Here is a 139,858-nt window from a genome sequence, read left to right as displayed (position 1 = left end):
CATAGATGAGCTTGGAATAAAATGTTATCCACTTGAAAATGTTCCAGCAATCTGCCCACCCAACATATCTGCTGTACTGCACCTTCCCGCTTAGAACTGCTCCCTCTTCGGCGGATCTATAATGTTCCTAACGGGAAAGCGTCTTTCTATTCTGTGCAGAACATCCAGTGCCACAAAGACTGTTGTGACATGTGTAGCCTGAATGCCAGTCCTCTGGCAAAGTGCGGGGGCCTCTTCTCGCCACTCCGTTCTAAAAATGAAAGCTTCTAGGCGAGAGCCTGTGAACAGCACAATATGGCTGTAAGTATATCTATTCCGTCCCTGTGTCAGCTTTGATGTTAGCGTCAGCATCTCTTTACATTCCTGCAGAAGGACCCGCTTGGACCTGGGGACCAAAATACAGGCAAGGGAGGTGGAGGAGAGGATTCTCCCCTCTCTCCAGTGATCACCCCCGTTGCCACAGTGCCAGGAGCAGGGTACATATGTGACCTAAGATGAACCACGCAGAGCCAAGTTCAGCATGGCTGTTTGGTGACTGTGGAAAAGCAAGGATGTGGTATTGTTACGGCTGGATGCCATTTTACCGTCATGAACGGCAAACCCGTCCAGAGACAAAACCTAACACACAGAGGAAGACAGAACTGAGAGAATCAGAGCCAGAGTCCTGAACAAACCACACCCAGAGGCAATCTTCCCTTGGTACTTTTCCGTTCCGTGAGCCAATAAATTCTCTTTATTGTTCAGACCAGCTCAGGCTGAGTTTTCCGTTGCTTGCAACCAAAACGATGACCAACTGAAAGAGTTCTGGAAAACAAAAGTGATCTGGAATGAAAGGAGAGGGGAGGGATGTCAGCGAATCACAGGGTCCAGGCTGTGACAGTCAGGGTAACAGAGGACTTAACAGAGGTATGACCTGGGCAGGTGCAGACCTCCTAGCCCTGCCTGCCAAACTCTGGCAGAAGTCAAATAGGAACCTTAAAAAGTAAGCACATAAGAACCCATCTGAGAACACACTCTGGAATGAATTCAAAAATCCTCACGAACGACCCAGAAAGCTCTGCTTTGGAGTCAGACAGACCATCATTCAAATACTGGCCTTCCTTGGGGCACCCGGGTGGCTCAGTCAGTTAAGCGTCTGACTCTTGATTTCAGCTCAGGTCATGATCGCACAGTTCCTGAGTCTGAGCCCTGTGTCGGGCTCTGTGCTGACAGCTCAGAGCCTGGAGCCTACTTCCGAGTCTGTGTCTCCCTCTCTCTGACCCCCCTCCACTCACATTCTATCTCTCTCTGTCTCTCAAAAATGAAAAAATGTTAACAGTGGTTATCTTTGGGTGGTGGGATTACAGATAGCTGCTTTCTTGTTTATATCTTTTGAAGTTGCCCCATTTCTACGATGAGCCTTACTTTTGCAATGAAGAAATATGTATTTAGCCATTTTCACTAAAAAAGAATATATAACACTCTAATGGTCATATCCCCTTCTCCTCACCTAGCTGGTCCAGCTAGGTTTGTGAGCAGACGTCCAGGACTCTGAGCCTCCTGTCCATTGAACTCCCAACTCCTCAAGCCCTAGGGGCGCCTGAGTGGCTCAGTCGGTTAAGCATCCAACCTCAGCTCAGGCCACGATCTCACGACTCATGGGTTCGAGCCCCACATCGGGCTCTGTGCTGACAGTGCAGAGCCTGCTTGGGATTCTCTCTCTCTCCCTCTCTTTCCACCCCTCCGCCACTTGTTCTTTCTATCTAAAAAACAAACAAACAAAAACTTAAGTGCCAACTCCTCGAGCCCTAAATGCCCTGCATCCTCCTGCCCCTCCCCTTGGGGCTCCTGTGTCACCCGCCCAGGTCCTCCACTGTTGTAGTTTTCAGACTGTATTACTGTATCATTCTTAGGAGCCTGTCCCTCCCACTGGGCTGTGAACCGGCAAGGCTCTGGCACAAAGTAGGGATTCATGAAGCATCCCTTCTTTCCTGGCTCCTCCTTAAAGGCAGGAACTAGAAAGGATTCCGTTTTGCATTCTTGGTGCCCCGCAAAGTGTGTGACACATACTAGCAGATGCCAGACAGGAAGTCGGTGTATGACCCGTGCAGCCACAGGAAGCCCCGTGCTCAGAAGAACCCCGAGCTTGGGGCCTGATGCCCTGCAGTCACTGCCTTGAAATTCTTAATAACTTTATCTTGGAATCCGTGCCTTCGCATGAAGTCCGGCAGGACAGTGGAGCACACACTGGAGCTTGGGGCTCAGCTCATGTGCAGTCCTGCCTCTTACTGCCTCCTTGGGCTCAGCCACCCACTCTCCCAGCCCACAAGCACCCCATGCTTCAGGGAGCACAGCATCAAATAGCAAATAAAAAACACGGAGTCCAGTTCAGAGAAAGATTGCAAAAGAAACAAACAAGCTTTTCTCTTGCTTTTGGAACAAGGAGCCCCACATTTTCCTTTTGACTGGGTCCTGCAGCCAGCCCTGCCACCAAATAAATATTGGTTAAATGGACGCAGTAGTGGAGAGGAGCGAAATGGCAGATTGGAATCTTTATCTTAGCTCGGTCAGTGGCAACTCCCGTCCTTCCAGCAGCTCGGGCTGCCATCTGTAGACTCTTCATTGACACCTCTTTATCGCTTACACCTGACATGTGACGCTTGATCTACCAGAAAATTCTGCTGACTTGACCAAAATTGATTCTAACTCCTATTTTTTCACCCCCTCTCCTGTTGGTGCCCTGACCCCTGCCACCTTCCCTTCTCACCTGGATCACCGAAGCGACAACCCAGTCCCCCTTGTGTTGCCCCTGCTCTTCTAGTCTGTTCTCATCACGCCAGCCAGGTCCTTTGACATTCTAAGTCAGACCACAGTCATACTTTCTTACTGCCCTACAATGGCTGCAAAGAATGAATTTCACTGCTTTAATTTTTTTTATTTTTTTAGGTTTATTTTCCAGAGAGACAGACAGTGAGCAGGGGAGGGGCAAAGAGAGAGGGCAACACAGAATCCAAAGCAGGCTCCAGGCTCTGAGCTGTCAGCACAGAGCCCGACGCGGGGTTCCAACTCACAAACCGCAAGATCATGACCTGAGCCGAAGTCAGATGCTTAACCACCGACTGAGCCACCCAAGCGCCCTTCACTGCTTTGATTTTTGTAAATGCATTTTAAGCAACTTCACAATGGAGGAACCTGGAGAACACTACCTTACCCAGGTAAGGAAGGCTGGTATCACCAGGGATGCCGTGTGGGCTCCTGCATGCCCAATAGGATGTGATGAGAAGGGCATCCACATCTGTAGTGTTCTCTCCAAAAACCCATAACCCCCATCTAATTGGGAGGAAAATATCAGACAGACCCAGACTGGGGAGGCCTTCTATACCTGGTTAATACTCCTCATGACTATCAAGGTCATGAAAAACAAGGAATGACTGAGTGAAACTGCCATAGGTCACAGGAGATTGGGGAGACATGACAACCAGAGGCAATGTGACCCCTGGACTGGATCCTGCTACAGAAAACAGTGATAATGGAAAAACTGGCAAAATCCAAATAAAAGCTAGAGTTCAGTTCATAATTGTGTTTAAAGTCATCGCCTATGTGATGTTATTGACTTCATTTTTTTGTCTTAACACTGATTTTTGTTATTGAAAGATTCATTTCAATCTTATTTATGAATACAATTCCATTCTTCTATTTTTGAAAATGCTTTCTGCATACAGGTCTAGATGATTTTAATGACTTTTTAAAATTTTCATTCCAGTGTAGTTAACACACAGTGTTATATTGAATTTTATTTTTTAAATCAGGACTAGGTGTTGAATCTTGTCAAAGGCCTATGTAGATAGTCCTATGACTTTTTTTTTCCTTCTTAGATATATTAGCAAGTGAATTATATTAATGGTTTTCATTTAGTTTGCATGGGGTGGGGGGATATATCCCACTTAATCATGAAAAAAAATGAATTTGAATAAAGCCAGAGTCCTTTAAGGCCTTTCTCCATCATTCCATGCCCCTCCCCCCGCATCCCCATCCCTCCTCATCATCCCCGTGCCTTAGGTGTGCTAGGACCGCCACAGCAAAGTAGCACAGACCGGGTGGCTTAGACAGCAGAAATGTATTGTCTTCCAGTTCTGGAGGCCGGACCTCCAGGATAAGGGCGCCCGCAGGGCTGCTTCCTCCTGAGGGAGGGTCTGCAAGGGAGAATCCGTTGCAGGCCTCTCTCATAGCGCCTGCTGGTGTGCTAGCCACCTCTGGCATTCCTTGGCTTATAGATGCATCGCCTTGATCTCTGCCTTCATCATCACATGGTGCTCTCCTCATGGGCAGGTGTCTGTGTCCAAATGTCCCCCTTTTTAAAAAAAATATATGTATTTATTTGGGGGGGGGGGCGGCTCAAGCAGGGGAGGGGCAAAGAGAGGGAGACCGAGGATCTGAAGCGAGCTCGAGCTCACGAGCTGAGAGATCATGACCTGAGCCCAACGGACTGAGCCACCCAGGTGTCCCCAAATTTCCCCTTTTCTTGTAAGGACACCAGTCATGTTGGATTAGGGCGCCCTCTCATGGCCTTGTCTTAACTAATTACATCTGCAACAGCCCTATTTCCAAACAGGGTCCCATTCTGACATACTTCTGGTTAGAACTCCAACACATATGAATTTGGGGAGAGGAGGACATAATTCACCGGCAGACCTCCCTCAGGGGAAACTCCCCCACCTGCTCTGAGACTTTGCTCAAATGCTTGAGGCCCGCCCTGTCCACCTATTCACAATTGCCCCTCCCCTAGCATTTCTGATGTCCCTGGCTATGCTGTATTCTAAACATTTTTCTTCTCTCACAGCACTTACCACTTCCTAACATATTGTATATCTGCTTGTTTATTACATATAGCGTTGTTTATTCTCTCTCCTCTCTAAACTGTAAGCTTCAGGAAGGTAGAAATCCTTATCTATCTTGATCACCGTATCCCAAGTGCCTAAGAGACAGCTTAGTGATTAGGATGTGATAAAAAGTGGTTGAAGAAGGGGGCGCCTGGGTGGCTCCGTCGGTTAAGTGTCCAACTTTGGCTCAGGTCACGATCTCACAGTCCATGGGTTCCAGCCCACGTGGGGCTCTGCGCTGCCAGCTCAGAGCCTGGAGCCTGCTTCAGATTCTGTGTCTCCCTCGCTCTCTGACCCTCCCCCACTCGCACTCTGTCTCTCTCAAAAATAAATAAACGTTTAAAAGAAACAAAAATGGTTGAAGAAGGAAAAGAAGAAAAAAAAAAAGAGAGATGGGTTTTGTTTCTGGAGACTGGGAGACCCAGAAGTAATTTGCCTCCTGTTTATCTCACCTCCAGCCTCTGGGATATAGCACTGAAGGGACAGCGGACTTCACCATGGCTGTAAGACATGACTTAGCAAAGCCTGAGACCCCTAGCTATACGGACAACAACCGAGATCAAGCAAACGACTGACTGGGCAGGGGGGGGGGGGGGTCCTGGGGCGTGGGTGGGGTTCACCCTGGGTGGCCAGGGGCTGTAGTTGCAATATCAGTCCAGCAGAGGGCAGCATTATCTTCAAATCCAAACAAACGGGATGGGGACGGAAAATGAAATCATCCCAGTGAAAATAACTCGGTATCCCATAGAAGTTGGGTCAGGTAGCCAGCCTCTAGAACCTAACGCCACTCTTGAAGGTTCGCAAATCCTTTCGCATGCATTCATTCTCCCCTCAAAGTCCTCCCCGAGGAGAATTTAGCACTTGCCAGAGTGTGAGCACAGCTTGGGAGGGGCCGGGAAGTTAATCACCTGTGTGCTCGTGTGCCATCCAATTATCTGTCTCCGGCTTCAAGCACGCAAGAGTCCTGTCTCTGTGGTCGTCCCTTTCGTCCAGACCAGTGGTTCTCAGTCTCTCGTGCCCTTTCAAATACAGCACAGTGGGACGCTCTCGGCAAGACAATTGAAAGGTATCTTTCAAAGCACCGAAAATCTTTTCACTGTTTTCTCAGAGCTCACTTGTTGGTCCCTGAACAGCGTCATGGGCAGCTCGGGCTGCCATCATAAAACAGCGTGGACTCGGTGGGGCCAGCCCGGTCGGGTTCTCCCTTGCTGGCTTGCAGACAGCTGCCTTCTCGCGGAGTCCGCACACGGGGGCGACAGAGAAAGAACTCTGGTCTCTTCCTCCTCTCCGAAGGACCCCGAGCCCGTCCCAGAGGCCTCACCCCCATAACTTCATCCAAACCTAATTGCCTCCCAAAGGCCCCACCTCCAAATACCATGACATGCAGGGTTAGGACTTCAACATATGAATCTTGAGGAGACACAATTGAGTCCATAGCAAGCACCCTGTCACACTGTAAGGAGAATGATTGATTTCCCGTCCTGATGGTGCTCTCTTACCTATTCGTGAGGCAAGGTTCTAGCAAGTTCTAGCAAATTTCTGTCTGGCTTTAATGCAGCCTTCCTTATTTTCTCTTACATGCAGCCAACTGCACCAAGCTCTACCCTATGCGGCCCAACCAGCATACTCGACATTCTGTCTGGCAGCCGTGGCTGCCAAAATAGTGTCCTTGGTGGCGGTAAAAATAAATTGCACAAATGGTTACCTGGGGGTGGAGGGGTTGAAGATGGGAACTGGGCAGATGGGAGACAGGTGGGGAAAAGACTTCTCATTAATCATTTTTAGTGTTTTTTTTTTTTTTTTGAAACATGGGAAGTGGTTCTTGTTACAAATTTTAATTGTAAAATGTAACCTTGAAATGGTAAAAACTAGGAACTTTAACTTGAGGGTAACAGGTAAGTGGTGCTGCTGCGAACCATCCTCGAAGCTCTGGCATCTGAGGTTGTATGTCTCGTGAATGCTATGTCTCAACCTCCACCGAGAGAGCCAAGAGGCCTCCAGCCAATTCCAGGAGGCGCCTTTCTGGGCCTGGGCTTAGAAAACTGTGCCTTCTTAGTTACCTCCACTCCAGATCCTTGACTCGGAATCAGCTCACCCTGGACTCTCTTGGTCCTCGTCTGTCTCCCTCACTGATCTGTCTAGATGCCTACGCTCTCAGTCCCCACCCCCGCTGCAACCCAGGGTATCCGTGGCCTCTCCTCATCTCCCACCCGGCCCTCTCTGCCTGTATTGTTTCTAGATACAATTCCAAATCTCTCCACAGATGGACTCCCCAGTCTCCTGGGCGCCAAAGAAACCTCAGGCCGGGGGTTTTTTATCTCACCCTGGCAGTGAATTCTCATTAACTTGCACTGACTATGGAAATCAACCTGCCTGCCCTCGGGCCATTCCCGTTTTCTTCCACTTAAAATAAGGCCTTTGATTTATAGTGAATGTATGTATATCCAGCTTCCTGTTGAAATTACCTCCCCCTAGTCCCACGGCCACAGACCCCATGAGTTTCTTGGGCTGCACGGAATCAGTGTCTTCCTTTGTTTGTGCATTGAAACTAGAACTGGTGTTCAACGTTTAAAAATTTAGACTCGTGGGGCGCCTGGGTGGCGCAGTCGGTTAAGCGTCCGACTTCAGCCAGGTCACGATCTCGCAGTCTGTGAGTTCGAGCCCCGCGTCAGGCTCTGGGCTGATGGCTCGGAGCCTGGAGCCTGTTTCCGATTCTGTGTCTCCCTCTCTCTCTGCCCCTCCCCCGTTCATGCTCTGTCTCTCTCTGTCCCAAAAATAAATAAAAAAAAAACCAAAACAAAACAAAAAAAAAACGTTGAAAAAAAAAAAAAACGGTAATTAAAAATTTAGACTCGTTGGGGCTCCAGGGTGGCTCAGTCGGTTGAGCATCCAGCTCAGGTCATGATCTCACGATTTGTGAGTTCGAGCCCCGCTTTGGGCTCTCTGCTGACAGCTCAGAGCCTGGAGCCTGTTTCAGATTCTGTGTCTCCCTCTCTCTCTGCTCCTCCCCGACTCGTGCTCTGTCTCTCTCTCTCTCTCTCTCTCTCTCAAAAATAAATAATACATTAAAAAAAATTAGACTCATTTACATTAAAAACAATCTGAGTTTCAGGGGCGCTGGGTGGCTCAGTCGGTTAAGCGGCCGACTTCGGCTCAGGTCATGTTCTCACGGTCCGTGATGAGCCCCGCGTCGGGCTCTGTGCTGACAGCTCAGATCCTGGAGCCTGTTTCAGATTCTGTGTCTCCTTCTCTCTCTGCCCCTCCCCCGTTCATGCTCCGTCTCTCTCTGTCTCAAAAATAAGAATAAAAAAACGTTAAAAAAAATTAAAAAAAAAAAAAACAATCTGAGTTTCTAAGCTGTCCTCTAAAATTTGGGGGTCCGGCAATACTGAGCCTATGGCACAAATCAGCTGAAGCTGGTACAAGAAAGAGACCCTAGAAACAGAACCATACTCATACCATCGTTTGATTTTCAACGGAAATGCCAAAGCAGTCGAATGGGGAAAGGACAGTTTTATCAATAAGATGATGTTGGAATACTGAGGTATGGGGAAAATGCAAGCCTTTACTCCTGCATCGTACACAAACATTATTTTGAGATGAATCACAGGCCTAAATGTGAAAGCTAAAACTGTATAGCTTTTAGAAGAAAATGTGGATGAATACCTCCATGACTCCATAAGCAAAAAGTTTCTCAGACAAGTCAAAGAATAGAATAACCATTAAAAAATGTTTTTGCTAAGTTAGGAGCGCCTGGGTGGTTTCGTGGGTTGAATGTCTGACTCTTGGTTTCAGCTCAGGTCATGATCTCACAGTTCGTGGGTTAGAGCCCCACATCGGGCTCCACGCTGACAGTGCAGAGCCTGCTTGGGATTCTGTCTCTCTCCCTCTCTCTCTCTCCCTTTCTTTCAAAATAAATAAAATTTTTTTAAATTATCTTAAAAATGTTTTTGCTAAGTTATACTTCATCAAAATCAAAATTTTCTGCTTATCAAAAAAGATATCATTAAGAAAAGGGATAGGGGTGCCTGGGTGGCTCAGTTGGTTAAGCATCCGACTCTTGATTTGGGCTCAGGTAATGATCTCATGGCTCATGAGATCAAGCCCTGTGTCAGGCTCTGAGCTGACAGTGTGGAGCCTGCTTGGGATTCTCTCTCTGCTCCTCCTGCACTCTCTCTCTCTCTCTCTCTCTCAAAATAAATAAAGTTTAAAAACTTATAAAAAATAAACTTTTTAAAACAGGACTTTAGGGGTGCCTGGGTGGTTCAGTTGGTTAAGCACCTGACTCTTGGCTTCAGCTCAGCTCACGATCTTGTGGTTTTGTGGGTTCAAGCCCTGCGTTGGGCTCCACACCGATGGTATGGAGCCTGCTTGGGAGTCTCTCTCCCTCTCTCTCTGCTCCTCCCCCATTTGAGCTGCCTACGCCCCCACCCCTCTCTCTGCCTCTCAAAATTATTAAATAAACTTAAAGAAAACTTTTTTTAATGACTTTTCTGGAGAAGGGGAAGCCCAGGTACGCAAAATTAAGCATTGGTGTGAAAAGAAGTGAAATGCTATGCCTGACCCTGTAACACCATAAGGGCTGTTGTGACCAGCCACACGATTCTGTTTATAACTGTTAATATTAGGCAAACAGAGACAAATGCAGCGACAAATCAGTTATTTTGGCAGAATATTGTCCTCCTTGCTGGCACAGGTGAAGTACAGATTCCAAACTTGAGGCTGGGTTTCTTCCAGTCTGATCAAAAGCTCCTTTTCTCTTTGCTCTGAACAAAACTGAACCAGGGGTTTTTATAGAAGGTGCTATTTTGGGCTTTCCCTCTTTTTGGAAAGCAATTTCTGCCTAGTTTGTTGTCTAAATTTTTTTTTTTTTTAAGTTTTAAAAAGTCGGCATTGTAAATAAAACAAGTTACAAAAAGTTTTTTGAAGTAGGAAAAAAAGAAGAAAAAGAAGAAGAAACTAATCGGGACAGCAGCTACCTTGGGGGGACAGAAGCAGAGACAAACTGGGAGGGACATGAGGGGATTTTGGGGGGGATAATGGCAATGTTTTCCATATTGATGGAGGTTGGGATGATAGAGGAGCACATATTTATCAAAACTTAGTGAATGGACACTATAGACTTATGCATTTAACTACATATAAATTTTACATCAAAAGAAAAACTCTAGGGGCACCTGGGTAGGCTCAATGGGTTAAGCGTCAGACTTTGGTTCAGGTCATGATCTCATGGCTCGTGAGTTCGATCCCTGCATCAGGCTCTGTGCTGACAGCTCAGAGCCTAGAGCCTGCTTCGGACTCTGTGTCTTCCTCTCTCTCTGCCCCTCCCCTGCTCTGTCTCAAAAATAAATAAAAGTGTCCCCATTAATCATCTGTCTCTCTGTCAAAAATAAATAAACATGAACTAATAATAATAAAAGAAAAACTATAAATATTCATCTGTAGTTAATGCTATACGGCCTAAAGTATTTAGGAAGAAGTGTCCTGCCATCTGCAATTTACTTTGAAACATATCCAAAAGGACTGGATATATAAGGATGGCTAGATGCACAGACACAGGATAAGGCCAGTCAAATGTTAATGGGAGAATCTAGGTGGTAGGTATACGGGCATATACTGTAAAATTCTTTCAACATTGCTATATGTTTGAAATTTTTCACAATAAAATGTTGGGGAGGGGCCTCAGTCAGCACTCAGTCTTGGCAGGCTCTTTTAAATGGGGTGTATGTCCTCCAGTCGGCCACACTCCCTACCCTATCTTATTGCCCAAAGCCCACACCGCTTCACTCACTTACACTTCCTGCGCCCCCTGGTACAGGGATGTTTGTCCTAGACATATACTGCAGATCCTAATGGTTGTTAGAGAAATCTCTGGGAGAGGTAGAATTAGCATAGCATCAATCTCACCACTTACCAGTTTTGTGATCTTAGGCAAATTAACTCACCTCTGAGCCTCACTTTTCCCATCTGTAAGATGGGGTAAAACGGTGAATGCAAAGTTTCTAGCACACAGTGGGCACCAGATACATGTTGACTACTACTGACTATTATTGACTATTAAACTATTAGTACGCCGACTTTGTAAATGTAAATGGATAGTGTTTTATTTTCACAGTAAGAAACTCGATAGAGTTTACGCTCGTGGGAAAGAATGGGAGCATTTTTTCCTGGAAACTGCCTTATGTGCTTTCCCTAAATTTCATCTCACGTGGGAAAAGTACCCTGTGCGCTAAACATAGTCTCTTCAATAGAGAAGTCAGTGAGACAACTACAATAATAAACATACACTTGAGTCCCAGGGATGGCAAGGAAAGCTTCAGGGAAGAAGGAACACTTGAGTGGGGTCTTGCAGGATGGATAGGAATTTTCCAGGTAGTTGTGGGGATGGAGGGCTGTCCAGGCAGAAAGAAAGGCACATGCAGAGGCATTGAGCAATGAAAAAGCAATGGGGTCCTCAGATCTGACCAACGGTTTTTGCTGTTAGAGCCCAGGGAAGGCAGGAGGTAAGACCAGAGAGGGAGGTAGTGAGGAAATCACACCCTGTTTGTTATGCTGCAGGGTTGGGTTTTGTGCCACAGACAAAGAGCTATGGGCCCATTTTAGGAGGATGGTTCTATAGCAGAGGAGGGCTAGAGTGGCAGCAGAGAGCCCTGAGGCCAGGAAACCGGCTCAGAAGAATGGATTGGGATCATTGTTAAGCACAGGGATCCCAGGGCTCCACCCCAGGCCTATTGAATCGAGTCTAGGAGAAGGGCCTGAGAATCTAGATGATTAACGAGCAGGGCACGTTTCTAACAAGCTTAGAAAACAATGAGTCCGGGAGATGATGTCCACTATCTTCCAAAAGGAGATTAAGGCCGGAACTGAGGCATTGAGGTAAGAGGAGAGGAGGCATATTAAAGTGGGATTGATCTTAAATAACATGGCAAGCACGCGGGGGTGATGACTTCCGGGCATGGCTGTGTACCACGGCTGTGCCATTTACCGAGATAGGGAATGCAGGAGAAAGGTCAAGTTTAGGGAGAGGAGATAATGACTTCTGCTTGACCAGGATGAATCACCATCTTGATAGCCGGCACTGTCTGGGGGCAGTAGAGGCTCTGGCCGGCTAAGGTCACCCAAGGAGAGACAGTGGCGTGAGAAGGGGAGCGCGATAGCTCCCAGATGTGGTTCTTTTTTCTTGTGCTTCTCATACAAATCTGTAACTTGAATAACTCACATCTTCCAACCATGTTAAACTGTGTAATCAGGACAGTAAATTACATGCGTGAAGTTTGAAAATAGACAAGCAGAAAATAAACATTCCCTGGGTTTCCAAAACCCAGACGCATGACAAGCTGCCTCCTGCCTTTTGACTTAAGCCAGGGACAGAGCTGATGGGTGACCCTGACAGGCCCCAGATGAAACTCCATCTCTCATATATTTGTCCCTCTGTGCCCTTGATGCTATTTACGGAATAAACGCTCCCCCTGTAAATGATCCTTCTAAAACTACATTGATGGCATAAAGAATATATTCGTTGTCAGAAAACCTGGGCCACAGTCGCATGAAAGTGGGCAACCTCACCTCTCAGAGCCTCTTGTTCCTCTGGTGTCAAATAAGGACAATAGCAACCGCTGTAAGGAACAAATGAGGAAGCACCTAGGAAGATGTGTCACAAACTCTGCTCAGGGCTACAAGGAATAGAAACTCCCACCAGCTCAAGTCAGAAGGACAGTTTTTGGAAAGGATACAACGGGCAATCTCGCCAACTCCAAGAGCAGGAAATGAAGTAGAGTTTGTCACTTAGAGATTGGGGCTGAAAGCCCAACGTTATTCCTTGCTGGGCCATTCTCTCTGGGGCCATGTGGCCTCCCATCTCTGCTTCTGTCTGCAGGTCCAACCAAGCATTCCCACCTGACAGACACAGCACTTGTCCTCCCTTCCTCACTATCAGGACCCCAGCTTAATGAGGATGGTTAAAGCCAATGACGGCAGTCTGTTGTCCACGTTCCCAGCCTCCTTTACACCTAGCAGTGGCCAAGTATGTGGTTCTGGCAAATGACGCTTGAGGAAAAGACTGCTGAAAACTCCAGGAAAGCTCTTACTTTTCCTGACAAAAAAGGAAAGATGCTGCTTGGTACCACGTCTTCCTTTTCTTCCTTTTGGTTGTGATAGCTAGAGCTCTAACAGTCATCAGGGGACCATGAAGAAAGGTCAGAAGAATCACGAAGAGGTGGTTCCCCCTTGGACACCATCGAACCCCTGACTCAACATTAACGGACATGATGCGTAAAATCACAAACAAAAATACCACGACGTGTTTTAGCTATTATGAGTCAGGTTCTTGTTTCTTGCAGTGGAGGGCACTCTTGACTGACTGAGAGTGATTAGATTATCATCTAATTTGGGATTTTCCAAACCTCAATCACCCTCAAACCGTCTGCAGCCGTGTGTCATGTTTACTCAAGGGCCATGTTCTTCTTTAAATTGATTCACACTTGGGGTGCCTGGGTGACTCAGTCATTCGGGCGTCCAACTTCGGCTCAGGTCATGATCTCACAGCTCGTGAGTTCAAGCCCCACGTCAGGCTCTGTGCTGACAGCTCGGAGCCTGGAGCCTGCTTCGGATGCTGTGTCTCCCTCTCTCCGACCCTCCCTGCTCGTGCTCTGTCTCTCTCTTTCTCTCTGTCAAAAATAAGTAAACATTAAAAAAATAAATTGAGGGCGCCTGGGTGGCGCAGTCGGTTAAGCGTCCGACTTCAGCCAGGTCACGATCTCGCGGTCTGTGAGTTCGAGCCCCGCGTCAGGCTCTGGGCTGATGGCTCGGAGCCTGGAGCCTGTTTCCGATTCTGTGTCTCCCTCTCTCTCTGCCCCTCCCCCGTTCATGCTCTGTCTCTCTCTGTCCCAAAAATAAAAAAATAAATAAATAAATAAAAAAACGTTGAAAAAAAAATAAAAAAATAAATTGATCCACTTTTATCAAAGTAACTTAAATACCTATGTTAGCCTTGTGACTCTCACATGTGAGTTTTATTTTTTTCCAATACCTTTACAATAAACATGTACCAGTTGAAACGAAAACAGGTTTCCAAATTGGTAAACACATCCACCCACCACAAGGGTGGTGCACCCCAACCCCACGGAGAAGTTCCTGCCCTCAGGACCCTTCCAGACCTTGCCTGTTCACCTGGCTGTTCATTTGCATCCTTTATAATAAACTGGTAAGGGGATGCCTGGTGGCTCAGGTGGTTAAGTGTCTGACTCCAGCTCAGGTCATAATCTCATGGTTCACAAGTTCCAGCCCTGCTTCGGGCCCTGTGCTGACGGCTCAGAGCCTGGAGACTACTTCAGATTCTGTGTCTCCCTCTCTCTCTGCCCCTACTGTGCTTACATCTCTGTCTCTCTCTCTCTCTCAAAAAAATAAACATTTAAAAAATAATAATAATAAACTGGTAAATGTAAGGAAAAATGATAATAATTTTAAAAGATTCTTTTTTTTAACGTTTATTTATTTTTGTGAGAGAGACAGACTGCAAGTGTTGGAGGGACAGAGAGAGAGGGGGACACAGAATCCGAAGCAGGCTCCAGGCTCCAGGCTCTGAGCTGTCAGCACAGAGCCCCACGCAGGACTCGAACTCACAAACCGTGAGATCATGACCTGAGCCAAAGTCGGAGGCTTAACGACTTGAGCCACCCAGGCGTCCCGAAAATGATAATAATTTTAAATTTTTAATTAAACTAAATGAAAACGATTCACCACAGGCCACCCCAAATCACCTCATTTTTACCAGGGGAGCACTTTGCAAAAGCAAAACCAGCTTTGTGTCTGTCTCTGATACTCCTGTTCCAGATTCCCAGGAGGGAGTGGTAGGGTCTTCTCCTGGGCCACATGGCACATAAGGCCATACACACCTCAAGGAATTCAGGGAAGATGGAGATAATAGGCGGGTCTATGACAGCCTTGTAAAGGCTGATGATGATGAAGAAGGAGGAGGAAGAGGGGGAGTAGGACAAGAGGAGGAGGAGGATAAAGGAGAAAATTTTTATGAAAAAACTACAAAGAAATAGAGAAACAATAGGAGAAATTTTTTAGAATTTTGATGTGATAATCAGCTTTCTTAGGACTGTGTCAATGAAATGAAATGAAATGAAATGAAATGAAATGAGGCGGGGGGGGTCATCTGTCTAGCTCAGTCAGTAGAGCATGTGACTTTTGATCTTAGGGTTGGAAGTTCAAGCCCCACATTGGATGCGGAGTCTACTTTAAATAAAAATAAAGTAAAATGACAAAAAACAGAAAGGGAAAGATTGAGAAATTTGACATGAAAATGTAAAATCTCTATATCACAAAGCAAACCAATGGCATAACAAAATGAAAAAAATATTTGCAACATGATAGAGAAAACTATGGATGATGATGATGATGATGATGATGATGTAGAAATAAATAAGAGCATTACAAGCCTAATAGAAAATGAATGAAAGGCACTAAGAAACACTCCATAAGGGCACCTGAGCCTCGGTGGCTCAGTCAGTTAAGCGTCCAACTTCAGCTCAGGTCATGATCTCATGGTTTGTGGGTTCAAGCCCTGTGTCAGGCTCTGTGCTGACACCTCAGAGCCTGGAGCCTGCTTCGGACTCTGTGTCTCCTTCTCTCTCTGTCCCTCCCCCACTCGTTCTCACTCTCTCTCTCAAAAATAAATAAACGTTAAAAAAAAGAAGCACTCCATAAAAGAAGACATGAACAGCACAGATCCCACTTGGGAGTCTCTCTCTTCCCCTCTTCCTCTCCCCATGTATGTGCACTCTCTCAAAATAAAGAAACATTTTAAAAAAAAAAAGAAAACATGCAAATGGCCAAAACTCATGTTCAAGATGTTCTACGTCACTAATAATTACAGATGAGCAAAATAATTACAGATGAGTGAAAAATGGGACGTCATGTTTCACTTAGAATGACAAGGTTACAAAGAGTTGTAATAGCCAGCTGTTGGTGAGAGTGTGGAGAAACAGGCAGCCTTCGATTCTGCTAATGAAAGCCCAAGTTGGCATAGCCTTCGGGAGGGCAATTTAGAGATAAGTACCAACGTTTCAAATGCGCACATGTGTTTTTCTCTTATAGAAATTTATTTTAATGAAACAATGGTGCAGGTGTGCAAAGTGCTGTGGGCAAGAATGATCCTTGTATCGAAGAATCAGAAATAACCTAAATGCTTATCAAAGGGTCCTCGTTGAATAAATGTATGAGACTCAGAGGTGTTGTGGAGACCAGGCAGGTGTAATGAAAGACAAGGACGATCTTTACATATTGACACAAAGGATATAATGTTAAAGTGAGAAAAACAGCTCGCACAGTTCCACGTATTGTCTTCTGTTTAATATGTAACCCACCGGCAAGGTAGACACTCACCATTAACAATGGTTATCTTTGTGGGGTAGAGCTTCAAGGGAAATTTTCTATATTATTTAAATTTTTTACAAGGAACCTGTGTTACATGCATGATAACTAAAGTCAATAAGGATTTCATCTTGAAAAAGTAAGGAAAAAAATCACTATGTATGCTGTCTTTTAGAGGGTTTCTGCGTGTGTTCTTTCATTCAACAAGTTCTATCAGTTTATTATGTGAAAGACGGTTGTCTCGGGGATTGAGATGGACATAAAAGATAATCGGACCTGAGTTCTGGGAACCGCCCCCTACTTCCTAACACCAGATCAATACATCGCTGGGCCCACGCCTCGCCTTCCTCCTTTACTTCCGCCTTTCCTCCGCCATGGCGGAGTCGCTATGTGATCACCCCAAAGCCAATCTTGTGCCCTAGAACTCATCTCCCAGCCACTTTCTCAGAAGCCTCCCACCATTAATTATCTTTTTTGCTCTCTTTATCTTCAATCGCTCCTCCTTTCTTGCAGCCTACTTGGCAACAATGAGAACTGCTCAAGTCTCTTCCATACTAATGAAAGGAAGAAAAGAAAGCATGAGGGAGGAAGAGAGGAAGGAGGGAAGGGAGGAAGGAAGGAAGGAAGGAAGGAAGGAAGGAAGGAAGGAAGGAAGAAGGGGGAAAAATTCTGGACAGAAGTATTTGGGATGAGGAAGAAGGAAGGAAACAGGAGGAGACAAGGGGAGAGAAGAGAGGCTCTTTGAGCATATTTTCCAACCTCAAAGAACGATGGTGACCTGACCATAATAGAAACATGATAGAGAAAGCAGTATAAAAGCAAGAACGTGAGACAGGCCAAAAAGGTGCTCTGACCAAGAGCACCACCCACCTGCATGCCCTAGCCCCTGCCTTGAGGGTCCCTCTCTTGATGTTAGAACGTGGATGGTCCCAGCAGTGGATGATTCATCTCCTTCCAGTTGTTCGATCTCTCCTCCCCTACAGCCAGACTTCTAGAAAGAACTGTCTGCTTGCCCTCCCTTTCCTCACCTCCTGAACACTCCTCAGCCCATGGAGTTGGCTGCTGAGCCCCATCACTCCACCAAAACCAGCTCTCCCCAAGGACACCTCAGCCCTGTCTCAACTTCTCAGCAGCATTCAGTCCGACACTCTCGTGTCTATCTTGTCTTGGTAGCCTTTGCCAGTGTTTCCTCTCCAGCCTGACTCTTCAGTTTTGGGGCCTCTGGCACTCAGTCTTGAGATCCTTGCTCTCCCTCTATCCTCCTTCCTAGGCGATTCCATCCAAGGCAGTGTGTTAATCACTGTACAAATACCAGTGACCTCCAGGAGATATTGGCCTCATCCCTGTCTCCACTAGGGTGCCTCACAGATTTCATTCATTCATTCATTCATTCACTCACTCATTCTATCAAGCACCTACTCTGTGTCAGGAACTACCCTAGGTACCAGATAAAGAGGGAAGAACAAAAGGGTCATGGCTCATACCCTTGAGCAGTTTGACCTGACACATCCACAACTGAACTCAAGATCTCCCCTCAACCAACGTGCTCCCCCCATGTTCTCTATCTCTGTAAACGGCAACATCTCCACCCACCTGCTCAAGCCAGAAATCTTAACTTTATAGCAGGCACTTTGCTTTCCTTTATCCTACCTGTGAGAGACACACTCTAAGGGGATCCACCCCCCACCTCCAATGAGTCATGCTTTTATATAATTCCTTCCCCTTGAGGCAGAACCTGTGACTTGCTTCTAATCGGTAGAATATGGCCAAGGTGATGGATGTCAGCCCCTTGTTTAGGTTGTGTTCTATTGCAAGGATGACAGGATGTCACGCCCATGATTATGTTACATAAGACTCCATCTTGCAGGCTGAAGCGAGAGAGACTCCGTCGATAGCTTTAAAGAAGAAAGATGTCATGCTTGTCAAGGAACTGGGGGGGATCCCCTGACAGCCAGAGCGAAAACAGAGATCTCAGTGCTACGACTGCAAGGAGATGAATTCTGCCAACCACCTGAGGGAGTTTGGAGGTGAATCTTTTCCCAGTTGATCCTCTGGTGAGAACACAGCCCCAGTCAGCACCTGACTGAAGCCTGATAAGGGCCTGAGCAGAAGACCCAGCCAAGCTGAGTGTGGACTCCTGACCCATGGAAACCACGTAATCATAAGCGAGTGTTGTTTAGGTTGCTGAGTTTGTGGTAATTTGTTGCTCAATATAGAAAAATATTGAGCGTCTCTCCAATCCACCAGAACTTCTTGATTTCTTCACTGAAATAATTCTCGAAAACATTCAATTCTTTCCATCTCTACTACTCCACCCAGAGCAAACTGTCACCAGCTCCTATGCAGACAAATAGAAGAGCCTCCTGATCTCCCCTGTCACTTCTGCCCCCCTCATCTCCGCACTGGGCCAAGGCATGAGAACATCCCCGGCAAGCAAATAATTTGGCATTCCTTCAGCTCAGCGTTTATTCAGCAGATACGAGGAGAAATTGTCTATTAATAAAAGTGGTATGCCTCTCTTCTTATGCCAAAATGGGACATTCGATACATGTGATTTTCCAAAGCAGATTAACTCTTCAGGAGGAACATTAAACCACATAAAATTTGAATAAGATAAATCACTAATTTCCTGTAAATAGCACAACCCATTGCATTATTCATATTCAAACTTTCAACTGATTATACTTAATGACAGTTCTTGGCTGACTCATGTGAGGTTTGGAGGTTCAGTTTGTGTGCGTCTACCACAAGTTTTTAATTTTTTAAAATTGTTTTTATTTATTATTTTTGAGAGAGACAAAGCACATGAACAGGGAAGGGGGAGAGAGAGAGAAATGGAGAGAGAGAGGGAGAGAGGATCTGAAGTGGGCTCTGTGCTGACAGCAGAGAGCCTGATGTGGGGTTTGAACTCATGAACCGTGAGATCATGACCTGGGCCGAAGCCAGATGCTTAACCAGCTGAGCCACCCAGGTGCCCCCTACAAGTTTTTATTTTTTTTTTAATTTTTTTTTAATGTTTATTTATTTTTGAGACAGAGAGAGACAGAGCATGAATGGGGGAGGGGCAGAGAGAGAGGGAGACACAGAATCAGAAGCAGGCTCCAGGCTCTGAGCCATCAGCCCAGAGCCTGACGCGGGGCTCGAACTCACGAACCGTGAGATCGTGACCTGAGCTGAAGTCGGACGCTTAACCGACTGAGCCACCCAGGCGCCCCCCTCTACAAGTTTTTAATTTTGAGGAACAGTTTACCAGTTTTTCCTTTTGTTACTTATGTTTTTAGTGGCAGGTCCAAGAATCCATTTTCAAATCCGAGGTAATGAAGATTTTGCCCCTAGGTTTTTTTCTTCTAATACATTTACAGTTTAAGCATTTATATTTGGGTTGTTGATCCATATTGAATTAATTTTTGTATCTGGAATGAGGTAAGGGTATAACTTCATTCTTTTCCATGCGGTTAATGAATTGTTCCAGCACAATTTGTTTAAAAGACACTCTTCTGGGGTGCCTGGGTGGCTCAGTCAGTTGAGTGTCTGACTCTTGATTTCAGCTCAGGTCATGATCTCACAGTTCATGTGTTTGAGCCCTGCATTGGGCTCTGTGCTGGCAGCTCAGAGCCTGGAACCTGCTTCAGATTCTGTGTCTCCCTCTCTCTCTGCCCCTTGCCCTCTCTCTCTCTCTCTCTCTCTCTCTCAAATAAATTAAAAATACACTAAAAACAATCAACTGGCCATAAATGCTGGGTTTATTGCTTGGACTCTCAATTCTATTCCATTGGTCTCCAAATGTCTGTCTTTATGCTAGTACCACACTAGTTTTATTGCTGTTGTTTTGTAGTAAGTTTGGAAATCAGGAAGGGTGAGTCCTCCGATTTTGCTTTTCTTTCTTTAAAAGTTGTTTTGGCTGTCTGGGGCCCCTTGCGTTTCCCTATAAACTTGAAGACTGGCTTTTCCATTTATAAAAAAAAAAAAAAAAAAAAAAAAAAAAAATCCCACTGGAATTGTAATAGGGAGTGCACTGAAGCTATAGATTATGTGGGGGGGGGGGGATAGGGTGGGAATAATTACATCTTTAAAAATATTCAGTCAAAAAAAAAAAAACAACAATATCCAGTCTTCCAATTCGTAACCATGGAATCTTTCCACTGATTTGTCTTCAATTTCTTTTAACTATGTTCTGTAGTTTTTAGAGTACAAGTCTTCTATCTCCTTGGTTATACTTATTCCTAGGTGATTTATTATTTTACTTTTTTAATGTTTATTTATTTTGAGAGAGAGTGTGTGGGGCGGGGGGAGGGGCAGAGAGTGAGGGGAAAGAGGTTCCAAAGCGGGCTCTTAGAGAGCCCAATGTGAGGCTTGAACTCACAAACCTCAAGATCTTGACCCGAGCCAAAGTCAGACACTTAACCGACGAAGCCACCCAGGCACCTCCGTAATTCATTATTTTAGAGGCTACTGTAAATGGAATTGTTTTCTTCATTTCCTTTTTGGGTTTTTTGTCTGTTTTTGGCACGGGGAGGGGTAGTTGTTTTGAAAGTTTTTTGTTTTTTTTTTTTTAAGTAATCCCCACACCCATCGTGGGGCTTGAACTCACAACACCAAGATCAAGAGTCGCACGTTCCACCAACTGAACCAGACAGGTGCCCCTCTTCATTTCCTTTTTGGATTGTTCATTGCTGGTGTATAGAAACACAACTGATTTTTGTGAATTGATGTTATACCCTAAAACTTTGCTGAATTCATTTATTAGCCCTACATTTTTTTGTGTGGATTGTATGCAATTTTCATTACATGGACTCATGTTCTGCATATAGAAATAGTCTAATTCTTGATTTCCAATTTCGATGTCTTTTATTTATTTCTATTGCTTAATTGCATGGCTATGGCTTCCAGACAATGTTAAATAGCAATAATGAGAGAGATGTCTTTGTCTTGTTCCCAATCTGAAAAGGAAAGCTTTCAGTCTTTCACCATCAAGGATATTGTGGTTGTGGGTTTTTTCATAAATGTCCATTATCATGCTAGAAGTCCCTTCTATCCCTAGTATTCTGAGTATTGTTATCATGAAAGGGTGCTGAATTTTGTCAAATGCCTTTTCTGCATCTACGAGATGTTCTTTTTTCTTTTTCTTCACTCTGTTAATGTGGTTATTACATTGATTGATCTTCCTATGATGAACCATTGTCATATTTCTGGGATAAATGTCACTTGGTCATGGTATATAACCTTTTCAGTGTGCTGTTGGATTTGGTTTGCTAGTATTTTATTGAGGATCATTGTATCTATATTCATAAAAGATATCACTCTGTAGTTTGCTTTTCATGTGGTATCTCTGTCAGGGTGATGCTGGCTTCATAGAATCTGCTAGGAAGTTTTCCTTCCTCTTCTGTTTCTTGGAAGAGTTCGAATAGAATTGGTATCAATTCTTCTTTAAATTTTTTCTGTTAGGGGCGCCTGGGGGGCTCAATTGGCTAAACATCCGACTTTGGCTCAGGCTCTCACAGTTCATTTGTGAGTTCGAACCCCACGATGGGCTCTGCAACGACAGTGCAAAGCCTGCTTCAGATTCAGTCTCCCTCTCTCTCTCTGCCCCTCCCCCTGCTTGCATGTGCATATGTGCTCCCTCTTGCTCGCTCTCTCTCTCTCTCAAAAATAAATAAATAAACATTTAAAAAATTAGCAAATTTTTCTGGTCTTTCAGAGGGGAGCTGGGCTGGGGGTGGCTGAAATAGATAAAGGACATTAAGAAGTACAAACTTCCAGTTACAAAATAAATAAGTGAGAGAGATGAAACATATGGCATAGGGAATATAGTCACTAAGATGGTAATAACATTGTTTGGTGACAGATGGTGATTACACTTACTGGGGTGAGCACTGAGTGATTGTTGAATCATTATATAGTACTCTTGAAATTAGTAATAATACTGTTTGTTAATTACACCTTAATTAATTAATGACTTTTCTTTCTGGTGAGGTTTTTTTATTACTACTTCAACATCTTGTTATAGGTCTATCAATATTTCCTACTGGTTCTTGGGTAACTTGTGTGTCTCTAAGAATTTGTTCATTTCATCTGCATTGTCTAACTTGTTGGCATACAATTATCCATAATAATCCTAAAAATACTTTTAATTTCTGGGGCGCCTGGGTGGCTCAGTCAGTTAAGCGTCCAGCTCTATTTCGGCTCAGGTCATGATCTCGCAGTTCATGAGTTCGAACCCTGCACCCGGCTCTGTGCTGACAGCTCAGAGCCTGGGGCCTGCTTTGGATTCTGTGTCTTCCTCTCTCTCTGTTCCTCCCCTGTTCATGCTCTGTCTCTGTCTCTCAAAAATAAATGTTTAAAAAAGTTTTTTAAAAATACTTTTAATTTCTGTAAGGTCCCCATTTTCATATCTAGCTTTAGTAATTTGCATCTTGTCTCTTTTTTTTCTTAGTTAAGCTAAAATGTTTGTCCATTTTATTATCTCTTCAAAGAAAACTTTTCTTTTGGTGTCATTGTTTTTCTTTATTGTCTTTCTATTCTCTATTTATCTATGCTCTAACCTTTATCATTTCCTTCCTTTTGCCAGTTTCATATTCAGTGTGCTCTTCTTGTTCCAGTTCCTTATGGTGTAAAGTTCAGGTGTTGTTTTGAGATCTTCCTTCTTAATGTCGACATTTGCAATTATAAATTTCCTGCCGAGCACTGCTTTTACCGCATCCTATCCATTTTGGTATACTGTGCTTTTGTTTTTATGCATCTCAAAGTATTTTCTAATTTCTCCAGTGATTTCTTCTTTGATGTGTTGGTTGTTAAAGAGTGTGTTGTTTAATTTCTGTGCATTTGTGATTTTTCCAGTTTTCCATCCGCTACCGATTTCTAGATCCATTCTCTAGTGGTTGGAGAAAATATTTTGTATGATATCGATCTTTTTTAATTTATTAAGATGTTTTTATGACCTGACACATGGTCTATCCTGGAGAATGTGCCATGTACAGTTGAGAAGAATGTATATTTGCTGTTGTAGAGTGGAGCGTTCTGTATATATTTGTCAAATTTAGTTGGTTTATAGTGTTCTTCAAGTCCTCTATTTCCCTATTGATCTTCTGTCCAGAGGTTCAACCCATTATTGAAAGTGGTATACTAAAATCCAACTCTATCTGTTATTGTAGAACTATTTCTCTCTTCAATTCTGTCAATATTTGTTTCAGATATTGGGGGGGAGGTCTGTTGTTTAGTGTTTATGTTTATAATTGTTACATCTTCTTTATGAATTGACCCTTCTATCTATATATAATGTCCTTCTTTTTGTCTTGTAACAACTTTTAACTTAAAATCTACTTTTCTTCCCCCCTGACAAAATCTACTTTTCTGATAGTAATATAACCACCCAGCTCTCTTTTGGTTAGTATTCACATGGAATATCTTTTTCCATCCCTTCACTCTTAGCTTCTTTGTGTCTTTGTATCTAAAATGAGTCTTTTGAAATAAAAATAAATAAATAAAAAATAAGTGAGTTTATCCAATTTACATTTAAAATGATTACTGAAGGGCACTTGGGTGGCTCAGTCAGTTAAGCATCTGACTTCAGCTCAGGTCATGATCCGGCCTTTGGGAGTTCGAGCTCCACATGAGGCTCTCTGCTGTAGCACAGAGCCCACTTTGGATCCTCTCTCTCCCTCTCTTTCTGCCCCTCCCCGCTCTCTCTGTCTCTCTGTCTCTCAGAAATAAGCATTTTTTAAAAATGATTACTGCGGGAAGTTGGGGTGGGGTGTGCCTGGCTGGCTCAGTCAGTTAAGTGCCTGACTCTTGATTTTGGCTCAGGTCACGATCTTACGGTTCATGGGTTTGAGCCTCACATCGGGGTCTATGCTGTGTCAGCGCAGATCCTACTTGGGATTCTTTCTCCCTCTCTCTCTGCCCCTACGTCATGCATGCTCTCTCTCTCAATATAAATAAATACACTTTAGGGGCGCCTGGGTGGCTTTGTCAGTTAAGCATCCAACTTCAGCTCAGGTCATGGTCTCACAGCTTGTGGGTTCAAGCCCCACACGGGGTTCTGTGCTGACAGCTCAGAGCCTGGAGCCTGCTTCAGATTCTGTGTCTCCCTCTCTCTCAGCCCCTCCCCTGCTCGTGCTCTGTCTCTCTGTCTGTCTCTGTCTTTCTCTCTCTCTCAAAAATAAATAAAGATTTAAAAATTTTTTAAATATATATATAAATAAACTTTAAAAATAAAAAAAATGTTAATGATTGCTGATAATGAAGGACTTACTTCTACTATGTGTTTTTTGTTTCCTCTATGTCTTATATCCGTTTTGGTCTTTATTTCCTCCAATACTGCCTAATTTTATGTTTGACTGATTTTTCTAGTGTACAATTTTGATTCCTTCTTCATTTCCTTTTCCATACATTTTTTCAGTTATTATCTTGGTGGTTACCATGGAGATTACAAATGACACCCTAAATTTTAAAAATCTAGTTTAAGTTAATATCAACTTACTTCAATAGCATACATTTACTCTACTTCTGTCCAGCTCTATCCCCTCTTTATTTTGTCATTGTCACAGGTGACATCTTTATTGTGTGCCTGTTAACATAGACGTATAATTATTATTTTATGCATTTGGCTTTTACATCATATAGGAAATAAATAAAGTTACATTAAATAAAAATATTAAATAAAAATAAAAAGTTACATTAAAAAATACAGTAACAGTAGCTTTTATGTTTATCTATGTTGTTACCTTTACCAATAATCTTATCTAGGATATTTTTGTTTCAGCCTGAAAAGACTCTTGTTAGCATTCCCCGTGTGCAGGTCTACAAATAATGAATTCCATTTGTTTTTGTTTATCTGGGATTGTCTTAATTTCCCCTTCACTTTTTTTTAAGGATAGTTTTGCTGGATATGGAATTCTTGATTGGTAGTTTTTTTCTTTCAACACTTTAAAGACATCATTCCACTGCCTTCTGACCCCTATGTTTTCAGATGAGAAAACAGCATTAAGTCTAATTGACAATCTCTTGTAAATGACAAGCCACTTCTCTCTTGCTACTTTCAGGATTTTCTCTGTTTTTAGCTTTCAACCATTTGTTTATAACGTATTTCAGTATGGCTCTCTGAGTTTATCCTGCTTTGAGTTCTCAGAGCTTACTGGATGGTGTATATTCATGACTTCCAACAAATTTATAAAGTTTGTCACCATTATTTCTTCAAATATTTTCCCCCTTTATCTCTTTTCCTTCTGGGATTCCCATAATGTATATGCTGATATTCTTGATGGTGTCCTATATCTCCCTTAGTCCCTGTTCATTATTCATTCTCTTTGCTTTCTGTTCCTCATAGTAGGTAATTTTAATGTGCCCTATCTTCAAGTTTACTGATTCTTTCTTCAACCTACTCAGGTCTTCTGATAAACTACTCTTATGCTTTTCAGGTCCAGAATTTCTATTTGGTTCCTGTTTATAATTGTTTATCTCTTTATTGATATTATATTCTTATTCATACATCATTCTCCTGATTTCATTTAGTTATTTGTGCATGCTTTCCTTCAGCTCTTTGAGTATATTTAAGACAGTTTAAGTATTTTTCTAGGAAGTCTAATGTCTAAGTTTCCTCAGGGATGGTTTCTATCAATTTCTCCTCTTCTTTACTATGAATAGGCCATACTTTCTGGTTTCTTTGTATACTTTGTAATTTTGTATGAGAATTGGGAATTTTGAATGTTAAAGTGGTAACTATGGAAATCAGATCCTCCCCTACACAGGAATTGTTGTTATTGCTTCAGGAAGGTTGCAGTCATCTGTTTATTTAGTGCCTTTCCCAAACTATTTTTATAAAAATTATAATATTTATTTTGTGTAGTCATTGAAGCCTCATTTTTTATCTCTGTAGTCAGCCAGTGACCTGACAAAGATTTTCTCAAATGCCTGGATCCAGAAAGGAAAGGAATGGAAAGGGAAATAAAGGAAAGGGGTGTCCTGTTTCTTTAAAACTTCTCAATTGACACAACTGGGGAAGACACTTCTGCAAGGCTTATGGGAGTTGAAATGATGAGCAGCCTCAGTGCATACCTATTAGCAAACTGCCAAGCAGATCAAACACAGAACTCTGATTTTTTTGGAGGACAAGTCACTGTTGCCCACACTTGAATCAAGTAGCCACACCATGAATGTGGAATGATCCATCTGACTACCTGCTGTGGGTGTGGGGGGTGGTGAGCATACTCAACAAAAGCATCTTCCTTCATCAATCACTCCCTTAGATACTGCAAGTGTTCAACTAGGCTCCAAAGTTCCAAATAATTGATTCTGAGAGCTCTTGCCAGCTCAGTAGTTGTTTCAGTAAAGGCACCAATTCCTGGAGCTTCCTAACTTCACTGGATAACTTCACTTCACAGTGATATCATGGAAGTATCACTCTCCACCCCATATTAGTCTTGATCCCACAGGAAACAGATGGGAGACTTAAGACAGGATAACTCAAAGAGGGTGTATTAACAAAGGACTATTTACAAAGTGTGGATGTATGGGAACCACAAGAGAGAGTGCAGTAACCAAGGACTAACAGCAACCAAGCTGGTACCACCTCTAGGCCCTAAGGGTTGAGGAAAAGAGGTGGTTACCAGGCACTGAAGGAAGGGAAGAGTTGTGCTAAGGTGGTCACCTTGAGAGGAGGAATGACATTTGGTTGAAGGACACAGCCAGCCTGAGGAAACCTCACAAGGAGGAGAAAGCAGAGGATTAAATACCTTGATTTCTCTCTCTCCCTCTGTCTCTCCCCCCTCCACCTCTGTCTCTTTCTCTCCCTCTCTCCTTTCTCCTCCTTCTGGGCTTCCCTATTAGCCACCAAAGTCTGAGTGCAAGGGGGTCCAGCTGATGTGAGAGTAAAGAAGGTTGAAGAGTAGATCCCAAGATAGCCAGACAGGTCCCCAATCCCAGGATGAGCTCCAGTCTCTAATTTTAAGACCAAAAGCACCATATTTCTGGCTATTTTAGAACAGTCAATTTCCCTACTTTGGCCATCAGTGTTCAGCAGGATGAAGGTTCAGTCAAGAATCTGTTATCATCATTTTTAATGGAGTGTTAGGTCTAGTTTTTTTATACTTTGATTTTATCACACTTGAACTAAGATACAGAACTATACAGTTAAGCAATGGATACCAATATTACATAGTGGTCAAGAGCATGACATTTGGGGTCTATATCTCAGCACAGTGACCAGCCACATATATGACTTTGGATACCATTCTTCAGCCTCTCAGCATCTGTTTCCTTATCTAAAAAATGAGGTAATAGGAGTACCTACTTCTTAGAGTTGTCCCAGGGATTTAATGAGATAATACATGTAAAGCTCTTCAAACAGCCTACCACAGAATAAATCCTCAACTGCAATATATGTTAGCTATTATTGTGCCTCCAGCTGTTAATTACTTGGCACATGCCCCCTCCAGACCCCACAATTATTGGTCTATTTTCACTTTCTGCAAGATATCACATTCTCTTGCTTTTAGGCCTTCATACATCCCTCTCGTTCTGCCTAACTAATTCTTATTTTTAAAACAATCAGATGCTTTTTCATATCCATCCACTTCAAAGGCTGACAATACCAAGTGCTAGTGAGGGCAGGGAGCAATGAGAACCCTCATACATTGCCAGTAGAAGTATAAATCAGTACAACTACTTAGTAGCAATTTGGCAACATCTGGCAAAGTTCAAGATATCTGTAGCCTACGTATTAGCAGTTACATTCCAAGGAACATACTCTAAAGAAATTGTCACATCTATACGTAGGAAATAGGTACAAAAATGTTCAAAGCAGCATTGCTTGTAATAGCAGAAATACTGGAAAAAAACGTTAGTGTCCTTCAATAGGATAATGGATGAATACCTTTAATATCATAATGTATAATTGTACATTGGAAAGCTATCTCACAGTTAAAACACCTACATGTAACAACATAGGTAAATCTCAAAAATATATTGTTGACTAAAAGAAACAAGTTTCAAAGGAGATGTACAGTATAAAACTATTAAAAGCTTAAAATATGCAAAAATGCTATACATTGTTTATGGATACATATTTATGCAGTGAAAGTGTAAAAACATGCATGAGAAGGATAAACACCACATGCAGGGTGTGCCTTTATGGAGTGGAGGAGGAAGGAGCGAAAGGAATGGAATTGGGTGGGATTCTCAGGAAGTTTCAACTGTATTTCTTTTCATGAAGCTCTGCAGTAAGTTTAATTATAATATGTTAAGATTCAAGAAAAGTGGGTGGTAGTACAAAGATATATCTTCTATTAGTCATAAATTTAAATAAACCAAAAGCAAGATAAAGAAAATGGGAAGAAAATCTGTATCAAAAGTTTTGGAATTCTAAGTCCACTAGTAGTCAAGGGATTATACCCTTTCCCACCCCACCCACCCTCCTTCCACCCCCTCCACCACTAAAGATTTATTTTCTATAGACTCTAGCCCAGTGGAAGGCAGTGGAGAGACACAGGGCTAATAATGGGATTAAGTGGAAGTCAGCTGGAATTCAAAGCACTCTTCCCTACCCCCCATATAGTCTGGGAATGCCAAATTTATAAGCTCCCAACGCAACTTGAAGATTCTTCTCCAGAGAAAAGACCTCCCAATATTGACCTTTATGGGCCCCCAATGAAATCTAGCACATCATTGATGCACCTATGGTGAAGCCCATTAATCCAGTGCTTCTCACAACATAATATACATTTAAATCCCCTGGTAATTTTGTTAAAATGCATATTCTAAATCTGTAGTTTCTAATGGAGACTGAAATTGTGCATGTCCAAAAAGTTCTCAGATGAAGCCAATGCCGCTGGTCCCTCTTGAGTAGCAAGGCATCAAGGAACTCATCCTGCCCATATACTCAAGTCTCCACTCAGTTTTTTTAGTCTCATTCTTTAGCAGTCAAACAGACTGCTAAAGTGGCCAGACTTTAGAGGATGGCCATTAACATAAAAGAAAAATACCTAAATAAATTAGCATTAAAAAGGACCCAAAGAAACAGATCATAGCAGAGAGCAGAAGAAAAAATAAAAACAAACACGCTGTAGCATCCAGAGAGATAGAAGATATTCCTGTATTCCTGTCCATAAAACAAAGAGAGAATAATATGGGGTGAGGTCATTCATTAAAAAGGTCTTGGGAAATAAAGATAGGAAAACTGAAACTTAAAATGGTTGAAGATAATGACTAGGCAATATCCCAGAAAAGTAGGACAACAAAAACAAACAACGGGTAGAGAGTTTTCAGTTTTGCAAGACAAAACAAGTAATTGTATAACAATGTGAATATTTTTAATGCTACTGAACTTTACACTTAAAAATGGCTAAGATGTTGGGGCACCTGGGTAGCTCTGTTGGTTAAGTGTCCAATTTCAGCTCAGGTCATGATCTCGCAGTCTGTGGGTTCTGTGGGTTCGAGTCCTGCATAGGGCTCTGTGTTGACAGCTCAGAGCCTGGAGCCTGCTTCAGATTCTGTGTCTCCCTCTCTCTCTGCCCCTCCCCTGCTCTCTCTCTCTCTCAAAAATAAAGATTAAAGAAAAATTTTTAATGGCTAAGATGTCAAATTTCATGTTATGTGTATTTTACTACTATTAAAAATAAAAGTCAATCAAACAAACAAACAAAACCCAAAGAAATAGGAAATAGAAAAGAAAATTAAAGGATCAGTCCAGAAATCAAATTTCTAAGTAACAGGCATTCCAGAAAGAGAACAAAGAAAATAGAGAAGAAATGATCAAGGAAATAATTAAAGAAAGTTTCCTCCCAAACTGAAGTACATGAGTTTCCCTTTTGTTTTAAAAAAATTTTTTTAATGTATATTTATTTCTGAGGCAGAGAGAGACAGAGCATGAGTGGGGGAGGGTCAGAGAGAGAGGGAGACACAGAATCTGAAGCAGGCTCCAGGCTCTGAGCTGGCAGCACAGAGCCCGATGCGGGGCTCGAACTCACAAACCGTGAGATCATGACCTGGGCCGAAGTCAGTCGCTCAAACGACTGAGCCACCCAGGCACCCCTGAGTTTCCCTTTTGAATGAGTGCTCAGCACAGAAACATTAAGAGTCATAGCAAAATGCATCATTATACAATTTCCAAACAATAGCTTAAAGAGAAAATTTGAATGCTTCTAGAGATGGGGAAGATACAAAGGATCAGGAATACGAGTAGGAATCAGACTTTTTAAAAAAATTTTTTTTACATTTTTTTTTTTTTGAAAGAGAGAGAGAGAGAGAGAGAGCACAGCAGGGAAGGGGCAGAGAGAGAGGGAGACACAGAATCTGAAGCAGGCTCCAGGCTCTGAGCTGTCAATACAGAGCCCGATGCAGGACTTGAACCCACAGAACCCACAGACTGCAAGATCATGACCTGAGCCGAAGTCAGACACTTAACTGACTGAGCTAGGCGCCCCAGGAATCAGACTTTGTATATAGCAGCCCTGAAAGGTCGAATAACATGAAATAATACTCCAGGCGCCCCAGGAATCAGACTTTTTATATAGCAGCCCTGAAAGGTCAAATAACATGAAATAATACTCAAAATTATGAGGAAAAATTATTTTCAAATTTGAAATCAATAACCAGCTGTTAAGAAAACAAAATTTAACCGAGTAAATTTGAAGATTTAATTGGCTTTATTAAACAATTCATGAATCAGGCAACATCCCACCCAGCAAGTAGAGGGGAGCTCTGAGGGGCTATAGAAAAGGACAGGTTTCAAAAGGCAGGACAAGGAAGCCCTGAAGAGAAAAGAGGATTATTTCAGGTGAAGTCTCACCTTCACTTGGGAACAAAAGGGTCTTAGTAGGTGCATTACCTCATCTTCCTTTAGGGGATCAAGAAGGTCCATGACACTGATAACCTGATTGGTGCTGATCAGAAAATTCCTGACTAAAGACTAAATTTCTGAGGGAGGTTGAAAGTGTAATTTGGTTTGGTATTAAGCCCTTCTTTGCAGAGTTGGCCTAAGTAACACGAGTTTGGGTTTCTTTTTTCTTTTTTTTAGTTTTTTTTTTTTAATGTTCATTTATTTTCATGAGATAGAGAGAGGCAGAGCTTGAGTGGTGGAGGGACAGAGCAAGAGGGAGACACAGAATCTGAAGCAGGCTCCAGGTTCTGAGCTGTCAGCACAGAGCCCTACGCGGGGCTCGAACTTGTGAACCGCGAGATCATGACCTGAGCCAAAGTTGGACGCTTAACCAACTGAGCCACCCAGGTGTCCCATTTTGGGGTTTCTTTTTAACACAGTCAAACTACAATTCAAGTGTTAGAACAAAGGTATTTTCAAATATGGGGGCACCTGGTTGGCTAGTTGGTAGAGCATGTGACTCTTGATCTTGGGGTCCTGAGTTAGTGCTGTACTTTAGGCATAGAGATCACTTAAAAACAAAAAAAAAGCTATTTTCAAATATGCAAAGATTCCAACAACATAGCCCTTAATTAAGTCCCTTCCTTAGGAAGTTACTAAAGAAGGTACTTTAGCAAAACAAGGAAGTAAACCAAGAAAGAGGAAGACATGGGATCCAGGAAATGGGCAAAACAGCCCAGAACAGCAGTGAAGGAAAATCCCAGAATGACAACTGTACAGCAAGTCTGGAGAGCAGTCAATCCAGATTGAAATAAGAGACAGGAGGGCTCTGGGACAAAGACTCCAGAGAAAAAGTGGAACTTATGTATTTGAGTATATGGAAAATATTGCTAGACTTTGACAAAGTCTTAGAGTACTTACAGAGGGGATGGGCAGGCAACTGTAGATAATATGGGAAATTGACAAGAGAGAAAAAAGGCAATAGTTAACTCTAAGAAAAATGAAGGGCTGTATAAGCTAGAAGGCATGGTTGTAATGTACTTTGGAGCTCATTGGCAAATAATATTTGCATACATAATAATTTAAATGCTGATTATTGGTTTCACCCAAAATTGTTACATAACTTTGTGGGGGCAGGGGCAGAAGTGAAAGGTCATGTTCTTATCTATCATAGCAGGAAGTCAACAGATAATGCTTAAAATTAACAAATCAAGAATAGTAAAAGCAATTGTTTCGATATATGGATGGAATCAGGATGAATATGTAAGAGTTAAAGATATTGCCTTTAAAAAGTAGGCCAGCGGGGCGCCTGGGTGGCGCAGTCGGTTAAGCGTCCGACTTCAGCCAGGTCACGATCTCGCGGTCCGTGAGTTCGAGCCCCACGTCAGGCTCTGGGCTGATGGCTCGGAGCCTGGAGCCTGTTTCCGATTCTGTGTCTCCCTCTCTCTCTGCCCCTCCCCCGTTCATGCTCTGTCTCTCTCTGTCCCAAAATAAATAAAAAATGTTGAAAAAAAATTAAAAAAAAAAAAAAAGTAGGCCAGGGAACTGCTTTTTTCATTACAAGACTTTTAGTTTATGTATGTATTTTTACACTATGTATATGTAGTATTTTAATTCAATAAACATTAATGCTAAAATGTTAGCCTATAAGAAATGTTTTAAAGAGCTGTGTGGGCCTTGATGACAAGGACTAGTTTTTGTTCATTTTTTGGATTTTCCCACTCTTACCCCAAGAGTACATAACAGAAAATAAGTCAGTGCAGGTAGAAGAGATTTAACTAAGTTTGTTAGATTCCCCCAGAGGATGGAAAATACAGAACAAGACACACAGACAGAAGGTGCAGATTCTGGATACAGATGAGTATGAAGGTAGGTAGGTCTCTGGAAGAGGTAGTTAGGTTAAGGGTCTCAAAGACAGAAATCCTGTTCTTGGCACCCAGGGGCAGCTCCCCAGGCACATAAACGGAGACATGACAAGACCCCGGAGAGACATATTCACCACGGTGACTTCTCATTCCTTTCCTCCATTACACGTTTAACAATTTGTAGTTCTATAATTGAGAATTTATTATGCTTCCTTTACCAGACTATAAGCTCCACGAGGGCAGGACGTCGTATCGTTCACCACTGCGCCCCCAGCACAGAGCACAAGCCCACTAAATATTTGTTGGAGAAATGAATTCGTGAATTCGTGCTAGTGCCGCTGGACAGCCATTAGTGCGGCATGAGTAAGGGACACACAACTGAGAGCAAAGGAACCGCCTGGGAGAAGACGCCGGGGTCTTTGAAATGACAAGACCGGAAGGGTGGAGCTGGACCTCTGGGACGAGCGGTTGGGAGGCGCTGGACAGTGAAGCAGGCTTTGGGGAATGACAGCCCGCTCGGAAACAAACTCGCAAAGGCTGTAAGTGAGGGGGAACTGTGGGAAGGCGGAGGCGACCGGGGCACGGGGTGGGGGTTGCGCATGCGCCACGCCACCCCAGCCTCCGCGGCGACCCTGCGTGCGCGTGCACGAGGGGTCGAAGCGGAAATGGCGCCGCGGGGCCGCGCGTCCGGGCAGCGAGCGGAAGTGGGTGTGAGAGCGGAAGTGGCCGGCTAGAGCCGGGGGCTGGGCGGGGACCGGGCTTGTCGGTGAGGCGGCAGCAGCGGCGGCGGCGGCGGCGGCGGCGGCGGCTCGGCAGGCGGGTTCAGGCTTCGGGGGCCAGGTCGGTCGGGTGGGTGGGTGTCTCCACAGCCAGTGCGTGCGCGGGCGAGCGCTCGCGTCTTCCCCTTCCCCCCACCCTGGTCCCTCTCCCCTTTTCCCCTAACCTCCTACCCCACCCAACCCCCCTCCTCAGGGGGCAGCAGGGCCGCTCCCTCCGTCCTTTTCTCCCTTACCCACCCTCACCGTCCCTTGTTTCTCCTTCCCCTGCCCGGGGCAGCCGCCGCCATGATCCTGCTGGAGGTGAACAACCGCATCATCGAGGAGACGCTCGCGCTCAAGTTCGAGAACGCGGCCGCCGGGTGAGCGCGCGCCCGGGGCCGGGGGGTGGCGGGGGAGGCAGAGTTGACCCACGCTAGTCCCTAGTATCGCTCAGTCCCCCAGTCTTGGAGGCACGAGGTGGGAGACCTGGCCGGGTGTGGGGACGGCCCCGGCGGGGTAGACGTGGGAGGCGACTGGGCGCGGTGGGGTGAGGGGCAGAGATGCGTGGGGAGAGGCTCCGTGGAGGGATGCGGAAGCGGCGAGTGGACAGTAGCGTGAGTGCCAAAGGGCAGGAGACCTGTAGGACGTGAGGACTGCCGGGCCCGGAACTCTGGCCGGGGTATCCCATTGCCTTCTGGAGCGAGCAGTGGACCCCTTCCTTCTGTAGTCCCCGTCATTGTTCTGAACCCGAAGAAAGCTCCTTTGGGATTGGATTGAAAGGAGTTTCCAGGAATTCCCAGGACTGGAGGAGGGAAGAAGATTCAGGCCCAGATCACCACCAGCCTTCTCGCTCCCCCCCCCCCCCCCCCCGCCCCACCTCTTCGTCTAAAGGAGCAGGAGGCAAGACTGAAAGCAGATTCAGTCTTGCAGCCCGACAAATGCGACTTCTCTGGTTTCCCTTCTTGGAACAGTGCTGTAAGACACTTTGGCCATTTTGTTACATCTTTCTCAAGCAAAGCTTATAGTCTCCCAATCCACACCCCTTCCTTATCTCTCTTCTGAGGTTCTAACTCAACTTTCCCCACCCATTTATCTTTTAAACGCTTATACAAGATCCCTGGTCTGTGATTTCTTCCGTGGTAATCCTGGCCCAGGTACACACTTAACAAGAATCCAAAGTCTATAAAGGTGATTCTTAGATCACTTTTTTTACTACTGGCCTTTTTAAAGGTGGGCTTAGCACATGTTTCCAAGGCAGTCTTCTCTGTGAAACACGGGAACCTGTAGAAAACAACCTCCTCCTCCAAAGCTGCTTTGCTTTCTAATGTTTAAAACGTGAGCCGAAGATTTGGTCTTAGCTTTGAATTTTTGGTGGCCTGTACATAGTCAGTCCCTTTGCCTCACTTCTCCATTGTGAGGATGGGGCTTCACATCTTGGTTGCACAGTTGAGGAAATAAGTGCAAACTTTCTGGTGAACTGGGAACTAGTGATGGGAAAGTAAGTGCTTGGAGATCTGCAGACGGGAGAGGATTGGTAGAGGGGAAATTCTAAGTAGTCATAATGAACTTGTGGCTTGGCATTAAAAAAAAAGACTTCTAACTCACTACTTAAATGGAACATATTGTGTCTCCTGTCCCTTTTAGTAAGGTTACAGATTTTATTTGTAAAATAAAGCATGGCTTTCCATGAAGTAACGCATACAGTAAGCAGTAGCTACTGTTTCCTGCCACGGGCTGCAGTTGCTTATATTTTAGGCCAGATTCTTTGCATTTTAAGGGTTCAAGTCAATCAGATCAGAGTCTTATTTTGGGTGATTGCTGTGTACTTTTTTGAGCAGTGTAGCACAGAGGAGGAAGTTGAATTAACTTCTGCATTTTCACAGCTGAACCTGTTAAATGCGTTTTCGAGTCCAGACTAGCAAAGAATGAGATCTGGGTGGTTATAAGCCGATTGACAAGATAAATGCCTGTTCATTTTCAAGTAGAAGCATGCCTTGTAGTGTAGAAGTACATTCATATCTGTTTGTGTATTTGTGATTCCAAATTGAAGCCCATTATCCAGAACGTCAGCTCTTTTCCTTTTAGAAAATTAACTCTTACAAATACTCTTTCAGAGGAATTAAAATAGGCACTCAAGTCTGGAAGCGTAAGTTGGAATTTCTAGGACATTTCTTAACAAAGCATATGTTCTAGCAGTGTTGCATATTAGGGCAGGGCAGCAAGTTTAGGCTTTGCTATGGCCTGTCTTCCGTTTGATAAGTGACTTTAAATAGGTAGGCCCAAAACAGCACTTTGAAAATCTTTGAAAAGAGACCCTGATATCAGGCCTAGGAAGTGGGGCTTTCCTGGGATTGTAGATGTAACACCCAGCAGAAGCTGGCATCTAAGCCCACTGTGAGTTTCCAGGCATACACGGTGAGGCAGCATTGAAGTAGTTAACGTATTTATCAAGGCACATGGCTACTACTCCAGAACTTCTAGCAAAAAATGAGTAGTGTGATCATCATAAACATTTATGGGATTCTTCCAGTGCCCCAAGCAGGAACAGAGGAAGGACGCCTTTCTGAGAAAACCTATTGGCAAAAGTTATAGAGGAGCCAAAGGGTGAGATGTGTTAGGGTGGAGATGGGAGAAAGGCATTAAAGAAGGGGAGTAGCTGGGAGGAGAAACCCTGGAAATTTGAGAGGTTTTACCAGCGTGAGAACTTGCTGGGAGAGGTCAGCTTCACCCTACTTTACACTTCTCAGAGTACACAGAGAGCAGAGAGTGCACTTCTCAGACCAGTTGGGGAAATTATACTTCTGAGCAGCCTTTTCCAGAACGAATCTCATAGTTCTGTGATGCCCAGTACAATAGCCAGAAGCTACATGTGGCTAGTTAAGGTTAAATAAGAATTAGAGTGAAATAGAACTAAAATTAAGTTCCTCGCTCCAGCCACAGTTGTAGTGCTCAGTTGCCACATGTGGCTAGTAGCAGCCTTATTTGGACCGCACAGATGCAGAACATTTCCATCATTGCAGAAAGTTCTATTGGACAGCACTAGCACTGTTGCAGCTGCTGAAAATGCAAGCATGAGGTAGTCTTAAAATCGTTCTGTGGTGCATGCTGCAGAATACAGTTCGGCGATTTTCCTCTTCAGGTTGATTTTTTTTTTTTATTTTTTCTTTAAATCATGCCTCAGGTCATCCTGCTAGATCTTCTTGCATGTGACATCCTACTAAGTGTCTCAACTTTGGGTAAAGCAGTTCTTTTATCTGAACTGTTTAACATTGGGTCGTAATCACCTTTTAATTTATTTGGAGGCAGTACTGACGAAGCCTAAGATTCATTCCAACAAATTGCTTTTTATTTTTTTCCTACCACACTCCTGTGAAAATGGCTTCTTGGAATGATTCATATGTCCTCACAAAATGATAATTATTGGTAAATTGTCTCCCTGACAGCCTACAGACTAAGAGAACATGCTGATTAAAGAGCCATGCTCAACACTGCAGGTAACCTCATACACAGGTCTTGTCAACAGCGTTGCCTTTTCATTTAGGAATTCTTACCCAGATGCCCAATTAAAGCAGAAGTAATCTGGCAGATTAATTTAATTTTTTTGTTGCTGTATATACAACCAAGAACTTTTTCAGCCTCAGAAGCTAGGCCTACCAACTTAGCTAGAGTCTGGAGGCCAGAATTGAGGAAATGCTGTCAGATGCGAATCGCTGTTGATTTTAAGTGCATGCTGGCTCCTTGCCACAGCTGTGCATGTTGCAGGGCTCTGTGGTTCTGTGAGGGGGAGTGACGCTCAGGGAGCAAGCGGTGCCAGTTGGGGTGGGCAAGGACTGTGGGAGGAGAAATTTGAGAAAGGAATAAATTAAATCTTGCTGATACCCTGTTCTCGTTCCTAAATGTGCTGCATCTGTCCTCAGAGAGACAGACTGGTTTGAAATGATTTGGAATTAGGACATTGGTTAAGCATTCAGAAGAAATGGAATGGTCTGATGGGTCTGTTAACAGGTCGTTACAGTTGCACACTGCTGCCTGACTTCCGACCTCTGTAGCAGTGCTTTGGGCGTGAAGCCCCAGAGCTACACTCCCTCAAACTGATGACTCCTCAAGGGCAGAGCCTGTCCCTGGTCATCATTCTTTCCCAGCATCCTCACTGTATATAGAGTTAGCTCAGTAAATATTTTCTTGAAGGAAGGGATGAGCCCAGATAGGATGGATCTTAGTTTCTTTAGGTGCTGATTTTATCACTTTTCTGACATTGTGTGAATCGACTTTTAGATCATCTTTGTTCTCCATATCTTGAGATACAGCTTAGTAGAGAGTAAGGACCGCATTTCTCTAGTCTTTGCTCAAATGGGATGATGGGAGCCTTCTAGGAGAATTACAGAAGAGAGATCAGAAACCTTACAGTGAGATAGCAGAAGTCAGTAATTCGTCTCATTCAGCTCAGTGAAGGGATAAGTAGAAGAGGGACATAAATGCCCAAATGGGGAATTGGATGCATTCAGGAGTAAAGGCTCCAAAATCCTTAATGAGAAAAGAGGATTGGAAAATGAAGTTGTCAGGAGTTCTTAACTGATGAATTAGTAACATTCTAGGAACTTCCTTAGAAGAAGGATAAGAGTAGGAGTGCCTGGGTGGCTCAGTCGGTTAAGTGTCCAATTTCACCTCAAGTCATGATCTCACAGTTGTGAGTTTGAGCCCCACATCGGGCTCTGTGCTGACAACTCAGAACCTGGAGCCTGCTTCAGAGTCTGTCTCTCTCCCCACCCCCCGCTCATATTCTGTCTCTTTCTCTCTCTCAAAAATAAATGAGTTTTTTTTTTAATGGAAAAGGATAGCAATTTTTTTCTAAGGATTTTAAAAATAGTGTTTGAAACCCATCTTAATGAATTGAATATGTTTTAGTATCTTGTGCTATCTAGTCAGTAACCCTGAGGGCTTATCTAGCTGATTTGTTCCAGGATTCTGGACATTAAGCACTCTGATACTAATAGGGTTCCGTTTCTCCTGGTACTGCTGACCAATTTCTGATTCTGGGATTTAGCACAATCCCACAACTTCTCCCAACCATGGCTTCAAGGTGTGGTCTCTTCTGACTCCACCTAGAAGAAACACTAATTCATTGATTATCATCTATGAATTAGACACTTTGCTATAAGCTTTAACATAATTTCATTTGATTTCAAAATGGGCCTGTGTGACAGCAGTTCCCATTTACAGTTGAGAAAAGTAGGGCTGATGGGAATTGTGGAGGGAGTAGACATAGGTATTATGCACATAGGTATTAACCAGCTACCTTTCACTGGTGACTTCTGACCTTGTTTATGATATGTCACAAACAGAATATGATATTCATAAGGCACGTTGGGTAAATGGCCTAGCCTAGAGATCCTTCCACTGGACTGCCCTAAGGGCTGCAAGGATCATTATTATCTCAGCAGGTCTGTAACTTAGTCACAAGACACTGGTTGGGAAACTTGCACACATGTCATCTCAATTAGTCTTCACAACAACCTTTTAATCTCCATTTTCTAGAAAAGGATCCTGAAGCTCAGCAACATTGAGTAACATCGAATGTGGTTACATAGCCAGTAAGTGACAGGACTTGTGTTGAACAGTCAACTCGGAAGGATTTGCTTTTATTGTGATTAAACTCCCCCTCAGCATCTGAAACTTTGGCAGATGGTAAAACAAAAAACAACTTACCCATTTATCTTTTGGTCTATTAAGTGGTATGCTTTCCCCCAGTAAGATAAAACATACCTTACTCCCCTCTAGCTCCTTGGTTTTAAGCCACAAAAGTAAATAACAAACACCTGGTCTTGGAATTGACACCATCCTGTTTGGTCTGTGTCACGCTTGGTATGGTCTCCTTGTTGGGGCACAGAGTTGTAACTCCCATATAACTTCTCAGGAAGACTCCTTTGGCCCAGTGTTCTCCTCTACAGCCTGTCTCCTCTACAACCTTTTGTGCAGCCATAAATAGTAAACTAAAATATTAATGGTGGTTATTTGACAGATATTCCCAAGTCAGGCAGCAAACCACTTAGGATAGCTCTTGGTAAGCAACTTCTCCCTGTGGTTAGGGAACTTCACAGTCTAGAGAAATTCAGAGTTTCAGCCTTAAAATGTTTATCGCTTAGAACCTTAATGTTTTTTATTTATACCTAATTTTTCTTGGTCTGTTGATGAAGTAGGAGGGGGGGGGGAATTCAGTCCTCCGTTGGCTGAGTTAAAGCCTAAAGATTAAAAAAAAAAAAAAAAAAAAGACCCAACCACCTACTAAGTGATCCAATATGGACTTTTACAAGCCTCCACCCTGACTTTTTGGCACAGCCACCCTTCCCCAGGAAAATACACTTTGGTGCTTCCTCCCATTGTGCAGCTTCTTAATATTTCGTCTAAATGAGCCATAGATTAATGTTTGTGCTGCTTCTTCCTTTGTCCTTGTTTTTTAGCGATGAGGAATGGTGGTTGGCCATTCATTGCCTTTGTCTCCTGGGGTGCAGTTTCAAATGAAAGATCAGAAGCAACTTAAATTTTCATTTCTTTTTTTTTTTTTTTTCCCATCATATTCTGAACTCACTGCTTCCCCATAAACACACCTGATGCTTCCATTCTTAGAGACTCCCGAAGTGTTTTTCCTGAGTCACATATGGATGGCTTTGAAGGAGTAGGGTGGAACTTCATATGTGACCTGTATAGGTTGATTTTTCAACGGGACTAGCATATGTTTAGTAGAAGCCAGTTTCCTGGAAAGGTATTGTTTAGCATCTGTAGCAGCTTTTTAACAGTCATAAACCACACTCTATATTCCATTATTTCCCAGCAACCCTGGAGGGCAACTCAGTCTTGGTTCCCTTTACAGGTGAGGGAGCAGAGATAGTATAAAAGATATGTTCTTGATTATGAGGTCTTGAGCAAATTAGGCAAGGATAAATGTGAAAATGTGTATGTCTTGTCTTCTGGTCCATAAAACAAAGTAGAGTCATTTGAGTCATAGGTAGCTAGTGATAAAACTGTGGCGTCTTCCTTTGTTTCCTACCGTTGGGCTTGGAGAAGTGGGGCTATCACGTAAGGTAGCTTTTCACAGGAGGTTAATTGGCCATTATTGTTTATAGCTAGGATGTATGTCATGCTTTCTAGGTAAGAACTCAGCAACATTTATCAAATAGAAGTTTACATACCAGGCTGAGCTGGCAGCTGCACAGAAAGTATCAGGCTGTCGTCATTACCTTCCAGGATAAGTTGTTTCGTGTCCGTTCTCTTGCTTTATCTTTAGCAGTTCTATGAGGTCAGTAGGGTCATCGTGTTCTCCCATTTTATAGGTGAATAGGTGAGAAAATAAAGGTGTGTGGATGTTAACTCGTCTGAAAAACATGGTCTTGATGAAGAGCTAAAGTTGAAAAATCGGAGTCCTGACTGTTCCCAATGATTTCACAGTGTTACTTTGTGCTGCGCTTTCTGTGGAAATGTCACACTGTAATTTCAAAACAAAACAAAACTAGGGTAGAACCTGTCAGAGAGGACTTCATGGAGGAGAGTGGTGAGTACTTTGGTGACATAAAGGGAGAGGAAAAGATGTGTAGGAAGACTTACAAGTTGTCTTCGAACTGATACAGACTTTCTGTTTTGTTTTATGGCCTGAGATCATCCTTTCATCTTAAGTATATTAAAAACCATTCTACATTCTGTTTAGCAGTTTTCCTGCTGAGTGTACTACCTCTGTCTCCATCACTACAGTCCTGTGGAGGGAGACACTGATCAAAAGATAGCATTTTGTAGTTCACGTATGCAAAGGTGTATATCATAATGTTAAGGAATTCTAAATTGAAGTTAAGCGCCAACCACGGCAGAGATTCGACAGCAGCTGGAAAACAAAAGCAGTACCTGTCCTGCTTCCTTTTTGTATCCTCCACCTTAAGTGAGCCCAAAGGTTCAGGTACATGAGAAAATGAATTGTGTACTCAGATCAGCAGTCAGCATAAAATTGGTACTGAATGCTGTGATCTGAAGTAAAGCTCAGGAGCCTTTGCAAGGCCCCTGGAAGGCAAGCTGCAAAACAACCGTCTTAACTAAGGGACTCTTCTTTTGTTTTGCAGTAACAAACCAGAAGCAGTAGAAGTAACATTTGCAGGTAAGTGTCCTTACTTCAACCTTGTAAAGCTAATATAAAAATAGAAAAACAAAATAGCTTCTAAAATAAATTTTGACATTCGGGGTACAATCCCTTGATCGTGAAGGCTTTTTTGAGGTCATTGTTTCAGATGACTATTTTATGGATTTATTGGACTGTGTAAAGTTAACCTGCTGGTACCTTAGAAGGTTGTGTTTACTTTTGTGGTACGAACCAAAGTTTGTTTAATTTGGAAATACTAAATTATCTTCAAGTAGCCTTCCTCTCAGTTTGCCTAGCACTAGAGTAGTGGGGAAACATGGAAAATGCTAGAGACCTGTTCAGCAAGTCAGAGGTTATTGCTTTCTATTTCCTGTAAAGAATTAGATATTGATACTACTCACTTGCTGTGTGAACTTCAAGGAGTTAAACAGTCACCCTCCATAAAATGAGGGTACTTGACTAGATGGTCTTGGAACACTTCAGCTCTAGTGCTATGACAGGAGTCCGGCTACCATCCCCGTCCCCTCCTACTAACTGGCAATGCCAGGTCTCCCTAAAGTGGTGGCACTCAGCCCCTGGTTTCAGGAACTACACAGGGTGAGTTCTCTCTGTACTGCAGGAAAATAGCCAAAGAGAGGGGAGACCTATATAGAGATTAGAAGAAACTTAAGAGATAACCAAATGCAGTGTAGATCCTAATTCAAATAAGACAACAGTATTTTAAAACTGTTTTTTTGGGGGCGCCTGGGTGGCTCAGTCGGTTGGGCGTCCGACTTCGGCTCAGGTCATGATCTCACGGTCTGTGAGTTCGAGCCCCGCGTCGGGCCCTGTGCTGACAGCTCAGAGCCTGGAGCCTGTTTCAGATTCTGTGTCTCCCTCTCTCTCTGACCCTCCCCCATTCATGCTCTGTCTCTCTCTGTCTCAAAAACAAATAAACATTTAAAAAATAAAAAATAAAAAAAAAATAAAACTATTTTTTGGGGTTTTTTTGAGACCAAATATTTGAAGACTTGACTGGATATTTGATATTAAGTAGTTGTTTTTAAAAATATAGGCATGGCAACAGTATTGTGGCTGTGTTTTCTGAAATTTCTTCTTTATCATTTAGAGATACATTCTGAGATAATTATGAATGAAATGATGTGATGTCTCAGATTTGCTTCAGAATAAATCATTGCGAGGGGGGTATCCCAATAAGATTGGGCCATGTTGATCATTGGTGAAGCCACATGGTGGGAACTAGGAGTTCATTATACATTATCTCGTATGCATATTTAACATACATCACAACAAAAGCTTTTTAAGAAATAACTTTCAGCACCAAGCTGTGATGAAGGTAAGAATAGCTTTGTAATTTTAGTAAAGAGCAATGAGGGGCACCTCGGTGGCCCAGTCAGTTAAGCATCTGAAACTTGATTTTGGCTCACGTCATGATCTCACAGTTCGTAAGCTTGAGCCCTCGTGAGCCCTGTCTTGGGCTCTGCACTGACAGGGAGGAGCTTGCTTAGGATTCTCTCTCTCTTTCCCTCTGTCCCTGCCACTCCCCTGCCCCTTCTGTCTCTCTCCCGAAATAAATAATTTTTTTTTTCCTTAAAAAGAGCAAAGTGGGGCATCTGGGTGGCTCAGTTGGTTAAAATGTCTGACTCTCAGTTTCAGCTTAAGTCATGATCTCACGGTTTGTGGGTTCGAGCCCCACGTCAGGCTCTGCACGGACAGTGCTGAGGCTGCTTTAGATTCTGTCGCCTCTCTCTGCCGCTTTTCTGCCCTTGTCTCAAAAGTAAACATTTTTTTTTATTTTTTTTAAATATTTTTTTTTAAAGGGGGACAGATAAGTACTTGACAGTTCTGTCTCAGTGTTTATACTTTCTGCATGGATTTAAACTTTTGCTTATCTGCACATATTTTGCTTATATGCCTACTTACAAGGGAGACCTCCTTGTGGCCTGTAACGAGGTAGCCAGGTGCCTTAAGGTCTTATTCCCCATTCCCAAGTTAAGCAGTTTTATTTGCTTTCTTCACAGATTTCGATGGAGTCCTCTATCATATTTCAAATCCTAATGGAGACAAAACAAAAGTGATGGTCAGTATTTCTTTGAAATTCTACAAGGAACTTCAGGCACATGGTGCTGATGAGGTATGTTCCACATCATTTTCCTCAGGACTCTTATTTCCTTGTCACCTTTAACTGGCAGCTTGCCACTCATAGAAGGTCCATGGCACTGACCACCCCTACCGGCACTGGCCACTTTGGACAGCTTGCCCACCTAACCAGGGGCTCTTGACTCCATTGTCCATAATGATAGAAAGGGTGTTTTTTAGAAAAGGCTTTGGCTGTTTATTACTCGGGGAAAATAAAGATGGTCCCTAACTAATGAAATGAAAACTTTTGTTCTCCAAAAAATGCACTGAAGAATATTTCTTTGACCAACATAAAAATAGCTACTGCAAGACTGAGATAGGTTCCGTTCTGTTTCTATGATATCGTGAAGCAGGTATGTAACTCTGGCCTTAAAGGTTTATGATCTTAATTTCATACTGTAGAAATTTAGGCACAAATCTACCCTTTTAGTTTTTTGGTTTAAACTTCTTTAGAGCTGGCCTCTTTAAGTATCTCTTCTTCCTTTTGACTACTGTACGGGAAATAAAAAGATGTCTATGCATTATGAAATTCTTGATGGCCATGCCTCATTCACTGGCTTCTTTCTATAGCTAAAGTAGCAGGTTTGGTTCCTGTTGAACTGTATTTGCTCTGGGGAGAGCCATTTATGGAAGAAAGAAAATGCTGTTACACCAGTGTGCACACGTTGTGGTTGGGTCTCAAAGCAGGAAGTATGACTCAGTTCCTGAATCAGTTTTCAAATATCTTTTAGTTTTAACAAGCTAGGTTCTCCTTAATCTGGTGAATGAAGATATGGCCATTTCTGTTTTCTTTGTGATTAAGGGTAGTAGTTTTTTAGTTATTTAAAATTTATGCAGTGAAAAGGCTGTTGGCAAAAAAAAAAAAAAAGATCAAAATCTCAATAATATTTTGGTATAAAAACTAAAATTAATGTTAACCAAATAGAATACCAAGAGCCATAGGCAGTCACTTAGATATTCATATGCAATTGATCTGTCCCAGCATTTCAAGGGGAGAGCCAAAACCTTTTCTGATTTGCCTCATAAGTTCAACGGTAGAAGAAACGTTTACAGAATTTGTGTTCAGGGTTGTTTTACATGAAACAAAATCTTCAGCAAGAAGACCTAGCCTTATAAAGCATAAGAAGGATCATTCTATAAAAGCTAGTGGCCAACTCTTCCCTTTACCACATTCAGAGTAAAAAGAAACAAGTGGCTGTTAAGGTGGCCCTGCTTTTGATTAACCATAAAATAACTAGCTGTAAAGAATTGTTAAACCTTTGAACAGACAGCTCAAAATCGTGTAATCATTTTCCCTAGACAGTCCTCTTTGTGTAAAGATGCAGGTGTGGTGATAACAATAATCCTTGGGAGGGGAAGAAAGTGTAACAGCTAGATTTCTTAAATCTCCTTTCCAGACTGCTCTCCATGCACTGGAGCTCCATAACAGCACTATTCTTGTAGCTCCCACAGGGCCAAAGAGCCAGCTCCACCCGCTCAAGTGGGTGGAGCAAGTAACATTCACAGTTCGGGAGCAGAGGGCACAGTAAATGGCTCCCTGAGTTGGTTAAACAGTGACCAGCCTGTGATAACCGGAGGCAGCTTGTTACTTTGAAAGCCTCTGCTGCTAGGGTGGGAATGTCTGATGGTGAGCATCAGTGGGTTGCCTCCACCCATCTCCTGGTGTCAGGTTGGAAGATGGTGCTCATTGAAAAAGGGAATCATACAGGGTTAAAAGTGCAAGTGAAATAAACAGGGAGGCAACCGTTGGTTTCACCAAGGGGGAGGGAGCAGAGGAGTTGAACGTGGCTGAAATTTGGCTGTAAGAACCTCTCAGATCTCAGAATTTTAACTTTGCTTGGAATTAAACTAAGAATTAGGAGCTATGGTTTTTTTTTCTCCCACATCTAACTTTCCCTTTCTCCTGGTACCCATAGTGCTCACAGTACAGAATTATAGCTCAGAGGTGGGATGCCAGTGAAAATTCTTAAGGGATGTGCCTGTTACTTCCCTACCCCCACCCCTTCACCCCATCTCCAGGACTCTTTAGGAGAAGTGGTATATAGGACACCTGAAGATCAGGTCTCCCTGTGCCACCAAAAAACTCTGTGACCTTGAACTTCTCCCTTCAGTTCCTCTTCTGTAAAAAAGATAACCTCACAGTGGCTATATGGTCACCAGATCACAACTGCATGTGGCATTACTTGTCTTTTGCCTTTGTACAAACAGATGTGATCGCTGATCCATGCTTTGAGGTCCATTCCATTATCCACATTTACAGATAGAGAATTTCTTCCAGCTGTATAAAAATGGTTACATAAATATGTGGAATCTTAAAGAATATTTAAGAACAGAAGGAAAGAACTTCACCATGTGAAAATTTTTTCAAATATGACTTAAATATATGGTTTGCTGCTGATTTTTTTTTTTAATCTCTGAAGTGTACATTGAAAGTAAGAGTCAAAGAAAACAACAGTATTCACTCAGCTCTGTTTATTGAAAGTCCCCATATGTGGGCGCGTGTGGATGCAGAGACCACAGCAGTGAGCAGGGCTGAGTGCTTGCTTGCACAGAGCTCCCCTCTAGTGCTCCTGTGTCTGCAGTCCTTTTCTTAGCTGATGGAATTCTGTTGAAGATGCATGTATAACTCCTACAATTAAAAGTTGATGGCTTTTGTTTACTTTTAATTGGTAACTTGTCAAGGATTAAGTATCCTTTTTTTTTTTTTTTTTTTGGCATCCCAGAAAATTTCAGAGGATCATTAATGTGTTTGTGGTGAGATAGTGTTAAGAAATTGACTGAATGTCAAGAGACAAAACCATGCAGCCTTTTATATTACTGTTACATACGCTGTTAAGTATACTGGCCTCAGTTTTCCCTTCTTGTGAAATAGTGGTGACACTTTCCCTCCCTAAGTATGTTTTTAATGAGGGTTAAGAATAAGTCATGTCTGTGTTTAGTCTGTTAGTCATATAAAGACTACTAAATACCAAAAAGGTTACCAAGTTCTGACGATTCTAATATTTACATTTTTCTGTCTTCAGATAGCTGCCTTTCTACTGCTTATTGTATTCTATATAACATTTAAGTCTGAACTAGGCCTTCCAGAATAAAAGGTTTGTTTCCTAAACTGTCAGCCTAGGAGAAATTACCACCAGGTGAAACAGTCGTACTGACAGAGAAGAAATAGGAAGGTGTAAAAAGGGCTCTTGTTTTATCATTTACTCCCCAAAGCTGGAGAGTAGCCAGCAGTAAGTATTGGTTTTGGGGAAAAAACCATTTAGAGAGTACAACCTTCTGTGGGCCCTCCAGTAGAAACAACTGGCTAAGGTGCAATTATCTGTTGTCTTTTGCATAAAACTGGTGATGAACTAAATAATTTGAAAGCTTACAAGATAAGCAGGCTAACTGGAATCCGATCCCAGCAATTCTGGTTTTTCTCTCTTCACTCACCTCGGTTACTGGTTTGGCCTGTACTTAGTTGATAACTGACGTAATCTGTCACTCAGGTTTGCCATTCTTCTGCATTCTTAAAAACATGATGGTGTGCAGTATATGGTCTGGAGGAGAACAGAGAACATATAAAGGATGTGACTGAATCCTGAAAGAGTAAAAGATGAGCCTTGACTGAAAAACAGATCCTAGATTAATTAACCTTTTGTATTCAGTCTCAGTTCTGTGAGTGATTTGCTTGGTAACTCAGATACATGTGCTTCTCCTTGTGTATCCAGTGTCCCATCCACCAAATGAAAGTTAAGAAATCTGGCTTGAAGAAGCTTGGGAAATTCAGTGCTTTTAAAAAAAAAAAAAAAAAAAATGACATTATCATGACCTTTGGATTAACATTTGTTTTTGTATTTTCTAGTTACTAAAGAGGGTGTATGGGAGCTTCTTGGTAAATCCCGAATCAGGTATGTAGTCCCGTAAGCAACTGTGGAATGACCTGGAAAGAGACCTGTCCTGTTTGTACTCTGCTTTTTTTTTTTAAACAAAGCATTTCATTTAAATAGTTTTCATTTTACAAATATTTCTGCCTGAGCCCAGTTCCCACTTCAGTCCTCTCCACAAAAATAAAGCTGTTTCCAAAAGCTAAGGGGCTTTGCACTGTCCAGGAATGGTTCACAGTGTGGTGTGCAGAACTGCTATATGTTGTCATTTTTAACATTTTACTTGGTGGGGCCAAATGACTCTTCCTTAATCTTTCAACCAGTGGGCCATTTTTATTTGCTTGCTCATGGTGATGAAAATGTCTTCTGAGATTAAGCAAACCTTGGTTTTCACCCCAGCCCCCTATTAACACCATTTTCTGTGCTCTGCACATGTGGAGAAGGAAACACAACTGTTCTCACATATTCAAGTAACAAAAATTTCAACCCCTTCTTTTAATCTGTTCTTCTAATAAAGAATAAATCGCCTCTTTGCAGCCGCGGGAATTGAAAAGCACCATGGCCCACCATGGCCTTCCTTAATTACAAGAGCTATGTTATACTGCTTTATAGGAGAGACAAAGCAAAAAAACTGAACAATTTTTTCCTCCTTGTGAATAGGTGGTAGTCTCAAGTTCTGAGGCGTTTAGCTGGACCCCCCGATGAGGACCAAGTAACATAGTGTTACTCAAATGTTGTTCCTGTGGTACTTTGCAAATTTTACCCGTGGTGCTTTGCAAATTGTTCTAAGAAGGAAGGTGTGTCTGTGTCTTTTAACAGCAGTTATTACTTTTGCTAGCATATTTCCTTCCCCAACCTTCGTGGCATTTTTCTTTGTTTTCATGTTTATAATATGACATGCTTCACCACTCCCAGTAGAATACCTTCTCCTGTCTTCTGTATGCTACTCTGGAAACAAAAATGGCAAATACAGAAGCCTTTGGGATATAACTTGTTACTAGGAGTACTGCGCGTGGGAGCATTGACTGCAGTCCAGAAAGAATACTAAAATGTGTTCATCCCCAAATTGATGTAAAAGTGTATCGCAGAAATAAAAACCAAAAAATAAATAACATTATAGGCTTTAAGAGGAATCAAGGAATTTCAGAAAGAGAGTGAGGAAAGGGAGGGAGGAAGGGAAGAAGCAGAACTAGAACAGAAAAAAATCATATAGGAACTCTTGGGCATGCTTGTCACAGCTCAGATCAAGCAGTGTGTCGGAACCACTGGGGTGTAACACAGAGGTTAGGTTTCTGTCCCTGAGCCTTTTCTTACACTTCCCGCTAAAGCACAGGCAATGCCAGACTGCAGACCTTGTGTTCATACAAGTGCAAAATATAAAAACTTGTGGAAGTAGTGTGTCTCCTGTTTCTCTGTGAGTTTATCTAGGCAAGTTTGGGGAACTCACCAGGCCGTACTAGGTCTTTACTTTTAATCTATTCTCAGGATGTTCTCTTCATCATATCAAAGCCTTCTTTAAGTCTGACTTCAGCTGTAATTTACTTAATTTGTTTTATTTGGCTTCTTGAAACTAACAAACCTCAACTTTAAATATTTTATTTTTCTATCTAATCTTACAGTCTGTTTGCTTATCTGGTTTGTTTTCTGGTACCCAAAATGGAATGGTGGTTGATATTATTTAATATTGGAGTATCAAAAATGTGCTAAGTACAATCTAGAACAGAGATTTAGATAGCTCATGTTCTCAGGGAGGATAGATCCAACAAAAAACACAGACCTGAGGAATGCTCTTGGAAAAAGATTAAATAGTAACAAAGTATAAATGTTTAAGATATTCCTTACAGTTCTGGTAAAATTATTTCCAGCACTTACCTAGCATGTGAAGTGATACTCAGTGATGTACAGATACTCTTACAAAACTGTCTGTATACTTTTTGGGGTGTATTCATCATTTGATCAGATAATCAGTTGTCCCCGCCTTGTTTGCTGGAACTCGTACTCGACATGCTGTAAAGAGGCAAAATAGTGTGTGGTGGTCGCAGACTTAGCTTTGGGGCCCATTTATTGATGACCTACTGTGTTCCAGCCGCTTTAAAATGCTATTTTAATTTTCCCAGGTGCCTCTCCCATCCTACCACCCTTTTTAAACAGATGCCAGAATTATAGAGGTTATGTAGTTTGTCCAAGATCACAAAGTGGCAAGGCCAGAATTTGGATCCCATTCTATTCAACTCAAAATAGAGTTGCTGACACCTCTATATCCTGCTGCATTTAGCATGGCACTTTGCTCCTTTGAACTTCCTTTTCCCTCTAAGATGAGAATAACCGTATCTGGCCTGCTTACTTCAAAGAATTTTTACAGAAATTAAATGAAGTAAGATATTTTAAAACACTTTGAAATTTTTAGTGTATACAAGGGAAAGCTATTGGAGAGGTATACACACACACACACACACACGTCATATATATAGACATACACACTCTTAAGGTTTTTCCGTACCTTCCCTCCTTCCACAAAGGGTTTGTGATGGCATGCAAGAAGTTGTATTGTGTTTTTATCAGAAAGCTCCCCAGCTGTTGACTGTGTTAGCACTTGGCAGGTTAAACCATCGAGGAAAAATATGTAACTCATTATAGCTTGATAGCTATAATGCAAGCCCCCTTCCCAACAGTGTCTAGAACACTAAATTTCTAATGAGAGTTCCTGGATTATGGGTTCTTCCTGTTCCTTATTTGTAATCTGTCATCTTTGATATTGATTCAAATTTTTGCAGAGAATTTGTTAATTAGCTGTGTATACTTACAGTGATTTTACAAGAATTGGGGTTTTATTTGCCTTACCTCATTTGCCATATGAGGCGTATGGGAATGCACAGCAATCTACCTGGCTTAAAAGGCATTGAAACAAAATAAAATGTCATTAGAACCTGCAAAGTTGTTTGGTTTTTTATGTGTTGTTTTTTTTTTTTAATATAACCTCTGGGTTTTTCCCCCCCTTCCAGGATATAATGTCTCCTTGCTATATGACCTTGAAAATCTGCCTGCATCCAAGGATTCTATTGTGCATCAGGCTGGCATGTTGAAACGAAATTGTTTTGCCTCTGTCTTTGAGAAATACTTCCAATTCCAAGAAGAAGGCAAGGAAGGAGAGAACAGGGCAGTTATCCATTATAGGGATGATGAGACCATGTGAGTATAGGACTTGGCCCTAAAGCCTGGGTGTGTCTGTTATATGCCCTTACTGAAAGACACATGGTTAGATCAGACCTTAAACTCTATTGGGTGAATATCCCTAACGTGTCTTTCTCATAAAATTCTCAAAGCCAAGGTATAGATGATGGGGGGCGGGGGGGGCCACTTCTGCTAGTCTCCAGATATCAAAAGTTGACTAAAGAAGAAAAGTGAATCCACTGCTTTCCTTTAAGACACCACTGTTGAAGGTTTCCTTCAGTAATATAGCCTAGGTAATGAAGAGGTAGAGGGTGACCATGGAGTCTGTGTTTTTGCAACTCTTGAATCATCTACATACTAGGAATCTCATAGTATATAAAGAAATAAAAGGGGCGCCTGGGTGGCTCAGTCGGTTAAGCATCCGACTTCAGCTCAGGTCGTGATCTCACGGTTCTCGTGGGTTCGAGCCCCACATCGGGCTCTGTGCTGACAGATCAGAGCTGGCGCCTGCTTCAGATTCTGTGTCTCCCTCTCTCTCTGCCCCTCCCCTGCTCATGCTCTGCCTCTCTCTATGTCTCAGAAATAAATAAATGTAAAAAAAAAAAAAATTTTTTTTTTAAAAGATGTTTAGGAGTGAAGTTCTGAGAATCACTAACACTAGTAGATTCCACATCTTACCACGTAGACAGATTAGTACCATCTACTTTGGGTGATCTTCATCTCCTACCCCTCTCAGGGCATGTGTGCATTATATAGACTTTGCTGGTCATACATACTTAGTCTCCTTTGGCATGCCTTGTTTTATGAATTAAAAGATTTATGACTGTACCCGCCTGTTCCGCTTCGAGATCAAGTTCTTGACAAAACCCCATTCTGATTCTGTACTTACTACTTCATGGGTTGTGTTCCCCTCAGGTATGTTGAGTCTAAAAAGGACAGAGTCACAGTAGTCTTCAGCACAGTGTTTAAGGATGACGACGATGTGGTCATTGGAAAAGTGTTCATGCAGGTATGGAATGGACGTGTTTTGGGGGAGGGATGCCGCAGCGTGGCGGTTTATACTGTGAAGCATAGAAGAGGAGAGCTGGCGGCTCTGCCGATGCCAGAACTTGTTGAAGGTGTAATTAAACAGCTCCCACCCAACCCACTGCATGTAGTTGTTCCTTAGTGGTTTTAGCCTCTGCAGGACTAGACTGAAAGAGTGAATGGAGTACCAAACATACTAATGCTACGACTGAATATTAAGCACCCTTGCTGCCACTGAGTCTTTGATTTAAAGCTTGGTCGGGTTTCCTACCCTCTTGTCAAGTTTCCTGAGGTTTCTGGCAAGGTCTGCTCTTGGTTTAGTCCTAAAGTCTTTTCAGAACAGAATCCCTAGAAAATTCCTAAGTAGTAGACAGTACATTAATAGGCTAGAGTCCTTGAGTGGACCGTGAAGCAAATTGACCCGAGTTTGCCTGAGGTCACTGTAGAGCTCTTTCCTCAGAAGCAGCTCGCCTACCAAGAAGAGAGTAATGGGGCTCAGCGGGACATTGTGTAATTGGATTTCTGGTACAATTGGACTCTGGTCTGGTACAGTACCGCATTGTGGCTCTGTCATGCTGTCTGCGAACCAGTTGCTGACTCTAGGACAGGAGAGCTCGTTGGTGAAGTGGTATCCAGGCTGATTTCTTCTGAGGTGGCTCAGCATTCAAAATCTAGCTCAGTGCTTACGTTTTCAAGCACCTTTTGTGCATTCGTCCTGTCCCTGGGCAGGGTGAGGAGATTTAAGGACTCTGGACAGCAAACCTTTTTTGCTACATAAGAGTTGTGCTTAATATAGTGAGGATATTTTACGTGTAGCCTCTCTAAAGTGACTAGGGAACTATTCAAAAGTGATAGCCCGAATTTGATCCATCTCTAGTGACTTTTTGTGTTTAGTCTAATTAATCAGAAATGCTGATTTTAGAGTCCCTAGGCGGAAAAATTGGAATATTGACACTTTGAGCATTTGAGAGTACTAAACTTTATGAGAGAGAGAGAGAAAACGAGTGTTGTGTGTGTGTGTGTGTGTGTGTGTGTGTGTGCGCGCGCGCGCGCGTGCACACAGCTATATAGACCTATATCGTGGGTCCTAAATGTAAGCTTCCAGACAGGCATTTCATGTGTTTTTACGCAGAATTGACAGGGGAATTAAATGCAGTAGCTTAGAAATTGGGCTGAATCCAGACTGACATACTAATTTTAAAAGCTATGAAGTATATATTTAGATTTAGCTGGTTTTTTACCAGTCTTGTTCCATTTTATTCCTGGCGACATCTTATTTTTATGCTTTAAACAGATCTTATCTTGGAGAGCTTACAGGAGATTTGTTCCTTAGGAAAATTTTGTGTATTTTTTGCACATGAATTTAAACTCCTCCCTCAAAGTACATGTGGTAGGGGCACTGGTCTAAAAGGGAAAAGAAAGTCTGCATTTTTACACTGACAGTATCTCTAGTTAGTGACTGGACTGGCACCATGCAGACCCATCTGGTGTCCAAGAATGTGAAAAGGCTGTGCTCGGGAAGCCATCTGCTCTGCCTCCCTCTCCAAAGTCAAAGGCTGGGCAATTTATTTGAATTGACCTTTAGAATCCTGGGCTTATTTTGCTGGATTTTACCCCAAGTAAATCATCTGAGAATTTTCCTGGGCCTGGTTATTTTAAATTTCTAGGAGAATGGAGAATAGCACCTGCCTAGCACAGAATGCTGTGACCAGGGACACTATTAAAAGTTCCCCCTGGTCACTGACCTGCTTGCTGCGTATCTTTGTGGGTTTCCGGATCCTGGAGTGGACCTCCAGCCTGGGCAGAACATGTTTCCTGCTTTTGTCATTCAGCAGACTCTGAGGGATGCTTAATGCCCTTGGGAAAAAGACAGAATTTCCATTGCATACTCACATGGATATTCTAGTATTTGCCTTTGGTGCATTATCTCTGTAGACGTGCAAGCTGAGCACTAAAGTCTGATATCATTTCACTGCTTATTCCATGGGAAACATTAAGAACGATACAGAATTTTGGAGATAAGAGTATGGTGAACTAGAATATCTTTCATATTTCTAGATCTTAACGTCAGCCCAGTAACTGAGAAAAGTTAAGTGGAAACCACTGGTTTCTCTATGTTCAGGGACAAGACACAAGCAATCTGCCTCTTAAGCAGTAGTGAAGATACTATGTTGAGGACCCTTTCTACCTGGATACCTGTGTGGTGATAGCTGTAGGATATTTTCCTGTACTGGGAGCACTGAGTCAAAGTCAGTAATTTTGGTAGATCTTGCCAACCTCCACGGAGGTTGTACCCTTTTCCCTCCCACCTACGATGCATATTTTCCCAGAGTATGTTGTCAGACTTTTGGATTTCTGCCAATCTGATCGGTTTAAAAATGGTATCTATATTCTCTTGCGAACGAGGTCCAATATCTTTTCTTCTGTTGAAGTCTGTTTTTCTTTCCTTTGAGGTGTCTCTATGCCCTTACCCATTTTTGTATTGGGTTATTAATCCCCATTTCTTTATATATTAGAGAGATTAGCCTTTTTATCTATGGTAAGAGTTACAAATATTTTTTCCAGTTTGTCATTAGAGTGTATGGGTTTTTCTTCCCTCACACAGAAGTTTATTTTCACAGAGTTAAATCTCTTCTGTGGCTTTTAGATTTTGAGTCCTTGTTAGAAACACTTTTCCTACTCTAAGATTGTAAAGTTTACCTGTATTATTTTCCTAGTATTTTTACAGTTTCATATTTTACACATGATCTTTTGATTATCTGTTTGGAGTTTCTCCTGGCATATGGTATGAAAGATGGGTCCATCTTTTTTTTCTAAATGGCCACCCACTGGTCTCAGCAGTTGTTTAAAGGCCCATGTTTATACTACCGATTTAAGATGCTGCTTTTTATCATTTACAGGACTCAATTTCTGTATATATTTGGATTTACTCTGAACTTGCTATGATAAATCATGCTTTGATGGAAGAGAGAAATGATACTGTGATATTCAAAAGACATCCTAGTTGGAGGGGGAAAAAAGAGGCATCATTGCTGACGTGCACTTAACAAAGACCCTAATGAAAAAGGAAAGTGATTCAGTCAGTTAAGCATCTGACTCTTGATTGCGGCTCAGGTCATGATCTCATGGTGGTCAGGCTCTGCACTGACAGCCTGGAGCCTGCTTGGAATTTTCTCCTTCCCTCTCTGTCTGTCTCTTTTCTCTCTCTCTCAAAATAAATAAGCATTTAGAAAAGAAAAAGGAGAACTGGGTGGGTCGGTTGATTGTTTCTTAGGTATTATTTAAGAGAGAGCACAGAGGAGCAACAAAGACACAAAGTTGGCCAAAGGGTAGTTCCCCACATGGGAGTATCCTCACCCAAATCTTGAATGTATTGCTTTACCTATACAGAACTGATGAAATGCTAATAAGTCACCGCAGGTTTACACACACCCCATTGGGTTATGAATGCCACAGGTACCAGTGAATTGGAGCCTTCAAGAAGCTTACTGAACACAAGAAAATGCCAGCAGCTATTACCTGTTCTATTTTTTCCCCTGGAGCTAAAGAGTAAAAATAGTAGAAGTTAGAAAACCTCCCAAACCCTTTGCAGAATGAAAAGTGTTTTCTAGAGAAGGGTAACCTCAGAAGCTTTGCTTTAGGAATTACCATTTGAATGATCTTGACTCCTTCCCTACCTCTCCAAATATTTTTCCTTTGAGGAACAAAATTTACAAGAGAGTAACCTAATCTGGCTATGTTAGTTTATTTTCCACCAACCTTTAGAAGCCAAGCAGTGCCAGCTCAGGAGGCAGGGTGGTGGAACAGGCGAGATCCCAGACTGGGCATTAAAACTCCTCAGGTGTTACCCTTCTTTTGCCATTAATTTGCTGCGGGCTTGCTGTATTAGTCCCCATCTCTTCCTTTCCAGTGTGACAGCACTAAGTCAGCTAGAGTAGAAGTGCTTGCTTTTTCACTCAGCAAGCCATGTGCTGTCCAGCCTCTTTGAAGGAAGAGAAATGGGTACAGAATAATAAAGATCCCTGGCTTGTGGAGCTTACAGCCCCTTAGGGAAGCCAGACGCATTAGTGACTAGTAAAGTGTGAGAGTCGAGGCTTAGAGAGAAGACATGGGACCTCCCAACAAGATAGCAGCCAGCTCCCCACGTGTGTTAGAGATGGCGTGTGAGAAGAGACCATATCTGAGCAGCAGTAGGAGAGTGTTGCAGACCAAACAGCTGTATAAACATGCTTTCAGTACTCCTAGAACTGTGGATTTACATAGCCCTTGGTTCCATTCTTCTGTTATCACTCTGGATTTGGATCACCCTGTTTTACTGGCATGGCTGGAAAATCTGGTTCTGTTCTTGCACATCTGGGTTGAGACAGGAATGCCTTGTGTCGTTTTCCTGTGTACACGGGAATGTGTGTGTCAGAGAAGCTTGAGGTTTGGAGATTATGGAGATTAGAACATAGGGGGAATGGCCTGGTTTTTACATCCTCAGTCATTTTCCTGTCGTTTGATGAGGATGGGTACATTTTGTTAAGGGGAATAAGTCCTTATGCACAGTGGTGGTGGGCGAGTCCATAGCCATTCAAGACCAGAATTAACAATCAGGCTTTCATTTCTCATGTCACACAGCCTCCTCCTGTCAGTATACCCTAAAACAACTCAGCTTCTTTAACTCCATTGTCTTCTGCCCCCAAGAAGGGCTTACATTTAATCTGAAGTGCTGATTTCTGGATTCTAAATAGTAACAGTCTAAGATGCCTCCATGAAATAGGACTTGTGCAAAGGCCCAGAGCCCTGAGAAAGCATGATAGTCATGAAACTGGAAGAAGTGGAGATGGGGTAAGGAGGGGTGAGAAATGGGTCAGCCCATAAGAGGCTTTCACACACAGATGAAAGGAGTTAAGATTTCATGTTGGGTCTTAACCAAGCTAGAGCCTAGGTTCCATGCACCCTGAAATTTTAAAGATTTCCTGAAAAATATAAGCTCTTCACATTAAATCTAAAGAAACTAATATGCATTAGTCCTTAATCCTAAAATGTAATCTGGTTCTCTCATGCTTTGCAGTTCGTTGTCTGTTTAGTCTCAGATACACTTTTACCGCATATGTGGTTCCAAAACAAGAGAAAGGAAAAGGGATTAAGAATGCTCTCATCACATTTTGAAGATCCGACTTGTTAAATACTCTGCGATCTCTCCTTTTTGAGTCCAAATCGCATCGATAGCAGCCAGCACTTGTAATATTTCATATTAGGTGTTTATTTTTAGCTATCTGCCAGTCACACCCCACGGGGCCAACCTTATCGCATGAGTCGCCACTCATCTTACATCAGATTCTCTTCTGGTTGCTTTGTGCTTCTTCCCTGCAGGAGTTCAAAGAAGGACGCAGAGCCAGCCACACAGCCCCACAGGTCCTCTTTAGCCACAGGGAACCACCTCTGGAGCTGAAAGATACCGACGCTGCCGTGGGTGACAACATTGGCTATATTACCTTCGGTAAGCAGGGTGGGATTGCTGAGGTTGGGAGCCTTTGATGCATTCACACTGCAGGATGCCAAAACCCAGACAGACCTTTGTTAAAATGTAAAAGGGGCGAAAGCAGGCGTACCACGTCGTTCTTGTCCATTGCTGTGGCTGCAGGAAGGTGTACCGTAATCATTTTCTTTTCTTCCTGTTGGTGTCAAGTGTTGTGAGTTGGGACCACGCAAGCATTGCTGAGTAGCCGACTGGGAGTTCTCAGTCGTTTGGCATTTCTAAGCCAGAACTCCAGCCATGATTCACTTACTCCACTGAAGAAATTTAAGTCTTCCCTTCTTACAGTCGCTCTAGACCAGTGAGCCGGCTCATTATTGTAGCTGATAGTGCGGAATAACAGCTCATTCACTGCGCCTGATGCCACTAAAATGTTGCCTTTTATGAAGTTTAAGTCCCCTCTGTACTGAAGGTGTACCCGTTTATTGGTGATGAGCCCACTCATGTACCATATTTCATTAAAACTGAGCTCCGCTTTTTTTCATGTTACTGTCTTTGAGGTTGGGATGCAGCTTGGAGTTCATGCATGCCACACAGTTTAGTTGGCAGCCTTTCTCTTTATGGTGTATAAACTGAGGGTAGACTTAAAATTGTTGGCATCTTAGATTCTGTGGCCTGTAGTGTTACTACTTCTTGTTTTGCTATTTGTTTCTTTTCAAGGTAAATTGACACAGAGGGCCTACCCTTTCTTATGAGGCATTCCTTTGCATTCTACCAAAACCTCATACTTGGAGGATTTTACTGCTCCCAAGACCACGGAGTAGAGTAGGTGGAAGAGGTGGAGAGGATTCTGGGAAGCCAAAGGGAGGGGTGCAGAGGGCGAGGCTTCAGCTTATAGTGCCGAGGGAGGGGCTTTCCTCATCTCCTAGCCGAAACAACTTCTGCCGTGCCCATCGAGAGGGTTGAGGCCCTTAGGGCTTCGTGTCTAGTTTTCACCACAGGACCACAGAATCTTTTCTGGAAACGAGTTCCTTTGGGCTCACTGTGCCGCAGCACCCGGGGACGTAGAACAGGAAGGCTTTGTTTGCTAGTCATGATCGCTTAAGGTGAAATGTTTTCTCTAAAGTACCCCCCAGATTGCCTGTAGTATCACCTAAAGAGGCTGCCGTGCTGCAGAGGCAGGAGCCAGCAGGTGGAGACAGATGGGGACAGATTCCAGAATGCACAGCCACAGGATAGGATCCAGACCTGGAGTGATGCCCGGGACCAAGCCCTTTTCTGGGGAGCCCTAGTTTTCTACCATTGACCTCCTCCATTTTTCTTGACTTCCGGCATTTGCACTCACTGGTACCAGTCCTGGTTGTGGTATTTATCCTTTCCTCGTCTGAAGGAGGAGGATACAAGTGCATTGCACTAGGCAGGGAGAGGCTGGAGCCAGCTGTAGGCTCTGACCTTCTATCTCTTTGGCCTTGCTGTTACACCCGGACGCCTTGTTTGTGCCCCCACCCACAGTGCTGTTCCCTCGCCACACCAATGCCAATGCTCGAGACAACACCATCAACCTGATCCACACGTTCCGGGACTATCTGCACTATCACATCAAGTGCTCTAAGGTGAGAAGGGACCACGGCACCTTGGCTCCTATGCACCGGGTCGTTCTCTCCACCAGAGTTAATAACATAAAAAAATCATTTCTGTGTGGGGCACACCTGGCTGGCTCAGTCGGCAGAATACGTGACTCTTGATCTTGAGGTCGTGAGTTCGAGCACCATGCTGGGTGTAGAGTTTACTTAAAAAAAAAAAAAAAAAGTCATTCCTGGAGTCCAGCCTGTTGCTATGAACCCTGATGGTTCTAGAGACTTTAAGATATCATGGCCTTTCTTCCATCTCTTCCCCATAGTAAAGAGATGAATCTCTGTCTCCAGGAAGGGTTGCCCTCCTGCTTCCCTGCATGACCTTATGTCGCTCGTAAGGCATATGTTCCCAAACCTTCCTGATAACTTCTACTGAAAGCAAAGCTGTCTTTGTAGAACACGACTGCTTCAGTATCCATTGTGTTTGTTTCCAGGCCTATATTCACACACGTATGCGGGCAAAAACATCTGACTTCCTCAAGGTGCTGAACCGTGCACGCCCAGATGCCGAGAAAAAAGAAATGAAAACAATCACGTGAGTAGGGCAGCCTCCCAGCAGGACCGCCATCCTCTCCTAATCTCACCGAGAGGGAAATGGTGTTGGAGACCTGGTGCTCCAGGTGTCTGGGCAGCAGCTACATGTGAAGCAGGCAGGATGGGGGCCTGTAGCCACCTGACTGACTAAAGATGCAGTGGACAGGTTTTCACTTCTGACGGGGCTGGGCTGCGTTCCCTTGTTTCCACATCTTTGTGAGCCAGGAGAATGGCAGCTAGGGGACGCACAGAGGGACCTTTTTACTGAGATAGCTGTGTTCTCCTTGGGCAGTCTTGTCCTGTCAAGGTCTGCCTGGAGAAACGGAGAGATTTGCTTAAGGACGTTGAGTTGAATGAATAGGTCTGGAGCCGCCCACTCAGTGTTTTGATCCCCTGGTCTGCTTCTCAGCAGGAATTTTGCATGAAGACGAAGTTGTCTCTGAGATGGAAATGTGGACTGGCGCTCCAGTGTTGGCCCTGCGTGCAGGAGAGTCAGTGTGCCCTAGAGCCTAGCTAGAGATTGAGGTCTCTGGGCAAAATGTCAGGTCTTAGTTCCCCTTCTGCTGAAGCTTAGGTGATCCTGTTCTCAAGATAAGGTAACAGGTGCTCATCTGCCAACCTTTGTGCCCGTTCAACGCAAGTCTGGAGGCGAACGAAGCTTCCGCGTACCCCTCACAGCCAGTGCATTTGCCGCCACCTGGTTCTCTTGGGGGTGACCTTTGGCAGGTGTGGTGTGCATAGGACCCCAGGTCCCCTCCCCTGACATGTGAGGCCTCTCCTGCCAGACTAGTTTCTGCTGCCACTTGACAGGATGAGAGAGGTGCCTGACTCTTGGTACCTGAGCAGAAGATTTCCAGTCTCCAATACAGGCAGTTGAAGTCACTCCTGACTTCTTTAGGCAAAGGCTTAGGGGCTGCCCGTCTCATGAAATTGGTACCAAAGGCCTCTCTTCTGTAGTAGCTCTGCACCTCCTGCCCAGAGCCTAAGGAGGAGTGTTCAACCTATAGCTGGATCCTCTGCTTCCAGAGAGGCGTCCAAATGCTCTGGTTACAAAATGGCAGCATTATGCCTTCTACCCTGCAGCTTCACGGTAGGGCCTAAAATGGGCAAAACAAATCCAGTGAGGAGGGTTTGTGTCCTGGAACACACATACTCTTGCTGCCCCTCCAGAACCCTGCCTCCCTCCTGGGGTTTACAAGTTCCCCTGCCCGCTCCACCGCCCCCCCCCCCCTTTCCATGGGACTACTCTTCTCACCAGGCACCACTTTGGTGACCTCAAGTGTGAGGCAGCTGATTCTGTGCCGTTTTCAGGGCCAGTGGAGAGACTCAACCGGCAGCTAGGCACAGCGGAGGGGAGGCTGGGCTCTGTAACTAGTCAGTCATGGGGCTGCCTGCGCCATCTTCGGCCCAGTAACGTCTTATCTGGTCAGAAGAGCCCACCAAAGCAGCCACCGCCCAGTGTCTCCCCACAGGGCTTCTCCCCTCCCCTCCCCTCTGGCCCCACTGGCAGGTGGCCTTGCGGTTGCCACAGAGCAAGTGCACCTGTCTTGGGCTGGGGCAGGAGCAGCTCCAAGTTATCTGTGAGTCTCCTTCCTGGGAGACACGAAGAGCAGCTTTGCCTTTTTCTGTCCTGTGATCTCTGTCTAGCAGAGACGGGCCTCAGAAAGGGGAGGGGGAGGCTAACGACCGCATCCAGGCTGAAAACCGGATTGTGTTACTAAGGATGAGTAGAAGAAGCCAGGACCCTCACACACAGCAGAGAAGGAGGGTTTGCATGGAACAGGATGGCAGGCCTGGCTCAGAAGCCAACTGTACGTGTCCATGCCCCACGGTGCTCTCTGCCAGAATCGAACACTCATGAGCTTTGCACGGTGGGGGGAGACGGGGGCTGATAAAGTATGGTTTCGTTTTGGGGTAAGATGTTCAAGGCAGGAAATTTTAGCCCCCATATCTTTGCCCCAGTTTTCCATCATTCTCAACCCCAGCTTCCAGGCTGCTTTACCAAATAATTTCTGTCTTTGGGAACCAGCCTGTTCCCAAAGCTGGCCCTTCAGAGAAATACCAAGTGGGACAGAACAGAGCACCAGGACTCAGGAGCCTAACGTCAGGCGAGTGTTCTGTAACCCTGGCGTATGGCCCCACATGGCAACACAAAGTGCCTGTACTTGGAAAGTTTGAGCATCTTGCTCCCATGGTGAAAAATGTAAGGGACTGCTGTCCGCGAGCCCGAAAAGGTACAAGCTGTGCAGGAGGAGCCTGAGCTCTCGACCAAGAAGAGGGTTGAGCCCAGTCTGAGATTCAGGTTGGTCTAGGCCGTCCAGAAATTGTGGGCAAGGGATCCTCCCATCTCACTTGGTACATTTAATGCCCTTGTGGTCTTGGCGCAGGTGCTACCCGGGACCCCAGAGTATTCAGCACGAGGAGCTGACGAAACTCTCTGAGCTGGGTCTTGTTCCGGGCCTAGAGGTCCTACGTCCTCTCTCTGGGATGTCATCCCTAGTCCAGGAGTGTGGGGTGGCAGGAAAGGGGACCCAGAAACCCTCACACTTTTCTCTGCTTTTGAAGGGGGAAGACGTTTTCATCCCGCTAACTCTTGGGAACGGGAAGAGGAGGCGGCTGGCAACTGAAGGCTGGAACACTTGCTACTGGATAATCGTAGCTTTTACCGTTGCACCTCTTCAGGTTCTTAAGGGATTCTCCGTTTTGGTTCCATTTTGTACACGTTTGGAAAATAATCTGCAGAAACGAGCTGTGCTTGCAAGGACTTCATAGTTCTCAAGAATTAAAAAAAGAAAAAAAAAGAATTCCACTTGATCAACTTAATTCCTTTTCTTTATCTTCCCTCCCTCACTCTCCTTGCCTTCCCCCCTGTTTTCCAAGCTGTTCCGCTTTGCAATATGTTACTGGTAATGAGTTGCAGGATAATGCAATCTTAACTTGTTTTCTCCTAAGTATTTGAGTTCAAAACTCCTGTATCTAAAGAAATACGGTTGGGGTCATTAATAAAGAAAATCTTTCTATCTTACGTGAGAATTTGCTGGGTTTCTAGACTGAGTCCAAAAGAGAGAGGAGGGTACACGTGGCACTACCCTTGAGCCTACAAACCCAATCTGGAAAACCTTACTTTCAGGAGTGCCTCGGCCCGCCTTAGAGGAGAGAGAGAATGGCTGGCTAGTGAGCTCTTGGTTGGCGTTTCTGAATAAACTTGAACCTGTTTCCTGTAAGCTTTGTTACTAAGTCTGTCTGGCTGTGGCCAAGAAGCTACTGGGCCAGGGACAGTTACATTAAAGTGTTTCTGGCTTACTCTTATCATGAGTAATGCACAGCATTCCCAGAATGTGTTCCATGGCCTGTGTTCTTCTGCAGGACATTGATGGGTATCAAGGTGTGGACCTAATGCAGACCAACTGGCCACCGTTTCTCTTCTCACACAACAACCCAAAAGACGGGCCCTCCACAAAATTCACTTTGGGAGATGCTCACCTAACAGTAGAGAGCCTAGCAAAGTATGCTGATCCCCAAAATAAAATCAGTTCAGAAAGCTTGCTTGGTAAAGAATTATCAGGAGAATTTTCTGAGTACCTGAAATGATCTGAGGGCCAGCCAAATGGTTTCTAGCTTTTTGCTTTCCCTTCTAACTTGTCTCCACCTAGTGCGGTACGTTCCAAACTGGTTTGAGACCCATTAATGAATTGTGAACTCCTGACTTTTTTATTTCCTAGACGGGTTTGAGATCATTGTAGGTTCATATGCAGTTACAAGAAGCAATACAGAAATCCTATATACACTTCACCCAGCTCCCCCTAGCGGCAACATCTCGTAGGACTGTAGCACGGTGTCACCACCAGGACGAGGTCATAGACACAGTCCCGGCCATTCTCATGCACATGCACACGTGTGTATATGTGTGCCTTGTGTGTTTCTGTGTGTGCCTCTCATGTGTGTAACTTCATCACCAGCGTTTTTAATGGGATGGCATGGATCGGAGTGCACGACATTTCTTAAGGGTAAGTACTGACTTTGGGTTGTGTTTTAGTTGTATACATGAAAAACGTCCTCTTAACTGTGGTCACAGTCAAGAAATCTGAAAGCTACGTGTCATTCAGTCATCTGGACTTCACTGAATCAGGACTCTTAGCTCAGGACGTAGCTAAGTGCCCATCCCAACAAATGTGGGCCCTGCGGAGTGCTGGCCCTGGTGGGACTGGGCCCTTGTCACCTGTTTCTGGTGGGCGGAACACCTATTGACTGCAGCAGCAGCCCTCTTACAGGGAACTGGCACTTAGTTGCCATTTCAGTTCCCTTTGGTCTCATTGGAAGTTAAGACCGTCTCAACAGTGAGGCTAAAGACCCAAGCCTGGGTCTGCTCTGGGGGCTGTTTTGAGTTCAAGCAATGCTACCCCCTTCTGGAGATCACCTAAAATCACCAGTGTCTGTGGCTTTTAGGGAGCCATGGAGAATCTGGTTTAACCCTAACAGGAAGGACCAGGGTTTCTTCCGCCCGTAGACCTGACTTAGGGTTTTCTGAGGCCAAGATCCTGGCCAGGATTATGCCCGGTGGCTCCCAAGGGCTCGTCTGCTCTTTATCTACAGGGAGTGGAGTTTTGACAGTGGCTTCTGGAGGCCAGCCAGGGTCCAGGAAACCCCAGTGCCCTGTCACTTCCATTCATCCAGTTAGTGAGTACCCCCAGCCCTCGCGTACCGCATCCACCCAGTCCCAGGCACCGAGGGTCAGCAAAGAGCTTCAAATACCCCAAGGGTTAGAGTGAACGGAGGAGGCCCAGGAGGATTCCCTGGTGGGATTTGGCCCCTTGACCTAGGCTCTACCTGAGGAAAAGAATGAGGACCACGAAGAGGGCTCTCCAGCCTGCAGCTGGAATGAAGCATCTGGAAACCACCTGTACCAGAGCCCTCCTGTGGGCCTAGGGGAGGCTGGAGATGAGTCCGGGCCAGAGATTGACGGGGAAGCAGAGAAGGACTGGATGGTCCAGTAAGGAAGAGAGAGGGCTGAGTGGGGACAGAACCCAGGCTTCCCAGCTCCCATGGCCTAAGATGTCCCCTTCATACGTCATCCCACACACAATGTTTAGACAAAGCAGCAGAGAAGAAACACAGACATCCTGGATCTCGTCGGGAGGAGGCCATGGCTGGGAACAGAAAGACGTCTGTTTATTCCTGGCAATCCAGTATTTGAGGGGCCCCACACCCACTGCTGCCCAGGCCCCAGGCTGAACTCTCCCAGAGCCTCTGACTTCTGCTCGACCAGATAGCGTGGGTCTGAGGGCCAGCTGCTGTAAGCCAGTCTCCGGCAGCCAGCTCCCTTGAGGATGGGTTTGAGGCTGGATGCTTTCCTCCTCCCACTTTTTGTCCCAACAGAAGTTCTGCTCCCCAGGTCGCCCCAACCACTGTGCAGGATTGGCAGAGCTAGACCCCTCGGCCCCCAGCCTTCAGCCCAGGTCTACCCCACCACCACCCCCACCGAGGGCACAGAAGTCCCCTGGCTCAGTCTACCTGTGCTCTTGAGCAGGGAAGTCTTTGTCCTCATGGCTCATCTCCAGCTTTCTCGCAGTTTCATCCTGCTCCCTCCCACTTCAGGCCTCAAGGGGGTGTAACTGGCCTCTCTCCAGCACCCCAAGACCTCACCTGATACAAGTGAAAATTGGAGCATCATGCCTCTTGTCTTCCTAGCCTTGAACTTGCCCTTCCTCTCCTGTACCTGGTTTCCCCAGTGTCTCTCTGGAGCAAAAGCACCCTTCCCCTCTTGCTTTTTGCGAGCTGTCTTTCTGCCTTTCTCTACAGAGTTCTTTCTTAGAGGATACAGGTGGCTGGAGGAAGGGACATGCAGAGAAGGGCAGAAATCCTAAGATGTTAATAGCAGCTGCTTTTCATTGTGTGCTCGTGTGCCTAGCGCTTCGTCCTCATCACACATTATCTCCGTTAGTCTCACAATAGGTGAGCACAATATATTCTACAGATGAGGAAACTAAGACAAAAGAGCTTTAGTACTTTGCCCAAGTTCACACAAATTAAGAAAAAAAAAAAAAAAAAAAAAAAAGGATCCCAGCCAGGATTCTGGGATTCAAACCCAGGCTTTCTGATGCCAACACTAGCTCATGCCTCTTAATCATCGTGGAAGTGGAAGGAAATGAATCATTTGTTGAGACCCCCACCCCCACCCCACATTAAGTGTCAGGCACTGTAATATATGCAGACACATGTTGCTCTGTGATATTCCTCACAGCAGCCCAGAGAGGTGGTTTTACTTTGTTCCCATTTTACAGATGGGAAAATTGAGGCCCCAGGGTAGGTCACACCCCCAGAGCCATTTTTACCTCATAGCCCAGAACTTGACTCAAAGTAGTTAAGAAAAGTGTAGACTGACCCCAGGTTCTAGAAGGCAAGGCTGGCTTTTATAAGCTGAAAGGGATCGGATGAGAGCAAAGTTCCAAACACCCCTGCCACTGCCACCATCAGACATGGAGCTGGAAGTGCTGTCAGCCAGATGGCCACTCCAGAGGGTTAAAAATGTAAATGTATTGGGGCTCCTGGGTGGCTCGGTCGGTTAAGTGTCCAGCTCCAGTTCAGGTCATGATCTCACAGTTCGTGAGTTCGAACCCCGCGTTGGGTTCTGTGCTGACAGCTCAGAGCCTGGAGCCTGCTTCGGATTCTGTGTCTCCTTCCCTCTCTGCCCCTCCCCCACTCACGTTCTTTCTCCACAAATACACGTTTAAAAAATAAAATAAAAATGTAAATGTATTAGCTGGGACAGGAAGTGGGGGATGGACAAAGCCATTTTTATTCATTAACTGGGATGCATTTCTCAGATTAGCCAGGCTAGCAGATGATGGCTCCAAGTTGGGTGACCTGAGGTAGAAGATGGCTGGCGGCTGGAGAGGGGGCATGCTGGCACAGGACAGGGAGAGGGCACTGGAATCAGAGGGGAAGGCCTCGCAGTCAGCAGCTCTGGGTGTGCCGGGTCCCACCCCCAGGGGCGGGGCCGGGCTGAGCCCCACCAGCCCCGGCTCCATCCCTCCAGAACCCAGGCAGGGGCAGAGCCTGGGCAGCAGAGAGCCCGGGGCCCTGCTGTCCCCTGGGTGTGGAGGCACCATGCCCTCACTGGCCGGGACACCAGACAGCGCCAGAAGCCCTGCGGGCCTGCCTGCAGCAGCTCCCTGACACTCTGAGGAAAGCCCAGACCGGGCCAGCAACACCTGTCCCCAACAGCCATGTGAGTAGCTGCTCCCCTCCCCTCCCCCTGCCCCTACCCAGCACCCAGCCTCTTCTGGACACCTCAGCCCCCGATCCTCAGAGGCCATTGCACTTGGCCAAAGCCACCAGAGCCTCCAGGGGGTGCAAGTCACGGGGCCAGCACTCTGCTGGGAAGGTGGCCCTGGGGCTGTCCCTGCCTTTCTCGCTGCACTGGTGGAGGAGGGGTGGGGACTCACGCCAGGGGAGTCCTTGGGAGCTGGAGCTCCAGAGTCCAGCTTGGAAGGACCGGACCCTGAGGTCTTGTGGAGTTTCATAGAGTTGGTGGCGTGGGGACAAAGGGAACAGAAACCAAAGGGCCTGCTAGAGAGGGAAGGATGTCCTGGGTAGAGAAAGGGGGTAGAGGTGGGGGAGGTTGAGGAAGAGGAAACAGGCTGAAGGGAGGGGAAAGGGGCAGCAGCCTGGTGGGGCTTGGCAGGCCTAGGGGGACTGGGAAGAGGAGTAAGGCAGCATCTCCTGAGCTCAAGGTGGTGGTGGTGCCCTCGGTTCCTATGACCTGGGGGTGGGGGCAGCTGGGAATCCTTTCCGTGTTGACTTAATCCTAGCAACAGCAGCTGCTCCCCGGTTGACAGCAGCAGGAGCTCCCCCGGGGCCAGGACCCTTCTTCCTCCCCACGATATGGCCCCAGCAGGCGGGGTGTCGGAGGGGGGCCGAGAACACAGAGCCAAGAAAGGGAAGGAGAGGGACAGATCAGAGTCACAGAACGGCCAGGCCCTGCCCCGCGGCTCCCCCTGCCCCTCCTCTGGGCTCAGCTTCAGCTCCCCAAGGCGTGGCGGTGTGTCCTCCTTGCTGCTGGCATCTTCACTCTCCCTCCTCTCCTCCTCCAGTTCCAGGAAGGGCCCTGTTGCTAGTGTGGTGCAGATGAGTCAAGTTTATGGGCTGGAAGTCCTACCCGGAGGCCGCTCATTGAGCTGTAACCAGCTACAAAGATGGCCGAGGGGCAGGGCAGGCGATGCAAGGGACAGAGCACCCCGCTTGCTGCTGCCACCCGTGGCCCTGGCCTGTCACTAACTCCAGCGTTCAGCGAGCCCTGCCTTTGCCTCCGCCTCTGCCTCACTCCTGCCCCGCCCCGCAACCCTCAGCAACCCACCCTCTCCTAATACTCTGGTGCCAACCAGGCTGTGAGCATCTAGGGACGGGGACCCCTCTCCTTTATCTTAGCACCCACCCCTAGCACTGGCCCCAGCCCAGCCTGAAAGGGGCTCTCAACTGTTGGCCGGCCAGAAGACCACTACACGCCAGCCAGACCTCCCTGTTGGCTGATTTAGAGGTCTTGCCTTGTGGATCCAGAGATGCTTCGGGGCTCTGGGGCTGGGTGGGTTGGCTTTTCAGTCTAACCGGAGGCATAGACACAGCTGCCCCGAGGGGGTCAGACAGAAAGTAGCCATGGCCAACACGGCAGGATGGGGAGCTGGTCAGCTCCAGCTGGTGCTACCCTGCAGGACATACTTGTTGCTGGACAGGACTTTTGAAGAGAAGCCAGAAGTAAGAATTTTTATGTAACTTTTTAATCAGCCACTGATGGAAAAAAAAAAAAATGTGTATCAGCAAACAAGATAAGGCCCGCACTCTGTGGGTGTGCAACCTCTGGTTGCATGTGCAGCGCCCCCTAATTTTGGCTGCCGTCTTCCATCCAGGCATGCTGGCGGCTGCTCCAGGCCTCCCCCGTCCCCAGGCCCAAGATGACACCCAACAGCACCAGGGAAGTGCCCAGCCCCATCCCCGTGGGGGCCCTGGGGCTCTCCCTGGCCCTGGCAAGCCTCATCGTCGCTGCTAACCTGCTCCTGGCCTTGGGCATCGCCAGGGACCGGCACCTGCGCAGCCCACCCTCTGGCTGCTTCTTCCTGAGCCTGCTGCTGGCCGGGCTGCTCACCGGGCTGGCGCTGCCTGCGCTGCCCGGCCTCTGGAGCCAGAGCCGCCGGGGCTACTGGTCGTGCCTCTTCCTCTACTTGGCGCCCAACTTCTCCTTCCTCTCCCTGCTCGCCAACCTCCTGCTGGTGCACGGCGAACGCTACATGGCGGTGCTGCGGCCCCTGCGGCCCCGCGGGAGCACGCGGCTGGCCCTGCTCCTCACCTGGGCTGGCCCCCTGCTCTTTGCCAGCCTGCCTGCTCTGGGCTGGAACCACTGGGCCCCCGGCGCCAACTGCAGCTCCCAGGCTGTCTTCCCAGCCCCCTACCTCTACCTCGAAGTCTACGGGCTCCTGCTGCCTGCCGTGGGGGCTGCCGCCCTTCTCTGCGCCCGCGTGTTGGCCACTGCCCACCGCCAGCTGCAGGACATCCGCCGCCTGGAGCGGGCAGTGTGCCGCGGCGCGCCCTCAGCCCTGGCCCGGGCCCTTACCTGGAGGCAGGCGAGGGCGCAGGCCGGGGCCACGCTGCTCTTCGGGCTGTGCTGGGGGCCCTACGTGGCCACCCTGCTCCTCTCGGTCCTGGCCTATGAGCAGCGCCCACCACTGGGGCCCGGAACTCTGTTGTCCCTCATCTCGCTGGGCAGCGCCAGTGCGGCGGCCGTGCCTGTGGCCATGGGGCTGGGTGACCAGCGCTACACGGCCCCCTGGAGGGCGGCCGCCCAGAGGTGGCTTCGGGTGCTGCGGGGAAGAGCCTCCCAGGGCAGCCCCGGCCCCGGCACTGCCTACCACACCAGCAGCCAAAGCAGCGTGGACCTTGACTTGAACTAGGGGAAGGGCCTCTGCTCGCTCCTAAGAAGCAGCCGTCCATCTCGGCCACCGCACCTATCTCTTCTCATCTCCTCTCTGTCCCCACGCCTCTGGATCTGACCCCACCCTGATGGAATAAAGCTCCTTCCACCCGGTTTATGGTTATCTCATTCCACATCTCAGAAAAGGAGGCAGGTGGGACAGCAGCAGAAAAACTGAAGACATACGTGCATCGAGGGAGACTGCAACCGAGTCACCCGGAGGGGAGGACGTGCCACCGCCTGAGAGGCTGGGCTGAGATACCTCGAAATCTAGCAGATTGTGCAGCGAATCTCACCCTGACAGGCCCCCGACTGGTTCCTCATTTCCAGGCGCCACAAAATCCACACACACACGCCATCTCTGGGAAGTATATTTTATTTACATTTTTAAAATCTGTAACTAATATCTCTTCCTCCTTTCCACCCCCCGAGACTTGGGAAGGGAAAGAACGGGGACCTCAGAGACCTACTCCCCACGTCCAAACACACACCCCCGTGGCTCACACCAGCAAATGAAAGTGAAAGAGAAAGAGGCCTGACCCCCCTCTGAAGGGTCCGCAGGTCTGGGTGAGGGTAGGGGGGGCCAAGGGGTGGGTCTCTTAAGAGAGGGGACAGGGGGGCAAGTCAGTTTGAAGGGGTTGGAAAGTAGTCCGAGGCCCCCCCTCCTCTTCCCTCGTACCCTACCACCTCTGCTGGTGGGGTTCTCCCTTCACCCCTCAACACCAGACACAGAGCAGAGGCTGCAGCCATTAGCGGTCAGGTCTCTGGACACAAAATACTTTTGCTTTGTGGTCTCCTGACGTAGTCACCACCAGAGAGGCATCTCTGTAGACAGAAAGCACAGGTCAATGGGACGGAATGACCTGGGGCCCGGCCCCAAGCCCGCTACCCAGAGGCCCTCGGCTGGTCTCCTCCAGCGCATCCTCAATTCCAGATCAGTAGTGCCTGGCGCCGGGTTGCTGGGCCCACATCGACTGAACACACTTGGATCAGCCATCAGTAAGGGGATCAGAAAAGAGCCGCAGCAGCGAGGGAGACGATCCCCGCCCCTCAGCCCCGGAACCGAGACGTGAGGCCCCGGGTACGTCACTGTCAACCCGAAGTGACAACTCCCTCAGGCTGCCCAGCACTTCTGCCTCACAAGCCACCACCAGGCCTTGGCTCCCAGCTTCCCTCAGGAATCCCCTCCCGCACCCCAAGGACCCTATGGCCCCCCATGTGCTATTCCCACCTTCCGAGTACACAAGGAGACTCTAGCCCTTGCCCAATTCACTTACTTGCTGAGGGCAAAGTCCAGGATTTCGGCCGTGTGGCCCCGGTAGTCAGTAAGCAAGCGGCCGGTCCGAGCGTCCCAGAGGCGCACGATGCCGTCCAGGCTGCAAGTGTAAACCACGGCGGTGCCTGCCTCCCACAGCAGTTGCACGATGCCCGACTACGCCAGGGTACGACAGAGACACAGCGGAAGTCAGGGGCGGGACAGCTGACAGGCGTGTGACCCCACCCGCCTCACGGAGGGAGGAGGGGAGGAGAGAGCCACAGCCATAGCTGCGGGCGGCCTGTACCTGGTGCTGACACTGGTGCCTGAGAGTCTGTGTAGACAAGTCATAGATGGCCAAGGTCCCGTCCAGGTAGCCAACAGCTGCAAGAGGCATCCTGGGCAGAGAAGAGAACCACGAAGGCTCGCAGAGGGACCTGGACTCGCGCACTCTTCACTCCTCCCGGTTCCCTGGCCCAGGCACCTCTCGCCAAGCCCCCTTCTCCCCAGCTGCCTTTGGCTCCAGGCCGAGGCCTTTCTCTCACTCACACGCTGCAGAAGCCCAAGGACTCCACGGAATTGGACTCGCTCTCCTCCCCTTCTCCCACGCTGGGCTGGGAGGCCACGGTTTCAGGTCTGAAAACACCCACTACCTGTAAGCCACGGGAGAGAATCAGAGGATCGGAGGAAGGCTGACTGGAAGGCGGAAAGGCAACGGGAAAGGGGCCGAGAGAATAATCAGAGAGGAAGAGGAAGACACAGAAAGCAGAGCCTAACAGCCAGGCTCCAGGTCGCGCTCACCTTGCCGGTGGTGGCACTGACCAGCTTGGCCTGGCAGTCCACAGAGCCAGTTAGGATCAGGCTGCCGTCCTGGTTGGTGGCGACACAGGTCAGAGGGCCCTGGTGACCCTCAGTCCCTAGGATGGAGCAGATGGCTAAGTCAGGCTTCCTCCCGGCCCCTGAGTCCTGCCCCAGGCCTTCTCCACAGAGGCCCAGTTAACCCTTCCCCTGCCTTGGATGCTTTTATTTACTTATTTATTTTAATATTTATTCATTTTTGAGAGCGACAGAGACAGTGCAAGTGGAAGGAGGGGCAGAGAGAGAGGGAGACACAGAATCCGAAGCAGGCTCCAGGCTCTGAGCTGTCTGCATAGAGCCCGACGTGCAGCTCGAACTCACAGACCGTGAGATCATGACCTGAGACAAAGCCGGACGCTTAACCGACTGAGCCACCCAGGCGCCCCTTGGATACCTTTTAATACATGGATTGGGCTTCCCTGCTTCAGGTCCCAGATCCTGATGGTGCCATCCTCATAGCCGACCACAGCTCTCTTCCCTGGAGGGCCACAGGCACAGACGGAGAGAGAAAGCACCCTCAGGCACACCCAGCAAGGGGGGGTGGGGAGATGAGAAAGTAAGGGAACAGATGCTGCCCGAGGGTCTAGTGGAGAAAACCGAGTTTGGGGTAGGAAAAGGGAAGCGGTCCTGCTCTGGGGCCTGGGTCCCTGCTCCAGACAGCAGGCCTTGGAGTCTGCAGGCCACGGCTTGGGAGGGAGCCCAGGAAGGTGAGTAAACCTGGATCCCACCTCTCCGCACCCAAGACTCACCATCAGGGAGGACTCGGCCACAGGTAGCTGGGCAGTTGGGACCTTGGAAGGTCTTGCAGTCACCGTTTGGGACCTTCCACATCCAGGCGTTGCCATCAGCCGTGCCCGCCAGTAGGACAGGTGCCCGAGGGTGCCATTCCATCCACTGGACAGAGAGGAAATCACCCTGTCGCCCCATCCCACCCAGGAGCCTGTCCTATAAGCTCCACCCAAGCTGCCCCTGCTTCCAAGGTCAGCACGGACGGCACAGGGAACAGACACAGACGCCCTTGCTCAAGGCACCCTGGGAGCGCACTGGCTTATAGCTGGCTTGGTCTGGTAAAGGCCAGACCGGATCCCCAAGTTCTCACTCTCTACCCGAGGCCCCACGTAGCTGAACACCACTCTGATGATCTCACCTCCAGATCTCCTGCTTCAAAGGACCAGACCTCCTCCTTGGTGTCCACCTGCCACACTTTCAAGAGGCCACTCATGTCCCCTGTGGCCACTAGGGTAGAGTCGTGGCTGAAACCAGCACAAGTAACCGAGTCTTTATGGCCTGCAAGGGAAAGTAGGCAGAAAGAGAGGAAAACATCAGGGTTCCCAGGTGTCTCGCCCCCAGAAAGGACCAGCTCGGTAGAAAAGAAGAGTGAGTCTCACCACCCCACCATAACGGGTGATCAAACTCACTGCCACTCCAGGAGTCGATACCCCCAGATCTCCTCAGGGGCGAATGCTGGCTTCCTACTCAACCATGCCTAGCCCGGCCTATGTCCTGCCCACACTGTCCACTCCACACCTCTGCCCAAAATACCCACTCCTCCTCTCTGCCTAACTATTCTCACACCAGGGCGCCTGGGTGGCTCAGTCGGTTGAGCGTCTGATTCTTGGTTTCAGCTCAGGTCATGATCTCACAGTTTTGTGGGTTCGAGCTCCGTGTCTGACTCTGCGCAGGCAGCACAGAGCCTGCTCAGGATTCTCTCTCTCCCAATCTCTCTGTCCCTCTGCTGTGCACACTGTCTCTGTCTCTCTCTTAAAATAAATAAATAAAAAAGTTCTTAAATAAAACAGATAAAGAAATAAATATTCCCACACCAGTGCTACCTCCTCCCAGACCTTTCCCACCCTCCTCTGACCAACAGTGGCTCCCTCCCCAGTGCCCGAGACAGACAAAGTTACTCTGCTTTGAGAGCCTCAGGCCCAGCACAGAGCTGGCACAAAGTGGGACTCACTAAATAGCTACTGGGTGCACAACCACTGCAGGCTAGCCCCCTAAGACCGCTACAGGAACACGACCTCACGCGCGCCCCTCACCTGCACACTCAAAGAGAAGCTCCCCATCACTGAGCCTCCACACGAAAGCTTTGTCATCTTCACCCCCTGTCACCGCCAAGGTGTTGGTCTTGGGGTCCAGGCTCACGCAAAACACAGATGCTGTCCCAAGAGATATTCCGTAAATGGACAGGGCTCCCCGCTAAGGTTCTGTCCTTCAGAACCTTCAGGAAGCCCACCCCGTTCCACCCAAAGCAGCATGTATTTCCTCCTGGAAATGAAGGGCGCATCCAAGTGCTTCGAAGTTTCAAACATCAGGTTGTTGGAGAAATCCCTCCAAAAGCTTGCCAAGCCCCAAGTCCCTCCCCAGGCCTGACCCCTTCACTACCCCAGACTCGTGCATAGACAAGAGGAGTGTACACGTGCAAGGCTTCCAGTTCTCTGCACGGGCTGCCACCAGGCTGAGCACAGAGTGGGACAGCACCGTGTGACTTACCTTATTAAGAGCTAATATTGGAAAAGATTATATAAAATGCGCTCAAAAAGGTACTATCATCCCTAATTTACAACAGGGTAATTTTCTGAAAAGAAACTAAGACCCAGAGAGATTAATAAAGATCGTAAGTCAGTAAGCAGCCACAGGAGGATGGGAACCCAGGTGTCTCGGCTGGCTCAGGAGCCACGCTCTCTCCCACTCCATCACAGTGTGAGCTCCAGGCCCGTCTGTTTCCCCATCTCCACGTCCCTTCTAATGCTCCGTACACAGCAGGTGTCTGATGTTCCAATGCCCACCTGCACTGAGTTTCTGACGGATCTCCTCAGAGACCTACCTGAGTGCAATGCAAAGGTGACTTCGCTATCATCTGGGCCCTCCATGCTGCCGACCACCCCTTCCTGGGGTTCCAGAACCCAGCCCTCCTCATTGCCCTCTTCCTCTTCTTCCTCTTCTTCAAAGTCCACGTCTTCCATCTCTTGGGCCAGATCATCTGCTTCGGGGAGAGGGTTAAAAGATGGGGCTCGGCAGGCAGTACGAAAGAGGGCAGGGGAGAGGTGTGGGGAGGCCTGACGCTGGCGTGCAGCAAGAGGGTCGGCTGAGGTCAGGCAGCCAGGGTGAAGCGGGGGCGAGAAGCGGCAGGGAGGAGGGGGCATCTGGGACGGAAGACAGGAGAGGTCTGAGGACCTGGGGTTGGCCAGAGACAGTGTAAGAAGGGAGGACCGAGGGGATGATGGGAAGGGGGTGTGTGAGGGGAAGGGCCAGAGGAGGCGTCAGGGGAACCCCCACCCCTGCCAGGCCTGAGAACTAAGTGTGGGGGTAGGGCAGGGGGGAAGGGCGAAGGAGGTCGGTAGGAATGACCGGTGGGGAGGGGAAGGGAGAGGGGGGAAGCAGGGGTCAGAGGCCAGGGATGAGCGCCTCCTGTCCCACGGCCTGAGGAGCGGCAGTTCTCACCTGGGTCCGGCGGACCAGGATCCAGTTCTACCACCTCGATAATCTCCTCATCACCATGGAAGCTTAGGGTCTCCAGTGGAGGGGTGTCAGCAGCGGCCCCGCTCTCGGATTCGGACTCCATGCGGCGCAAGCGGCCGATCCACTTCTTTGGGCCCAAACGCCTCCCAGAGTCAGCTCTGCGCGACGACGCGGAACTCGAGCCCCTCCTCCCGGGAGGAAGTAGGCGTAAGCGACTCTCCGGCAGGAAGAGCGGCGGCCGTTCGGCCAATAGCGAAGGGGGCTGACTGGCTGACTCACCAATCACAGGGCAGAGTTGGGAGACGGGGACGGGGCGTGGCAGGGAGAATCCAAACTCCGCCCGGCCTGGCTCCGCCTCCAACAGGAGGGAAACAAGCGAGCGTGCGCGCCTCCGGGGTCTCCTGGGAAGAGTAGTTCTCCTGGGTCCCCTCGTGGGCTTCTGGGAGTTGTAGTTTCTGGTCTGTAGGCAGGACGGAAGGAGCGGGGGAGGCCCCTTACGCAAACTACAATTCCCGGCGGGGAGCGCGGTGAAGGGGGGTGGGATCTGAACATGGCGGCGGTGGTAGCTGCTACGGCGCTGAAGGGCCGGGGGGCGAGAAATGCCCGCGTCCTCCGGGGTAAGGAGAGGGACCCCGGGGAGGGCAGGACTGCAGGGGGTCCCCCTTTTTATACATCCCGACCAACGATAGCAGGAGGTCATGGCTGTCGGTTCCTGCCCGCACCCCTCTGCAGGATCATAAAGAGTCTGGGGGCTAAAAGATGCTCTCTAGAGGTCACCCAGTCCATCCCCCTGCCTTCAAGTTACACGACACCTCTAGGGTCATGCTGCGAGAGGGAGCTCCGAGGAAGCCTTTTAGACTCCCGCGCTCCAGGTGTTTCACACTCACCGCAGTGCAGAGGAAAGAGCCCTGGAATTCAGGAGGCTTGGGTTCTAGCCCCGGATAATTAGCAGTTTGACCTTGGGCGAAGCAGTTCATCTTTCTGGGCTTCGGTTTCCTCTTCTATAAAATGAGGGGATGGAGTAGACTACCTTTAAGCTCCCAGTGCTAACATTCTGCAGTTTGAAAACCTTTTTCTCGGATTTCCTTCATACGTCTTATGTGAGTCCCACTGCAGTCCTTCACATCCTGTCGTCTGAGCAGATGAAGAACAACGAAGCTCGTTCTCCTGGCACCAGGGTGATGAGCCCGCAGTGACGTGGAAGTGGCTTCCAAAGGTGCCACCTCGATGGCAATTTTCCCATTTCCCTTTGGATTCTCCCTGGCACTTGTTACTCCAAACTGCAGTCACTCCCCTTCCTCCCGCGGGCTTTCTTCTCATACTCTCTTACTGACCTTTCTTCCTTCCATCCACAGGGATCCTCTCAGGAGCCACAGCTAACAAGGCGTCCCAGAACAGGACCCGGGCGCTGCAAAGCCACAGCTCCCCAGAGTGCAAGGAGGAGCCTGAGCCCCTATCCCCTGAGCTGGAATACATTCCCAGAAAGAGGGGCAAGAACCCCATGAAAGCTGTGGGACTAGCCTGGTGAGTTTCAGTTAACTCTTTGCCCACCAATGGGGAGTGGCACAGGGGAGGGCGGGACCCAGAAACTTCTCTTAAGTTTCAGGTGGTGAGTTGAATCCAAGGTTGTGGGGACAGAATTGCTTGGTGTGAGGACCGGAATCTCAGAGGAATGGGGCAGGGGAGTTGGGAAAGTATGTGGAATTGGAGAGACAGTGGGCTTTCTGTGTAGTAAGCTGAGCTAATCTGATGTGAATTTGGGCCCCTGGCCTCATTCTCTTTTTTGGGAGCTTGGGGTGAAACCCAGTTGAGATCTTTCATTGAGATCGTGTGAGATTACATTAGGTGTATAAGTAGCATCTACAAGGTGTTCAATACATCATTATTTGGATCTGACTCTGGCCTTAATATGTGTTGTTGGTCAATATTAAAAAGAAAGGAGAGGGAAATTAACATATTTTTCCACACCTCAGGTGTGCCGGTACTTTACAGTGTAACGTTTTAGCTTTTCTGAGATAAATAGTACATCCCCTAAATACAAAAAACAAAAAGCATTACAAAAATTACGTCTCGTTTCACAGGAGGGAACTGAGGCTCAGAGGTGGGATTCTCACCAGGTCTTGTGACTCCATGCCCTTTCCCCCACACCAAAGTGCCTCCCAAGTAGCGGTTACTGAGATTAGGAGGGGGAGCCTGGGAGGGGATGTGGGGCAGTTAAGGTAGAGGGAAACTTTGCCAACACTTGGAGAAGGAAAGAGGATGGGCTGTCTGGAGAACCTTGCAGAGTCAGTATGGCAGGATTGCAGGACTCGTGTTGAGGAGTGTCAAGCTAGAGGGGAGAGGAATGGAAAGGTGGACAGAGACCCAACCACACTGGGCTTTTGGTGCTGTGCCTGGGAGTTTGGATTTGGCCAGAAAGTGACGGAGCGCTGTTACAGAGTCTTAAGCAGTGCAGCAGCAGGCTCTGATTTGCTTGGGACCCTCCAGCAGCCAGTGCAGAGGCTGCATAGACACAAGAGGTATTGCAGTGTGCGTGTCATCGATGAAGCTGGAATGAGATTCCCCCAGCTCCACTGGCTCAGGCCTGGCCCCTCCCCAAACCCCATGCACATCTCCCCACCCCTAGGGCCATCGGCTTCCCCTGTGGTGTCCTCCTCTTCATCCTCACCAAGCGGGAAGTGGACAAGGACCGTTTGAAGCAGATGAAGGCTCGGCAGAACATGCGGGCATCCAACACGGGCGAGTATGAGAGCCAGAGGTTCAGGGCCTCCTCCCAACATGCCCCGTCTCCTGAAGCCGGGTCGGGGGTGCAAGCCTGAGGAACACTGCAACCCTCCCCTAGACCGTATTGACTGTGGCCTCCAGAGCGCAAAGTCCTTTGGGTTTGGCCGTGATTCTGGTCCTTGCCTGTGAGGTCCACCAGAGGGCGCCTGATGCCCAGGCTGCTGCCAGCCCCTACCCCACCCCTCCGGAGAAGCCAGCCAAAGGCAAATAAAGTTACTAAGTGTTTTGAGCCGAAAGGAACCAGGACTGGGCTTGTGATTCCCTTGGGATGGGAGGGGCAGAGGGAGGGCTTGGTTACTCACATATGCTCCCTCTCACAGAAGCACTCAGTGTTCCCGGCTGGCTGGTTGGGGAAACCACAGAGACTTAAGTACAACAAGCCTAGGCTCAGGCCCTGGGGACCAGGCCCTCAGAGCTGTTGGCCCGGAGGGTGGAGTCCTACTGAGCCTCTAACAAAAAATAAAGAGAATCAAAAAGGGCATTCAGGGTGTGGGGGAAAAAACACGACTCCTCTTGGTCTAGTCCAAGTGACTCAGCCTCTCTGGGCCTCAGTTTCCTTGTTTGTGAGAGGGTTTGGACTAGTGGTTTCTAAGACATGAGTTCTAAACTTGAACCTGTGGTGCATCTCCCCCCATCAGTGTGAAAATCACGTGTACACATACAGCTTTGTGAGTAAGAGAGTTCCTAGCTCTCGTGTGCTTTTGTGAAGGGTCCATGATGCAGAAAAGGTCACGTTACCACTCTCATTCAGAGAGAGACCATTCGTCCGCGCCAGACCCGGTATTGCTAAGGTTGAACCTTTACCGATCTACTGCGTCCATCACCAGGAAGCACTGGGGCAAAATATGTTTTGTGATCTTAGACAAGGTAGAGGAAACCAAACCAAAATGCAGAGGTAGGAAGTGGACAGTTTGGGCAGAGCCAGACCAGCCCTCCCAGAGTGGACACCTTAAAGAAACCAGAGCCAAGTAGGGTTTTAACTCCGAAACACAAAACTTTATTACGTTTCTACTTATGTCCTTTTGTGTGATATATTTAGGACCAAGTACTTAAGAGAAGTCCTAAGTATACCCTTGGGCTGATTTGGTTTCTACCCCCACTGACAGAAGGACTCTTGTCCTCCTTCCCCATTCCAGCTTGAGGCACTTGGTGTCACGAAGAAAGTGGCAGCTGGCTGGAGAGATGAGGCTCAAGTCTAAAATCCCCCAGCACAAGTTAAGAACAAACTGAGAGGGGAAGTCTCCTTTTGCTCAGGATCCTTCCCAGGTTAGCACAAGGAAAGAACACAGAAATTTCCATGGACACCACAGTAGGCTTTCATACCCCTCAGATCAGGGAGAGGACCCCAGAGCATTTTCCTGCCCCCACCCTGGCCTTTCTTCACCCTGGTACTTCCTGGCCCCACTTATAATCCTACAAACCACCCCATCTCCTGAGCTTTGCTCCTCACTTTCTTCTCTGAGCAGCTTGAGCACAGGAAGCAAGAGGTCTCTCTGACCAGAGATCTCAGAAGCCCCCAAGGAGGCCCCAGGGAGCTTTGGAGAATGGGGACCAGATGGCTGTGGACAGGCCTGCCCTCTCCACCACCACAAGCCGTGAGGAAGCCCAGGGTAGATGCTGTTCTGTCTTGGCCCGTCCTTGGCTTTGCTTACTCTCCTCGTCCTCCCCTATTCCAAATGAACAGTATGTACATGCCATCGAAAGAAGAGGGACTGAAGCAGGGGAGACCCATGGGCACAGATCTCTTCTACCTTTGTGAGCCAGAAGGCACTAAGGGTTGTCAGAGGAGTACAGGATAATGGCCAGTGAGTCCAGGAGGCTGGGGACAAAGCTCTCTGGCTTTGTTGGGGGTTGAGGGAGGAAACAGCTTCAGCTACCAAGCCCAGAAGCCTATGGCAGAGGTGGGAGGGGACACCTCATCACCCCAAAGTTACTTCTACTTCTCATATTCCCTTTTGGCTGTAGAATAGGCTTTTTCTGTCCTCCCTGCAACCCCAGCAGTCGAGAAGAATTTGGTGCCACGGAGTGGGTGGAGGGAGGAGGCACATCTTCTGCCTGGTCCCTGCCGAGTCTACCAGAGGCAAGAGTTAGTCCCCGGTTCCTCCAGCCCCGCCAGGTCCCTGCACATCCACCGCCACAGAGGCCACCCGTCCCAGGACAGAAAGGAAACTGGGCATATTACTGGAGGGGAAGGAAGGGGGTCTGAGGTCCGGACTCCAGTCACAGGGCCCAGCCCTCTAGGGAAGGGAGAGCCCACAGTGGGCGCACAGTGGGGTGGAAGGTGCTCCTTAATTGCGGTCCCCCACCAGCTGCAGCACAAAGGTGAAAATGTAGATGATGTCAGTGTAGATCTGCAGGGCGCCAGTGATGTAGTCCTCCGGGCTGATGGTGTGCTTTCGGTTTCCCAGGACCAGCTGCGTGTCGTAAGCCAGGAACTGCAGGAACAGGGAAGGCTCGAGTGAGGGTTCAGGGGCCAGAGGTCCTGTCTGGTTCTTGTTTCATAAGCACATCTGTCCTAGGAGCCTCCGTGCCATGCAGTGTACTTAGGGACTCTTTAATGACCAGAACAATGCATGGTCTCTCCCCTCAAATGGTTCAGTCTAGGAAGGCAGAAAGACACGCCATCATCTATAATACAGCCTGCTGGGTATTCACAGCAGGCGAATGAACGAGCGATGGCAGGAATGCCCAGGAAATCGGTCACCTCTTGACTGTGGAAAGAGGAAAGGGCAGCTGTGGCCCCACTCCCTGGCTCCCAAGCAGCCTAAACTCCTGCTCCACCTGTATAGTTCCTCTTCTCCAGCTCCCACTCCCCTTCCTAGAGACAGCAGGGCCTTACTCACCAAGGTGAAGCAAATGGCCCCCAGAGCAGCATAGACCATGTGGAGCCAGTAAATCTGGGGAGAGGGGACAGGGACAGTGTTAGAGATCTTAGCAAAGCACAGACCCAGGCAGTCCCTCAGGGCCATTTCCCCCAGAATTCTGGCATCTGAGTGGGGAGACCCAGGAAGGTAGCTATGTGAAAGGACTACTTCTGCCTTCCACATCCTGAAAGAAATTAGGAATAGTAACATATTTGGGGTGCCTGGCTGGCTCATCTGGTAGAGCTTGTGAGTGTTGACTTCAGGGTTGTGAGTTCGAGCCCCACGTTGGGTAGAGATTACTTAAAAAAAAGAACAGTAACATTTGGCAGAGAAAACAGAGGCCATCCTCCAGGGATCATATAAAACCAATCTCCAAAGTTAGTTAGGTTACAGAAGTGTCCACTGTACTTCTGGAAAAAAGCAGGTGGTTGAGCTATAGCTCTGGGAGGGGCAGGAGCCAGGCAGGTACAGCTTGAAGAGCCCTAGACATAGTCAGCATTCAGTAGAGTGGTTCCTGCAGCCTGGTGTGGGAGGGAAGCCCCACTACCACCCTGACGACTGTCAGAATCATGGACCCCCAGGGCAGCCTGCTCAACAGCCCTCCAGGTGCCTGTCCACAGAAGGGTAGGGCCAGCCATGGTCAAGTAGGCAGGTGGCCCTCCTGATTGTACGCCTCCCTTCCCAGCACCACACTCCCCTCCTCGGGGGTCCCCTCCATCGAAGCCCATCTGCCATCTCCCTCCTCGAACCTGACTTCAGCTGCCAGACACATCTCACCCACTGTTTCCCATAGGAATTCCGTAATGTCATCCAGGGCTTCAGGTTCTACGGTGCCCAGGGCCTTCCATCTCCTAACAGAGACGACCCTAACCAAAGGATGGTGCTCCAGCATTGGTGCCTTTTCTAGCCAGCTGAGAGCTTCCAGAAGTCAGAGCCTGCCCGGATGCCTGGGGCGTGGGGCGTGGGCATGCTGCAACACTTCACACGGAAAGTCTCCTGTGAATGTTAGGTTTGCGGACCGCAGCTCTCCCAGGACACTCACATATTTGAAGGACAGCACAATGGCGGTGACAATCCCAGTCACCATCATCACAATTCCCAGGACACAGAAGAGGCCTGTGCACGAGGTGAAGTCCACCTGCCAGGAAGGGAGGAGGAAGCACCTGTCAGACAAGTGTCACAACTAGCAGCCCAGCTAGACTGCCCTGCCTCCCCCCCCAGGGAGTCCCAGTGCTGCTTCTTGGAAGGCCTGGGCGTAACCATGACGTTCTAAGGACAGACACAAGAAGCAGTTTTATAGCTGCAGACAGGAGGGGAAGGGGACTAGACTCTCCAAGGGAAATCCCTGGTGTAGAGGAGTCTGGGCCCTCACAGGCCTGCTCAACTGCCAAGCCTGGAGGGCCAGGTTTATAGAAGAAAGGAGGTGGGGTGGCCAGGGAAGGGCCCTCCATACCCTCACCTTGGTCTGGAAGCAGAAGATGGTGACCGAAATGGACACCACGGCAGTGATGATCATTGCAATGATGACGGCTTTGGTTTCATACACACTGAGGAGAAGGAGTTCAGAGAGGCCAAAGGGATAGATAAGTCATGTATGAATGCCTTCAAAACCATCCCTTCTAGAAGGATCTTGCCCAGCATCCACCCACGCAGATGACTGCCAGCCCAGGGATGCCCCGCTCCCACATAACAGACACTTCACAAGAGTGCGGTGGTTTGTCCTGGAATATACCTGGAAATGGTGCCCGTCATGAAGCCCATGGCAAGAGTCTGAGGGAAGGACAGAGACAAGAGTGAAACACATGAGAAAGGTGGCATGGAGGCATGGCCACAGTAGATTGCCAGAGCTGGGGGGGCAAATGTGACTGAGTAGGAAAGAGGCAGTGATGAGACCAATGCCATGGGTCAGGTTAGGGTCGGGGAGAGAGCCAGGGACATCTTCCACAGTGGTGTCCCCAGCCCCTTCCCTGGGACCAACTCTCTCTCTCTCTCACACCATCTCCACACCCTCCCTCAACCCTTCTAGACTTACAAAGAGGGTCAGCAGGATGATATTCCATGGGAAACGGCGTCTGAAGGGAAAGAGACCGTGTGTGATTAAGCGACTTGGGTCTAGCCCGGTATCAGAGGCTCCTTTAGCAGAAGGAAGTTCTTGGCTCAGGTGCGTAGAGAATTAGGCCTTGACTTGGGGGTGGGGAGGCGGGCATGGCCTTTGGTACCTGCTCGGGGGTTCTATGCAGGGACAACATGGGGCAGTGGGACAGACCTGGGCAATGGAGCCACAAACACCTGGGTCCAGTTGCAGTTCTTACAATGACTGCGTGACCGTGAGAAAGTTACTCAACCTCTGAGCCTTGGGTTTTCCATATGTGTTAAATGGTTAAAACGTTACATACCTTGCAGATGTACTGTAAAAATTACAGCCGCGTGGCTGAATAGATCCCACCCACCCAGGGGACTTTGTACACACCTCAACTTCAACTGCGCCCATGACCGTGCAGCTGCTCTAGGGATCCCCTTGCTTCCCCAAACACTTGCCCCCCCCTCGGGCCCCCCACCATCCCTTCTCATCGTCTGTCCAGGACTCACCTGGGTCCCTGGCAGCAGGCGAGGGTCAGATAGGTGCCCAGGAAGACAGCACTGGGGAGAGAGAGATGAGGAAATGGACGACAGGCCCAGCCTGCCCCTCAGCCCCATCTGGGCCCTGCCTGGTGGCACTCACCAGGCCGGCAGGCTGGGGGCCGTTGGGAAGTCTGAGGGGAAGCCGCCCAGGACAAGTACCCCCGCCAAGGACACCAAGAACCTCTGAGACAGGGGGCTTGGCCAGGAAGGAGGCTGAAAGAGACCGTGGCAGACAGACTAGGAGAATCCGGGGACCATTTGGCAGTGTGCATGCAGCCACCAGCCCCCCACCCCCTGCTCCCAGGAGCTCTGCGGTGCTGGTACTCCTCACTTGGTAGCTCACACACCAAGAGTCTCACCCACCCTTGCCAGCACAGCCGGCAGCCTGGAGAGCCCCTCAAAAAGCATTTTGATCGCTGCCCTGAGAAAAGCTGGTCAGTTGTCTCCCGCTCATCTCGCTGCCCCACCCCCAACACACACACACACACACACACACACACACACACCGCAGACAGGCGCAGAGACTCACTAGGACACATAGTAGACAAACAGGTTTCTCCTCACGAAATCGCCAACTGGTTTCCTGTGGAGCAGGGGAGGACAAGGGAGGGGAGTCACACACCTCACACTCCGTCACACCTCAGCCCGGCTGCCTCCCTGCCCAGGCCCTCCCAGCAGCCTGCGTTCCCGCCGCCCACCCTGGCCACCGCATGCAAACTCCCCTTCCAGTGCATCTGAGCACAGGGCCCGGCCCCGCCCGCAGGGCCCCCGAGTCCTCAGACTCACACAAAGGTGAAGATAGCGATGATGGCCACCGTGATGAGCAGCTGGATGGAGATGATGCTGTAAACCTGGAACACAGGCCAGGGTGGGGGCAGCATGTGTCACCATCCCCCGTATCCCCCTGGGAAGCAGCCAGTCCCCCCCAAGAGCCCCAAAGACCCTACTACCCTGCCCACGTCTTTTACGGGGGGCGAGGGGGCCCCTTCTTAATGGTGAAGGATCTCCTTCTTACTTCATTTCCACTAGGGCCCTCCTCGGCTGCAGCCTGGCCCGAAGGCCCCCCACCCTTGAGGAGTCTGGCTCAGATACTAGACGCACCCTCAGAGCTGACCCCCACCTCCAGCTGCTCCCTGACATTTCCCCCACCCCCTGTCCAACACCTAGCCTCAGTTCCCCACTTACTCCCCCTGCCTCGCTGCACTACCGGGTGTGGCCTCCACACTTCTGGGAGTTCAGTGTGACGTCTGTCAGGTATCTACCTCCTCGGGTATCCACCTACTCGGAGCAGGGCACCGTGCAGATGTGAGATGGGGGAGGGATGGAGTATAAAAGAGTTTGATCATTCTGACTTCAAGTTGCTCACAGTCTAACAGGAGAAAGACGTTTGGGGAGGACAGAACACTTTGGCGAAGCCCGTCTAGATTTTCCCAGATTGAATCTGTCCCCCACCACAAGGTCAAGGAAGAGAAGAGTGAAAGGCGGGGAATGTGGGTCAGCAGAGCTGGGGGCCCCTCTGAGGGCAGGGCAGGACTAAAGAGAATTTGGAAGGCAACAGCGTATCTGCATGGGAACGAGTGCCCCGGAACTAATAGTGCCTGGCCATCTCCACCCCCGGCCCTACCCCATTCCCACAGCCTACGTACAGTGGCCTCCCTGCCCATATCTCACCTTTCGGATGAAAGTGTGTCGGACTTTCCTGTCATCCCATTCTCCAGGCCCGAAGCTTTCACTCACTGCTCTCTCTTCCGCATCATAGCCCTGGCCTGGGCCTGGGAACAGATCAAATATGACCAACTGGGGACCTGGGACATGTGGCCTCAATCCCAAAGCCTGCATGACATTATCTCAGAGTCTCAGGGATCTCCAGCCGAAAGACAAGGGTATAACTCAGGAACTCCTCACCCAAATCAGGTCCTCTGGATGCCCTCAGAGTAACCCAGGGATGGCCTGGGCACCATGCGGAGCTGAGCATCCCTGTCACAAGGGGACTTTGGTGTAAGCCATCCCATCGGTGTGCATTCACTGATGGCTCCTGTATGGGGGTGCCCGGCCCACACCTGGGTGCTCTGGGGGATGAACACTCATGATCTTCAACTAGGGGTCATGATCTAGTGAGGAAGCCAGGTAGGGGCAGGGCTTGGGGCATCAGCCAGAGGAGCTGGCAGGGCTGGAGCAGGGGCGTCACGGATGGAAGGAGGAAGAGGAAGATAGAAACACAGCGCATGTGTGGAGGGTGGAGAACAGAGTGAGGAGCATAATCTGCATCCGGCAAACATCAGCACTCGGGGATGCCAGCGGCCTGCATGCACAGGACAAAGCATGACTGTGACCGTGACTGATGTGCTAGTATTCCCAACAGAACACAGATGGCCAGCTGAGAGCTGGCCGTGCCCCAGAATTCCAGAGGCTACAGGACTCAAAACATTCCTTCAATGCTTCCTTGGACACTGCTTTCAAAATCCGCATGTGAGCCATTCAGGAAAAATCCCTGCATTCTAATCTCTCATTTCTGACCAAACAGAGCATTTACCTGCCATGACATTTATCAGACATCCAAATGACTTCTGGATGTCTGTAAGACTCAGATGTTACCTTAAATGATGAGGACTTGTCAGCATCGAGAATATTTAAGGAAAAAAAAAAAAAAAAGTGCCTCAGGTACCAAAGGCAGTTACTAGAAGAGAGGAGTCCAGGGGGTGGCAACTCTCTAGCTAGGACATGGAAATGGCCTCCAGGAACCAGTTGCCTTACCCCGCCACTTTCTCATCTGATATGGAAGTTCTGGTGTGTGTCTATGGACTCAGTCTCCTTGCTGAATAAAGGGGCTAGTGGGTGGCTCAGGGCCAGGTGCTAAGGGGACGGGGGGGGGGGGGGCAGGTAACAAAGATGGTGAAACAGGAGAGATCTAAGGAGAAGATGAAAAAAGGGATGGGACAGGAAGCTGAGATGGAAGGAAAAGAGGTGGCCTCATGTGGTACAAGTGCTGCCTCGTCCCCCCCCCCTCCAGCTGCCCCTCGGGGACTCACCGTAGTTCATGGGCATCGGGTGGATGGGGGGCATAGGCTGTGGATAGCCAGCAGGGTGACCGTAGCCAGGCTGTGGGTAGGCCGGGTAGGCCGGGTAGCCACCAGGCAGGACAGACGGCTGCCCGTAGCCCCCCTGGGGCGGAGGGCCAGGGTACAGAGGGTTGCGGTCCTCATACGGAGGGGGGGCACTGGGGCTGGACATGGCCGCTCAAGGGCTGAGGGCACCTGAAATGGAGATGAGAAAATCAGTCAGGAGTGCCCGGACCCAGCTCACGGGGCCCTAGTCCAGGCTGCCTCTATAGAGAGGGGACCCTCACATTTTCTCTCTTGATCGTGATCACAGTGTCATCCTCTGCCCACAGGCCATCCTCCCCATCCCCACCAGCTCAGCCCCTGTCCCTCTGCCTTCATGCCAGCTTTCTGTCTACGGCCCTCCCTCCTGTGTCGCTTCGTGCCCCCAGGAAAGCAGAAGGGGGGATTTGTGCAGGAGCCCAGAGCAGTCACTGGGCATCAGTGGTGTGAGAGACAAGGGACGGAAGCCCGGGAACTCCCCTGTGCTCATTTAAGAAAAGTTTTCAGTGACCACAGAAGAAGCTTGATGGCCCCAGCCAAGCCTGGGGGTGAGTCACGCGGCCAGCCGGGACCCATTGAAGGGGTCAGCCCAGCCCCCACAGCAGCTGGCAGGAGCCTCAGGCCTGAAAGGCAGAGCTGGGGAGGAGCCAGGGCTCTAAGTGGAGGGGGAGGACAAGCTAGCCCCAGGGCCGAGCCACCAGGCCCAAGCGGGAGGGCAGGGGGCCCGTGGCCAGTGGCTCCGTGGCCAGTGGCTGAGTCAGGGAACGCCTGAGAGGCCTGGGCGAGTAGCTGCCTGGGGCTGGCCACTCAGGGCTGGGGAGCTGCACAAAAAAGGTGAGGCCAGAGACAGGACTTTCTGGTTCCTTCAAATAACAGCTAAGGTGCATCCGACGGGTGTCGCAGCATATGGCTGCTACTGTTCTCTTCACAGCCTTGCCAGGTAGTAGATAGTGCGTACAGGGCCCCGAAACCCCCTGGGAGGGAGAGACCCATGTTTTGGGCTCTGGAGCCTCTGGTATCCCCGTGATTCCTGCCTGTTCCCCAGCAGGAGCTGTGGCTAAGTGGGGAGGAGAATGCACTGATGAGTCATGCCTCAAGACCCAGCAGGTGTCTTCTCTGTGGCAGGAGGAGTCCCACGGCCAGGGGAGGGCTGAGGAACGAGGAGGGAACCCCAAAAACACAGCTGAGAGGGACCTCCAGGTCTTATGGCCCCAAATGCTCAATTTAGAGAAGAGGAACAAGGCGCAGAACAGTGAAGCGACTCTTGACTCCCCAGGGCCACAGAACGAGCAGGTTAATGGTACAACCGGAACTGAGGCCTTCAGGGTCCTGGGTCTGCATCCTCTATATTAGGCTGTGTTCTTTCTGCCTCTTAGGCCAAATAAATGTCCTCCAGGCCTGGTGTTCCCCTCTGAGATGGCAAAGATGGGGGCTTGGGAGAAGCTAAGAAGGGGGTCCCTGAAAAGCCTTGACAGGGCCATGACCTCCTCCTACAGCATCTCCCAAGGGGCAGACCTTTAGGACCCCCCAGGGAGGAAGCACCCCCGGATCCAGGCAGGCAGACGTGCTCAGAACCTCTGCTGGAAGGAAGAGAGAACCGGCTTCTCTTTTTAGGGCACCCCGCACAGTCCAGGGATCAGATAAAGAATTGTCTTATCTCTTCTCTCTTAGGAGAACTGGGATAATTCAGAGAGGAAAGTGGTGGGGAGGGGCAGGGAGGAGGGATCGGATATCAGGCCAGGGCTCTAAATGGGTTACTTTGAGGAAAGCTGTTCTCCGTCTTCCCAGAGTAGATGGGCCAGCACAACAAGAATGTGTCAGATCAGAAATAAGAAAGACCTTTCTGACAGTGAGGGTGTGACAGCAAACCAAGGCTTCAAAAGCAGGGTCATGGTGAAGGTCCTGCACAGTGGAGTAGGGCGACCTGAGGAAATAAGGAGTGAAAGAGAACGAGAGAAGACCAAACACGGAGTGTTGTGAGCATAAGAAACAGATATTAACTGCTTTGGAAATGTCCCGGTCTTCCGTAAGGATAGGGTAATAAGTATAAATATGTGAATCTTAATAGATTTTGAAAAAGGAAGAAACATGAACTGGCTCTCCTCCCCTGAGGCAAAAGGCTCCTTCTCCCTACACCCCTCTGCCCGTCCCTCTCCAAGAATCCCCTTTTAACTCCACCAAGAGAATGGCATCCTGTCTATAGGAAGAGGTGCAAACAGGTCACTTTGGAGTAGGGCTATATCTAAAACTTATTAAAAAAAAGAAAGGGGTGCCTGGCGGGCTCAGTCAGTGGAGCATACAACTCTTGATCTCAGGGTTGTAAGTTCAAGCCCCATGTTGGGTGTAGGGATTACATTAAAAAAAACAAAATATTAAAAAAAAAAAACTTACTGTGGAGTAGGGCTATGTGTTATTATTACAGCCATCTCAGCCCGGGGTTCCTGTGATGCCCACCCATCTGGGTGATGGCACACAGATGAATAGGCTGAGCATGGCCCAAGAGGCACTGGCAGAAAAGGCCCTGTGGTTTGAAGCCCCAGCTGGGCCACCACAGGTGATGACACCATGACCTGGCCCTGTCTCCTGCTGGGGGTGCTCCTCTATAAAATGAGGTGTTATGGGTCAGATGATCTGTGAGCTCATTTCCTGCTCTAACAGACTGTGAACTATCTGAGGCACCCAGCGACATGGGGCTTCCCCTTTGCCTGGCCAGCAGTGACCCCTCCCTCCTCCCTCTAAGCCAAGCTGGGCAAACAGGCTCCTTTCCAGACCACAGGGGCTGTGGCCCCAGGGTAAATCATGGAGAGGAAGGTCAGCCTCGGATTGGCCACCAGGTCTCCAGGGGCCTGGTCCAGCTCAGGAGGCCACTGACTCACGAGGACTCCCTCTGCACGTTCTCACCCCTCCCTTTGACTCTTCTGAGGAATTCACCAGTAGACCCGCCTGCTGGAGACGCAGCAGCTCACAGTCCAGTTCTCCAAGGGCTCAGCCACCAGCCCATGCTCACCAGAGACTGGCACTGACCATGTCACCTCACTATGACTCACTGTCTCCACCTGGAGAATGGGTTTAACACTCTTAACAATACCGTTCTCAGAGTTGTAAAAATATGCATAAAGCACTTAGAAGGGTACCTGACCCCTGATAAAAACAGTAAATGCTGGCTTTTTATAGTTATTATTTTATTAGTCCTTACAGTAGTCCAACAGGGTGGATAATGTTATCCCTATTTACAAATGAAGAAATAGAGGCTTAGAAGAATTAAGTCACTTGCCCAAAGTTACTTAGCTAGGGTGTGATGAAGTCAACACCTGAGCGCCAAGATGGACTGCAGAGCCCCATGCTCTCATCTCTCATTTTGATGCCCCATCTATCTAAGCCTCTCGTCACCACTCACGGCTACCCGTTTAAGACCCTCTAATGACAATAGAAGGCTCACATAGCAAAGGACATGGAACCACTCAGGCCCCTCCGTAATTCCCCATCTCCCGGTTCCCAAACACCGCCAGGAGGTTAAGAGGGTATTCAGAGCTAGAGATTCTTAAATGACAGAGCTAAAAGCAAACTCTCTCATCTAAGGTGAGCCAGCCCACTCGCTTTACCAGCCAGACGGGGAAGTCGAGTGACCTCTCCATGGTCAGGGTCATGTTGCCGGACCTGAGGCGGGGCCTACATCCCGCTCTCTGATGTGCAGTCCTGGGCACAGGAGAAGGGGAGAGCATTCAGGCGAGTCAGAGGAGTGGCAGAACACAGCCACACCCACCTCTGAGCAGTGCCAGGCGGGCAGGAGCCTTGGCCCACAGCCTGGCCTGCCCCCTGACAGCTGCCCAGCCTACATGAGGGCCCTGGTCACTCTGTGTCATGGAGACCTCAGAGAAGGATGAGGTTTGGGGCCCGCCTCTGCCTAGGCAGTAGGGAAAGGGGGAAGTGGTCAGTGTTTACTTTCAGAGCTGTGAGTAATGGTAGGCGCTGGAGAATGTGGAGTTGAAAGAGAAGGAGGGGAAAGAGGAGGGAGACGATCCAGAGATGGGGAGGATGACTGATGCCCAAAGACTAGAAACCAGGAGTCAGGTCATCTGGGTTCTGCCAGTAGCTAGTAGAGGAGCTCACAGTCTCCATGGGCTAAAGGGACCTTGAAGGGTCCCCACTGGAAGCATGAATTTTCCTAAAACACAGTAGGCATTCAGTTTCTCCTGAACACACTCCAACAACAGGGAGCAAGGCTGTGCCACTTGCAGGCAGCCTGAATCATTAGAACATTCTTCCTCACCATGCCTGTTATCAAGACGTTCTAACTGCCCCATCCTTGCCATGTTACAGATCTAAGTCTGCTCCCCCATCATCAAGACCCCAATCCCCCACCAGAAGGAGCCAGAAGCTCTCCTTTCTCCTCCAGACCCAGCCGTCCCAGCAGCAGCAGTGGGCGGGCTCAAACACAGGACTTGTTGGCTGTCAAGGTTTTCAGGTACAGCCTTGGGGAAACAGCCCCTTCCCCCGGAGCCACCTCGGTGTGGCCACCACAGCTCTGGCCAGCTGAGGCCCAGGCTCAGGCTCCCCTGGGCGCACCTGAAGGGTTAAGGCTCTGGAATCTGCAGAGAGGAGGCCTGAGCAACTGAAGTCACAGCAAGCAAGCAAGCAAGCAAGCAAGCAAGCGGGTGTGTGTTGGAGGGAGGGGCGGAAAGGAGCAGCTGACTGGTCCAGGCAGCCTGCCCTCCTCGCTGCCAGGAACCGATGCCCAGAGTCAGAATGGAAAGAATAGCTCAGAGTGTGCATCTCAGGAAACCCCACCCGGCAGGCACAGGAACACAGCCCCTGGCCTCGTAGGACGGTCTCCTTCCCTCCCTTTTCCTCTACCTACCCCAACTCCTGCAGCTCTCCCCAACCCCCAAGAACCACACCCCCACCCCCAGCACAGAGCCACCAGGGCAGAGGACTAAAAAAGATACACCCAGGAGTGTCTGGGCAGTCACCAGGCCTGCTGCACACGGACCAAGAGGCCCAGAATCAACTTATCCTTCAGTCTGCCTGGCTTCTGGGAATAACAGGATGACTCTGAGGGGATCTAAAACCTGACGTAAGAGACGGAGTGGCCTTTAGAAATCATCCGGTTATCTAACAGACAAGGAAACCCCAATGCCAAGAAAGTTCCTGTCCCAGCCCACAAAAGGGCCTCTTGGTCATGGGTTTGGAACTTCCATCCCCAGCCCTGCCCAGTGAGGCGGGGCCAGAACAAGATACCCTTTCCCCCCTATCCTCGCCCCCCGCCCCCATCATGCCTTCCTGCTCAGAAGTAGATAAGACTGCCAACCCATGACTTCCGTCCCAGCCCCAGCCCCGAGCCAGGGTGGCCTCTCTCAGATCTGAGGCTAAGAGGGGTGAGGAAGATGCCCTGGAGAGCAGAAGTAAGCCAGGCCCCACAGCTTCAGCCCCCGTCAGTGGGTGATAGAATTGTGCCGGCAGTGTGGGTGAGCTCAGCGACCCCAGCCACATCTATGGTCCCAAAGGCCGGGCCATGCAGATGAGGGAGGAGAATTCAGAGACACAGCCCCTATCCACCTCCTCCTTTGGTTTCCTCTCTGCCTCTCAGTTGGACTTCAAGACTAGGAGGGAGCAGAGGCAGGCAGAATTAACAACCCACCATGCAGAAAGGAACGAACCCTTCCCTGTGATAGGCAGGGAAGGAAGAGAACCGCTCACAGCAGTAAGTAACGTATCTGTCATTGGCTACTCAGGCAGGTCTGAGCCTCACAACGGCCCTCTGGGGTGCATGTTCTTACCCTCACTCTACAGATAAAACTGAAATTCAGACAAAAACAGATCTAGGGTCCCACAGCAGGCAAACAGCAGAGATGTGTTTGAACCCAGATTTGAGGTCTGATTTTACAGTTCATGCCCTTTGCTTTGACACCTGCTTGGAACAGAAGCCCCTGAGGCACGCCCACCAGCCACCTGTGTGCCCAGGCCAGCACCTGGGGCGGGCTGAGGTAGCAAAGACCTTTTCCCTTGCACAAAGTCAGTCCAACGCCAGAGCCCTGGGTTAGAAGGCAGGGAGCAGAGTTCTCGTCCTGGTCTTAACCCCACTGTGAGTCATGGTGGGCCACTCCACATCTCTGGACTCACTTTTCTCCTCCATAAAACAAGTACATGGAACCAAAAGATCAAGTCCATTCTGACTCCAAGAGTCTCTGCTTCTGAATGAGCAGCGGGTTTCAGGGCAGAATGACCCACGGGTTTCAGGGCAGAGTGACACATTTCCTAAGGAATCTACGCTGGGGTCACTACTGATGTAAAATGTCCGCAGAGGCAGAGGCACCTGACACATTCCGGGTTTGGGACTGGCCCTAATGCCCTCTCCTCCCAAACTGCCCCATACTGCCCTCTGGACCCTGCAGCCAGCATTTCCTGGGTGCTCACTTACCCCAGAGTCTGCAAAGAAAGAACGTGACACTGTAGACAGGAAGGCGAGAGACCCGGGATCAAAAGTTCTAACCCTGCCACCAGGCAAATGCCCTCCCTCGGCTTCCTTTTCCCCCAAATCAGCCCCCATGGGGGCAAAGGGAAGGGACTCATTACCCAGAACCATGGCATTGAAAGCTAAATTCATCCAGCCAGGCATTTCCCAGACTGCTCTAAAGAACACTACCCCGGGAGATGTTAACAAATGAGCTCTGAAACAGATAAGTTTGAAAAACAATCCATACCCCTTTTGGAAATTCCCAAGGCACAAGGGCATTTTTAGCTTCTGAGCAGCCCTGCCGTGAGCAAAAGCTGTTCAACTTTGTTTCACCCAGTTTTCCTCCAAACTTGCTCAAGCCTGAAACATTTTTATCAGAGCACACCTAATTAATATCCTGTGGGATCCTGACCAGGCCACCTTTGTTTTACAGATAGACCCAACCCTGAGAATGATTCATGTCCCAACTCCTCATATCTTAAAATCCCTGTCCTTCTACCCAGCCCTCAGAGCAGTCACATGAAGTACAGGCATGCCCCCTCACTCTGAGTCAGTTCACTGCCAGCCAGCGTCCACGGCAAGGGTCCTTCTCCTCTCTACCCCCCACCTCCCAGACAGCTGCTATTATATTCTCCACGGTGGAATTTACTGATCTACTGCCAAGGGCTGGGGGACATCTTCAACTAGCATAGAACCAGGAGACTGGCATCGCCTACCATCCCCTTGCTGTCATGGGAAAAAATACAAATCATTAAACACAAGAAGAAGGACTCATTCTTATCTTCCTCCCTGACCAGTGTATGGAGTACCCTCAGTACCGGCACTGTGGCCTGTAGACTTCTGAATATCATCTCTACTTCAAAACAAGACCCAAGTTTTGGCTCAGAATCTCAACTCTTAGGGTTGGAGGTCAAGGCCCTCCCCTGTACAGCAGTCCCAACAGAATGCTCAAGAAAGCCCACATCAGCATTAACCGTGTTGTTAGCGGAGACCTTCTTCCCAGAGCTGTCTCGGCTTCCCCTCTCTGACCCTGCCCCTGCAGCCCTCCGAAGACACAAGTGTATGTCCCTTCTCTGGGGCCTCTGTGCTTTCTGAAGGACCCTGGGTGAGAAGTTTGGGGGGTGGATGGAAGTGCTCTGAGGTAGACAGCTTCCAGCTGAGGCCCCTGTTCCCATGGGAGGAGTCTGAGCTGAGGTGGCTATTACCCCAGCTCATGACATGAAGCTCTCCCCACACTTATGGTGTAACCCATCATTACGTCTCTGACGTGCCCATTTTTACAAGCGAGGCCCTGAGGTCATGGCACCAGAAGACAGAAGAAGTCAATGCCCTTGACATTTGTGTGGTCCCGCCACTTCTTTCTAAGTTACAAACTGGGTCCTCTGTTTGGGTCCCGTGGCTAGAGAGGCAGGGACAGCAGGAAGGTGAGGAGAAAGTAAGGCTGCCCCTCGGCCCCTGACAAAGCAGCCCCAAGGCAGCACCTGGCTCCCCCTGCCACCACTGGCCAGGCCAAAGGCGCCAGCTTTGAAACCAAAGCTCACTGGTGAGATGAATATTTCAGAGCCCCAGAGAACTGGACACCTGAAGGACCTGCCATGACATCTGGCCCTGACCCTGGTTCCCTGACCCCCACTTAATCCCATGTCCAGGTTCCTCAGGTAGAATGCCACCCCCTGGATACCACACCCAGGCCACAGTGGGGTGAGAGGGGATGGACACCCTGGAGGACAAGCTGATGCAGGACCCACAGATCAGGGCCAAGCCTCCCAGCAGCCTTCCCCTGCTGGCACTCCCACTGGCTCCTGGCTCCTTCCCCAGCTCCACTTGTTTTCCCCTTTCCCATGTTCCCGTTGGGTTTTTATGCTGACCCAAAGAGGCCACGAGGAGGACAGTACTTCCTTGTAGCTTTCTGAATCCAGCCTGGGCACAGTGGCTGGAAGCAGGCAGGCTGAGGCAAAGTCACGGTGACAGGGGTGGCACTTCCCCACGGCAAGCATAGAGGGCTGCTGACCCCTCCCCCCACTCACTCACAGACTCATTCACCTGTCTACACCGAGGCTGGCACCAGGCTCCCCGGCCGCTCCCCTCCCCCTCCCACCAGCCGAGGGACCTGACAGCCTCATCCCACGCGCAACTGGCCACTCTGGGGGCTCGTACGGGGGACACGCCCTGCGACGCACGCGCCAGAAAGAGGGGGACGCGACACCCACAGACCCTGGCCCGCTCGCTGGTGCCCACCACCCACTGCTCGGCTCCCAACGCCAAACAGGCGCCACCCGGCCTCCCGGGGAGCAGCGGGAAAGCGAAACTCCAAGGGCGAAGGCAACAGATTCCCATTCCGGCACCGCCTCCCCGGGCCGAGCACTCGGAAAAAGTTTGGGGCGTCGTCCCAGCTCTGGCTCCGTCCCCGCCGACACGGGGTCCCCAACTCCCGCCGGCCCCGGTCCCCTGGCTTGCCTGACCGCTCCGACGGTGCGCTCCCGGCCTCCCTCCCGGCGCGGCGAGTCCGGCACCGAGCGTGCTGACCAGGCCTGGGCTGGGCTGGGGCTCCGCGCCCCGCCCCGTCGTCCCAACCCCGTGGGGCGGGGCCTCGGGGGCGCCGCCAGGGGGCGCTGGGGTCCGCCCGGGGTCTCGCCCGCGTCCGCCAGCTGCGCGCGCGTGCGCGCGCGCGCGGCTGCCGAGGCCCCGACGTGATTCTAGTGTTCTCACATTTAAAGGCAATACGTGATCACTGATGGAAACTGACAAAACACAAAAATAGAGGAGGAAAATCACGTCTTTCCACGCCTCCCGACTCCCTTCGGAAAGCGCTTGCGTTTGTGCTTCTTTGCCTTATACGTCCATGTGTTTCACTTGTCTTTCTGGAGTGGGGTCATATTATATGAGGTTTTAAATATTGCTTTTATTTTACTTAACATTTTATCAAGAACATTTTTTCTTGACACTAGATAATTCTTCAAAAGCGTAATTTTAATGCCGCAAAGTATTCTATCACATAGCTGTGATTATTTATTAAATCAGTTTCCTGCTGGAGGACATTTAAACTGTTTCCTATTTTTCATTATTAGACATAAATCCCTGAACACCCTTGACAATTCTCTTCTTTTAAGCCGAACGCCCTTTGCAAGTTTAAAACTTCAAACGTCCAAATGTAGAGGGAACTGGGAATCTCTGACCCTGGGAACTGAGACATTCCCCGATTGAAGTTACTTCAACCAGGAAAGCAGGTGTTTGAGAGTCAGAAGGCCTGACTTGGGATGTAGGTTACTAGTATTAGTGTGCCTGTCGTGTCAACCCTCCCGGGCACTAATGCAAGGATGCCCTCCTCGTACCATTTCCCAAACCAGGAAGTGAGTTCTGGCAAGTTTTGAAACATTGCCCGGGTTTGTATTGTTGCAAAGTCCATGTTTTTTCCATTACGCCAAAGCTGCCGGTAGAGGAACAGCCTTATTTCAGGTGTTTATCTAGTGCTTATCTAGTGCTAATAAGCTACAGATCAACGTACTGCTGAATGTCTTTCACAGCCCATGGGCGCTAACTTTCTGAATGGCGGGGGTGAGGCAGGTAAACTTGACAAAACACAGCTAGAAATGAATGCAGGTAGACCACCAAGACCACCTGAAGCCCTCCTGATTCCAAACGCATCACTAAGCAGTTTTCTTTACATGATTATCTCTGGTGGTCTGTCCAGCTCTGTCATAGAGCAGACTTAGGAAGGAGGGGCCCATGGACTTATCTGGAAGCTTATATACATACCAAACATAAGTGAAAACAGTGTACTTACTAGTAAGCATAGTAAGCAAAATTGCCACATAGATTATATATTTCAAACCAATTAAAATACAGATGTTTTTAAAATTACACCCCCCCACACACACACACACATACTATGTATATTCGTATAGCTACCATTTAAAAAGGAGTTACTTAGGGGGACTGGTAGACATTATGGCAGGCTAACTCCCCCAGCCACCCCAACTCCCAATGTAAATTCAGTTCTTAGGGGGCCACAGACCTCATTTTAAGAAGTCCCCTCCCAAAGCGTGAGCTCACCGGAGCAAGTCCCCTGATATCAGAATAGAGCCGTAGGTGAGATGCAAAGCCTTGCAGAATCTGGAAAGATCTCCAGACACCCCTTCATGTTCTCTACCCTTGGGCCCGTTCCCCAGAAAGTACCTCTCTACTTTCTGGGAACTGCTAGAACAGTCTCCAAGGAGATTTGTTTCCCAGCCAGCAGTCACATCTGCCCCATGGGCAAGTGGAATGTGGGGACACACACCACCAAGCCCCATGCAAGCCTTGCTGCTTGCTTTTTCCTGGGCCAATTTGCTGATCATGGAATCAAGATTATAATCCTAAAAGAATCTGAAACGAAGCATCTAGCCCAGGGCACACCAGAGGCATTCAGTACCCTTCTCTTGACCCCTTTTTATCCCTGGATAAAAGAGATAAACGTGTTATTCATAAGACTCTTAGCAGATCATTAATTAAGCCCCTATTGTCTGTCAAGCAGACAGCAATTTCTGGTTCTGGAGGTGACAAAACTGAAGGACGTAGCCCCTGTCCTCAAGAAACTCACAGTCTAGGGGAGATGGTTAAAGACCACCTAATTATAATTTTGACAGTTTGGCAAGTGCTGGAATGAAGAAATGCTTACTTGGGAACAGCATCTTATCTTAAGCATGGGGTTTAGGGCCCCCTGGTCCCAGCAATCTAGGATTGGGCGGATAGAGTGGGGTAGGAGTGGCAAGAAGTTGGGCTGAGCTCGGAGACAGGGAGTCAGAATTGAGATTTTACCTCCAGGGCAATGGGAGGCATGTGACTATCAGCAGCCACCTAGAAGGAGGTTGGGAAGGTCGCGGGAGGCCCGCTGGCGCCCCTAGAGTAAAGTCGCTGGCTTCAGCAAATAAAGATGCAGGATGACCAGTTTTATTTGAACTTCAGACATACAACAAATAATTTTTCCCCTAAGTATGTGTCATTGCCCCATATAATATTTGGAAATACTTACACTAAAAACTATTCCTTGCTTATCTGAAGTTCAAATTTAACTGGGCGTCTTGTATCTTTCTGTCAACCCTGCCCTGGGAGGAAAGTCAAGTCAAGTTCAGTCAAGTCAGAGGCAGCTGGAGGCAGCGTAGAGGGAATGAAAGGAATCAGGCTGCTGTTTGTTTTAGGGACGGGGTAGCCAAAGCTTAGTGATTGATGAGAGGAGAGGCAAAGGGAGGTCCGGGAGGAGTGGGCCCCTGGGTGGTATCCCGGGAGCCCAGGTGGAACCAGAAGGGAGTGGGCAGGGAAAGTTCAGCTTTGCACCTAGCCCCAGGGCTCCAATCATCTGTCCTACAAATTCCTCCTGCAGTGTGCCTGATTACTTAGAGTTTATGCATTACTCCACCCAAGAAAGGTCTTTTCATTTATCACTTTCTCCAAAAAGCTGCCGGTCCCCCCCTTTTTTTTTCCAGAGGACTCTGTGTTTACTGACTCAAGGCATTTAACCCAGCCTGGGGTAAATATGCCTCTTTCTCCCCACTGGAGGGCTAGGACAAAGTCTCATTCATCCCTAGCTTCAGACAGCCCTGCCCCATCATCTGTTGAATTAAAGGGATTCTAACATTAAAAAATTAGAACTCTTTCCCCTAAAAATTAGTCTTATTATCCATAAACATTAAGTCAGCACTTTCTTCTTCTTTTTTTTAAGTTTATTTATATATTTTGAGAGAGAGATTGAGAGAGTGTTCACGAGTGGGGGAGGGGCAGAGACAGGAAGAGACAGAATCCCAAGCAGGCTCTGCGCCATCAGGATAGAGCCCCATGCAGGGCTTGAATCCACAAACCGGTGAGATCATGACCTGAGCTGATTGAGCCACTCAGGTAGGTGCCCCTAGTCAGCACTCTCATAAAGAAATTGGGAGTAGAAAGAAGGGTGGATGTGGATGTCCCAGAAACAAGAGGTTTGTCCTAGCTTTGCCCCTGAATGGCTGTCAGGCCTGGGGCCCATCTCTTTACTTATGAATGAGTCTAATCATATTGTTTTTTCCTACCTCCTGCACTTTTGAGGCCTCGGATGAAATCATCTACGTGAAAAGCACTGAAAATGGCACGCACGTGGCACTGTTGCTAGCGATCTTAGCAGCTCAATAGAACTGGAGACAGGTTGGGTAAGAGCTCCTTCCCTGGATGCGTCACCTTGTGACAAAGGCTGGGCCACAGAACCCGCCTGGCATCCACTGTGCTGCAGCCAGGGCACCAGGCAATGCTTTCCAATCTTCCCTGACTATCAGAATCACCTAAGGGGCTTGTGAAAATAGGTCAGTTCCCTTGGGGATACCTCTTCCTAGACTCAGAAATGTGAATCAGCATCTTAGCGGAGGCTGAAACGAAGGCCCCCTGGTGAATCCGAATATCAGCCAGCTTTGGTGCTAGACAGACTTGGGCTCTGTTCAGATCACTTTAGTGGCTGTGTGACATTGGGCGTATTACTTAACTTCTCTGAGCCTTGATATCCTTATCTATAAAAAAGGGAGATTAGGGGGTGCCTGGGCGGCTCAGTCGGTTAAGCATCCAACTTTGGCTCAGGTCATGATCTCAGGGTTCATGAGTTTGAACCCTGTGTCGGGCTCTATGCTGACAGCTTGGAGCCTGGCACCTGCTTTGAATTCTGTGTCTCCCTCTCTCTCTGCCCCTCCCCCACTCATGCTCTTGTCTCTGTCTCTCTCAATATAAATAAACATTAAAAAAAATTTTTTAAGGGAGGTAACAATAGGGTATAAGGATTAAAAATGGCAGTTTTCAAATACTTGGAGCCTAGCAAACTCTGTGAATTGCTGTGGTCGGTTGAAAGAGAAGCCCAGTGACTCAGTCGGCTAGCGGCGTGATGGCGTGATTGCATTCAGGAAGACTTAACAGGACGTGATAGGTGAATTCGCCTTTGTGTAGCTCAATCCTGCCCTCACACGCTGCCCTCCACGGCTGCGGACCTTGATCTCCTCTGTCACCCTGACCCGTTGGGGATTCCCAGCTTCTGCAGGTCTCTCCTGGGCGGAAAGGCCTTCCTCATTTGCCTAAACAACTGCGCGCTCCAAAAAGCCAACAGCCATTTCCTCTTCTCTTATTCCCAGCCCAAGATAATAGCTCCCCTGCAACCTCTCGTTACCCGTAACTGCACCCCCTCTATCATCTCAATTTCAAGTGCCCACGCCCTGACCATCATCTGTCTCTCCAGCTCAACAACCCCAACTGCCATTGTGACCACACCAGGACTGACAACTCATGTGTCTCCCATCCTCCTCCTGTCCCTCCCCGCTTCTCTCCTCTCCTTAACCAGCTTCCATCCCTGGTCCCTCGTGAGAATCACCGCACTGCTCTGCCCCTCTCTGCCTGGGGGAACTCAGCGGGCAGATACTGCCCTGCACGCACACGGCTGAAGGGGAGAAGGAAGGTGCTGGCTGATCTCACAGAGTTCATGAAGACTTGGGTTTTTTTCTCGTCATTCATCTTGACATCCCCACCCTAGATGATTCCTCCACATTTCCCTCAATCTCTTCAGCGCTCCAACACCTTCTCCAAAGCCTCACTCTCAGCCTTGGCCTTGCTTCCTATGTCCCTGAGGAAAGAAATGCAGAGAACTGCCCCCTGTATCTCCACTTGGCTCTCCCAAACTTTGATGTGCAAACAAGTGATGTGGGGATCTTGTCTAAATGCAGATTCTGCTTCTCAGGGTGGGACCTGAGAATCTGCATTGCTAAGGAGCTCCAGGCAAGTCACTGCTGCCTGGTGGACCGCACTCTTCTAGACGAGGCCATAGGCATCCCAACCTTAATTTGGCCAATGTTTAACTCCTTTTTAAAAATTAATTAATTAATTTTGAGAGAGAGAGAGAGAGAGAGAGCACAGGTGGAAAAGGGGCAGAGAGAGAGAGAGAGAGAGAGAGAGAGAGAGAGAGAGAATCCCAAGCAGTCTCCTCACTGCCAGCATGGAGCCCGATTTGGGGCTCAAACTCATGAACCACAAGATCATGACCCAAGCCAAAGTTGGACACTTACCCGACTGAGCCACCCAGGTGCCCCTGGCCAACACTTAATTCCTAATCCCTGTCCCCATCCCTACCCAGTCTGATTGAGGATTCTAGCATCTTCCTTCACCTCCATCAAAGATGCAAGATACACAAGAGGGGCTGGAAGGAGAGATGTCAGAAGAACTCCAGCCTTGAGAGTGTTATTCATTAGAAATATGATTTAAGCCACATAAGTAGTTAAAAATTTTCCATTAGGCCCATTTAAAAAGTAAAAATAGGGGCGCCTAGGTGACTCAGTCAGTTGGGCATCTGACTCTTGGTTTCAGCTCAGGTCGTGATTGTAAGTTCGAGCCCCACATCAGGCTCTGCACTGGTGGTATGGAGCCTGCTTAGGATTCTGTCTCTTTCCCCCTCTCTCTGCCTCTCCCCTGTTCACTCTCTCTCTCAAAATGAATAAATAAAATTTAAAAATAAAGTAAAAAGTAAAAGTAAACACGTGAAATGAATTTTAATTATTTATTTATTTAACCCAACATATCCAAAAACATTATTCCAACATTTAACCAAGTATAAAAAATTAAGTTGGCAGGATTTTTTCCATGCTAGGACTTTGAAATCTCATTTACATTTATAGCACATCTCAATTTGGACGTTAAATTTTCATCAGAAATATTGACTCTTCATCTAGATGTTATAAAAAAACGTACAGTTGAAAAAGTATTGTTCCATACATATTTGAGTAACTGAAATAAGTGTTGATTTTTATATTTAAGTTTAAATGAATTGAAATCAGACAAAATTAAAATTCAATTTCTCAGTTGCACTAGACATAGTTCAAGTATTCAATAGCCACATGGGGCTGGTGGCTACCATACTGGCCAGCACAGATCTATAGCAGTTATGCTGGTCATCAACTGGAGGAAGACTCGGGGTCAAGGTCTATGCTGTAATTCATCGCAGACACCCCCCCCCCCGCGGCTTCTCCCCAGATGCCTTGCATAGGTCCTGAACTCGGCACTTTTTACTGAAATGAATGTATTTACTGAAAAAATTGACCTCTAGGAAGACAAGCTCAGTTCCAAATATGACCACTAGGGGGCAGGATCTGACTATCATTGTTTGGCAAGAATTTTTCTAGGTAGGTGGAAGATCATCCAGTGCGGTGTCCTTTTATTGCTGATCATGACCCATTAGTGAATTCAATTAAGTGGGTCATACCGACAGTGAAAAAATAGACCAGAAAACAATGAGGATACAAGCACTATTATTACGTGTAACTTTGCTTTAGTTTTGTTGACTCGTCTAGTGTGTATGAGTCTTCATGAAAAATGTCCTTATTGTGAGTCATGGTCAAAAAAAGGTTGAAGATCACCCTAATCTTCCTTACCTATGGATAAAGAAACCAAACCCACAAGTTGACCAGTGTTGAAGTTAGAAAACGGGGATAGGAGAGCGCCTTCTACTATTTTCTCTTTCGTTTAGTGGCTCTAAATTCTCCATAAGTCAATTTGAAAAGGAACTGAGCTCAGAGCAGTAGAACGCACACGCGGGCTCACGGTGGCGGTGGCGAGGAGCAGCGGAGTCAGGCCTGACGCCCGGTCCTGTTGTACTAACTCGGCAAGTGCTGCTGGGGGGCTGAGGGGTGAACCGTGCCCTCAGCCCTGCACTACGGGGCGGCTAGACGGGAGGGAAACCGTAAATACAGCTCCCGCCCTCTTGGAACCTCCAGTGGGGAAGACAGACAGGAGCAAGCGCTCTCACTGGTGAATATATCACGACAAACAGTAACACCTACGCCGAAGAGAAATGGGCGTGGTGCCCTAAGAGAGCAGTACATGGGACCTCGTGGCAACTGGAGAGGCCAAGGCAGCTGCCCGACAGGGTGGCTTTGAAGAATTGAAGAGTAGCCTGAGTCAGATGGGCCGTGTGTGTGTGTGTGTGTGTGTGTGTGCGCGCGCGCGCGTGGCGTACAGTGTGTGGTATGTGTATCTGTGTGTATGTATATGCTATGCGATGTGTGTGGGGTGTGTGGATGTGTGTGTGCGCACGTGTGTGGGGCGGTGGCAGGCATGCTGTGGTCATTCTCCACCGAAGGAACAAGCTGTGAGGAGGCGGTGGAGGCTACCCGGAAGCCGATAGTGCGGGGGAGTGGGTGGGGGGGGGTCCTCGGGGAACTTTGAGGTGAGGGTGAGCCCTGGGGCGTGGCCTAAGAGGAGACTGGGAAGTGGGCGGGGCCCAGATCTACAGGACCTCTTGGTCCTCCTTAAAGATTTTGAATTTTACTTCAAAGAGAAGTCACTGAATGGTTCCGAGCTGGGGAGAGGCATGATTTGGTTCGTATTTTAAGACCATGCCCTGGCTCCGAGCGAGAATGGGCTGGGGGCGGGGGAGGGGAGGGGAGGGGAGGGGAGGGCGGAGCGTGAGAGCAGGGAGGCTAGTTAGGAGCGGTTCTCCGCACGGGTCCAAGGCGGTGGTGGGCCTCCACCTCTGAAGAATCAGTGCACTTCCGTCACAGACCCCCCAAACCCACATATCTTCTTGGGCCTCATTTGGCCGGCCGTCTTCCACGTGCCCCCACATTCATCTCTACCTTGCTCGGCTGTGCACAGAGCTGGCCTGTGCGGACACGTCGGTGGGACTTCAGTCCTCCAGTTTCGGTTGGGTTTGGCCAATGGAGAGAGGGGAGGCAAGGAGCGAGCAAAGTCAGGGTATTTGTTCTCCTTCCCTCTCCCGAAGGGTCACCACAGACTGGCTCAGTCCTCAACCAAAGTTTCCAGTATCCCTCAACCCAAGGTCAGGTGCCCCTGTCCACACATCTCTGTCCCTCCAGGTTCCATTCCTGCTCCATCCCCTCGCCTGTCGGGCCTAGAGGTGGTGCCAGGGCCTCCCTGTCACTAGCCCTGGGGAGTTGCACTATCCCTTGTGTTTCCTACACCACGCTTCGCCTTGTAAACCGTTCACAAAGCTCTCCTCGAGTCGTTAGTTGGCGTGTTTCCTGGAAGACTCTGACCGAACCATCTTCTACCCCGGCGGGCAACACAGTGTCAGGGGGATGAGCCTGGGATTTGGGGTCACACAAAACTAGGACTGAATTCTGGCTCTGTCACTTACTAGCTCTGGGATGGGGTGTGTCACTCAGCCTACCCGAGCCTCAGTTTGTCCATCTCTAACATGAGGACGTCATCGCCAGCCTTATACAATTGTTAGGATGATGAAATAACACACACAAGGCACGGCCCATGCCTAGTGCAGACTAGAGCATCGCTCACCCTAGTTCTGGTCTTCCTTTCCCCGCACCCGAGCACGCACGTATCACTCTGCACTGACTCCAGCACCGTGCTAGGCGCTGGGATGAGGGAGGAGACAGGGGAGGCCATGGTCCTGGAAACCACATACAGTGGCTCCCCCAGTGGACCCCCCCCCCCCGACAGTTCAAGGTCAGAAATATTGAGGGTTACGTTTCAAACTATTCGTTTCATTTCCTTTTGACAACTATGCGGCATGCATTTTACTAGAGTCTGGAGATAGAGTAGTGACCAGTTATGATCAGAAGGGGCTTTGGAAAGGAGGTTGCATTTACTTTCAGTTTTAAAGGAGCTGTATACGGGGCACCTGGGTGACTCAGTCAGTTAAGGGTCAGACTTCAGCTCAGGTCATGATCTCGTAGTTCGTGAGTTCAAGCCCCGCATCGGGCTCAGTGCTGACAGCCCAGGGCCAGGAGCCTGCTTCGGATTCTGTGTCTCCCTCTCTCTGTCCGCCCCCCCGCCCCCTCCGCTTGAGCTCTGTCTCTCTGTCTCTCTGTCTCTCTCTCAAAAATAAAATAAAATAAAATAAAATAAAATAAAATAGCTGTACTCCCAGAGAAGACATACCAGTCTCCCTGGGGACTGCCCTCACACTCCTCCCTTCCTCCCTGTGGGAGAGCCTTCAGAACTCCCTGAACTGAGAATCGGCCTTAATTAATTACAGCTATTTCTGGGAGTGTATTAGATTGCCTAGGCTGTGCGGAGGCAGAAGTGTGCCTCAGAGGATTTCTCCAGGTGTGGTGGGGCAGATGTAGGGGGCAAAAACCCCAGGACAGTGACCAGGGCAGGCTGACTGGAGGGGTGGGGGGCACGTGGAAGGGAGCAGTGGGAGCATAAAATGCTGGAAAACTGGGTTGAGGCCATATTGATAAGTCAAGCAATGTGAATTTAATGGTGTAGACACTGGCTTTGAGCAGGGGGTCAGACCTGATTGAGAGCTGGGCTTCCAAAGGCTTTGTCTGATAGTCCGCGTAAGCCAGGCGGGGGCTACAGGTGTCTGCGGTGGACTGGGTGTTAGGACTCCAGGGCCCAAATTTGGGTGATGGCAGTGGGGAATGGAGGGGGAAGGATCACACCCTTTGTTTGCATCCATTCATTAAAATGTGTATTTGAGCACATATGAGGACCAGACGTTGATGCTGCAAGAATGATACAACATTCAATAACATCATTGAAAGAACACCTCCGATGAGCCAGGCACCATGTACGTTCCCTGGGTAATCACAGTTAATCATCAGAATAGCTCTGTATGGATCCTCGGTCCCTTTTGCCACGAAATAGACTGAGGCCCCTCTACACCTGCTCTGCCACACCTGGAGATGACCGGAAAGAGGATGGGCATTTCGATTTGGAACTCGAGAGGGAAGCCAAGGTGTACTTTCCTCTTTGGGAGTGATGCATTCCACATCAGACTGAGGCAGGGAAAGAAAGCAGTGAACATGGCTCTGGAAATTTAAGGGCTATATCATGAACTCTGGGGAACTGGACACGTGAGTGGCAGCAGCAGAACGGGATGCGTATGGGAGAACAGTCGGAAGAGACCATGACAGGAAGGCAAAGCAAAAAGAAGGCTCTGCCCAGAGGTTAGGTGACCAGGACTGAACAGTGACAAAGGGGGTTGACGTTGTAGGAGTCAAGAGCCAAATCAGGATGGACCGGTGGGGGCAGAAGCTCAGCTGAGTGGCCTGAGAATGAGTGGGGAGTGAGAAAGAAAGGCAGGAAGGAGGAGTGCTTTATTTATTTTAATAAAACAATATAAAAAATTTTTTTAAGTAAACCCTATCCCCATCGTGGGGCTTGAACTCATGACCCTGAGATCGGGAGTCGCATGCTCTACTGACTGAGCCAGCCAGGCACCCCTAAAATAATCTTTTTGATTAAAATAATAATACAATCTCATTCTAGAAGGGCAGAAAATATTTTTAAAATATAAAAAAAGAAAACAAGGGGTACCCCATAAGTTCATCAGTCAACAGTCATCACTGGTAGCATCTTAGAGGTTTTTCCATGCATTTTTGTTTACAGAAATCATATCAATTATATAAAATATATACACTTTGGCATCATGTTTCCCCCCTTTATATTGAAATGGAAATTCTACCCACAGTACTTGAGTGTTTGGGGCTGCAAGTATCAAAAAACAGAAACAAAGACAACAGCTAAAAGTGGCTTAAACAATGAGGACAATTTTTCTTTCACATAATGAGAAGTCCAAGGGCAAGGTAATCCAGACTGGTTAATACAGGGACTTGGTTATGTCTTAAGGACGCTGGTTCCATCCTCACTTGTGCTCTGCCATCTCCAGTGTATTGCAATACCCTCTTAGGCTCCTTCCTCAAAGTCCTAAAATTGGCAGCTGCCGTTCCAGGCATCACAGGCAGATGACAGCATCCTGGAGCAAAAGAAGCGCACAGTCCTATTGTATCCCTTTTCGATCACAAGGAAAACCTCCCCTAGAAGGCCTGCAGCCTATTTCCTGCCCCACCTCACAGCTGTGCAACGTGGAGCAATTGACTTGATCTCTCGGTGCCTCGATGTTCTTATCTGTGCAATGGGAATTATAGCTATTTGACTTATAGGGCTGTCGTGGGAGCTGAGAGTTTTCTGCATAAAGGCACTTAGAACAGTGCCTGGCATGTGATTTGTGCTATATAAATATTTGCTATTATTATCTAATGGCAAGAATTGCATCACATTCCTGGGTCTAACCAATTACATGGCGGGGCAGTGAGTGCACCAAGTGCCTTGGACCAATCAAGATCCACCCACCGGGGCTGGGAAGGGGCTCACTTGGAGGCTATGGCAGTTCATAAGAGAGCTAGCAAAATAGGGGTTAGCAAGGGAAATGGGGTGGGGGATGGAGAATGGGTATTAATCAACCAGCCGGATCTACCACACATGTATTGATAAAACAACAACAACAACAACAACAACAACACACATATGAATGGGAATTGCTTTCTAGAAAATTGTACCAATTAATAATCATCACAAGCAGCATATGAATACCCATCTTCCCATAGTCTGTAAAACCTTAGTCTTTATTTTATTAGTCTTATTCTTTTCCATTTTGATAGATGAAAATCATATCTCTTTATTTAGCTGACATTTTCTGGATTTTTTTAATTTAAGAAATTTAATTTCACTATAGATGTTAAGAGTTTAAAATTTTTTCATGTATATTAGCCATTTATCCCTTTGTTAATTGGGCTCTTCAGGTTTTCTCATTTATTAGAGTCCTTATATTTGAAACATCCTTATTTGGGCACCTGGGTGTCTCAGTCAGTTAAGCCTCTGACTTTTGGCTTTGGCTCTGGTCATGATCTCAGGGTTCATGGGATCAAGCCCTGTGTCGAGCTCCCTGCTGACAGTGTGGAGCCTGCTTGGGATTCTCTCTCTTTCTCTCTCTCTCTCTCTCTCTCTCTCTCTCTCTCTGCGCCTCTCCTGCTCATGTCCTCTCTCTCAAAAATAAATAAATAAACTTTCAAAAAAAATATTAAAAAAAATTTTTTTTCTTAACATTTATTTATTTTTGAGACAGAGAGCGAGAGCATGAATGGGGGAGGGTCAGAGAGAGAAGGAGACACAGAATCTGAAACAGGCTCCAGGCTCTGAGCTGTCAGCACAGAGCCCGACGTGGGGCTCGAACTCACGGACCACAAGATCATGACCTGAACTGAAGTCAGACGCTTAACCGACTGAGCCACCCAGGCGCCCCCCAAAAAAAATTTTTTTAAAAAAGGTCTTTATTTATTTACTAAGTAGATTAACTCTGACAAATTTGGGGCAAATATTTTCTACATTTTTTTGTTTTTGGCTTTTTCTCTTGTTTGTGTGTATGTGCATGTTTTCTTTTAATATACAAATGGTTTAAAAATTTTTAAGTAGCTGAAAGGGTAATTGTTTCCCTTGTTAGGTCTCTAGTTGCTTTTTCTCTGAGTTTAATGGTAATATGTGCCTATTAAAAAATTAGAAAAATGCTTCTATTACTTTTAGCCCTAGAAAGTCTTCCACTATCCAGAGGTTGAACATGCATTTAATTTTCTTCTAATTTTGTATGTTTTATTTTAATGTTTATTTATTTTTGAGAGAGAGAGCACGAGAGCTAGTGGGAGAGGGACAGAGAGAGAAGGAGACAGAAGATCTGAAGCAGGCTCTGTGCTGATGGCAGAGAGCCCAATGCGGGCTTGAACTCATGGACCATGAAATTATGACTTGAGCCAAAGGTGGCCGCTTAACTGACTGGACCCCCCAGGCACCCCTAATTTTGTATGGTTTAATTTTATGTCCTTAACACGAATTCACTTGGAATTTATTTCGGTATACTCTGCCAGGCACAGGTCTAAAGTGCTCTTTTCCGAATAGCTAATCAGTTGTCCAAGCATCGTTTCCAGCACCATTAATAGCTAAACATTTTTGCTTCCCCCGTCTCCATCAGCGATTGTTGCAATAATGCTGCATAACAAGCAAATCTGAAACTGAGATGTATACAACAATAAGCATTATTCTCTCAGGCATCTGTGGGCAGGCTGAGTTTCAGCTGATCTAGGCTGAACTCTGCAGGGCTGGGCTGGCTTCTAAGCTGGAGTGGGGTCAAGTTGGCTTCATGTTTTTCATCCTCCTTAGACCAGCAAAGACCCGAGGGATGTTCTTACAGCAAAAGGCATGTACATGTATCCATATACAGAGAGCGGGTTCAACCACAATTGCATGTTTAAGACCTCTGCTTATATCATGTCTGCTAACATTCCACTGACCAAAACAAATCACAAAACCAAGCCCAACATCAATGGCATGGGGGAGTCTATTTTGCCTTTATGGAAATGCGCATAGTCACATAACAAAGGATGTGTTTACGGGGAGAGATGAAGAATTTCAGAACCGAAGGAAAACAAAAAAAAAAAGAAAGAAAGAATTGAGAACTGAAATACAATCCACCAAACCCATGGAGACTAACTTTCAGGAAAGTTGAGATAAAGGCAGAATAGAATCTAGAAAGGGATCCACAGTCAAGGGACGTTTGTAAGGCAGTGAGATACTCAACTTTGCTCGTAGGGTGAGGAAAAGCAGCGGCCAGGAGGAACACCAGTTGAAGATATGAACAAGGCTAATAGCATTTCCTTTAAAAATTCACATGGAAGAAGCAAAATTTGTAGATGGTGGGTGGGCACAGACCTTATCTCCTCTAAGGATATTGGCTGAAAGTAAAGGAAGTGGAGGTGTGCCTGAGGTCTCCAATAGCAACTGGAGGTAATGAGAGGGCATCTCGGCAAAGTCAAAGCACTGTCAAGTATAGGTGTTAGAGGTCCCAGAGGGGTGTCGGGGGTCCCTGAATTGTAGAGGCTCTAATTCACATTGGATGGCCATCTTCTTCAGCTTTGTCCATGAGGTTTGAAAAGGTGAGTGACTGTCAGGTTGGTACAGGTAGGTCTCTGGAGATTGGTAGGCTAACGATGGAGGGACAAGGTGGGTGAGGAAGCTGACAGGTGGTGAGTGGTTCAAGGGACTGAATCCAAGTTCTCACTGGGAGGGAAGAAATGTGGGCAGGAGGGGCTGAGGGGCTGGGAGAAAGCACATGGTTTTAGGGGTTGGAGATAAAGGAGTACAGGTCGTGGGGCTGACGACGTGAGGCTCCCCAAGTAGTTCTTAGATTCCCTAAAGTTTGAGAACTGCTGAGCTGCAAGTTTCAATGAGCCATGATTGTTGCAATTCCCCGATGGCAGGAAGTAGACAGGAAGACCAAAACAGGTGTCTAACTCCTCAGAGTCTGGGCTGGGTCAGTGGTCGGACTGATGAGGAAGAGTGGAGAGAAGCTTTCAAATGAGGCAGGAGGAGCAATGATCTTGACCAGGAACGGCACATGACAAATGTGGGAGGCTGAAGGTTTCTCCTCCAGAAGGCAGGGCAGCAGGAGGGAGGAAGGGAATAGAAGAGAGGGGTCATGGTCCGTCAGGACAGGGCAGGCTGTGAGGAGGCAGAAGATGTCAGAGGCATTGTTGCTATGCAAACCAGGGTTGCAGGGTGTATGGCACACGCCTTGGAGGGAGGTCCACAATGGGAAGGTGAGCTCGGCGTGGGGGCAGCAGATGAGGGTACAGACTGATGTGGATGGGGCTGGGCTGTGTGGGGGCCAGATTATGCTAGCCACCACTGCTGCATCTGGCTAATTTTTCTACACTGAACTCACTGTTCCACCCTGGTCCAACAAGACGTCTCTTTTCTCTAATATTCAAACAGTTCTTCCATATCAGCTCCTTCATGATCGCTCATTGTCACTGGCATTGCCATCATCATCATCATCATCATCATCACCATCAATACCATGATCTCCTGAATGCCAGCCAAGCACCCGGCATTAAGCCTGAGCCATGATACGAGATGAAGGCAGGCTCTCGATCCTAATGGAAGGTCCCAGGCCAGTTGGGAAGACAGGATTCAGACATCCTGGACAGACGACCTGAGATGGCAAGTGGATAAGGGGCAGATTCCAGAACCCCTGGCCCACCCCAGGAACCTGGAAGGAGGCTTACTCTTTGGGAATTGAGCTCTAAAACCATCACATCACAGGCCAGAATGGCACGTCTTCCAGCCACCTGACTCAGGTCATTAAGTGAGTCTCTCCTAGGAGAGTCACAGAAGCAAACCTTAGCCTTGCCAGCGCACCCCAGGCTGCTCAAGGGAGGAGGTCATGGGAAAAGAGGAGTTCCTCAGACTTGGCTCTTCTGCAGCCTGCCCTAATGGTATGAAACATGGGTAGTCACCAGGCTGGGTCTGACTCCCCGTTCACCAGCTTTCCTCCTGCGTAGGGCATGGCTTCTGCACAGCCGTCCTGCACGGACGGAACCTATGCTCAGAACTCCAGTCTTGCAACAGTCACGGCACTCAGTGGCAATAACCAAATTATCATTCATTCATTCTTTGTTTCTATCATTCGCTCATTCGTTCAACAGACACTGAACTGGACACCTGCTCTGAGCCAGGCATTGTGCACACCGCCGGGAATACAGTGGTGCAAAGACAGACAGATCCTTCCCTGACTTCATGGGCCTTACATTCCATGTAGCAGGAATGGAATGTAGCAGGGTGGCAGACAAGAATCACAAAATCATGTCATGTTGTGCAAAGTGTGACAAAGGAGGTGAGCAGAGCAGTATTATCGAGAGTGATGGGGTGGGCAACGAAGGCCTCTCAGAGGGTAATGATTTTTCTTTAATTTGACATATAACCTAAATATGGTAAATGCACGCATTTTTAGGGCACGGTCTGGTGAATTTTTCACATTTGCATATGCAAGGATTTCTCCAAGTCTGTACTATTGACATTTGGGGCTGGATAAATCTTTGTTGTGGGAGCCGTCCTGTTCATCACAGGATGTTTTAGCAGTATCCCTGGCCCCTACTTACCAGATGGCGGTAGCATGCCTCCCTCTCCCTTTTGTGACAATCAGAAATGTCTCCAGACTTTGCTAAATGTCTTCCGGGAGGCAATTTCACCCCTCTGGGGAGCTCCTGGTATAAGCCATGCAGTCACCAGTCAGCTCAAGATACAGGCTATTTCCATCCCAGAGGGGTTGGCATTTGAGCTGCGACCCAATGGATGAGAAGCTGCTACCTATTCAAAGAACTGAGGGAAGAGTGTTCCAAGAGGGAGCATGAGCAAAGGCCCTGCGGTGAGGATGACCTTGCACATTTGAGGAACAGTGTGCCTGGTCCATAGAAACAAGGGTAAGAATGGCATCTGAGAAGGTGGAAGACACAGGCTTGGTTCCATCAAGCAGGAGCCTTGGAGTTGGCCATTTCACTTGACCTTAGCCAAAAGGCCGAGAAGCGATGGAGTCGGCCATTTCAAAGAACATTTGTGTGAGGCACCTGGGTGGCTCAGTCTGTGAAGCATCCAACTCTTATTTTGACTCAGGTCATGATCCCACGGTTGTGGGATTGAGCCCTCCATTCTGGGAGTGGAGCCCTCTGCCCCTCCCCCACTTGCTCGTGGCTCTCTCTCTCTCTTTCGGTCTCCAAAAGAACATTTGTGAGTATTTGCTATGTGTCTGGTACCACCCCAGACACTGGAGATTCACATCAAAGATGAATAAATTAAACCTTAGTCCCTACTCTTCAGGAAGACAGTAAAGTCTTCAAGACTCCAGAGTCTGAGATAGACAGACACGTACAAAAAAATATACAGCATGAGGTATTGCATTGAAAGATAGAATTGTGTACAAGACCTAGTGGCACAAGGGGGGACATGCATAAGCCCATGCTGGAGTGAGAGGGTTCGAGAAGAGCTTTCTTTTTCTTTTTTTTTTTTTTTTTAATGTATACTTATTTATTTTGAGAAAGAGCCAGCGCATGTGCAAGCAGGGGAGGGGCAGAGAAAGAGAGAGGGAGACAAAGAATCCCAAGCAGGTTCCTTGCTGTCAGTACAGAGCCCGACTCAGGACTGGAACACACAAACCGTGAGATCATGACCTGAGTCGAAATCAAGAGTCGGACGCTCAACCAACCCAGCTACCCCCCAGGTGCCCTGAGAAAAGCTTTCTTGAAGAGAGCGCATCTGACCTGAGTCTTTGGGGAACGAAGGATGAACGACGCTCCAGGCAGAAGGCACAGCATGTACAAAGTCACAAGGGTGTGAAGCAATGTGATGGGTTCAGGGACACACAAGCAGTTGGGTATCATAAGGTACAAAGTGCAGGAGTGGGTAATGAGGCATCAGTCTGGCTGGGACAGAAGATTCTCATGGGAGACGAGATGAAACTAAAGCAGATTCTGGGGTACCTGGCTGGCTCAGTCAGTGGAGCATGAGACGCTTGATCTTGGGGTCATACATTCGAGCTCCACGTTGTGTGCAGAGATTACTTAAAAAATAAAATCTTTAAAGCAGACTTGGAGCAGATGTTGGAAGTCTTCCAGAGCAGTCTAGGGAAGGAGAAGAGGGCTTCCTGAGCCTACGTGAGTCCCCTAAAACACCCACTCTCACTCCTTATCCCTACCCGTCCTGGCTTCATGTATTTCATAAAATGCATCTTGGATGATTATCTGTCATCTTGTCAATGTGTGTGTGGCTGAAGATTTAGGACTCAATCATTCATGCCCTGAGCCTGCATTTCCTGTTTCAGATGACAGAGACTGTGTTTTGATTTCTCAATGTAATGCCTGGCACAGCCCTACCAGCAGAAAGGTGTGTTCATGATGGCTTTTGATGAGGTTTCGTAATTCTTCCCTTTACATGTAGAGACACAGATTTAGAGACACACAAAGTCCCTTGGCCTAGAAGGGCTTTCTGCAAAGTAGCCTGTCAGTCTTCTCTCCCCTCCGCCTCCAGCATGGCACTCATAGGTGGGAAGCTAACGGCAGGGGCTTAATTCCATTCTATCTCATATATATATATATGTATATATATATATACATATATATATATATATACACACACACACACACATATATATATGTATATATACGTACGTATATATGTGTGTGTGTGTGTGTGTGTGTGTGTGTGTATATATATATATACATTTTTTTTTTTCTGACAGCCCTTGGTGTGCCAGGCATGGAGAAGGAGCTGAATTGCTGGGCAAGGGGACAGGGAGGGAGCAGGCCATAGGCTCTGTTCCTCAAGATGCATCCACATAAGAGAAAGTCCATGTCTGGGGTTTCTAAATGAAACCAGGATTAGGCGTTGGGATTACACTCCAGTCTGGGGATAAATCAACCCATCTCTTGGCTTTTTTCAAGGGTGGGGATGAGGCCTCCGACTCATTGTCCGTATTGATCCTACACTTCCATGCTCTCCACACTGGGGCCCCAGCCTTTAGATCCAGCTGTCTAATCAGAGTCCGTGAGAAGGAGAGTACATGGGTCAGTCTATCTAGCCTCTGAGGCCAGAGCACAGGCAGCAGGGAAGAAAACAGGAGCACTGCCTCTCCTGCTACCCTCCCCAACCATCTCCCAGCAGGACAGAGAGCTTACTGGACTGTTGACAGCATTTCCTTCCCTTGTTCTGGGCCAGGGCCAGGGCTGGAGCCAGAAGGTTTGCCCAAATTTGTAGGTGTCACCACGCCTGCCCTCTACTTCCCTCCCACCGACCTCAACAACTTCTGGAACCCATCAGGAAGGCAGCAGTGCAGGGAGTGGGAGGCAGGGGGTGGGGGGAATGATGTGGAAATCCCACTGGGCTGGGGGGGCAGGATACCAGGGTCCTAGTCCTGTCTCTGCCACCCATTGTTGCATAATCCTGGTTGAGTCACACCCTCTGAGCCTCTGCGACCTTTTATCCTTCAGGGCATGGTTTACATGTCACCTGCTTAGGGAGGCCCTCTGCCACCTAAATTGGTCCTCTCTGTCCTTCATATCATTGCCCCCTCTGCTCACTCCCTTTCTAACAGCACACTTTGTAATCACACACAAGTATGTGTGTATGTATGTATGTGTGTGTGTGTATATAAACATAAATAAATGCATGTGCAATTATATTTATTTGCTTATTTGGTTTGTTTCCTTGCCGGCAGATTCTAGGTTGTAGGCTCCGGGAACGTAGAGGCTGTGTGTCTTTGACCCTTGCACTCTCAGAGTCCAGCATAGTGCTTGGCACATAGGAGGCCAGAGAATGCTAATTGAATGAATGAATAAATGAATGCATGGCAGTTGGCCCAAGTGATCTTCCAGGTTCCTTCCAGCTGAAAAAGTTTGTCTAACGTTTCCCGCCAAGAGGACCATTCCAGGGACTCTCCCAGAGTCCCCTGTTGGGGGAAGGTGGGAGGAAAGCCGGGCGGGGGAGGGGGGCGGGGGGACCTTCGAGCTTCGGTCCCCTCCCAGGCCACTGGAGATCTTGGACCCGGATTAGCTCAGGTCCGAAGCCCACACCGGCCCCGCCTCCCGGTCGGCCAGAGGGGGCGGGGCCAGGCCGCCTCCAGCCCGGTGGCATTCGGGGCGTGCGCCCGGCCGACGGTGGCGAGGGGGCGGGTTCGAACGCGAGTCGCCGGGCGGGGCGGGGCCAGAATGCCCCCCACGCCCCCCAGCCCGGCAGTGCAGGGGGCGGGGCCCCATCCCAGAAGGGTTCCCTGCCAAGGGGCCAGGGCAGAGCCGTCGCCTAGCAACGCCCCGCCCCGCCCGCCCCCGATCCGCCGCGGGCGCCTGCCCCCAGCATGGCCTGGCCAGGCTGGTCCGCGCCGTGGCTGTGGGTCGTCGGCTGCGGGCTGCTGCTCCTCGTCCTGGTCCTGCTCGCGAGCCCCCGCAGCTGCCGAGCGCGGCGGACCCTCCGCGGCCTGCTCATGGCGCGCAGCAAGCGGCTGCTCTTCCGAATCGGGTTAGTGTCGGGCTCCGGCGGGATGCGGGGCTCGGGAAGGCGGGCGCGGGGGGAAAGGGGACTGAGAGGCGGGGGCCGGGGGAAGGACTTGAGGGTTCGGGTGGGGAGGGGGCTGGGGGATTCAGAGCCAGAGAAGAGCGATCGAAGAGGCGGGCTAGAGAAACCTCTGATTTAGGGGGACTGAGGAAGAGAAGGAGTTGAGGGGGGCTGGAAAAATGGGATGCGTTGGGGAAGGATTGGAGCGGCAGACTAGGATGGCCAGGGAAAGGAGGCATGAGAGGACAGCTGAAGAAAAGAGCCAGATGAGGGGCTGGCGACAAGGGAACTGGAAAAAGAGGGCAGGTGCAGAACAGAAGGAATGCCTCAGACCATCAGAGTGTCACCGGGAACGGCGGGCTCCTTCCATGTGTCCCTGTCCTTCTCCCCATCACCCAGCTCCCCACCACACAGTGTAAGCGCTTCTGTCTCAAGCTAGAGTCCCAGCTGTGTAGGGACTCTGTCTCTTTCCTTCTGTTCCCCGACCCTGGCCCGTGTCCAAAACCCGACTCTACTCACTCAGATCTATCAAGGTTCACTGACCTCCAATGACTTTTTCCTGTCAGACCCCCTTTCCTGAGTCCTCACTCTTTCCTTCCCCCTACTTTTACCCTTTCTTGGGCCAGACCAGGGCGGTAACCACCTCTGATCTGCCACGGAGACACTAAGAGCCTGGGAAAAAACCACAAGAAGCCTTCCTAGGGCCCCAAGAAGGCTTCTTAGGGCCCCTAATCCGTACCCACAGCCAGCAGGGCAAGGGGGCAGGACCTCAAGCTTGAGGGCAGCTCTGATGGGGACAGGAACTGTGGGAGCCCTGGCCACTGGCCAGGTTTGGGGGAGGGTGCAAGCCTGGGAATTTCCTGAGCTTCAGAGAGGACATTGTATGATTATCCCTCCTCCCCAGACCACCCCAGGTCTTCCAAAAAGCTTCAGCCCTAGGATTCTACTCAAACTCAGTCTAAGGAGGAGAGATCTAAAGGCCTGGTGGGGGGAAAACCAGAAAAACATGGGGGGAGAGAGAATCATGGGTGCCTTTGGGGCATTCACATCTCTAATGGCCCAAACATTGGTCGTATTCTTTTTATTTATTTATTTATTTATTTATGTATTTATTTATTTATTTTTGAGTAATCTCTAAACCCAACATGGAGCTCGGGGCTCAAACTCACAGCCCCAAGATCAAGAGTCACATGCTCTAACACTGAGCCAGCCAGGCACCCAACATTGGTCACATTCTTGATCATGCTCCAACCGAGTCACCATTGCTCTGCAAATAGTGTTAAAATAATGAGCTTTACAAGCATTTAAATAATTTCATATCTGGGACCCACAAAACTTCTAGGAATTGTACAGCTCTATTTGGGGAAGGATTTTTAAAATTTACTTCTGGCTTTCAAAATCAGTAATGCTGAAGTCATACAAACAGCCTGAGGAAGTGAAAAATAGATGTTTCCACAAAGAACTGGAAATCAGAAGTCCTGAAATAAGAATTCCCAAGATTGCTGTCCCAGAATCCTGAGGTCTTGGATATTCGTAGAACTTAGGACCTGGGAGTTTCCAAATCCCAAAACTTGGAATTCTCGGAGAACTTCTTTGGAATTCAGTATTCCTGTTGGGCTTTCCTGTGTCTGGATTTCACCATTGCCTTGGAATCACCTCCCAAAATTTGCAGGGCAGAAGGGCGTGCCTGGAATCAGAATTCCAGACCCTGCCCCTCCATGGTCTGGGAAACAATTAGTCCAGTCCCTTGGGGGAGAGGCCGCTTGCTGCTGGGAGGGACAGGGGGTGTTAGCAGGAAATGGTCTGGGGGAAATGGGCAGGTGTTGCTGCTGTGGGGTTGCCTCCAGGAAGGATGGAGGGGGGGTGACGGGACAGGCCATGATGGGAAGGGGCAGAGTTCACGGGCACACTCCACCCTAAATGTGTGGCTGAGAGGAACACAAATAGAAGGTTCCATTGGGGGCTGGAAAGCAAGTGATGGAAATACTAAGAGGAGAGTAATTATTATCCTTAATAACAGTAATCACTGGTGTTTGACAATTTTATAAAGGGGTTTCCTCAAACATAACCACAGCTGCCTTGGGATGGGGATGACTGGGTACCGCGGAGGGTAGATCCAGGCTAACCTGAGATAGACACACACATTCGAGACTCTGCACGGCATGGGAGACAGTGAAGCACATGGCATGCGGGTTCAACAAATCTGCTTTTGAATCCTAGGTTTGTTGCTTAGTAACCATGGGGCCCTGGACAGATAACTCAGCCTCTCTATGCCTCAGTTGTTGGCGTCTGTAAAATGCGCCTGGTGATAGTACCTACTTCGTGGGGATCCTTTGAGGATCAAATGAAATTTGCATATTAAGTGCAAAAGGTCTGGCTCATAGTAAGTGCTTGGGAAATGTTAGCAATCGCTCATTCTGTAGCATGGAGAATGGATGCGAAGGTGGCACCAGCTAGGGTCTTTCTGGAGCTTTCTTCCTTACTTCTCCTGTTTTCCAAGCCTATCCTGTCCACCCACCCCTCAGGAAATCCCACATCCCTTTATTCATTCATTGAAATCCTAACTCTTCTGGGTTGGGATTGTGGGATCACAGATAGGAACAGAGTCTGGTTGCTGCTTTCCAGGAAGAGGGGAAAGGAACATGTGAAAGGGACCCAATCTGGGGCGGGAGACAGGGCATGACAAGTTCCCCAGGGAGTGGCAGGGTATGCCTACGGAGGCTGGGGTCAAGGGTGTGGGACTCTCCCATGTGTGCCACCTACTTCGTGCCTCAGTTTCCCTTTTGCCCCTTTGCCTTCTCAGTGGTAGTTGAAGGGGTGTTGCAGAATGGGGCCCTGAGCAGAGCCTCAGGGGGCAGGGGTGAATGGGGAGCAAGGCTGGGCTCATCCAGGGCTGGGAATGTCTCACAGAACTGAGAAAGTAGATGGTAGCCAGCCTTTGGGGCTAGACAGTCCTAGGTGGCAAAGCCCTTCTACCCTCCCTGACCAAACCCCCTCTTCATTCCTAGGCATAGAGGGTCTTTCTTGACTCTCCCAACCTAAGTAAGACCAACTGGCCCTGGGACAAACCTTGCTTGCTCCACTTCTGCAAGAGGAACGCCCTCCTCTGGGGCCAGTAAGGTCCACTGACTTGATTTCAAGGAGTGGCAAGAATCCTGGGCTGATAATTCTTTTTTTTTTTTTTTTTTTTTTTTTATTTATTTTTGGGACAGAGAGAGACAGAGCATGAACGGGGGAGGGGCAGAGAGAGAGGGAGACACAGAATCGGAAACAGGCTCCAGGCTCCGAGCCATCAGCCCAGAGTCTGACGCGGGGCTCGAACTCACGGAGCGCGAGATCGTGACCTGGCTGAAGTCGGACGCTTAACCGACTGCGCCACCCAGGCGCCCCCTGGGCTGATAATTCTTGAGTAAATGACCCACCTGCTTGTGACCTGAACGAAGGCTGGGGTCGAGGCAGTGGGCTGGGCCAGCCCCTGCATGAGGGGAGCAGAGGGTCCTTTTCCTTTCTGCAGGCCTTTGGGACCCTGGAGAGCTCCAGCTCCAGCATCCACAGTGGCCTCTTTGCTGCAGGGTAGTTTCCAAAGCATGGCCCTGAGTGAGTGTTTCCTTCCCCAAGCCACAATGCCTCCAGAATGGAGTCCACACCCCTCACCCAGGCCTTTGGGACCCTGGTACACCCCCTCCACACCTGGCCCAGTGCCATCTTCCCCAAGCCCTGAGCTCTTTCTATACTTCTGTCTGGGCCTGTCAGACCTTCCTTCCTCCCTGCATCTCTACCTGTCGAGTTTTGTTGCATCCTCAAAGCTCACCGTTAAAATGTACCCAGGGGTGCCTGGCTGGCTCTGTCAGTAGAGCATATGACTCTTGATCTTGGGGTCTTGAGTTCAAGCCCCATGTTGAGTGTAGAGTTTAGCTTAAAAAAAAATAAAAGAAAAAATATATCCAAACTCTGAAAACACTTATCCCCACTTCCACTGTTAACACCCTGGGCCAACCCACAGTCTCTTCCCAGGCCTCCTCAATTGACTCCTTCCTTTGGCATCTGTACCCCCAAAGTATTCTCAGCACAGCAAATGGGACAAAACCGTTAAGATTTACGTTAGAAATGTGCCGCTTCTCTGCTCAGATCCCTCCAGAATGGCTTAAAGGCCCTCTGAGAGCAGCCCATCCCCCACCTCACCTGGTATGCTGTTCACCTTGCTCATTCTGCCCAGTCGGCCACTTCACTCTTCCCGGAACATTCCAAGACAGGGTTACCTCTGTGCCCTGCCACTGCTGTTCTCTCTCACTAGAACCTTCTTCCCCCTGATGGCCACATGGTTTGCTGCCCCACTCCCTTCAGCTCTCTGCCCAAACTTCACCTTACTGGGGAGTCCTGCCCTGACCACCCCCTGTAAAAATAGCAGCACTCACACCCCTGTACTCTATCCCCTCTGCCCTGCTTTATTGTTCTCCATAGTACGTATCACCATATGACATCCTATATATTGACATGTCTATATGTTTATTGGTTTTCTCCCCCAACCAGAATATGAGCCACACGAGGGAAGAATCTCCTTTCACTCCTGTATCTCAGCTCCCAGAACAGTGCCTGGCACAGAGGTGGCCCTTGTTACAAGTTTTTGGAATGAATGAAAAGCTTGGCCCCGGTGCCATCTTTTCCATGAAGCCTGCCCTTGCTCCCCAGTCAAAATTCATCTCTGCCTCTGTCGTGATCCTTGGCACTGGCATCCCCCTTAGAGCTTTCATTACACACTCTTGCTTGTTCTTGCATTAGGTGTTCCCAGATCTGATTCCCCCACTGGACTCCAAGCCCAGGGAGCAGGACTGAATCAAGAGGGCCTGGCATTGGGATGAGGTCTCCCTCATCCACCAGGGGAAAGCTGAAACAGACCAGAATCCAAATCACACAAAACCCAGGGTTCTTGGCAGGGATTATAGGCAGGGAGACATGGCCAAGAGGCCTCCAGCAATGGCTGTGCCTCTGGTCCTCCCTGAGAGCCCTCAGCAGTGACTTCTCCTCCCTCTGGGGGGGATGGATGGAGTCCTGAGAGGGCTGTGAAGGCTGCAGAAGCCCAACCCGGGACAGGCATAGAGACTGGAGATAGGCCCCGTGGTCTCCCAGGCAGGCTTGTTTTTTGTTTGTTTGTTTGTTTGTTTTAAATTTTTTTTAACGTTTATTTATTTTTGAGACAGAGACACAGCATGAATGGGGGAGGGGCAGAGAGAGAGGGAGACACAGAATCAGAAGCAAGCTCCAGGCTCTGAGCCATCAGCCCAGAGCCCGATGCGGGGCTCGAACTCGTGGACCGCGAGATCGTGACCTGAGCTGAAGTCGGACGCTTAACCGACTGAGCCACCCAGGCGCCCCATTGTTTGTTTGTTTTTTTAAGTTTATGTATTTATTATTGAAAGAGAGAGTGCACAAGGTGGGGAAAGGCAGAGAGAGAGAGAGAGAGAGAGAGACAGAATCCAAAGCAGGCTCCAGGCTCTGAGCTGTCAGCACAGAGCCCGATGCGGGGCTCGAACCCGTAAACTGTGAGATCACGACCTGAGCCCGTCAAACGCTTAACTGACTAGCCACCCAGGCACCCCAGGGCAGGCCTGTTTTGACCACGTGCAGGTACTGCCCCTCTCCTGGGCATGGAGAACTCTCCCCCCCCCCCCCCCCCCCCCCCCCCCCCCACCAGGCATGCTGGCAGCTTCAGGAAACTCACTCTCTAGGGCCATTTTAGCTGTCTCATTAACTTCAGTTTCCTCAGTTTTGAGAAAGCGTAAAACATTGAGCCTCTTTCTGTTCCTAAGGGCCTGTTCCAGCACAGCTCTGTGCCCTGGTCGCCTTCCAGGCCCCTCGGCCCTCAGACAGCGTTTCTGGGTTTGGTTTCATAAAGAGCGTCAGGTCAGACGCAAAGCCTGGGGCAAGCTGGGTCCTGGGGGATCGGAGGGCAGATGCCCAAAGGACCTCTTGACCAGAGGCCTCAGCCACCTGGGCTTGCCCATCGGGTCCCAGTGGAGTCTGGGGCCCAGGCTAGATGGGAGAGCTAACGAGAGCCCTCAGGCCTCTCTCGCCAGGGATAGGGAGACTGCCCGAGGGAGGAGGGGAAGAAGAACTCCATTGTGTGTTCTCCCTGGGTGTCTGAGGGAGGGGGGGGAAGGGGTTGTGTCTCAGTCCCCAGCTGAGGCCCCATGGGGCCTCCCAAGGGGCTGGAAGTGCAGACTCAGAAGCCAGAGAAGCCACACTCTGTTCAGTGCGGCTGGGAGTGAAAGGTGTGCCAGTGAGCCCTCACTGGGGTGGCTGTTGCTGTGTCCCAGCCCTGACCCCCCTGACCCCTCAGGGCAACTGCAGGGAATCACCTGAGGCAGGCTGTCCCCCTCTCCCCTCTCCCCCTTCCCCCTCCCCCCTCCCCAATCTGCACAGCGGTTTTTCTAAGTCCCAGAGGACCAATTAAGGAACTTTCTTTTCTTTTTTTTTAAATTTTTTTTTTTTTTACGTTTATTTATTTTTGAGACAGAGAGAGACAGAGCATGAATGGGGGAGAGCAGAGAGAGAGGGAGACACAGAATCCAAAGCAGGCTCCAGGCTCTGAGCCATCAGCCCAGAGCCCGACGGCCCGGCCCGACGTGGGGCTCGAAATCACGGACCGTGAGATCGAAACCTGAGCTGAAGTCGGACGCCCAACCGACTGAGCCACCCAGGCGCCCCAGGAACTTTCTTTTCTTTTTGGTGAGGTGACAGTGAGTAGTTCTGGGCCCCAGAACTGCTGGATGAGAATCTGGGTGGGGGTGGGGGTGGGGGTGCAGGCAGAAGAGGAAAAGGTAAGAATCTTCTTGTTTAACCAGCAACCCCAGATCACTCTGATGCAGCTGCCCCAGGCACGCATACATCCCAGCTTCCTGACAATGCCTGGGAACCCCATGGCAGAGAATTTGAATCCCACATTGGCCCTGGGGTGTCTACATCATCTTGTAAATCATGTGACATCATGTGACCTTTCGGGGCTGAGCTGCTCTTTCAAGGAGGAGGAGCACCCGGTTTCACTGAGAAGGAAACTGAGGCTTGGGGAGTGAGTTCCTGCTTCTTGCCTCTGGCAACAGAAGAAAGGAAGCTGTAGGGGCCCATTATATGGGGCAGTGACTTCCGGCTAGGTGGGAGGCTAGGAGATAGGACTGGTTCTTCCCAGTAAGTGCTTCACATTTCCTGGCCAGGGTCTGTTCTGCCTTCCCACTCTTCTGCATCTGGTGCATGATGCTACCCATGGAACCATCAACCCAGTCATACATCCAGGATTGGGAATCAGTCAAGATTTGAAAGGGGCCTTCAGGATTCTCCAGTTTAGGGTGTCTTACCCTGAGGCCTATGGGGTCTCGGACCCTCTGCATTCATCGGTAAAATGCCACACATGTAATAAGTTCGGCCCAAGTCTGAGTCTCAAAAATGCTAAAACCAGGGATCCAAGAGGTTCCAGTGGCCAGATCCTGGGTTGTGTGTCTGGGTCACTGAAAGTGACCCCAACATGGCATTTTTTGTCAGCAGAAGCCCTCAGAGGCGTTGGGTCTGCCCCAAAATAGTTCAGGCCCACTCATGTCATTCTTCCCCCTGATTTGGGTTTGGGGGGGGGGGTGCGGATTCTAGCAGTCAAGGGTGTGTACTCCAGGATCAGGCTGCCGGGGATGAATCTGTGCCCCACCGCTGGCCTTGGTGTGATCATGGGCGGCCCCCTCCCCACCTTTCCGGGCTTCAGTGTCCCTGTCTATGAAATGGAAGATTGGTAGCAGCTGCCTCCAGGTCACTTGGAGGCCGACTGGAGGCGATTGATGGGAGGCACCTCGCTCAGCCTGGGCTGCCCTGAGGTGACGTTGGGGAAGAATGGACCAGTGAGCTCCAGAGCTCAAACACACATAGTTAAACTGACAGACACACTGTGAGGAAAACAGATGATCTGACAATAGTTAACTGCCTGTGCAGACCCCCATCCAGTGCTTCCTCCAGCTCCTCCATTCAGGGGCCCTGGGTCCAGACCCCAGGGTCTGGGCAGCTGGGATTTTGTGCCTTGTAACACAGCCCACCCATGTCTTTGAGTCTAGTGACCTGCTTCTCAGAGCACCTTGCTTGGCCAGGTGCGTGGGTGCAGCAGGCGGGGGGGGGGGGGTTGTGAGGGGGGGGGGGGGGCGGGGGGGGGGGGCAGAGGTGGTTGAAACTTGGGCCCCACAAGCCCCCACTGGGCTTCACAGGGTCCACAGCCAGGCCTGGGGCCCACTGACCTGAAGGAACACCTTCCATTCCAGTCACTTTAACACCTGGATGTTTGCCCCCCCCCCCCCCCCGCCCCAGCCTTTCCTGGGCATTCAGCCAGCATTTTCTGAGTGCCAGTTCTGTGCTCTACTAGTGCAGGGGGCCTCCCAGAGGGGTCTGGAGGAGCCACGAGGAGCAGGCTGGGTCACCAGCCAAGTCTGCCTCCCCCATGCATGGCACTCACTGATTAGACACCGGATAGAAGTCGATAAGGTCCCTGCCACTGAGGGGCTCAGCTCCTGCCACCCCCAGGGGTGGGGGTGGGGTGATGGGGGGTGAAGCTGAATGTTCTAGATGGAGCAGAGGAAAGTGGCTTTCTGCTGGGGTAATCAGGGTGGGTTTGAGCAGAGTCCTGAAGGATACTTAGGATTCCAGTAAGAGGAGAAGGCCTGGAGGGTATTCGAGGCCAGAGACCTGCAGGAGCTGAGGCAGGAAGGTAGCTTGAAAATTTAATGAGTTATTTCAGGCATTCAAAAGAAGATGGATAATATAACAACCTCCACCCCCACCGCCCAGCTTAAGGAACAAAATATTACTGACACTGTGAAGTCCCTGTGGCCACCCCCGCAGCCTACTTCCTTCCTGCCTCCGAAGGAAGCCTGCTAACCTGCACGTTGACCATACGCTCAGATGCCTTTATTCTCTGACTACATACATCTGTATCCCCAAACAGTACAGATAATGGTTTGGTGTGCTTCGGCATTTTTAATAACTATTGTCAGATTGTCTGTTTTCCCTACAGTTTGCCTGTTAGTTTAATGCTGTGTGTTTGAGCTTTGTGCACGTTGAGTGAGACCTGGTGCTCTGGATGATCGTGTGGTGACACTCTCCTGTCACCAGTGGGGAGCCAGCGAAGGCTTTTGAGCAGGAGCAGGACTCATTCAAAGGTGGCGTTTTAGGAACTTACATTTTTCCAGTGGTTTACGGTTTGGTTCAGAGGCAGAGAGCTGAGGAAAGGAGGCTTTCGTAGAGACCTCGTGAAGAGCTTCTGGGGCCTCTTCCCCGGGGCAGCCCGTCTTGGGGTTGGGGGGAGCAAAACTGAGAGGGTTCTGTTTTGGTAGCATGTGGCAGGGACAGGGTGAAATGGTGGCCTAAGCTGTGCCACTGGGAGGATGACGGGGCCTTTCCCAGAGAGAGAAGACATGGTGGGAGGGGCTGATGAGCATGGTTTCGGACCCCAGTGATCATGACACCCAGCCAGCACAGGAGGCAGATGAAGAAGAAGCCACAGCTCTGGGACTGGAGAGAGTCACGTGGGGGTCACTGTCAGGGGAAGAGCAGGCCTGAGGACAGGATCCCAGCAGTCACTAGGTCCTTGCCCCCACCCCAGGTCCTTCCCCTGCTCTGGACAGTGATCTAGACTCAGGCCCATAAGGGCCACCTTGTCCCTCTCTCCCACAGCCAAGCAGGGCACAGATCTCAGGCCTGGCGTCCATTCCCAACTTTCTCCATCTCCCCACTCCTCCACCCTGCTCCCTTAAACGGCTCCCTCCAACACTGCAGGCCGGCAAGCTCCCAGAAAGGGAAGTCAGAGCGTGTGCCTCCCCGCTTTAAGAACCACCAGCAATTGGGGTACCTGGGTGGCTCAATCGGTTAAGCGTCCAACTCTTGATTTCGGTTCAGGTCATGATCTCACAGTTTGTGGGTTCGAGCTCTGCATAGGCCTCCCTGCTGATGGTGCAGAGCCCTCCCCCCCCCCCCCCCCCCCCCCCCGGTTTGGGATTCTGTCTCCCTCTCTCTCTGCCCCTCTCCCCACTCACTGTCTCTCAAAATAAATAAATAAACATTAAAAAAAATAAAAACCACCAGCAGTTTCCTGCCCCCTTCCACTGCCTGGCCCTGCCCACCCCTCTGACCCCTCCCCTGGCACTCTCCATCCCTCTGGCCCTGCCTAGAGACTCCGGAGACCTCCTGGCAACTCCCAGAACATGCCCCACTCCTGCTTGCTTCAGGGCCTTAGTGCTGCTGCATCGCCCAGACAGTCCGCACTCCCTCTCTGATTTCCATTCCCAGCTCATTTGTGACCCTCAGAGAAGAGACAGGCCTTCCCTGAGCACCCTGTCTCCAGTAAGACGGGCTCCCCTCTGCTGCCCTCTTCCACCACCAGCTGCAGTTAGCTCGCTTGCTTGCGATTGATTTGTTTCCTGGGTTGGTGTCAGTTGGCCACTCCCCTCTCTATGTTGGCAGGGCCCTGCCTTGCTCTCCGCTGTCTGCACCATGTCCAGCACGTGCAGGAAATAGTTGCTGAAAAGAGTAAATGAAAGAAAGCGGCCTTGTTCACGGCAGCCTCTCAGGGCACAGTCCCTCCCTTTGTGGATCTTGACCTTCGCTGGGAAATCAAGCACATATAATAAGCATCCAATAAGGAAGACAAGGGAACATTTATCAGGTCCCTCCCAAATGTGGACAACCACGTTCTAACAGCTGTGAGGGGTGCCCGGCTGAATTCGGGAAGGAAGCGACAGTTGCTGAGCCTTCCCCCCACCAGGCCCTCAACTGACTGTTAACATTTGTTATCTTGTCTTATGTCACTGAATTTTCACGCAGGCCCGCAGAACTAAATAAGTCATGGTATCACCACTTTATAGATGAGGAGCCCAATCTAAGAGACCAATAACTTGCCCAAGGACACCGGGCTGGGGGAGCCAAGCCATGACTGGAACCCAGGGCCCCCACGCTTTCCATAAGCCTTAGTAGGAAGAAATGAAGTCAGGAACAGGACTCCAAGCACAGATGCGAGGTGGTGTCGGGGCACAGAGGAAAGGGTGATTTTATTCCCTGATTTATTATTTTGTAAGTTTTCACTTTGAAATAATTTCAGACTTGCAAAAATAGCTCACGGGATTCCTATACACCTCTCACCCTGCTCCCCTGAATGTGACGTCTTCCATAACCACAGACAATTAGCGGAACCAAGAAATTGACACCCATAGAAACTCTTTAACTACCCTCCAGACCTTACTGAAATCTTTCCAGTTGTCTCACTGACATTCTTTTTCTATTTACGTTGTCCCAACCAATCCTCTCTCAGAGGCACAGAGAATCAGCAGCCCCTGCCAGCTGGCTCCCTTCCTCCCTCTGGGGACTTTTACACTTTCGGTCTGTCCAGTTCTGGGTGAGCCTTCCCCACATTCTGACACAGCATGCTCCCTCACTTCTTGGAAACGTTACCCTCCAGAGAGGCCTTCCCTTGATGTCATCATTCTCTGTTCTGTTGCCCGGTTTTATTTTGTCACTTTGACTTGACATGTCTTTATTCTCCTGTCTGTCCCACTAGAATATAAGCTGCTAGAGGGCGGTGACTCTGCCTTACTCACTGTGCGCCCAAAGCAGGCTAAGAGCAAAGGCCTCACTAAACATGGTTAAATGCATAAAAGTGTGAGGCGGCTGGAGCTGATTTGAAAGCACAACGGAGGGGGGCCTATGAAAACTGCACATCCAGACACAGAAAGCATGGCCAGACCCTCCCGTGGTGTATCCAAATCCCAACCTGCACACGTGTGTGGGTACCCAGAGCAGGGATCGCAATGATCAAACTCTGGCAAAATCGAGGAAACCTGCTTGGTTTTTGAAGCACGTGTATGCAAATCAGCCAGCTCTTCCCAAAGGGGGGCCTGAAGAGCGGCTGCCCCTGCCCCCACCACCCCAACAGAAACACAGCAAATCTCTGTAGAGATTTAGGGTGCATTATCGACCCCCCACCCTGTACCTCGAACTCTCTGTCCCAGGCTTAATCAGCCAGAATCTCTGCCCCTCTTCTGACTTGCTGTACAACCCTAAACATTGGCACAGAGGCTTTTGGAAGCCCCCCCCCCCCCCCCCCGCACCCGACCACCCCAGCCTACTTCCATTTTCCCTTCAGAGAGGCCAGCATGTGGGACAGCTCCAGGTGGCTCGATCTGAGCCAGCTGGGCTGCTCACATTATTTGCAGGGCCTGATGTAAAATGGAATTTGGGGCCTTTTGTTCAAAGAGCAGGAAAAAGGTGCCATGAAAGGTACTAAAATATAATAAGCTTTTCCTTTCTTCTACAATTTCTCTTTTGACCTGTCCTCATATTTTTAGTTTGCTACTTAATGTCATTCTAAGTAAAGAAAAATTAAAAATCTGAGTCATTAACATGAATTTTGCCTTTTGCCTTAGTCTTCAATGACATTCAAGTCACATATGAAATCATTGAAACTACGTAATTCACATTTCTTAGCGTGTACGCAGATAATGTGTTTTGTTCTTACCTGAGCAGTGGAAAATGCCGCACAAAACGAAGTTACCTGTTTCTATCCCTTTTGACACACACGCATTCTGCCAGCTCTGGCGGCCTTCAGCTCACTCAGGAGCGAGGGAGGACAGAAAAGATGGGACAGATAGGTTACCCTCTTTCCTTTTCCCTCTGTAGCATCTTTTACAGCGTAAGTGATCGGATCATACAGGGTAATAACACGAGTGAGAAAGGATGGACAGGGTTTCTTGGTCATTGGTGTTTCTTAGAATGCCACTAACTTCCTTCTGCATTTAAAGCCAATTCTGGTTTGGGCTAAGGTGTGGCCTCTCGGGCAGCCGGTGTGCCCCTTAGTCATAGGTGTGTACTCACCTTGTAACCACTTAGAGTCCGAATGCCCACCATGACGGATGCACCAGAAGCCCCGGCTGTGGGCACTGCGCACGCGGTATGGGTGCGGGGCAGTCGGGACAGAGCGCACACGTGCTCTGTCATCTCCTCCACCCACCGCCTGTTCCCTTGTCAGGCTTCACTTGCAGGACACAAGTTCTAAGAAAAAATCATGAAGAGCTTCAAGATGGTGACCACGGAGCGCTAAGCCGAGCTCAGGGGCCTTAGGTGACCGCACTGGTCACACGCCCGTGAAGCTTGCCCTGCCTGCCCGTTTCCTGTGTTTGGAGGCCTCTGTCACTCACAAGTCCCCTCTGTTGTTTGTGCTGACTTGTCGCCTTTTCCTTTCTCTGTGCAGCGCGTGGGATGGCCTGAAATCGTGGCGGGAGGGGGGAGGGAGTGTGGTCAGACCGTCCAGCCTACCTCTCCCTGCTTCCTCCACCAGACAGCCAGACAGAACTTTCTATAGTTCCGCAAAGGAGAGCGCGCTGCTGTCTGCCGCCTCTGGGCCTGGCCTGTTGTTTCCTCTACCCCAGTGGCTCTCAAAGTTTGGTCCCTGGACCATTGGACCAGCAGCAACAAGCATCACCTGGAGCTCGTTAGAAATGCAAATTCCCAGGCCCCGCCCCAGACCTGCTGAAGCTGGGGATGGGGCAAAGAATCTGTTTTAACTCCCAGGCATGATTGTGATGCACCACTGCTCTCCGGAAACACTTTTTACACCTCATTTCAGCTTCCTAACGCGTCCACCCTTCTCGTGGAATAACCCCCTCCCCTCTGAGTCCCCTCTGAGTCCCCTCTGTGAATCCCTCAGCTCACATCGCCCCTGATGGGCCTGGGGCTCGGGGTGTGTCCATCACGGCAGTGTACTGAGCAGGGCAAACAGTAGGCACACGATAATGGTAGCGGTGCGCTGACGGGGGGGGGCGTGGCCAAGGGAGTGGACACGTGGGACCTGGGCATCTCCGAGGGCCCCACGCCCACGTGCAGGGGCGGGGCTGAGCACAGACATCCCGCCCCGCAGGTACAGCCTGTACACCCGCACCTGGCTCGGGTACCTCTTCTACCGCCAGCAGCTGCGCAGGGCTCGGAATCGCTACCCCAAAGGCCACTCTAGAACCCAGCCCCGCCTCTTCAACGGTGAGCTCTGGCTGCCCCGGGGCCACCTTCGCCCCAGGCTGTGCCCACCCACCCTCCCTGCCTATGCCCCATCACACGCCCCTGGCTGCTGGGCTCCCTACGCGTCACCCTGTCCACAGCCCATCTCTGTCCCCCAGGAGTGAAGGTGCTTCCCATCCCCGTCCTCTCAGACAACTACAGCTACCTCATCATCGACACCCAGGCCCGGCTGGCTGTGGTTGTGGACCCCTCTGACCCTCAGGCTGTACAGGTGAGGGGAGGGGGGGGGGCAGGGGTACCTGGTGTCACCAGAGAGGGGCTGACCCTGATCCCTCTGCCAGTGGAATGTGTCCCCTTGCACATGCCCTCACACATAGACCCCCACAACCACAGCGGGGTTAAGGGCCAGTGTCCAGGGCATGGCTGGGATGGGGGGAGGACAGCTGTGGGGGATCTGAGCCACAGGGAGAGGGATGCTGACTCAGGACCATGGTCTGAGGTTTCTTCTGTCTCTCACTCTCTGTGGCCCCTTTCTGACCGTCTTTCTTCTCTCCTCATCTGTGTCTGTCAGTCTCTGGATCTCTCCATCTTTCCTTCCCATTTCTGATTTCGCTGTATGTGGCTCTATCTGTGTGTTTACGCACCTCGGGTCTCCACCTCCCCACCCTCCCCCCATTGCCCTTGCTCAGTCTCAGCTTCCCCCCTCCCCCCTAGCTCCATCCTCTAGCTCTCTCATCCTCTAGCTCCTCTCATCCTCTCATCCTCTAGCTCCATCACCTCCCTGTCCCTCATCCTCCCTGCTGCCCCCTCTGCAGCCAGCACCTGCACCCCTGTCCCTCTCTGCACACCACTCCTCAGTCTCAGTACCTCCTCTCTCTCCCCCAGGCTTCCATTGAAAAGGAGGGCGTTGATTTGGTTGCCATCCTCTGCACTCACAAGCACTGGTAAGGGACTGGGGTGGCATCTGGGTATGGATGACCTTCCCTGGCCGACCCTGGCCCCGGCGGGCTTGTTGGGACTGGACCTAGGGAGGACAGGCTGGGCTGGGGGGCCGGGAGTCAGGATGAGCGGGGACCCACCTTCTTCCTAAAGCCACCAGGGCATCAGCAGAGAAGGAGGGAAGGGGCGGGTCTCCCACCCTGCACTTATCAGACTCCTAAAGCCCTAGAGGAGGGCAGGGCAGGCATTTATCTCTCATTCCGTGGGCATGTAGTAGATGTCTGCTGTGCTTGGGACGTGGGCAGACCTCGTGAGTTCTTTCCTCAAGGAGATTATAGTCCAGTGGGGGAGACAGCCCCGCATGACAGTGTACAATGATGACAAACATTTAGGTGGCACTTGGCACAAGGTGCAGGAGGTGGGGGGCACTTGGTGAAGTGTGACCAGGTCCACTTGGAGAGACTAGAGGCTGATGACCCTGGAGCTGAGAGAGGCCAGAAAGATCGGTTGGCATTGGCTGGGTGACAGAAGGGAGGGGTGGCAAGTCGCGGGGATGACCTTCTGAGCAGGGGAACAGCTTGAGCAAAGGCCTAGAGGTGTGGACAGCTTGGCTCACTTCAGAAGCCTGGGGCTCAGTGCCCAAAGGCCTGGAGATCTGGAAAGAGGAAGGCAAGGAGGCCTAGTACCATTGCCCCTCAGAGTCCCTGCCTGTCTCTGCCATCCCACAGGGACCACAGTGGAGGGAACCGTGACCTCAGCCGGCGGCACCAGGACTGTCGGGTGTATGGGAGCCCTCAGGATGGCATCCCCTACCTCACCCAGTAAGTCCCTGACCCCAGGGTGGATGGTCCTTTCGTGGGCCCTTTCCCGCACCCCACCCTTCAGTCGAGGATCGCAGGATTGCCAGCAGTTGGGTCTTTGCTGATGCCCTTCCTGACCCTTAGAGGGCAGATCAGAGCCCATCTGAAGACTGGCACTACCCACCCCCCAACTCATCCAGCCACGGTCCCCAAAAGAGGAAGAGGCGAGGGTTTGGATCTGAAGCCCTGGGCATCGTGGGTGCCTTCCCTCTTTGGTGTGGAAGCTCCTTGGGCTTAGGGTGGGACAAGGAGCAGCACATCCCAAGCTCTAGTACCTTCTCTCTGCTATTGCCTTGCTTCTCAGTCCCCTGTGTCATCAAGATGTAGTTAGCGTGGGACGGCTCCAGATCCGGGCCCTGGCCACCCCTGGCCACACGCAAGGCCATCTGGTCTACCTGCTGGATGGGGAGCCCTACAAGGGTCCCTCCTGCCTCTTCTCAGGGGACCTGCTCTTCCTCTCTGGCTGTGGTGAGTTCCCCCAAAAGGGAAGCAGGAGAAGGGGCCAGAAAGGAGGGGGAGAGGTCAGGACAGGGACCCAAGGACAGCCACAGTCCCATGCAGTGCATTAAAACTTTGGTTTTAGCACAGATATTGCCTTGACAGTTACTCCCATCTGTATTAGCCCCCCCCCCTTTTTTTAATACCTTCACAACTTCCCACAGGGGATGGACAGAATGAGACAACACCGGTAACTGAGTACAGACCTCACAGGGTATTTGTTTCCACCGTGAAGCCTAGTTCTCTGATACAGTCACTGGAGAGACTGGTTACAAAAAGTGGAGAACCTCCAAATGAGAGGGTAAACCATGGGTGGGGGAGGACCACAGTCCCAGGCTGCACGGAGTCTCAAAGGGCAGCACTGACAAAGAAAAAAGTGCTCCGTGGAAAAGAGCAACCCCACACCAGCTGTGCTTGGGGTCCTTAGAACTCAGCCTGAAGGTTCTGTACCCCCTCCCCACCCACATGTCAGTATATGCAACAGAGGCTTCAAACAGGTCTGGTTGGGGAGTGAATATGTGGGCTCAGCATCCAGTGGGAAGGACGGCACGGAAGCCTGGGGGAGTGGGTATGGCAGGGGCAAGGCTAGGGCTGCTGGCCAGTCCCAGCTCTGCAAGCTGGTCCCCACCCCTCTTACTTACGCCAAGCTGTGTTCTCCTTGTATCTTGTAACATACCCGCCGACCCTCACCAGGACGGACCTTTGAGGGCACTGCAGAGACCATGCTGAGCTCCCTGGACACGGTGCTGGGTCTGGGGGATGACACTCTGCTGTGGCCCGGTGAGGTGCCCCTCCACTCCTCCCTCACTCCCCCTAGAGTCCCAGCCCACCCAGCTTCGGGCCCGGAGGTGACGCAACTCCACCTCTGATGGCTCCGGGGAGCCAATTCTAGCAGTCAGGGCAGAGCGCCCTTCATTTTGGAGCACTGGCTCTGAATGCCTCTGCTTCTCACACTAACTGCCCCTGACAGCCAGCCCTCTGCCTCCTGGGAGCCCTGTAGGCCCTGGTGCATCTCAGAGACATGGCTGATATTTTATAGCTAGAGCCTAGAACAGAAAATAGCCTTTGCTTATCAGAGAAGTCAGTGAATCTACTCTGCACGCATCCAGATCTATACTCCCCATGCATGTACGTTGAGTGTCCATTTGTCCATCTATACAGACACCGCATGTCCCTACACACACACACACACACACCACACGCACACACATCGGATATCCATAGTTTCTAAAATGCATCACTAATATGTCAATTAATCCTCAAACCATATATTTATCCATCCATTCATTTGACAAGTGCTTTATTGAACACCTAACATGTGCCAGGCTCTGTTCTAGGCACCGGGGACACATCTGTGTTCTAGTAGCATTATAGTTTGTTTTCTCCACTTGCCAAATGAGAAAATTGTGACTCAGAGAGGTGCCACGATTTGGCTGAGGTTGCACAGCTGGGCAGGGGCAGAGTCAGGGCTAGGATGCAGGTCCCCCGGCTCCAGGTCTGGTGGTTTTCCCCCCTGAACTGCTTCTGCCCCTTCACTCATGGCTGACCTGTGCCCACATTCAGAGAAGCAGCTCCGTGTGGCTGGGGCTTTCCTGGAAGGGCCACGCCTCCCCCTGGTTGTCAGGTACCCAGAGGCCAGTGGGTAGGGAGGACATCCTCTGACCCCACCACCAATCTCTGTGTGTCCTGCTCTCTGCCCCCGTGGTGGTCCTCAGGTCACGAGTATGCGGAGGAGAACCTGGGCTTTGCGGGTGTGGTCGAGCCCGAGAACCTGGCCCGGGAGAGGAAGATGCAGTGGGTGCAGAGGCAGCGGATGGAGCGCAAGAGCACGGTGGGGGCTTGGGTCCAGGAGGGGCCCGAGGGCACTCCCCAGCAGGAGCCCCTCTCTGCTGAGCTGGGGCCTGCAGGCCCCTCCCCAGAGCTCTGACGGGGGAGGGGGGGGCTCCGTTCACAGGCCTTCAAGCGAGGCCTCCTGGACCCTGAGACAGGGTAGGGGGTGGGGAGGCTTCCCTGACTGGGTCTATTTTCCAGATTCTCTCCGCTCAACCTGGTGCCTCTCGTCCCACAGTGCCCGTCCACCCTGGGAGAAGAGCGCTCCTACAACCCATTCCTGAGGACCCACTGCCTGGTGCTGCAGGAGGCCCTGGGGCCAGGCCCGGGCCCCACTGGGGACGACAGCTACTCCCGGGCCGAGCTCCTGGAGAAGCTCCGCCGGCTGAAGGACCTGCACAAGAGCAAGTGACAGCCCCCACCCCATCCCAGCCCTCCCCCCCGCGGCGGGGAGGCCACCCGTCGCCCGCACCACACCATCCCTCTCATCGCTACCACCCGCCACCTCCACCGGCGCCCACGGCGGGCATCAGTCCCAGCACTGTCAGGGGAGGAGGGTCGAGGTGATGAGGACGTGAGACCGAGGAGGAGGAGGCTGGTGGAAGGCTTGGAGACCCCACCGGGTGAGGCTGAGTTATCCAGGGCGAGAGGAAAGGCGGAGCCTTGGGACATCTCCAGAGCCAGCTGCGAGGGTGCCTCCTCTCCTGCCCTGTTCCTGCCCCGGCAGTGAGGGGTCATCTTCCCCCTTCTCCCATCCAGGGTTGGGAAAGACGGTCCCCCAAAGTGGCCTGAGGTGTGGTGCCTTGGAAAAGCGGTCACTCAGAGGGGGAGCTGGGCTCTGGTGTCCTGAGACACTGGCCCTCCTCCCCAAGCCTCCCCCCACCCCGCCCCTCCCCCCCCCCCCCCCCCCCCCCTCCCCTCCACAAACGCATTTTTCAAACAGCCATTTCTGGGAAAGATGAAAGGGCTGGAAGTCTGGCTGTCTGGACAATCTCGGCCTCAGTGACTCCCCTACAGCCTGGAAAAGGGAGGGTCCTGGTTGCCACGGAAACTGGAAACTGCGACCTCAGGCTGAGGAGACACAGGAAGCTGGGATTGCAGCCCCACAGTCTCCTCGTGCAGCAGGCCTCCGCCCCTGCCTGGGGCCCAAAGGACTCCCCTTTCCAGGGGAGAGAAAGCCATCTTCCACCCCGGCCACGGCAGTTTTCTCCTGACGGTCCTTGTTCTTAGGAACTTCTGCCTTGCTCTAACTCCTTCTTTATCCTCTCAGTCCCGCTCTGCTTTTAGTTATAAAGACATTATTCATCTGGCCCTCTGCAGTTTGCCAAGAACACCCCCATGTCATTTCTCATTTGATCCTTGGTCCCACCCTGGCTGGGGGTGGGGGGTCTGCGCAGCAGAGCGCAGAAGTCAGAAGTCCGGGAGCAGACTGCTGTCAGAGTGGCGGCTTCCAGGACCCCAGGCCTGGGCCTTTCTCCCAGCTCAGCCTCTCCTCTGGTCTCTAGTCCAAGTCCTTCTGGAGCCAAAGAGAGGAACCATGAGGTCCTCGAGCGGGCATACCTCGGGTCAACCAGGAGCCTTGGCTTCCTGTGTGCAAGCCTTCCCTCGGGCTCCACTCACCTCTGCTGAGACTCGGAGATGACCCCTCCCTTCAGCTTCCCCTCATCGTCTCGCCTCTGCCTCCCTCTCCAGCCACAGCCTCTGGTACCAACTCTAGCAATACCACCAGAATAGAGTTCCCTGTCCCCCAAGACATGCAGTTTCATGCCTCTGTGCCTTCGCTCATGCTCTTTCTTCAGACTGGAATGCCTTTCCCCTGCCCCTCCGGCCTTGTCTGCCTGGCAAACACCCATTCATCTCTCACAATCCCCCCTCAAAGGCCCCCTCCTCCGGGAAGACATCCCCCATGCCCCTCGCCCTCCAGGCTACCTCGCTCTTTGTAAATGCTTCTCTTGTGGCAGTTATCACACTGTATTTTACTTGTTTACATGTTTGTCTCCCCTTCTAGACTGTGAACCTTTCAGGGCATGGACTGTATCTTAATGCATCTCTGTATTTCTGCGCCTAGCACGGTGCCTAGCACACAGTAGGCGCTCAATAAATCTTGAATGAATGAATAATTTAACCGGGGCTTGGTCACTCAGTGAGATCGTCTTTAGGGCTGGTCCCACTTTCCCGTCTCCGTCACAGGTCTGCTAACTTGGAGTTACTGCTCTCCAAGAGCCTTGGCCGGAAACAGTGCTATAAATACATGCTCCCGTGGCTCGTGTGCACTTGTTCGGGATTACAGTGTGCTTCCCTTAGCGTTTTCCAGAGCTTGAGAGGCACAGGTGCACCACTGGCAGCGAGGGAGAGGAATAGCACTGAGGGGCAAGGCCTTGGTGCCGGCCCCTCTTGACGCGTTCTAGCAGAGTCAGACTCCAGGTCAGCACCGTCCGTCAACCATCTTGAGTTAAACGTTAACACCATGGTTGTGTTTTCATCGTATTTACCTTTGAGGCCAATGTTTTTGGCAAGTGATAGCAGTTTTCTTTTCTTTTCTTTTTTTAATTTCTTTTATTTTTTTTCCACAAAGTGACCACAGTTTTCAACTCACGAAAGAGGAACAAAGTCCAGGTGGCATTGTGGGCGTGGCAGAACTCTGCGAGGTGGCCCTGACATGCCTGACGACTGGGAAGTACCAGCTTAGTTCCACATTTCCTCGGGGCCGGACCAAGGCATGGTTTTCCCACACCTGGCCACAATTCGGCCTCCCCTCTTAGGCGCCCCTCACCCCAAGCTAGGGACTTTGGCACTGGCCTCCCTATCCTGGACCAGGGCTGCGCTTAGGGTGGGCAGGGAGGAAGGGGCCATGGTCCTCACCTTCCTGAAGAAGGGAAGTTCTCTGTGTTCTGTGGTTGTCTCTGGATCACTCCTGTCTTGAACGGGCAAGCCCCCAGGGCCAGGTCTCTTTGGGGAAGCCCAGCTTCAGGGGCACTTGGCGACAGTTCTCTGGGGCTGGCAAAACATTTCTGTAGAGCCTTGGGTGACCCTCCCACTGGGGCATCACCCCGAATGACAGATGGCACGTGCTTTTCAAGGTGCTGGAACTGACCGGCAACAACCATGCTGCCTGCCCTTTGCTTGCAAGAGAACGGGTGCCACCAGCCTTAGGGACTCCGGCTCCATTCCCAGTTCTGTCATTCAACATCCAAGTGACCTTGGGCAAATTTCCCTTCCATGACCTCGGTGTCTCCACTTTCCATAGAGATGACAACCTTGAAGGAGTCAGAACCCTTTCAGGTGCGAGGGACATACTCAACACTTAGGAGCTTAAAACTAAGAGGAAAATTTATCAGCTGGTGAAATTAAGAAGTGTGGGATTATGTCACGGTGGCTTCGGGCACGGCTGGATCCACAGAGTCAAAGGGCAGTTTTATCATTCAGCTCAGTTTTCTTCTGTATTAGTACCCTTCTCTGCCAGGCTTTCTCCCTGCGGTGGAAAGATCATCTCTAAGTGCTAGGCTTCCAGGCCACTAATTCATCAAATTTAGCAGAACCTCCAGTAATCCCAGAGACTGAGTTTCATTGGTTCAGCTTGAATCATGTGCCCGACCCTGAACCAATCATAGGAGTCAGGGGAAAGGGCCCCTCTCCCTGCCAGGTTAGGTCACATGACCACACTGGGAAGGGCAGTGTCAGACCCAACTGAAAGGTGCCCTGTGTGGAAAATGTCCCCCAAAGTAATAGGGACTCTGGTACCAGAAATGAGGCAAGGCAGCAAAATCATAAATCTTCACCGACAATCCCACTTGCTAGAGGCTATTAGGAGAGACAGATGAGAAAAGGTATATGAAGTCACTTTGGAAAATGGTACATCAGATTCCTGGTGCGATAATTACTTGTACAGAAGAGCATAGGTATGTGGCCACAAAGGTATTTGAATATGTAGTTTTTAAAATAACCAGCAAGTTAGGGCACCTGGATGGTTCAATAAGTGTCTGACTCTCTGTTTCAGTTCAGGTCATGATCTCACGGTTCAGCAGTTCAGGCCCCGCATTAAGCTCTGTGCTGACAATGCAGAGCCTGCTTGGGATTCTCTCTCTCCCTCTCTCTCTGTCCCTCCCCTGCACTCTCTCTCTCAAAATAAATAAACTTTTTTTTTTTAATTTTTTAAATGTTTTTATTAATTTATTTTTGAGACAGAGAGAGACAAAGCATGAGCAGGGGAGGGACAGAGAGAGAGGGAGACACAGAATCCGAAGCAGGCTCCAGGCTCTGAGCTGACAGCACGGAGCCCGACGCGGGGCTTGAACCCACAAATGGTGAGATCATGACCTGAGCTGAAGTCGGACGCTCAACCGACTGAGCCACCCAGGCGCCCCTCAAAATAAATAAATAAACTTTAAAAAATACTGAAAAAAATATGGGCCGCCTGGGTGGCTCAGTCGGTTGAGCGTCCAACTTCGGCTCAGGTCATGATCTCGTGGTTTGTGAGTTCAAGCCCCGCCTCGGGCTCCGTGCTGACATTGCAGAGCCTGGAGCCTACTTCGGATTCTGTGTCTCCCTCTCTCTGCCCCTCCCCCGCTCATGTTGTGTCTCTCTGTGTCAAAAATAAATTAACATTTAAAAAAAATTTTTTAACGTGTATTCATTTTTGAATGACAGAGAGAGACAGAACACAAGCCAGGGTGGGGTGAGAGGGAGGGGGACACAGAATCCGAAGCACACTCCAGGCTCTGAGCTGTCAGCACGGAGCCCGACGCGGGGCTTGAACTCACAAACCACGAGATCATGACCTGAGCCGAAGTTGGACGCTCAACCGACTGAACCACCCAGGCTCTGCCCCCCAAATTTTTTTTTAATAAATAAAAAATAAAAACATAAAAAATACTGAAAAAATAAAAATAGCATGTTTTCCTGAATCACAGGCTGTCTCTAGGGGCAGAAAAGGAAAAAGAGAGGGAACACCAAATGGGCAGACTTAGGGGTTCAAGGGAAGAACGGAGACCAAGGAAGCTGTCGATATGAACATGAAAAGTTGGGCATACCTGGGTGAGACAGGCATCTCATGTCACCGAGCCTCATTCTGGAGCCGCTGGAAAACTAAATGACATGAATGGTGTTCAGTGAACAGCCTCTCTCTCCTCTTACTGTTATTAATAAACTTAGGGCCAGTCCATCGGGTACAGTAGGACAAACTGATTAAGAACCCAGACTCTGGAGACAGCCCATCCGGATCGGGGTCCACGCTCTCGATTTATTAACTGGGTGACCTTGGGCAAGTTACTTAGCTTTTCTGGGCCTCTGCTTGTCATACGTCCAATGAGGATGCGGCTTGGAAGCTGATTGTGAGGATTAAACGGGTTAACACCTGCAGGGCTGAGCACAGAGTGAGCCCTCTCTCTGTTACCGGCTGTTAACAGAGCCCATCCCAGCGGCTGGAGGACACAGGCTGTCCCTGTCACAGGTTCAGAGCGGCCAACTGTCCAACACGGCTACACAGCTGGTGTGTCAACCTGGAACCATGTGGCCTTCCACTGGCCTAGCAGGCCCCAAGGGGGGATGGGAACAAGGGCCTGTAGCACATCTCTTCCAGAGGTTTAAAAATAAGATTAACAGCGCACCTGGGTGGCTCAGCTGTGAAGCATCTGACTTCGCCTCAGGTCATGATCTCACGGTTTGTGAGCTCAAGCCCCACTTCGGGTAAACCCGAGTCCTGCTTCGGGGGAGCCCCACTTCTCTCTCTCTGCCCCTCACTCACTCGTGCCCTCTCTCTCCCTCTCAAAAAATTAGATTAACAAACTGGATGTTGATCCTTCTGTGAACCACTTTGTCAAATTTCTTTCTCTCCTAGCAGCTGGCAGGAAACAGCCAGCACCAGTGGGGAGGGATTTGGGGGGGTGGGTGAGAGAGAACCTGGGCTCCCAGGAGTGGGAGCCTTTGCGGACAGGCAGGCGGGAGTCCTGGGCAGCTAGAGGGGCCTGACCAAGGAGAGGCGAGGGGGTAGGGGGAAAACTCCAGAAAGGGTAGAGGGCTCTGGGAGGAAATCTCTCCTCCGGTCAGGAGTTGAGGGAGGTG

At 49.1% G+C, this 139,858-nt stretch overlaps 6 protein-coding genes across 8 annotated transcripts; 4 read left to right on the top strand and 2 right to left on the bottom strand.

Moving 5' to 3' along the window:
* Positions 1–33,642: 33,642 nt before the first annotated feature.
* Positions 33,643–62,648, top strand: ARPC2 (actin related protein 2/3 complex subunit 2). The gene is made up of 11 exons (XM_049614909.1): positions 33,643–33,755; positions 33,972–34,053; positions 41,776–41,810; positions 43,814–43,926; positions 47,776–47,821; positions 50,800–50,986; positions 51,884–51,977; positions 57,353–57,479; positions 58,968–59,068; positions 59,524–59,624; positions 62,189–62,648. Exons 2-11 carry the CDS (start codon positions 33,980–33,982, stop codon positions 62,211–62,213), a joined length of 903 nt encoding a protein of 300 aa, XP_049470866.1. The 5' UTR covers positions 33,643–33,755; positions 33,972–33,979; the 3' UTR covers positions 62,214–62,648.
* A 4,005-nt stretch (positions 62,649–66,653) lies between these two features.
* Positions 66,654–69,720, top strand: GPBAR1 (G protein-coupled bile acid receptor 1). Its single transcript, XM_049614906.1, has 2 exons — positions 66,654–66,851; positions 68,527–69,720. Exon 2 carries the CDS (start codon positions 68,572–68,574, stop codon positions 69,562–69,564), a length of 993 nt encoding a protein of 330 aa, XP_049470863.1. The 5' UTR covers positions 66,654–66,851; positions 68,527–68,571; the 3' UTR covers positions 69,565–69,720.
* A 224-nt stretch (positions 69,721–69,944) lies between these two features.
* On the bottom strand, positions 69,945–75,363 carry AAMP (angio associated migratory cell protein). Of its 2 annotated transcripts, none has more exons than XM_049614910.1 (11): positions 75,145–75,363; positions 74,528–74,686; positions 73,740–73,859; positions 72,845–72,984; positions 72,447–72,591; positions 72,092–72,175; positions 71,641–71,756; positions 71,389–71,492; positions 71,147–71,237; positions 70,862–71,016; positions 69,945–70,409 (listed from the first exon to the last, which is right to left on the bottom strand). In XM_049614910.1, the coding sequence occupies exons 1-11, from the start codon at positions 75,263–75,265 to the stop codon at positions 70,334–70,336; spliced, it is 1,311 nt and encodes a 436-aa protein (XP_049470867.1). In that variant the 5' UTR covers positions 75,266–75,363; the 3' UTR covers positions 69,945–70,333. The 2 variants fall into 2 exon arrangements, with proteins under 2 accessions (XP_049470867.1, XP_049470868.1); XM_049614911.1 differs by having other exon boundaries at positions 74,528–74,683; positions 75,145–75,362.
* A 319-nt stretch (positions 75,364–75,682) lies between these two features.
* LOC125911198 (probable hydrolase PNKD) lies at positions 75,683–78,182 on the top strand. Its single transcript, XM_049614913.1, has 3 exons — positions 75,683–75,779; positions 76,518–76,686; positions 77,789–78,182. The coding sequence occupies exons 1-3, from the start codon at positions 75,713–75,715 to the stop codon at positions 77,979–77,981; spliced, it is 429 nt and encodes a 142-aa protein (XP_049470870.1). The 5' UTR covers positions 75,683–75,712; the 3' UTR covers positions 77,982–78,182.
* Positions 78,183–78,920: 738 nt separating this feature from the next.
* TMBIM1 (transmembrane BAX inhibitor motif containing 1) lies at positions 78,921–95,557 on the bottom strand. Of its 2 annotated transcripts, none has more exons than XM_049614907.1 (12): positions 95,445–95,557; positions 86,462–86,686; positions 85,104–85,204; positions 84,219–84,283; positions 83,962–84,015; positions 83,400–83,450; positions 82,843–82,882; positions 82,543–82,580; positions 82,270–82,357; positions 81,853–81,948; positions 80,790–80,843; positions 78,921–80,381 (listed from the first exon to the last, which is right to left on the bottom strand). In XM_049614907.1, the coding sequence occupies exons 2-12, from the start codon at positions 86,661–86,663 to the stop codon at positions 80,235–80,237; spliced, it is 936 nt and encodes a 311-aa protein (XP_049470864.1). In that variant the 5' UTR covers positions 86,664–86,686; positions 95,445–95,557; the 3' UTR covers positions 78,921–80,234. The 2 variants fall into 2 exon arrangements, with proteins under 2 accessions (XP_049470864.1, XP_049470865.1); XM_049614908.1 differs by lacking the exon at positions 95,445–95,557 and adding an exon at positions 90,136–91,380.
* Positions 95,558–115,265: 19,708 nt separating this feature from the next.
* On the top strand, positions 115,266–134,683 carry LOC125911191 (probable hydrolase PNKD). Its single transcript, XM_049614905.1, has 9 exons — positions 115,266–115,613; positions 129,577–129,692; positions 129,830–129,942; positions 130,557–130,615; positions 131,339–131,431; positions 131,775–131,938; positions 132,662–132,748; positions 133,684–133,799; positions 134,037–134,683. The coding sequence occupies exons 1-9, from the start codon at positions 115,453–115,455 to the stop codon at positions 134,208–134,210; spliced, it is 1,083 nt and encodes a 360-aa protein (XP_049470862.1). The 5' UTR covers positions 115,266–115,452; the 3' UTR covers positions 134,211–134,683.
* Positions 134,684–139,858: the final 5,175 nt, after the last annotated feature.

This window comes from Panthera uncia, assembly GCF_023721935.1.
Source record: "Panthera uncia isolate 11264 chromosome C1 unlocalized genomic scaffold, Puncia_PCG_1.0 HiC_scaffold_3, whole genome shotgun sequence".
Taxonomy (NCBI): Eukaryota; Metazoa; Chordata; class Mammalia; order Carnivora; family Felidae; genus Panthera; species Panthera uncia.
This window is presented reverse-complemented; position numbering and strand designations above follow the sequence as displayed.

Coding starts and splice junctions, on each gene's coding strand:
- ARPC2 (XM_049614909.1), top strand. CDS start 33,980: ATGATCCTGCTGGAGGTGAACAACCGCATCATCGAGGAGACGCTCGCG. Junction 57,480..58,967: donor CATTGGCTATATTACCTTCG/GTAAGCAGGGTG, acceptor CCCCACCCACAG/TGCTGTTCCCTCGCCACACC. Junction 59,625..62,188: donor AAAGAAATGAAAACAATCAC/GTGAGTAGGGCA, acceptor CTGCTTTTGAAG/GGGGAAGACGTTTTCATCCC.
- GPBAR1 (XM_049614906.1), top strand. CDS start 68,572: ATGACACCCAACAGCACCAGGGAAGTGCCCAGCCCCATCCCCGTGGGG.
- AAMP (XM_049614910.1), bottom strand. CDS start 75,265: ATGGAGTCCGAATCCGAGAGCGGGGCCGCTGCTGACACCCCTCCACTG. Junction 72,985..73,739: donor GCTTCTCTTTGAGTGTGCAG/GTGAGGGGCGCG, acceptor TTTCCCTTGCAG/GCCATAAAGACTCGGTTACT. Junction 71,493..71,640: donor TCAGTGCCACCACCGGCAAG/GTGAGCGCGACC, acceptor CGTGGCTTACAG/GTAGTGGGTGTTTTCAGACC.
- LOC125911198 (XM_049614913.1), top strand. CDS start 75,713: ATGGCGGCGGTGGTAGCTGCTACGGCGCTGAAGGGCCGGGGGGCGAGA. Junction 75,780..76,517: donor AAATGCCCGCGTCCTCCGGG/GTAAGGAGAGGG, acceptor TTCCATCCACAG/GGATCCTCTCAGGAGCCACA. Junction 76,687..77,788: donor AAAGCTGTGGGACTAGCCTG/GTGAGTTTCAGT, acceptor CCCCACCCCTAG/GGCCATCGGCTTCCCCTGTG.
- TMBIM1 (XM_049614907.1), bottom strand. CDS start 86,663: ATGTCCAGCCCCAGTGCCCCCCCTCCGTATGAGGACCGCAACCCTCTG. Junction 83,451..83,961: donor TTTGTCTACTATGTGTCCTA/GTGAGTCTCTGC, acceptor CTCTCTCCCCAG/TGCTGTCTTCCTGGGCACCT. Junction 81,949..82,269: donor TCTTCTGCTTCCAGACCAAG/GTGAGGGTATGG, acceptor CCTTCCTGGCAG/GTGGACTTCACCTCGTGCAC.
- LOC125911191 (XM_049614905.1), top strand. CDS start 115,453: ATGGCCTGGCCAGGCTGGTCCGCGCCGTGGCTGTGGGTCGTCGGCTGC. Junction 129,693..129,829: donor CCAGCCCCGCCTCTTCAACG/GTGAGCTCTGGC, acceptor TCTGTCCCCCAG/GAGTGAAGGTGCTTCCCATC. Junction 132,749..133,683: donor TGACACTCTGCTGTGGCCCG/GTGAGGTGCCCC, acceptor GGTGGTCCTCAG/GTCACGAGTATGCGGAGGAG.